The 143,225-nt window shown below is 44.1% G+C and overlaps 8 protein-coding genes across 10 annotated transcripts; 5 read left to right on the forward strand and 3 right to left on the reverse strand.

Moving 5' to 3' along the window:
- The first annotated feature begins 35,786 nt into the window (after window positions 1-35,786).
- Window positions 35,787-39,144, forward strand: wdr45 (WD repeat domain 45). The gene is made up of 11 exons (XM_071363561.1): window positions 35,787-35,920; window positions 36,150-36,292; window positions 36,417-36,491; window positions 36,576-36,680; window positions 36,999-37,104; window positions 37,271-37,365; window positions 37,473-37,552; window positions 37,780-37,988; window positions 38,080-38,181; window positions 38,445-38,590; window positions 38,791-39,144. The coding sequence occupies exons 2-11, from the start codon at window positions 36,244-36,246 to the stop codon at window positions 38,898-38,900; spliced, it is 1,077 nt and encodes a 358-aa protein (XP_071219662.1). The 5' UTR covers window positions 35,787-35,920; window positions 36,150-36,243; the 3' UTR covers window positions 38,901-39,144.
- A 174-nt stretch (window positions 39,145-39,318) lies between these two features.
- Window positions 39,319-48,402, forward strand: LOC139552134 (ras-related protein Rab-7a-like). The gene is made up of 6 exons (XM_071363564.1): window positions 39,319-39,541; window positions 42,236-42,311; window positions 43,935-44,061; window positions 44,805-45,023; window positions 46,416-46,544; window positions 46,820-48,402. Exons 2-6 carry the CDS (start codon window positions 42,259-42,261, stop codon window positions 46,907-46,909), a joined length of 618 nt encoding a protein of 205 aa, XP_071219665.1. The 5' UTR covers window positions 39,319-39,541; window positions 42,236-42,258; the 3' UTR covers window positions 46,910-48,402.
- Window positions 48,403-49,018: 616 nt separating this feature from the next.
- LOC139552135 (L antigen family member 3-like) lies at window positions 49,019-49,976 on the reverse strand. Its single transcript, XM_071363565.1, has 3 exons — window positions 49,867-49,976; window positions 49,596-49,724; window positions 49,019-49,425 (listed from the first exon to the last, which is right to left on the reverse strand). The coding sequence occupies exons 1-3, from the start codon at window positions 49,914-49,916 to the stop codon at window positions 49,275-49,277; spliced, it is 330 nt and encodes a 109-aa protein (XP_071219666.1). The 5' UTR covers window positions 49,917-49,976; the 3' UTR covers window positions 49,019-49,274.
- Window positions 49,977-50,253: 277 nt separating this feature from the next.
- LOC139552132 (cGMP-dependent protein kinase 1-like) lies at window positions 50,254-64,952 on the forward strand. 2 transcript variants are annotated; one of them, XM_071363562.1, is made up of 22 exons: window positions 50,254-50,368; window positions 50,484-50,597; window positions 50,897-51,087; window positions 51,357-51,489; window positions 51,569-51,635; window positions 51,867-51,966; window positions 54,651-54,764; window positions 56,687-56,792; window positions 57,850-57,913; window positions 58,619-58,696; window positions 58,882-58,976; window positions 61,330-61,395; window positions 61,752-61,826; window positions 61,994-62,090; window positions 62,197-62,336; window positions 62,440-62,529; window positions 63,123-63,264; window positions 63,417-63,580; window positions 63,703-63,825; window positions 64,026-64,088; window positions 64,319-64,385; window positions 64,466-64,952. In XM_071363562.1, exons 3-22 carry the CDS (start codon window positions 50,901-50,903, stop codon window positions 64,562-64,564), a joined length of 2,070 nt encoding a protein of 689 aa, XP_071219663.1. In that variant the 5' UTR covers window positions 50,254-50,368; window positions 50,484-50,597; window positions 50,897-50,900; the 3' UTR covers window positions 64,565-64,952. The 2 variants fall into 2 exon arrangements, with proteins under 2 accessions (XP_071219663.1, XP_071219664.1); XM_071363563.1 differs by lacking the exons at window positions 50,254-50,368; window positions 50,484-50,597; window positions 50,897-51,087; ... (6 more) ...; window positions 58,619-58,696; window positions 58,882-58,976 and having other exon boundaries at window positions 61,713-61,826.
- An 826-nt stretch (window positions 64,953-65,778) lies between these two features.
- Window positions 65,779-69,765, forward strand: LOC139552137 (stanniocalcin-like). The gene is made up of 5 exons (XM_071363568.1): window positions 65,779-66,026; window positions 66,293-66,435; window positions 66,557-66,664; window positions 66,832-66,935; window positions 67,003-69,765. Exons 1-5 carry the CDS (start codon window positions 65,912-65,914, stop codon window positions 67,295-67,297), a joined length of 765 nt encoding a protein of 254 aa, XP_071219669.1. The 5' UTR covers window positions 65,779-65,911; the 3' UTR covers window positions 67,298-69,765.
- A 3,709-nt stretch (window positions 69,766-73,474) lies between these two features.
- Window positions 73,475-97,476, reverse strand: LOC139552136 (fibroblast growth factor receptor 1-A-like). 2 transcript variants are annotated; one of them, XM_071363567.1, is made up of 17 exons: window positions 96,900-97,476; window positions 83,139-83,377; window positions 80,042-80,131; window positions 79,709-79,881; window positions 79,286-79,409; window positions 79,006-79,181; window positions 78,655-78,799; window positions 78,328-78,518; window positions 78,037-78,182; window positions 77,409-77,530; window positions 77,139-77,249; window positions 75,907-76,097; window positions 75,628-75,750; window positions 75,469-75,539; window positions 75,166-75,303; window positions 74,924-75,029; window positions 73,475-74,809 (listed from the first exon to the last, which is right to left on the reverse strand). In XM_071363567.1, exons 2-17 carry the CDS (start codon window positions 83,254-83,256, stop codon window positions 74,510-74,512), a joined length of 2,325 nt encoding a protein of 774 aa, XP_071219668.1. In that variant the 5' UTR covers window positions 83,257-83,377; window positions 96,900-97,476; the 3' UTR covers window positions 73,475-74,509. The 2 variants fall into 2 exon arrangements, with proteins under 2 accessions (XP_071219668.1, XP_071219667.1); XM_071363566.1 differs by having other exon boundaries at window positions 78,991-79,181.
- Window positions 97,477-115,465: 17,989 nt separating this feature from the next.
- On the reverse strand, window positions 115,466-119,628 carry marchf5l (membrane-associated ring finger (C3HC4) 5, like). Its single transcript, XM_071363569.1, has 7 exons — window positions 119,445-119,628; window positions 118,908-118,994; window positions 118,600-118,802; window positions 118,328-118,458; window positions 117,964-118,138; window positions 116,477-116,643; window positions 115,466-116,357 (listed from the first exon to the last, which is right to left on the reverse strand). Exons 2-7 carry the CDS (start codon window positions 118,934-118,936, stop codon window positions 116,181-116,183), a joined length of 882 nt encoding a protein of 293 aa, XP_071219670.1. The 5' UTR covers window positions 118,937-118,994; window positions 119,445-119,628; the 3' UTR covers window positions 115,466-116,180.
- Window positions 119,629-125,358: 5,730 nt separating this feature from the next.
- On the forward strand, window positions 125,359-133,811 carry LOC139552139 (beta-centractin-like). Its single transcript, XM_071363570.1, has 11 exons — window positions 125,359-125,570; window positions 127,790-127,854; window positions 127,978-128,053; window positions 128,171-128,296; window positions 128,441-128,565; window positions 128,665-128,881; window positions 129,008-129,100; window positions 129,250-129,424; window positions 129,582-129,643; window positions 129,799-129,839; window positions 131,769-133,811. The coding sequence occupies exons 1-11, from the start codon at window positions 125,523-125,525 to the stop codon at window positions 131,869-131,871; spliced, it is 1,131 nt and encodes a 376-aa protein (XP_071219671.1). The 5' UTR covers window positions 125,359-125,522; the 3' UTR covers window positions 131,872-133,811.
- Window positions 133,812-143,225: the final 9,414 nt, after the last annotated feature.

Raw genomic sequence — 143,225 nt, forward strand, 5'->3', positions numbered from 1 at the left:
CGGATTTGTGGGTTGCGAATTCTAGTGGGTTCAGGATGTCTGGGATGATGGTGCTGATGTGAGCCATGACCAGCCTTTCAAAGCTTTTAATGACTATCGATGTGAGTTCTACGGGGCGAGAGTTATTTAGACAGGTTACCTTGGCGTTCTTGGGCACAGGGACTATGGTGGTCTGCTTGAAACATGTACTCTAAGTATTACAGATTTGGTCAGGGTTGAAAATGTGAGATTTCTTACAAGTGTCCGGATTAGTGTCCCTCTCTTTGAAAGCGGCAGCTCTTGGATTTAGCTTAGTCCGGATGTTGTAATCCATGTCTTCTGGTTGGGATATGTACGTACGGAAACTGTGGGGATGACATCGTTAAATTATCTGGCAACAGCTCTGGTGCACATTCCTGCAGTCACCATGCATAAAATTGAAGTCGGAAGTTTACATACACCTTAGCCAAATACATTTAAACTCAGTTTTTCACAATTCCTGACATTTAATCATAGTAACAATTCCCTGTCTTAGGTCAGTTAGGATCAACACTTTATTTTAAGAATGTGAAATGTCAGAATAATAGTAGAGAGAATGATTTATTTCAGCTTTTATTTCTTTCATCACATTCCCAGTGGGTCAGAAGTTTACATACACTCAATTAGTATTTGGTAGCATTGCCTGTAAATTGTTTAACTTGGGTCAAACGTTTCGGGTAGCCTTCCACAAGCTCCCCACAATAGTTGGGTGAATTTAGGCCCATTCCTTCTGACAGAACTGGTGTAACTAAGTCAGGTTTGTAGGCCTCCTTGCTCGCACATGCTTTTTCAGTTCTGCCCACACATTTTCTATGAGATTGAGGTCAGGGCTTTGTGATGGCCACTCCAATACCTTGACTTTGTTGTCCTTAAGCCATTTTGCCACAACTTTGAAAGTATGCTTGGGGTCATTGTGTTGTGTTGTATGACAAAACTGCACATTTTAGAGTGGCCTTTTATTGTCCCCAGTATAAGTATAAGGTGTAATGATCATACTGTTTAATCAGCTTCTTGATATGCCACACCTGTCATGTGGATGGATTATCTTGGCAAAGGAGAAATGCTCACTAACAGGGATGTGAACAAATATGTGCACACAATTTGAGAGAAATATTAAGCTTTTTGTGCATCTGGAACGTTTCTGGGATCTTTTATTTCAGCTAATTAAACAATACCACATAATGTCAAAGTGGAATGATGTTTTTCGAAATTTGTACAAACTAATTAAAATTGAAAAGCTGAAATGTCTTGTGTTAATAATTATTCAACTCCTTTGTTATGCCAAGCCTAAATAACTTCAGGAGTACGAATGTGCTTATTAAGTCACATAATACATTGCATGGACTCTGTGTGCAATAACAGTATTTAACATGATTTGTTAATGACTACCACACATGCAATTATCTGTAAGGTCTCTCAGTTGAGCATGGTGGTTATTAATTACACTTTGGATTGTGTATCAATACATCCAGTCCCTACAAAGATACAGGCGTTGACGGAGAGGAAGGAAACCGCTCCGGGATTTCACCATGAGGCCAATGGTGACTTTAAAACAGTTACATAGTTTAATGGCTGTAATAGGAGAAAACTGAGGATGGATCAACAACATTGTAGTTATGCCACAATAATAGGGAAATGGGGATACCTAGTCAGTTGTACAACTGAATGCCTTCAACTTAAATGTGTCTTCTGCATTCAACCCAACCACCCAACCCCTCTGAATCAGAGAGGTGCGGGGGGCTGCCTTAATCGACACCCAGGGAACAGTGGGTTAACTGCCTTGCTCAGGGGCAGAACGACAGATTTTTACCTTGTCAGCTCAGGGATCCAATCCAGCAACCTTTTGGTTACTGGCCCAACACTCTAACCACTAGGCTACCTGCCACTAACCTAATTGACAGAGTGAAAAGAAGGAAGCTTGTACAGAATACAAAATATTCCAAAAGCTGCATCCTGTTTGCAACAAGGCTCTAAATTAATACTGCTAACAATGTGGCAAAGAAATGAATGCTATGTCCTGAATAGAAAGTGTTTTGTTTGGAGCAAATCCAATACAACACACTACTGAGTATCACGCTCCATATTTTTAAGTATAGTGGCTAGCTACATTGTGTTATAGGTATGCTTGTAATCGTTAAGGACAGTGGAGTTTTTCAGAATAAAAAGTAATGGAATGGAGCTAAGCACAGGCAAAATCCTAAAGGAAATCCTGGTTCAGTCTGCTTTCCACCAGACACTGTGTCACACCCTGACCGTAGTGATTCTTTCTATGTCTCTATTTTGGTTGGTCAGGGCGTGAGTTTGGGTGGGCATTCTATGTCTGGTGTTCTATGTTGTCTATTTCTTTGTGTTTGGCCGTGTGTGGTTCTCAATCAGAGGCAGCTGTCTATCGTTGTCTCTGATTGAGAACCATATTTAGGTAGCCTGTTTTCCCACTTTGAGTTGTGGGTGATTATTTTCTGTTTAGTGTTTTTCGTCACCTTACAGGACTGTTCGTTTGTCGTGTTGTTGTTTTGTTAGAGTGTTCATATTTATTAAAATAACGTATTATGAATACTTACCACGCTGCACCTTGGTCCTCTTCTCCTTCTCCCGACGACGTTCGTTACACACTGGGAGATTAATTTACCTTTCAGCAGGACAATAACCTAAAACACAAGGCCAAATCTACACTGAAGTTGCTTACCAAGAAGACAGTGAATGTTCCTGAGTGGCCAAGTTACAGTTTTGACTTAAATACCTCTACAGGATCGGTGTGTGTCCCCCCCCGATCCTGAAAAAATGTTTTTTTCTTTGTATTATCTTTTACCAGATCTAATGTGTTATATTCTCCTACATTAATTTCACTTTTCCACAAACTTCAAAGTCTTTCCTTTCAAATGGTATCAAGAATATGCATATCCTTGCTTCAAGTTCTGAGCTACAAGCAGTTAGATTTGGGTGTCATTTTAGGCGAAAATGTATCCTTAAGAGGGGGTTAAGTCTACTAGAACATCTATGGCAAGACCTTTTCTAGCAATGATCAACAACCAATTTGACAGAGCTTAAAGAATTCTGAAAAGAACAATGGGCAAATGTTGGCCACAATCCAGGCGTGGAAAGCTCTTAGCGACTTAACCAGAAAAACTCACAGCTGTAATCGCTGCCAAAGGGGCTTCTATAAAGTATTGACTCAGGGGTGTGACTAGTTATGTAAATTAGATATTTCTGTATTTCATTGTCAATAAATTTGCAAACATTTCTAAAAACATGTTTGCACCTTGTCATTGTGGGGTATTGTGTGTAGATGGGTGAGAGAAAAGAATAGTGCATCCATTTTGAATTCAGGCTGTAACACAAAAAAGTGTGGAATAAGTCAAGGTGTATGAATACTTTCTGAAGGCACTGTATATTATCCATGTCTTTGTTCAGCCTCGACTCAGAGAAACATTGATTATTATAGTTCTCCGGTTTCCGTTGGTAGGATAGTCTCAAACAGAGCTCATCCAGTTTGTTCTCTAGTGATTGTACGTTCGCCAATAGAATGGAGGGTAGAGGCGGTTTATTTACTTGTCGACCTAATCTCGTCATGGTGCCCGCTCGTATGCCTCTCTTGAGCCGTCTCTTCCTCTTTCGAGTCCCGGGGATTAGAGCCTGGTTCAGGATGAGCAGTACAACCACAGCTGCTGACTAGTTGATGTAGAAATCTTCATCCGAATCAAGGTTAGTGATCGCTGTTCTCTGCAGCACCCCCTTTCAAAAGGCACATTAGGGAAGCACCCTCTTATGTCTTTTTATGAAGGGAGTGTGTCGCTTACATCCAGTCTCCATGCCTTTAGCCATGTCCTGGGACCTGTCTATTGTGCTCGAGGCTATTTCACAGCAGCATTTTGAGACGGCTGGAAAGGATGGAGATTAAATATCTCTCCTTTAAAGCATCTTTGCTGATTGCACTTACCTCTGCAAAGCTAGTGAGCGAGCTGCATGCACTGTCAGTCCACCATTTGTGCCTAAAGTTTGCCCCAAAGTTATCCAAGGTAGCTTTGTCACCTAAACCCGCCTTTATGCCTAAGGTCAGCGATAATTATAATTGTCTCGCCTTAGAGCTTGTGGCTTTCCACCCACTCTCTGAGGGATGATAATGTTGGAAGACTACCCTGGCTTTGGAGAGCATATCTGTGATACCGGAGTTGGTCATAAGTGATACATCGAAACGAGTATTTGAAGGAGAGCTCAAGATTACTTTTGTAACCCTAGTTCTCTGGTTCTCTGATCCTGATTCTCTGCATCTTTCTGTAGGCACAAACTCCGATTTGGCTCATTGGCCAAAGCCTATGGAAATGTAAAAAAAAAAATTTTGGGGGGGGGATAAATGCTGAAAATAAGGTTTGTGATAAACACAGGTTTAGGAGATTATCATATGTTTTGAGATCATCTTCATCAGCTCAAATTAATTTTCATGGCATTTCTGTACCTACAGGGAAGAGAGACATGCTTGAGAATAACCAATGGGCGGGCGAGTGGCGCCTTATAAGGAGAGCGGGGCTCACCTCACTCGCCACTTGACCTGCCTGTCTCTGACAGACGTTGTGGGATTTATTCTTCCTGTAATGATGCGCCTATCGCAAATCCCATAAGTGATCTCACTCGTATTATCTGAGAACCGGTGGTTACAAAAGTAACCTTGAGTTCATAAGACGGGTGGAAACGGAGTCTAAATGGTCTCTCTCTCTCTCTCTCTCTCTCTTTGTCATGTCCGTTGTTGGAATGAGACCAAGGTGCAGCGTGGTAAGCGTACATCTTTCTTTATTTGATGAACACCCAAAAAATATATATATATATAAACGAATGTAACGTTCTGCAGGCTACACAGTAACTATACAAAATCAAGATCCCACAATCTAAGGTGGGAAAAAGGGCTGCCTAAGTATGATCCCCAATCAGAGACAACGATACACAGCTGCCTCTGATTGGGAACCATACTAGGCCAACAAAGAAATAGAAACATAGATTTGCCTACCCAAGTCACACCCTGACCTAACCAAATAGAGAATAAAAAAGTCTCTCTAAGGTCAGGGCATGACACTCTTTCTCTCTTTCTCTCTCTGATCATTAGTTTGATCTGACTCTATAGATCTATAGGTCAGTGTTTCACTGTTCTCCTGTCCTCTTCAACCCCAATGATACTCATACCCTACATGCACGCACGCACATGTAATGCACATAAACACACACCTTGCTAGCACAGGGGATCTCTGAGGGAGTTCCTGACTCCATTACATACAGAAGAGGCAGTGATAAAATCCATCCTTTATCTTCATATATGTGTGTGTATGGTTGGAAAAGTAAATATGCAGAAATATGCAGTTACAGAGGATGACGTTTAGTGGGAGGGAGGTATGAAGAGTAAGAAAGAATAGGAAGGATTATGAGAATGAGAAAAGACAAAGCAAGAAAGAGGAAAGGGAGAGAGAGCGAGAGAGAAAGGAAAGGAAACGGGGGATACCTAGTCAGTTGTACAACTGAACGCCTTCAACTGGAATGTGTCTTCCGCATTTAACCCAACCCCTCTGAATCGAGAGAGAGAGAGAGAGAGAGAGAGAGAGAGAGAGAGAGAGAGAGAGAGAGAGAGAGAGAGAGAGAGAGAGAGAGAGAGAGAGAGAGAGAGAGAGAGAGAGAGAGAGAGAGAGAGAGAGAGAGAGAGAGAGAGAGAGAGAAACAAGACTCTTGGGAGTTGGGTTTATTGTCTTTGCTGGAGTGGTGTGGTTGAGCAGTATAGAACACTGAGAGGTTACTGGAGGGCAGCTAGGGCCTTCAAACCTCCATTCAGCCTTCGCCGAGAGAGCAGAACCACACGCAAACACACACATACATGCACACATAAGCACATATGCACGCACACACTAGCAAATAATGCCACTACAATAATGTTTTACATATCTTTGCATTACTCATCTCATATGTATATACTGTATTTTATACCATCTATTGCATCTTGCCTATGCCGCTCGGTTATTGCTCATCCATATATTTGTATGTAAAGTATATATTCTTATTCCATTCTTTTACTTAGATTTGTGTGTATTAGGTAGTTGTTGTGGAATTGTTAGATTACTTGTTAGATATTGCTGCACTGTCGGTACTAGAAGCACAAGCATTTCGCTACACTCGCATCAGCATCTGCTAACCATGTCTATGTGACCAATAAAATGTGATTTGATTTGAAACACACATGCGCACACACCAAAACAAACAAACAACCTGTGACTGTTCTCCCCCTCTCCTCTCTCTGTGTCTTTCTCTTTCTGACTTAATTTGCAACAAATACAAAAAACTCTATTGTTAATTGTCTCGCTCTACTAACTCAGCTGGTTTGTTTACTGCAAGCTGGGTGTCTGTCTGACAGACATTGTTGCTGTTTCACTTGTCTCACAGCAATGGTTCCCTTACAAACCCTGTCCTCATTGGCAGACAGTTTCACACTAAACAGGATATCAATTCCACAACAGCCGGATGTAATCAGGGTTCAGTTCCAGAACCCCAGCTGCTAGAGGTGAAGGATCATGGGTAGAGAGGTCCACTCTGGGATCAAATTGCAGTGTAACGTGTCGGAAAATAATCTTATCAAAAAATTCTTCCTAATGAGTCGTGATGTCATTACCAATTAACCTTCTGATCGGGCTAATCTGATTAAGGAATGACATGATATGGAATTATGAAAATGGGAGATAATTATAAGTGGATAAAGCATCATTTCGCAATGATCAACAACAGTCAATTCTAAACCACAGTTTTGTTCTGTGTACCCTTGTGCCTCTTAAAAGCTGCTTCACATATACACACACACACTGACTGGTCGAGGTTCTTGTGGTGTCACTGCCAAGTCATCTCTACCGGCGCCGAAGTCTGCTGTTAATGAGTGGGCTGGCGGGACACACAGACTCCGAGGTGACATTCGTGTGTGTTCACGTGTGTAAGTGTGTGTGTCATAACGACTCTATTACAACTAAACATCCTGTATCCTTTGATGATCATTAAAGCACACTCTCTTTTCTATTTCTCTCCATCTAGATAAATGGAACTCAAGTATCTTCATTGCGTCAGCCACAGAACCCAATATTAGACCTAGCTTATACAACAATGTGATTTTCCCCCATATCTCAGGCTACCGCTGCTACTCCGTGGTCTTGCTATTGAAGAGCTGGATGTTGCACAATACCCTGACTCACATCTAAAATAAGTAATCCAACAGGAAACAATCTATACGAGCTACTTTGAAGAGTTGCACCAAAATCCACTGGCCAAGGTCTCGTTAGGTAACCATACGCGTAGGTAGAGGTCAGAATAACTTTTTATCCAGTTTCAGGTGTCTGTAGAGTACAGTGGGTCTATATTTGTCGTAATCCATGGATGACATCTAAATGCATTGAAATTAGAACAAGCATTTTGTCTTCCAAGCTTTCAAGTGGCCATGGTGTGAAATGTAGGTGTGGGCAATGTTCCCTCTAAGTTCCCTTCCCCTTTTAGTTAACAATATCAACGTTTCGCTCTACTGTGGGAATTGTGCTCGAATCAGCACTTTCAATGTAACATACCGAAACAAACTATGCAAGACTTAGTATGCAAAACAAACTATGCAAGAAATGTTCTTGTAGGCAGAGCGCGTCGGAGTAGGACTCTATTGCATAGACAGGCACGACTCAGACACATATTCTACACAGAGCGGTGCACCATAACTAATCAGAGCTTGAGTAGGGCAATGCGCAAATATTCATTAACATATATGAATCTGTACCATTCACTTTGAACTGGACTGTTACACGGGTGTCACACCCTGGCCTTAGTTATCTTTGTTTTCTTTATTATTTTAGTTAGGTCAGGGTGTGACATGGGGGATGTATGTGTTTTTGTATTGTCTAGGGTTTTTGTATGTTTATGGGGTAGTGTTCAGTCTAGGTGTTTGTATGTCTATGGTTGCCTAGATTGGTTCTCAATTAGAGACAGCTGTCTATCGTTGTCTCTGATTGGGAGCCATATTTAGACAGCCATAGCCATTAGGTAGGTTGTGGGTGATTGTCTATGTCTTTACGTTAGTTGCGTGTGTCTGCACTTTCGTTTTATAGCTTCACGGTCGTTTGTTGTTTTTGTATAGTTTGTCAGTGTTCGTTTCGTGTTCGTCTTCGTTAATAAAAGAAGATGTATTGTTATCACGCTGCGCCTTGGTCCTGCTCTCTTCCACAATACGACGATCGTGGCAACGGGTGGAGCAGGTGAACCCAAGTGCAGACTCAGACGATGAGACAAGGATAAGGTAGCTAAGGTATTTATTGAAAAGCGGCGGGGAGATGGGGTGCAGGCTCGGGGAAGCTCGGGCAGGTAGCAGGGAACCAGGAGCTGAAGCTGGGGCAAGGGGAGTAGGGGCAGGGTAAGCAGGTCTGGAGCGGAATCCAAGGAAGAAGTAGAGCGGGGGTCCAGGGCAGGGAAGCAGGACTGACGAAATGAGGGACTGGAGACAGGGACCTGGTTGCCGGAGGTGCATCTAGCCATCTGTCTACATTTGTTCATATTCTTTGCTAGTCAGTGAGTTATTAGCCCAGTGAGAGCTAATTTCCAGTTAACAATGGGGGAGTGGTTCCTTCCTACAAGAGCACACAATGTGTGCATGTCTAGGCCTTTGACAAGCAAGTCAGATAAAGAGCTTTTTTTATGTCTTAAAGGGGCAGTGTTTTAGACTGTCTTGAATAAGCTATGTAGCCAATAGGCAGAGGGTAGCATAATTTGTCTGAGCTGTCATCAAGGCAAAAAGCGGCTACTTTGAAGAATCTCAAATAAAATATATGTTTAATACATTTTTGGTTACATGATTCCATATGTGTTATTTCATAGTGTTGATGTCTTCACTATTATTATACAATGTAGAATATAGTAAAAATAAAGAAATAAAGAATTTATAAATTAATACATTATTAAAAATAAAGAAAACACCTGGAATGAGTAGGTGTGTCCAAACTTTTGACTGGTACTGTATGTATCCTATTTAACTATTGCTGTACATATACTATTCTTCAGATATACTACATAGTCCATCCACATACTGTCCATATTGTGTAAACATCCCATCAGTTAGATATATACAGTACCAGTCAAAAGTTTGGACACACCTACTCATGCCAGGGTTTTTCTTCATTCTGACTATTTTCTACATTGTAGAACAATAGTGTAGACATCAGCACTATGAAATAACACATATGGAATCATGTAGTAACCAAAAAAGTGTTAAACAAAACAAAATATATTTGAGATTCTTCAAAATAGCCACCCTTTGCCTTGATAGCAGCTTTGCACACTCTTGGCATTCTCTCAACCAGCTTCATGAAGTAGTCACCTGGAATGCATTCCAATTAACAGGTGTGCCTTCTTAAAAGTTAATTTGTGGAATTTCTTTCCTTATTAATGCATTTGAGCCAATCAGTTGTGTTGTGACAAGGTAGGGGTGGTATACAGAAGATAGCCCTATTTGGTAAAAAGACCAAGTCCATATTATGTCAAGAACAGCTCAAATAAGCAAAGATAAATGACAGTCCATCATTACTTTAAGACATGAAGGTCAGTCAATGCGAAAAATGTCAAGAACTTTGAAAGTTTCTTCAAGTGCAGTCTCAAAAAACATCAAGCGCTATGATGAAACTGGCTCTCATGAGGACCGTCACAAGAAGGGAAGACCCAGTGTCATCTCTGCTGGATAAATTCCTTAGTGTTAACTGCACCTCAGATTGCAGCCCAAACAAATGCTTCACGGAGTTCAAGTAACAGACACATCTCAACATCAACTGTTCAATGGAGACTGTGTAAAATCAGGCCTTCATGGTCGAATTGCTGCAAAGAAATGACTACTGAAGGACACCAATAAGAGGAAGAGACTTGCATGGGCCAAGAAACACGAGCAATGGACATTAGAACAGTGGAAATCTGTCCTTTGGTCTGATTAGTCCAAATCTGAGATTTTTGGTTCCAACCGCCGTACTATATATGTACCCCAAAACATATTTGGGGGATTGAAAATGATAGAGACGATTACATCTGCAATATTAAAGCCCTGCAAGTTTTTTCCAAAAGTCTCATGGAATGTAGGCCTACATTGAACACCACACAGGTTCTACTACTGTAGGCTGAATGATAGAGCAGTAGCCTACTGTTAAAACTTTAACTTAAAGCATGTACTGCCTCCTTGTTCACAGTAAACGCTCTGAAATTTGAGCCGAATTTTCATAACATTCATGTTTGCGCTCTGCAGACCTAAGATTTGCCCAGTGCAAATATTTGAGGGAACTTTGGGTATGAGGATTTGATAATTAGAGGCGCTACGTTTAAAATATGACTGTAATGGGCTTTTATTTTTTATCTTTTATTGTCATTGCGACATTGACTGTGTATTCATCTTGATAAGACGTTTTCAGCAGCATTCAAGCGCACGGATGCACATGTTCGTTTTACTATCCTTTTGGGCACCAAACAATTGATTCACATTCAAAATTCTATTTTCCCTAACCCCTAACCCTTAACCTAACCAGAGCTATAAGCTTAACCCTAACGTTAACCCCAAACCTTAACCGTAATTGTACCCCTAACCCTTAACGTAACTAAGCGTAAAATAGCCTTTTTCCCTATGGGGACCACTTCCCAGAATTTTCCTTGTTTTACAATCCTTGTGAGACCCTTGGATCCCCACAAGGATAGCAAAACCAAAGACACACACACACACACACACACACACACACACACTCTCTCAGAGGACATCATTCACATCTTAATTAGCAGGTAATGGGACTGAGGGTGATATACTAGATGTGTGTGTGTGTGTGTGTGTGTGTGTGTGTGTGTGTGTGTGTGTGTGTGTGTGTGTGTGTGTGTGTGTGTGTGTGTGTGTGTGTGTGTGTGTGTGTGATGTCCTAGGGGGAAGTATTCTACCTAACTGCCTTTCCACCAGCTCCCCATCCCAGATACATTTTCTTCCCCAGGGGAACAGGAATATCGATTTGTGGTTCCCAGGACATCAATCTTGTTTGGAGGAGATGAACAAGATTAGAGAGAGATGAGAAGCAGGGGAGGGAGGTGATAATCTGTGTGTGTGTGTGTGTGTGTGTGTGTGTGTGTGATGTCCTAGGGGGAAGTATTCTACCTAACTGCCTTTCCACCAGCTCCCCATCCCAGATACATTTTCTTCCCCAGGGGAACAGGAATATCGATTTGTGGTTCCCAGGACATCAATCTTGTTTGGAGGAGATGAACAAGATTAGAGAGAGATGAGAAGCAGGGGAGGGAGGTGATAATCTGTGTGTGTGTGTGTGTGCGTGCGTGCGCGTATGTGTGTGTCAAATCAAATCAAAGTTTAAGGGTCACGTATACAGTTTAGCAGATTTATAGCAGGTGCAGTGAAATGCTTGTGTTACCAGCGCCTAACAGTATAGCAAACTGTCAAACAAGAACACAAATTATAATAAAAAACAAGAAATCACAAATGTCAGAATGAATCCAACTAACACGGTTTCAGTAATCTAAATACAATCTATTAGCATACACACCAAAAATATATACTTCGAATGATATGAGCGGTAGATAAATTGGAGTGAGCTATGTCGAGAATCCAGTGTATAAATAGTGTAACAAAATGCAATATAAAGTAGTAGATGCAGTGCATTCGGAAAGTATTCAGACCCCTTCATTTTTTCTACATTTTGTTACATTACAGCCTCATACTAAAATTGACACAATTACTTTTTTCCCCTCATCAATCTACACACAATACCCCATAATGACAAAGCGAAAACAGGTTTTTAGAAATTCTTGCAAATGTAAAGAAATAAAAATAATAATATACGTATATATATAAATACCTTATTTATGTAAGTATTCAGAACCTTTGCTATGAGACTCGAAATTGAGCTCAGGTGCATCCTGTTTCCATTGATCATCCTTGGGCAGTTTCTACAACTAGATTGGAGTCCACCTTTGGTAAATTCAATTGATTGGACATGATTTGGAAAGGCACACACCTGTCTATATAAGGTCCCACAGTTGACAGTGCATGTCAGAGCCAAAACCAAGCCATGAGGTCGAAGGAAATGTCCTTAGAGCTCCGAGACAGGATTGTGTCAAGGCACAGATCTGGGGAAGAGTACCAAAACATTTCTGCAGCATTGAAGGTCCCCAAGAACACAGTGGCCTCCATCATTCTTAAATGGAAGAAGTTAGGAACCACCAAGACTCTTCCTAGAGCTGGCCGCCCGGCCAAAATGAGCAATCGGGGGAGAAGGACTTTAGTCAGGGAGCTGACCAAGAACCTGATGGTCACTCTGAATGAGGTCCAGAGTTCCTCTGTGGAGATGGGAGAACCTTGCAGAAGGACACCCATTTCTGCAGCACTCCACCAATCAGGCCTTTATGGTAGAGTGGCCAGACGGAAGCCACCCCTCTGTAAAAGGCACATGACAGCCACTTGGAGTTTGCCAAAAGGCACCAAAAGGACTCAGACCATGAGAAACAAGATTCTCTGACCTGATGAAACCAAGATTGAACTCTTTGGGCTGAATGCCAACTGTCATGCCTAGAGGAAACCTGGCACCATCTCTATGGTGAAGCATGGTGGTGGCAGCATCATCATGCTGTGGGGATGTTTTTCAGCAGCAGGGACTGGGAAACTATTCAGGATCGAGAAAAAGATTAATGGCGCAAAGTACAGAGAGATCCTTGATGAAAACCTTCTCCAGAGTACTCAGGACCTTAGACTGGGGTGAATGTTCACCTTCCAACAGAACAAAGACGCTAAGCACACAGCCAAGACAACGCAGGGGTGGCTTCGGGACAAGTCTCTGAATGTCTTTGAGTAGCCCAGCCAGAGCCCGGTCTTGAACCCGATCAAACATCTCTGGAGAGGCCTGAAAATAGCTGTGCAGCGACACTCCCCATCCAATCTGACAGAGCTTGAGAGGATCTGCAGAGAATAATAGGAGAAACTCCCCACATCAAATCAAATCAAATGTTATTTGTCACAGGTGTCGACATTACAGTGAAATGCTTACAAGCCTTTAACCAACAATGCCGTTTTAATAAAAATAAGTGTTAAGTAAAAAATAGAGAAGTAAACAATTTAATTAAAATAAAATAACAAATAATTAAAGAGCAGCAGTAGAAAAGCAGTACGAGTGTGCCAAGCTCATAGCGTCATACCCAAGAAGACTCAAAGCTGATATCGCTGCCAAAGGTGCTTCAACAAAGTACTGAGTGAAGGGTCTGAATACTTATGTAAATTTGACATTTCAGTTTCATATTAAATAAATAAATGTGCAAAAATGTCTAAACCGGTTTTTGCTTTGTCATTATGTGGTATTGTGTGCTGATTGATTTAACATTTAATCCATTTTAGAATAAGGCTGTAACGTAACAAAATGTGTAAAAAGTCAAGGGGTCTGAATACTTTCCGAATGCGCTGCATATTAGAATGAGTTATGTGAAGAATAAAGTATGAATACACGGCGTGTAAAGCAGTATAAAAGAAACGTTCCAGTGTTTAATGTCTTTATTTACTGTACATGGGATAGCAGAGTTCGCTGTGTGCGAGTTTGTCTATGTGCGTGTGTTTGTGAGTATGGACATATGCGTGTGTGTGAGTGTATATGTGATTACAGGTGTCTGCATGTGTATGAGGTGTGTGTGTGAGCTTACAGTATGTGTGAGTGTATCTTTGTCTCTTACTACAGTAGATTGCGCGATCGCTGTTCATCAGTCTGATGGTCTGGAAATAGAAACTGTTTTTCAGCCTTTCCTTCCTTTGATGCACCTTTACTGTCTCTGTCTGCTAGATGGTAGCAGAGTGAACAGACCGTGACTCGGATGGCTGAGGTCCTTGATGATCTTTGACACAGAGTGCTGTAAATGTCCTGGAAGGCAGGCAGTGTTTAGCCTCTGGAGAGCCATTCAGTTGAGGGCGGTGCAGTTACCATGCCAGCGCTTGATGCAGCCCGACAGAATGCTCTCAATGGTGCATCTGTAGAAGTTTGTGAGGGTCTTGAGGGCCATGCCGAATTTCTTCAGTGCCTGAGGTTGTAGAGGCGCTGTTGTTGTGTGTGTGCTTGTATTTCTGTGTGCATGTTTTTGTGTGTGTTTGGGCGTGTGTGTGTGTGTGTGTGTGTGTGTGTTAGTACCCATTATTTTATTCACATCATCACCTCAACTTATCCAAGGTGTCAGACAGGACTGTATGATCAATCATACTACGCTCATGACTACGTCTATATTCTGATAGGTGAAGTATATCTCCATAGACATTAAATGCAAACAGAGCATGTTAGTATTCTTTGACATTGTGTTTTGGGTTGTTCTTCAATCCCGGAGAGCTACAGGTTGTGCTTTAATATCAGCCCAGCACAGTCACCTTATTACACATTGTATTTATTATGAATCCCCATTAGCTGCTGCCAAGGCAGCAGCTACTCTTCCTGTAGTCTGGAAGAGTAGCTGATTCGTTATCAATCAATCTTGATTAGCTAAAGCAGGTTTGTTAGTGCTGGGCTTGAATTAAAGCCTGCATATCCTGAAGACTTACGTGCTGGATAGATTTCTTTTTGGCTCCCTCTTGAGCCACCCACGGCCCTCCTACAAAGCAGCACAGGAGCAGAACCGTGTGTGTGTGTGTGTGTGTGTGTGTGTGTGTGTGTGTGTGTGTGTGTGTGTGTGTGTGTGTGTGTGTGTGTGTGTGTGTGTGTGTGTGTGTGTGTGTGTGTGTGTGTGTGTGTGTGTGTGCGTGTGCGTGTGCATTTGTGCAAGCAAATGTGCGTATGGCTGAAAGAAGTAATCCATTAAAAGCCGCAGTTATACACAATACCACAGCCAAGCAATACCACAGCTACTGTGTAACCTCATCAATATCATAATATAAGATGGCGCCGTACTGTATGGCTGCCGTCTTGAGAGCTCCGACCCAACTTTGCTTTTTTGGGGATTATTTTGGCGTTTATCTCTACTCTTTTTGCACTACATGTATTTGCTATCATTTCTTATGAACGACAAAAACTTTAAAACATCAGATTGGCAGTTACTAACCTACATTTCAGCTGCAACTTCGACCCATCCGCACTGTGCTCTTTATGTACCCCTGATCCAATCTTTGGGCTAGCCAAGAGGAATCGCTGGTGAAAAAGATGCAAACGATTGGGTGTTCTGTTGATACTAAGGCGAAGGGAATACCGGCAACCACTTCCCTCCATTCTATTGGCCAATGTACAGTCACTTAATAATAAGATGGATGACCTCCCATCGCAGATTTGCTACCAACAGGACTCTCGTAACAGCAACATGTTATTAACAACATGTCTCTGTTATTCTGAAACATGGCTTTCAGACAAGATAGCTTGTCTATCCAATTCGATGCATTCTCTATTCACTGAGCGGACAGGACACCGGATTCAAGGAAATCCAGAGGGGTATGGGTATGTCTCTTTATCAACAACAGATGGTGTTCAGACTGAAGTGCAGTGGAAGTCTCTACCTATTGTTCACCTGTCTTGGAATACCTGATGGTCAAATGCCGACCCTTCTACCTCCCGAGAGAGTTTTCATCTGTTATCGTGAATGCTGTATATATTCCACCTCAGGACACACTCTATATATTCCACAACAACAACAAGCTTGGCAAATCAGATCATGTCTCTATACTCCTGCTTCCTGTTAATGAACAGAAGCTTAAACATGAAGTACCTGTGACATACTCTATAGAAAATGGTCCTCCGAAACAGAGGCTAAGTTACAGGACTGTTTGCTAGCTCTGACTGGAATATGTTTTGGGGACTCCACCGATAGCGTCGATGAGCTAACCACCTCGGGTTTCATCAGGAAAAGCATCGCTGACTTTGTCCCCACAGCGAAGGTTCACTGCTTCCCCTATCAAAAGCCCTGGATTAACACTGAGGTACGCGCTAAGCTAAAGGACAGACACACATAGGGCCATTGCAGCCAACTCTGAGGCGACAGCTGTGGACACGAACACATACCAGAACTCCTGCTATGACCTCCGCAGATCCATCAAACAGGTAAACGGACAATATAGGAACAAGGTGGAATCCTATTACACCGGCTCCGACGCTTGACACGTGGCAGGGGCTACAGTCCATTGTGGATTACAAAGGTAGACGTGATCTATCCAACAATGGCTCTCTACTAGACGAACTCAATGCATTTTATGAACACTTCGACAAAAACAACACAGAGCCTTGCACGAGGGCCCTCGCGGTCTCAGAGGACTGAGTAATCTCGCTCTCCGGGGCCAACATAAGGTCAACACTCACAAGGTCACAGGACCAGACGATATTCCAGGGTGAATTCTCAGAGCATGCAGACCAGCTGGCAGGCATCTTCACGGTATTTTTCGGGGGGGCACACCCCTTTCCACATCGACGGGGCCACAGTGGAGAGGGTCAAGAGCTTCAAGACTTAACATGGTCCTCTCACACCCCAGAAAAGACCCCAGAAACCGAAACATGAACTATTCTCCATGCTCCCATTCGACAGGCGGTACCGGTATATCAAGGCTCAGACAAACAGACTCCCAAACAGCTTCTATCCCCTGGCCATAAGACTGTTAAATGGCGAACAACCACTCCCTCTCCCACAGACTATCCACAGTGAATCTATGCCCATGCCCAGGTCTCTACCCACTCAGACACAACCTACAATGCTGCTAAAATGATTATTGATTGCCATAACCATTAGTATTTATCTATTTATCCTGCTACTGGTCACTATTACTTCTGTTTACATGTAGATTTTACCATTAGTATATTACCATCAGTATTTATATTTTCCAGCTACTAGTCTCTTTTCAGCCCTGTTTACATGTGTATCCTACTACTAGTCAATTGTTAGTACCTCTGCACATTAAATAAGGTACTGGCACTGACCTGCATTCTCGTGTTCTCATCGTGGTTCTTCTCTGGTTTTATTCTTAATTTAAAAAATATATACACTACCCTTCAAAAGTTTGCGGTCACTTGGAAATGTCTTTATTCTTATTTTAAATAAAAAAATTGTCCATTTAAAATAACATCAAATTGATCAGAAATACTGTGTAGACATTGTTCATGTTGTAATGACTATTGTAGCTGGAAATGACTGATTTTTAAAGGAATATCTATATAGACGTACAGAGGCCCATTATCAGCAACCATCACTCCTGTGTTCCAATGGCACGTTGTGTTTGCTAATCCAAGTTTATAATTTTAAAAGGCTAATTGATCATTAAAAAAACCTTTTTCAATTATGTTAGCACAGCTGAAAACGGTTGTCCTGATTAAAGAAGCAATAAAACTGGTCTTCTTTAGACTAGTTGAGTATCTGGAGCATCAGCATGTGTGGGTTCGATTACAGGCTCAAAATGGCCAGAAACAAAGACTTTCTTCTGAAACTCGTCAGTCTATTCTTGTTCTGAGAAATGAAGGCTATTCCATGCGAGAAATTGCCAGGAAACTAAAGATCTCGTACAATGCGGTGTCCTACTCCCTTCACAGAACAGCGCAAACTGGCTCTAACCAGAATAGAAAGAGGATTGGGAGGCCCCGGTGCACAACTGAGCAAGAGGACAAGTACATTAGAGTGTCTAGTTTGAGAAACAGACGCCTCACAAGTCCTAAACTAGCAGCTTCGTTAAATAGTACCCGCAAAACACCAGTCTCAACGTCAACAGTGAAGAGGCGACTCCGGGATGCTGGCCTTCTAGGTAGAGTTGCAAATAAAGAGCCATATCTCAGACTGGCCAAAAAAAATAAAAGATTAAGATGGGCAAAAGAACACAGACACTGGACAGAGGAAGTCTCTATATTTATGTATTCATAAATATATAAATAAATACATGAAACAGAAAACAAACAGCAAACGTTGTTTCCAACTTGACCGCCGTTTATCTCCTCCACACTTTTCCTTTGTTCCCATTGATTTATCCTCTTGGCCCCTCTCTCTGCTTTGCCGGTAGTGGGTGAATGAGAACCCGTGTGTACATGAGAATGCGTAAGTGTCAGGGCCTTAGCTTCTCTCCCTGCTTGGCCAGTGGTGTATCTTCTCCAGCTTCTTCACACAGATCTGTACAGAATTATCCTCATTAAACTGGATCCATCCACATTAAACGTATTGATCTGCCCTGCACCGTCTCCCAGCTCAAGACTTCCTCCTCCACCTCTCTCTCTCTGTCTCGCTCTGTGAAGTTAAGAGCCCACCTCACCTCCTCTCTGTGAAGTTAAGTGCCCACCTCACCTCCGCTCTGTGAAGTTAAGAGCCCACCTCACCCCCGCTCTGTGAAGTTAAGAGCCCACCTCATCTCCGCTCTGTGAAGTTAAGAGCCCAACTCACCTCCGCTCTGTGAAGTTAAGAGCCCACCTCACCTCCGCTCTGTGAAGTTAAGAGCCCACCTCACCTCCGCTCTGTGAAGATTAGAGCCCACCTCACCTCCGCTCTGTGAAGTTAAGAGCCCACCTCACCCCCACTCTGTGAAGTTAAGAGCCCAACTCACCTCCGCTCTGTGATGTTAAAAGCCCACCTCACCTCCGCTCTGTGAAGTTAAGAGCCCAACTCACCTCCGCTCTGTGAAGTTAAGAGCCCACCTCACCTCCGCTCTGTGATGTTAAAAGCCCACCTCACCCCCGCTCTGTGAAGTTAAGAGCCCACCTCACTCCCACTCTGTGAAGTTAAGAGCCCAACTCACCTCCGCTCTGTGAAGTTAAGAGCCCACCTCACCTCCGCTCTGTGAAGTTAAGAGCCCACCTCACCTCCGCTCTGTGAAATTAAGAGCCCACCTCACCTCCGCTCTGTGAAGTTAAGAGCCCACCTCACCTCCGCTCTGTGAAGTTAAGAGCTCACCTCACCTCCGCTCTGTGATGTTCAGAGCGGAGGTGAGGTGGGCTCTTAACTTCAGAGCGGAGGTGAGGTGGGCTCTTAACCTCCGCTCTGTGAAGTTAAGTGCCCACCTCACCTCCGCTCTGTGATGTTAAAAGCCCACCTCACCTCCGCTCTGTGAAGTTAAGAGCCCACCTCACCTCCGCTCTGTGAAGTTAAGAGCCCACCTCACCTCCGCTCTGTGAAGTTAAGAGCCCACCTCACCTCCGCTCTGTGAAGTTAAGAGCCCACCTCACCTCCGCTCTGTGAAGTTAAGAGCTCATCTCACCTCCGCTCTGTGAAGTTAAGAGCCCACTTCACCTCCGCTTTGTGAAGTTAAGAGCCCACCTCACCTCCGCTCTGTGAAGTTAAGAGCCCACCTCACCTCCGCTCTGTGAAATTAAGAGCCCACCTCACCTCCGCTCTTTGAAGTTATGAGCCCACCTCACCTCCGGCTGTGAAGTTAAGAGCTCACCTCACCTCCGCTCTGTGATGTTATGAGCCCACCTCACCTCCGCTCTGTGAAGTTAAGAGCTCATCTCACCTCCGCTCTGTGAAGTTAAGAGCCCACTTCACCTCCGCTTTGTGAAGTTAAGAGCCCACCTCACCTCCGCTCTGTGAAGTTAAGAGCCCACCTCACCTCCGCTCTGTGAAGTTAAGAGCCCACCTCACCTCCGCTCTGTGAAATTAAGAGCCCACCTCACCTCCGCTCTTTGAAGTTATGAGCCCACCTCACCTCCGGCTGTGAAGTTAAGAGCTCACCTCACCTCCGCTCTGTGATGTTATGAGCCCACCTCACCTCCGCTCTGTGAAGTTAAGAGCCCACCTCACCTCCGCTCTGTGAAGTTAAGAGCCCACCTCACCTCCGCTCTGTGAAGTTAAGAGCCCACCTCACCTCCGCTCTGTGAAGTTAAGAGCCCACCTCACCTCCGCTCTGTGAAGTTAAGAGCCCAACTCACCTCCGCTCTGTGATGTTAAAAGCCCACCTCACCTCCGCTCTGTGAAGTTAAGAGCCCACCTCACCTCCGCTCTGTGAAGTTAAGAGCCCACCTCACCTCCGCTCTGTGAAGTTAAGAGCTCATCTCACCTCCGCTCTGTGAAGTTAAGAGCCCACTTCACCTCCGCTTTGTGAAGTTAAGAGCCCACCTCACCTCCGCTCTGTGAAGTTAAGAGCCCACCTCACCTCCGCTCTGTGAAATTAAGAGCCCACCTCACCTCCGCTCTGTGAAGTTATGAGCCCACCTCACCTCCGCTCTGTGAAGTTAAGAGCTCACCTCACCTCCGCTCTGTGATGTTAAGAGCCCACCTCACCTCCGCTCTGTGAAGTTAAGAGCCCACCTCACCTCCGCTCTGTGAAGTTAAGAGCCCACCTCACCTCCGCTCTGTGAAGTTAAGAGCCCACCTCACCTCCGCTCTGTGAAGTTAAGAGCCCACCTCACCTCCGCTCTGTGAAGTTAAGAGCCCACCTCACCTCCGCTCTGTGAAGTTAAGAGCCCACCTCCCCTCCGCTCTGTGAAGTTAAGAGCCCACCTCACCTCCGCTCTGTGAAGTTAAGAGCCCACCTCACCTCCGCTCTGTGAAGTTAAGAGCTCATCTCACCTCCGCTCTGTGAAGTTAAGAGCCCACTTCACCTCCGCTTTGTAAAGTTAAGAGCCCACCTCACCTCCGCTCTGTGAAGTTAAGAGCCCACCTCACCTCCGCTCTGTGATGTTAAGAGCCCACCTCACCTCCGCTCTGTGATGTTAAGAGCCCACCTCACCTCCGCTCTGTGAAGTTAAGAGCCCACCTCACCCCCGCTCTGTGAAGTTAAGAGCCCACCTCACCCCCGCTCTGTGAAGTTAAGAGCCCACCTCACCCCCGCTCTGTGAAGTTAAGAGCCCACCTCACCCCCGCTCTGTGAAGTTAAGAGCCCACCTCACCCCCGCTCTGTGAAGTTAAGAGCCCACCTCACCCCCGCTCTGTGAAGTTAAGAGCCCAACTCACCTCCGCTCTGTGAAGTTAAGAGCCCACCTCACCTCCGCTCTGTGAAGTTAAGAGCCCACCTCACCTCCGCTCTGTGAAGTTAAGAGCCCAACCTCACCTCCGCTCTGTGAAGTTAAGAGCCACCTCACCCCCTCTGTGAGTTAAAGCCCACTCACTCCGCTCTGTGAAGTTAAGAGCCCACCTCACCTCCGCTTTGTGAAGTTAAGAGCCCACCTCACCTCCGCTCTGTGAAGTTAAGAGCCCACCTCACCTCCGCTCTGTGAAGTTAAGAGCCCACCTCACCTCCGCTCTGTGAAGTTAAGAGCCCACCTCACCTCCGCTCTGTGAAGTTAAGAGCTCACCTCACCTCCGCTCTGTGAAGTTAAGAGCCCACCTCACCTCCGCTTTGTGAAGTTAAGAGCCCACCTCACCTCCGCTCTGTGAAGTTAAGAGCCCACCTCACCTCCGCTCTGTGAAATTAAGAGCCCACCTCACCTCCGCTCTGTGAAGTTAAGAGCCCACCTCACCTCCGCTCTGTGAAGTTAAGAGCTCACCTCACCTCCGCTCTGTGATAGTCTGAAGAGCCCACCTCACCTCCGCTCTGTGAAGTTAAGAGCCCACCTCACCTCCGCTCTGTGAAGTTAAGAGCCCACCTCACCTCCGCTCTGTGAAGTTAAGAGCCCACCTCACCTCCGCTCTGTGAAGTTAAGAGCCCACCTCACCTCCGCTCTGTGAAGTTAAGAGCCCACCTCACCTCCGCTCTGTGAAGTTAAGAGCCCACCTCACCTCCGCTCTGTGAAGTTAAGAGCCCACCTCACCTCCGCTCTGTGAAGTTAAGAGCCCACCTCACCCCCGCTCTGTGAAGTTAAGAGCCCACTTCATCTCCGCTCTGTGAAGTTAAGAGCCCAACTCACCTCCGCTCTGTGAAGTTAAGTGCCCACCTCACCTCCGCTCTGTGATGTTAAAAGCCCACCTCACCTCCGCTCTGTGAAGTTAAGAGCCCACCTCACCTCCGCTCTGTGAAGTTAAGAGCCCACCTCACCTCCGCTCTGTGAAGTTAAGAGCCCACCTCACCTCCGCTCTGTGAAGTTAAGAGCCCACCTCACCTCCGCTCTGTGAAGTTAAGAGCCCACTTCACCTCCGCTTTGTGAAGTTAAGAGCCCACCTCACCTCCGCTCTGTGAAGTTAAGAGCCCACCTCACCTCCGCTCTGTGAAGTTAAGAGCCCACCTCACCTCCGCTCTGTGAAGTTAAGAGCCCACCTCACCTCCGCTCTGTGAAGTTAAGAGCCCACCTCACCTCCGCTCTGTGATGTTAAGAGCCCACCTCACCTCCGCTCTGTGATAGTTAAGAGCCCACCTCACCTCCGCTCTGTGAAGTTAAGAGCCCACCTCACCTCCGCTCTGTGAAGTTAAGAGCCCACCTCACCTCCGCTCTGTGAAGTTAAGAGCCCACCTCACCCCCGCTCTGTGAAGGTTAAGAGCCCACCTCACCTCCGCTCTGTGATGTTAAAAGCCCACCTCACCTCCGCTCTGTGAAGTTAAGAGCCCACCTCACCTCCGCTCTGTGAAGTTAAGAGCCCACCTCACCTCCGCTCTGTGAAGTTAAGAGCCCACCTCCCCTCCGCTCTGTGAAGTTAAGAGCCCACCTCACCTCCGCTCTGTGAAGTTAAGAGCCCACCTCACCTCCGCTCTGTGAAGTTAAGAGCCCACCTCACCTCCGCTCTGTGAAGTTAAGAGCTCATCTCACCTCCGCTCTGTGAAGTTAAGAGCCCACCTCACCTCCGCTTTGTGAAGTTAAGAGCCCACCTCACCTCCGCTCTGTGAAGTTAAGAGCCCACCTCACCTCCGCTCTGTGAAATTAAGAGCCCACCTCACCTCCGCTCTTTGAAGTTATGAGCCCACCTCACCTCCGGCTGTGAAGTTAAGAGCTCACCTCACCTCCGCTCTGTGATGTTATGAGCCCACCTCACCTCCGCTCTGTGAAGTTAAGAGCCCACCTCACCTCCGCTCTGTGAAGTTAAGAGCCCACCTCACCTCCGCTCTGTGAAGTTAAGAGCCCAACTCACCTCCGCTCTGTGATGTTAAAAGCCCACCTCACCCCCGCTCTGTGAAGTTAAGAGCCCACCTCACCCCCGCTCTGTGAAGTTAAGAGCCCACCTCACCTCCGCTCTGTGATGTTAAAAGCCCACCTCACCTCCGCTCTGTGAAGTTAAGAGCCCACCTCACCTCCGCTCTGTGAAGTTAAGAGCCCACCTCCCCTCCCCTCTGTGAAGTTAAGAGCCCACCTCCCCTCCCCTCTGTGAAGTTAAGAGCCCACCTCCCCTCCGCTCTGTGAAGTTAAGAGCCCACCTCACCTCCGCTCTGTGAAGTTAAGAGCCCACCTCACCTCCGCTCTGTGAAGTTAAGAGCTCATCTCACCTCCGCTCTGTGAAGTTAAGAGCCCACTTCACCTCCGCTTTGTGAAGTTAAGAGCCCACCTCACCTCCGCTCTGTGAAGTTAAGAGCCCACCTCACCTCCGCTCTGTGAAATTAAGAGCCCACCTCACCTCCGCTCTGTGAAGTTATGAGCCCACCTCACCTCCGCTCTGTGAAGTTAAGAGCTCACCTCACCTCCGCTCTGTGATGTTAAGAGCCCACCTCACCTCCGCTCTGTGAAGTTAAGAGCCCACCTCACCTCCGCTCTGTGAAGTTAAGAGCCCACCTCACCTCCGCTCTGTGAAGTTAAGAGCCCACCTCCCCTCCGCTCTGTGAAGTTAAGAGCCCACCTCACCTCCGCTCTGTGAAGTTAAGAGCCCACCTCTTCTCCGCTCTGTGAAGTTAAGAGCCCACCTCATCTCCGCTCTGTGAAGTTAAACGCCCACCTCACCTCCGCTCTGTGAAGTTAAGAGCCCACCTCACCTCCGCTCTGTGAAGTTAAGAGCCCACCTCACCTCCGCTCTGTGAAGTTAAGAGCCCACCTCACCTCCGCTCTGTGAAGTTAAGAGCCCACCTCACCTCCGCTCTGTGAAGTTAAAAGCCCACCTCACCTCCGCTCTGTGAAGTTAAACGCCCACCTCACCTCCGCTCTGTGAAGTTAAACGCCCACCTCACCTCCGCTCTGTGAAGTTAAGAGCCCACCTCACCTCCGCTCTGTGAAGTTAAGAGCCCACCTCACCTCCGCTCTGTGAAGTTAAGAGCCCACCTCACCTCCGCTCTGTGAAGTTAAGAGCCCACCTCACCTCCGCTCTGTGAAGTTAAAAGCCCACCTCACCTCCGCTCTGTGAAGTTAAGAGCCCACCTCACCTCCGCTCTGTGAAGTTAAAAGCCCACCTCACCTCCGCTCTGTGTTGTTTGCTCATTTTTAGTCACTGTTCCCAAAATGCAATATCAATGCCCTCTACTCTGAACTGTGTGGTGCTAGCATCCCACAAGCTATAATTACGCACACACACATGCATTCAAACACACACACACACACACACACACACACACACACACACACACACACACACACACACACTAATTACCCTTCTTTCTGGTACAAATGTACTCAGATGCACAGGGGGATGGGAGGCATGTTTTAGATTCCATTCAATTCCAGGAAAACATTTTAATCACAGACCTTTAATTGTGGTGATGAGTGTGATGACTGAACCAGAGGAGGGAAACACAGACCTGATTGTTGAGTGTGACAACCTCAGTCTCTCTTACAGGCAAACAAATGGTGAGGGTATGCCTGCGTCCCAAATGGCATCCTACTCCCTATATAGTGCACTACTTTTGACCAGAGCCCTGGTCCCTGCATTTGGGAAGCATCCTATGAGTGGCCCCTGCGACAGTCCTTCATCTGAATAACTGCTGTTATTCTAATGAAGCATAATTACAGCAGACACTGTTAATTAACAGGATCATCATGTGGGCACATTGTATCTGTTCATTAGCATTATCCACAGACAGACACAAAGTGGAGGAGACCCTCTGGAAAATTAAACTCAATCAGCAACCCTTAGAAGGTGCTTAGTTTTCTCGGAAAACCAAGCAACTTTCTTGGACAACCACAGAAACATTAACACAAACAAATTACTTGAACCTCTTTCGAGGAGCAACACCTTGTGACCCCTACTCTCCCTCGTTATGTAGTTATAGAGAGAAAGAGAGAGAAGAGAGAAAGCAGGGAAAAGAAAGAGAGAAACAGAAAGAGAGAAGGTGGGAGAGGGAGAGCGAGAGAGAGAGAGAGAAAGCAGGGGAAAGAAAGAGAGAAACAGAAATAGAGAAGGTGGGAGAGGGAGAGCGAGAGAGAGAGAGAAAGCAGGGAAAAGAAAGAGAAACAAAAAAGGAGAGGGTGGGAGGGAGAGGGAGAGCGAGAGAGAGAGAGAAAGCAGGGAAAAGAAAGAGAGAAACAGAAAGAGAGAGGGTGGGAGTGCGAGAGAGAGAGAAAGAGTAGTTAGTATCATTATATCATTAGCATCAGTCCCAGGCACCGGCGGTTGGGGAGAAAGGCTCGTGGTAACGGCTGGAGCGGAATGAGTGGAATGGTATCAAATACATCAAACACATAGCTTGACTTTATTCAATTTCTGCCGTTCCAGACATTATTAGGAGCTGTCCACCCCTCAGCAGCCTCCACTGGTCCCAGAGCACCATCAGCCTATAGCCCAACGGCCGGCAGATGGCGATATTGAGTCTTTTAATATTACCGTCCAAAGGGAATGCACGCAGCTGGCTATAAACTTTGTACATTCAGGCTGCTAAGGCGCCAATTTCCTCCTTAACTCGATTTAATGGTGAGAAGGCAGAAACAAACGGAAGGTTAGTCCCGGATGTTGCGTATCACGTTCAGCCAATCAAGTGGCAGCATGTGGGGAGCAACGTGGGGCGCAACATCCCGAAGTCTCATTAGCCACTCCAGCATGGTGATGGGAAATGTTTTGTAAAGAAAGTATGCACATTTTCCCTGTTTATTTCCATACCTTCTCACCATGAACTACTGTTAAGGAGGAAATCGATGCCTTTGCAGCCTGAATGGACAATGTTTTATGTATGAACCGGTCCACGGGGGATACGGGTGTGTACAGCCAGCTGCATACATTCCCTTTTAACGGTAAGATGAAACGACTCAATATGGCCATCTGCCGGCCTTTAGGCTACATCAGCCTGCTAGCGGCAGTGCCAATTAGCCGTTAGCGCTGGCTAATCGCTAGATGGCTAAAGACGACCACAACAGCTGTGTGTGTGTGTGTGTTCGTGCATGTGAATGTGCGTGCATGCATACGTGTGTGTGCAACACGGAGTGTGTTAGTGTATCCCAGCTTATTGTCACGTATGAATGATTGTATATAATGTTTTATCATTAATATATTATGCTCTGAAGTTGTGAAGTAGTTGAGTTGACGAAGCAGTTTAATGTAGTTTAATGCACGCACACACACACACGTCTGGAAACCAGGAGGGGAACAGAGATTGGAAAGAGGGGAGGCGGCATGATGGAAATATATTGTCATTTAAGTGTTGCAGAGACAGTTTGCGTGTGTGTTTTTCTGTGTATAGAGAGGCAGTGTTAGAGAGGGTTAGTGACTCAGTGAGGGCTACCGAGTGGTTGTTATGTGGAATGAGGAGCCGAGGTTTGGCCTTGTTTAGATGCGCTGGCTGAGGCAGGCTGGCGTTTTCTGTCACTGATTATTTCTGTTTCTCTCTCGCTCCTCTTGTGGACTGCCCTCTCACTCCCTCTTTATAAACGGGTAATTTGATAGCATGATATAATCCAAAATAGTATTATGATGTGATGTAATCTCCCAGTCTCCAACCTACAGCAGAGTACCTGTCCCTCCAGTGCAGCTCACCACATGAGTCTACAGTGCCCTCTACAGCATGGCTCTTTTTAGTCCTTTTTCTTTCTCCCCTCGCGTGCTTTATTTTGAATGTATTACAGTTTTAATCTGAATGCTGAAACACTAACGGTGATTCTTGAAGCACTATCTCTGAAACCATTAACACTTGTCCCCAATGCGTTTACCAAGTGTGCCAAACTGAATGCACGATCTCTGCTTTACACTCAGGTTGTCATTTTTAAAACTCACTTTTTGCAAAACTGTAAACACAACTCACTGCTTTACAGTCAGTTTGCAATTTAATAACACACTTCTAGCAAAACTGTAAACATTGGCCTCTACGTTGCTACGCTATTTCGCCACTTGCCTTTCCACATTGACACATGAAAACACTTTTAGATAATGAGTTCACTTACAAATCAGAGCTTGAGCACTATAAATAGGCCACAGGTAAACATTTGGTTTGGACAACAATGGAGGCCAATATTGGACAGAGAGTAAGAGGGTTGAGAACTATAGGAGGAGGAGGAGGAGATGAAGAAGGAAGAGGAGGAGAAGGAAGAGGTGAAGTAGGACGGGGGTAAAGGAGAGGATGGGGAAGGGGAAGAGGAAGGGGAGTCAGGAACACAATAACTGATTAAATCAGAGCGACTCTGGTTGACCATGTTGTCAACCATGGGATGAGCATGAGGGAGGCTGGGCAACGGGTTCAACCAAATCTGAGCCGCTACACTGTTGCAGTTATCATCCGGATATTTAGAATGAGAACCGGTAAGTAACTAAGTGCTGTAGTCTTACTGGTACGGTAATATGTACTGTACTTTCATAATGAGAAGGATCTATCACTAAAACCATTCAAATGTTTTCACAGAACTGCAAGAAAACCAGTATCTGGTGGAAGAGGTTGACTGTTCACCTCAGAGCAGGAGACCCACATTGTAAATATGGTCATTGCAAATAACTGCATCAGACCCAGAGAACTGCAGGACCACATAATGGCAGAAAACAACATATTCCAAAACGTCAACAGTCTCTCGGCACTGTCTCGTCTACTGAAACGCAATAGAATTAGGATGAAGCAGCTGCGCAGAGACCCTTTCGAAAGAAACTCAGACTGTGTAAAACAATTGAGATATGAATATGTGCAGGTAAGCTATACTATCCTATCATTGCTACTGGATCTGGAAGTGTATGGTGCTACATCATATTAATTGATCCCTGTCTTTTCATACTGTGCTACATTGTTTTGTCTTGTCTCTTTCAGAGAGTCATGGAGCTAGAAGCAGACGCAGTGCATCATGAGCTAATGTATGTGGACGAGGCAGGTTTCAACCTTGCAAAAAAAGTATAATATATAATATATAATATAATCGAACACCGTGTCAACGTCCCGGGAGAACATGGTGGCAACATAACAATGTGTGCGGCTATTAGTCAAAACGGCGTCCTTCACCATCATGCAATCCTAGGCCCATACAACACACCCTTTCTGGACACCCTCCACAACAGATTAATCCCTAATGACCAGGGGCCAGAGCAGCCCAGGTACGTTATCATCTGGGACAATGTTAATTTCCACCGGGCTGCTGTGGTCCGCAATTGGTTCATAGGTCACCCACTTTTTATCGCACTCAATCTCCCCCCCATACTCTCTGTTCTTGAATCCCATTGAAGAATTCTTCTCTGCATGGCGTTGGAAGCTGTATGATCGCCAGCTCCACCAACGCATACCCCTTCTACAGGCAATGGAGGAGGCTTTTGCAAGACATGTATAATGTTTTGCTGGTTTGGTGTAAGGTTTTGTGGTTAGCGTGTAGAGTTTTGTAAAAAATAGCCTATATTTCAAAGATGGTGCCTAAGCAATCAGGAAAAATAAAAAAAATTACCCGCACACTGCTCTTGATAGTATCACTGCTCTTTAATAAGCTTTACGTATCAGCCTCACGGCTTATTAAAGAGCGGTGATACTTTCAAGAGCAGTGTGCAGGTTTCTTTTCCCCCCAATTTTTTTCAGCTGTTACCATGCACTTGCAAAAAAGAGATGTGCGAGGGCCTTTTGAATTTTGACTGTATTAAACTTAAATGTTTTCCTATCGTGTGTTTTGGTTTATTTCTTGTCAACTTGAGTGACTTCCTTTACTTTGAATTGGTTAACCGCCTTTTCAGTGTTTGGCTCATTTTGTGAATGAGGGACCTGAGCCCTCCCCCCCACTCACAACACCTGAGGAGCATTGGGGTTAATGAGCTGTCCCTGAACAAAGGCAGCTCTCAGACAATGTTCAGGAGATTCAAGCCACACCCCACTACATCTGGGGAGAGGGGACCTTCTCAGGATAGAGAGCCGAACTCAGAATACCAATGGTTTCCAATATGATGACGTTACTGATGAAGCTTTCTCCACCCTCTCCAGACGTGGCCTGCTACAACGAGACTGCTGAGGCTGCGACTACCGCATTGGAACCCTGTGATGCCGAGGGGGCGAACGTTCCATCCCAAACAATTCTGGACTTTAACGTGTATGTGGTGTGAGTGTGCACGGGCCTGTCCTTATTCTTTGTTGCTTTACCCCTTTTTTTTCTTTCATAAATAATATTAAAAAGAACCATAAATTGACTGTCTGTTCGTGGTCCCGGAATTCTAATGAATTGGTTCACACCCCAGAGGACTAGATGTGCCTACGTTAACTAGATATTGAGTCCAAGACAGCCCCAGAACAACAGTAATGACATCTCATTTTATATCGCTGATATAAAAACCTGTTTTCATTCTCATAATCAGCACTATGAACACTTGCTGTTCTCTTATTCTCTCCCCCTCCTGAGAGGGTAACACAGCCTCAGACCGGTCGGGGAGAATACAAGAGGAGAACCTGCAAAAGGATACATTAAACTAGATGAGATTCAAACTGACCTGATCCCAGATGGCTCTCTTCTAAATGCATTACCTACAGCTGTTGGAATTGCAAGTACATCTTTCTAAAGTTTCTCTCCTATAATGTGTAAGGAGGTACAGCAGGTAGCCAACAGTGTGGCATGTTAGCAAAATGGTACAGTAGCTATTTGGCACATTGCAGTGGAGCTGCAGTACATTAATACTAGGCAGAGAGGAGGCAAGCAGTTCATTTACATACCGCCCACCTTATATCCCTCATACTGTGGGCACAGCTAGGGAACAGAAGGGACTGCATACGACACACACTTGGCTGGGTGTATTGTTCCTGAGGCTTTGCTTTGTCATCAAATTAGCTGTAATTACTAGACTGTACAGTATATTCTCACAGATCTAGGCACACTGCCTGACAATATTAGTTTCACCTTTTTAATATGGCCACTGCTGCCTGTAGTGCTGTTTATGGGGCTTACACACACCACAACAGTCAACTTTTCATTGCCGCATTGGTTGAGAAGGTTTTCAAAAACAAGACAAAACAACAGCAGAGCAATAAAACTAGAATCTCATTTCGATTGGATTCCGTCAATGCCACGACCAGCTCAGTGTGTGTGTGTGTGTGTGTGTGTGTGTGTGTGTATCTTCTAGTGCATTATGAAAACCTCATATTGAAGCTGTTTTGATTTGATGGCAGCCATAAAGACAGAGGCTTTATGAAACATAGAGATATACAGCAGCGATTTGGCCGTAACTCAGTGATTTGTTAACTTATTAATTCACCATGACTGACCGTGTTGCACTGATGTGGATTTGGTGGAATGATAAGCTATGAAGGCAGAGATGAACAATATCAACTTCGGGACTATGGATGATTCCTCACAAAACTAGAACAAAAAAGGACAATTTTTTTGATTTTCACAAAAAGTAATCTATAGACGGGTCCTTCGGAGGAAGGATTGTTGGAACATTGTTGACATTTTAGTCCTACCCAGACCTTTAAGACTCCATCATGTTTAATCTGTATGTGCTCTGTAGTATTTGGATTTCAATAAAAAATGTATTGCATTAATATATTAGTATTGAAAAATATAAACATGATTATTGAAAATACAATTTTATATTTGGCTAATATTTCTATATACTGGCACAAATGTTCCAACTTCAATGAATTATTCCTGAATTATGCTTTAAGACAACAATCCTTCCTCCAAACGACCCTTCTGTTGATACAATTTTGTGAAAATAAAAAAGAACCCTTGTTTCATGAGGAATCACCCATATCTAAGTCTATAGATCCCTGTAGTAGACACTTCTCTAATTCATAAGAGTGTGTAACAAGATCTCAAGCCAGGTCTTCTTCATAATGACGGCCTACACCGGCCAAACCCGGACGACACTGGACCAATTGTGAGACGCCCTATGGGACTCCCAATCACAGCCGGTTGTAAAACAGCCTGGATTCGAACCAGGGTGTCTGTAGTGACACCTCTAGCACCGAGATGCAGTGCCTTAGACTGCTGCACCAATTGCGGCTGGTTAGGTTTCGGTAGTAATTCTGAATAGGGTCAAGGTTTCGGATAGGGTTAAAACAAAAAAAACTAAAACTAGTGCCTATCACTAGGCTTGAACACAAGACCCTTGGAGCCGCCCCTGTCCACAACACACTAGCAAAACCCAAGCCTGCTTGATGGTAATAGCGCTCACTGTTGCCCGTATCGGCCGGTTTTGAAGGCATCTCCCGACGTCCTGGGTACCTGAACAGACAGCAGATTTCGAAGTGGATCTTGAGCTACCTGACTGGTGTGTGTGTTTGTGTCTTTGATCTGTGTGGTCTATTGCTTCCCTTTCTCAGTGGGTCATCATAACAGGAGAGAGTGAGGGAGTGAAGAATAGGAAAGGAACTTCAAGGGACACGTGACTATTCCTTTCCTCCTCCTCCTCTTCTCAGACACCCTGGGAGAATCCCAAATGATTTTGCTCTTTTCCTTTCTGCCGTCCTCTCCTTGCCTCTTTTTGAAAAAGGTCAAAAGGTAATCGAGGAGCGGAGGCGAGGAAACGTAGAAATAAATACTCTTGAAATGAGACTCTCCTTCTCCACTCGCACGTCATCAGACAAATTACGTTTCCAGGGGTTGGAATCCCCAAATAAATGTGTAAAGTGATCAAAACAAATGTAGCTAGTTGTGGCAGACAACAGCATATGTTTTTAAATGTGTGCATGCTTTTCTCCATTGAGAAAACAACAGCTGATTCAAAGGGGGTGTGGCATATTTTAAAACACTTCCACGCTACCTGCCGTGAGAATAGTCTTGTGCATGCTTTGTCGAAGTAGGTAATCGGGGAGGGGATCAGACTCTCCTAGAACACTTGACACTCTCCTTGACCACTTATCAGTTTCCGGGTCAAGGAGGAGAGAGGATGGAGGAGTCGAGGAGAGAACAGACTTTTGCCCAAATCTCCATTTGTCACATGACGGGATCAGGCAGGTACTACCTGCAGGCATATCTCATTTAACTCTTTAACACATATATCTTGGTCATTTTTCACTCGGGGTCCCTCTTCCAGCATTGGGGAACATCCCGCACCCCCACCCGCACCCCCACCTAGACGCGCTGCGTCTATTTCTGTGGGCACAAGGACTGTTCATGACACACACAACATCCCTCTTGTTGTTGGACAAATTTCTGTAGATTTAAAATGTATTTTCTGTAATTCTACACATTTTGTCATGGGTTGCAGAGAAAATGGTGCAGTTTTAAACCAAATGTTCTTGCAATTCTATATATTTTGCCATGTCCAATGTGTATCCATGTGATATTTGAGTGACAAAAAATTACAACAATATCTATGGGCTAAAAAAACGTGAGCTGACATGGGCTAGCTGATCTGGACATGTTATAAATGGCTCTCTACGGTATGCAATGACTAAAATGACAAGAGGAACTGATGATGCACTACCCAATTTCGAAATTGCAGCTTGTGCGATCTATATTACAACTTTCAAGAGTAACGGCATTGGCCGTGCTGCATTTAAAGGAATACCTTCTCTGCAGAAGTCAGGTCATTCAAACCTCTTGCGCTTCCCAGAGCAACACAGAGCTGTTGCGCAGAGCTGTTGTCAAGGAAGTGAGTTTGTGTTTATACCAAATCAAATTTATTTATATAGCCCTTCTTACATCAGCTGATATCTCAAAGTGCTATACAGAAACCCAGCCTAAAACCCCAAACAGCAAGCAATGCAGGTGTAGAAGCACGGTGGCTAGGAAAAACTCACTAGAAAGGCCAAAACCTAGGAAGAAACCTAGAGAGGAACCAGGCTATGAGGGGTGGCCAGTCCTCTTCTGGCTGTGCCGGGTGGAGATTATAACAGAACATGGCCAGGACCTCCAGCAATCCACCTATCGTCAACCAAACATGTAATTTCGGAGCTACAGTGCATTCGGAACGTATTCCTACCCCTTCCCTTTTTCCAAATGTTGTTACGTTACAGCTTTATTCTAAAAGGTATTAAATACAAATCTTTTTTTTCTCCAAATGTATGAAAAATAAAAAACAGAAATAACTTATTTACATAAGTATTCAGACCCTTTGCTATGAGACTCGAACTTGAGCTCAGGTACATCCTCTTTCAATTGATCATCCTTGGGATGTTTCTTCAACTTGATTGGAGTCCACTTGTGGTAAATTTAATTGATTGGACATGATTTGGAAAGACACATACCTGTCTATATAAAGGTCCCACAGTTGACAGTGCATGTCAGAGCAAAAACCAAGCAACGAGGTCGAAGGAAATGTCCGTAGAGCTCCGAGACAGGATTGTGTCAAGGCACAGATCTGGGGAAGAGTACCAAAACATTTTTGCAGAATTGATCGTCCACAAGAACACAGTGGCTTCCATCATTCTTAAATGGAAGAAGTTTGGAACCACCAACACTCTTCCTAGATTTGGCCGCCCGGCCAAACTGAGCAATCAGGGGAGAAGGGCCTTGGTCAGGGAGCTGACCAAGAACACAATGGTTACTGTGACAGAGCTCGAGAGATCCTCTGGGAGAACCTTCCAGAAGGACAACCATCTATGCAGCACTCCACCAATCGGGCCTTTATGGTAGAGTGGCCAGACGGAAGCCACTCCTCAGTAAAAGGCACATTACAGCCTGCTTGTAGCCAAAAAGCACCTAAAGGACTCAGACCATGAGAAATAAGATTCTCTGGTCTGATGAAACCCAAATTGAACTCTTCGGCCTGAATGCCAAGCGTCACGTCTGGAGGAAACCTGGCACCATCTCTATGGTGAAGTATGGTGGTGGTAGCATCATGCTGTGGGGATGTTTTCCCAGGGACTCGGAGACTAGTCAGGAGTGAGGGAAAGATGAACGGAGCAAAGTACAGAGATATCCTTGATGAAAACCTGCTCTAGAGCACTCAGGACCTCAGACTGGGGGCGAAGGTTCACCTTCCAACAGGACAACGCCCCTAAGCACACAGCCAAGACAATGCAGGAGTGGCTTTGGGACTTGTCTCTGAATGTCCTTGAGTGGTTCAGCCAGAGCCTGGACTTGAACCCGATCGAACATCACTGGAATGACATGATAATAACTGTGCAGCGACGCTCCCCATCCAACCTGACAGAGCTTGAGAGGATCTGCAGAGAAGAATGGGAGAAACCCCCCAAATACAGGTGTGCTAAGCTTGTAGCGTCATACCCAAGAAGACCCGAGGCTGTTATCCCTGCCAATGGTGCTTCAACCAATTACTGACTAAAGGGTCTGAATACTTATTTAAAATGTGATATTAAAAATAAAAAAAATTGTTGCAAAAATGTCAACAAATCTGTTTTTGCTTCGTCATTATGGGGTATTATGTGTAAAATCTATTCAATTTAAAAAATAGGCTGTAACGTAACAAAATGTGGAAAAGGTCAAGGAGTGTGAATACTTTCTGAAGGCACTGCAGATTCCATGTCACAATAAGTTGACTAATTAGGTTGAAACAACATTGATCAATCAGTTTGTGCCCAGTGGGTCCCTCCGGTCCCAATATCGTCTCTGGTTTGATCATCAGTGCAAGACTTGGAAGTCTCCGCCACACCTGTCGCCACAAGTACCTCATCCAGGTCAGGCTAAACTTCAGAGCAGTCACTACTGCCGAACGAGTCCATTTCGAAATGCTCAAGGTTCTCAAGAGAGCAATTAGATTCATAAGTAAGTTTACTTGGTTTGTACTCAGGAGACAGTGGTTTGTAGTTAGTGCCATTGTTTCGCCTTTGTGTCGTCACACTTCTGTCAACCGGAGCTTCTTCTTCTTCTTCTATGATATATTGGCGATTGCACATTTTAATGTGCTTCCTGCCACCTACTGTACGAGATGGAAACAGGAATTCCCCCAAGAAACTGAACAAACTACATAAAATAAAATAAATCAAACAACTTTATTGTTAAAAAAATCCCTTGGGATTTGGGAGGGTGGGCTGTTTTCCAGCGCCAGTAGCCCTTGCAAGTCTTCAGATGTAAAATCCTTAAGTTCCAAAAACTTTTCTGCCGCAGCCCCAATTTTCAGTTTCTTAGACTTCTTTGAGACTTGAGCCGTACAGTTTATAACTGTGGCAATGAATGCCACAAAATCCACCTTTTTAACACACAGGGTATCTTTTGACTGGCAGAAAACATTTACTACAGGCTGTGGTGCTTCCACTATCATATCTTCACTAGCGTCACTTGTTTTCTCAATTCTTTTAATCGCCTTCGCCTCTGAGATTAGATTGGTCACTCTAACTTTTGCCACCTCAATCTCCTTCACAGGGCACTCCAGGAACTCAGCATTATGATCCCCACCACAATTGCAACACCGTCGTCCTTCTACACACTGTTCTTTAGTATACTCCGTCCTTCTACACACTGTTCATAAGTATGCCCCGTCCTTCTACACACGGTTCTTTAGTATACTCTGAGCAGACAGGCCTAAGCTGGAGCCTAGTGGCACCTACTATATAAGTCTATGGCTGGCTGGCTGGCTGGCTGACACACACACACACACACACACACACACACACACACACACACACACACACACACACACACACACACACACACACACACACACACACACACACACACACACACTTCGGGTTGCAACCATTTATCTACAGTTCTATTTTACTTCAGCACGCTAGGTGGCGGTATAATTCGTTTGTGGCGTGGAGACACGAAGTCAGAAACCGGAAACACGCGACTATCGTCATCTGCAGGAAAAATAACAACAAAACATTTCGTCACTGTGTAGCTTTGTTGGAGACATTTTAACAGTGTCAAGCGCTTTTAATCTTTAACTCGTGTTCTGCCCTCGCTTCATGGTAAGCTTTTAAACACCATATTCGTTGTTCAATAACATGATACAGCTGTTACGATGAAAAATAACTGCAGCAGATAGAGATAGCCAAATTTGCTTGAGTTCTTCACTGGCTGGGTTTGTTTACCAGGCTAGCGAACTTATTTTCGCTTGGGGAAAAAAACACGTTCACGGTGCCCCTTCTAAACCGTGGTCGGTGATGTTTCCTTTCTCTTTTCTTCTGTTTCAATCAGGGTGCCTAGCCCTGTCCATAAGGCAGAAACAAGCCTGGGTTTTCTTCTAAGCTATATCTACCTGGTAACATCAGCCTAACGTCACTCCTCCAACATGGCCCAACCGAGAGGAGTCAACAGCCTGCAGTTCAACCAAGACCAGAGTAAGACAAAAGTAGCCTACTCTGTGAAGCCAGACAGCGATCTGTAGAGTACATTACTTTTGTCAGTCTTACTCTTGTTTCAGACAGTGTACATTTATCAGTGTACCTCCCCCTCCCTCCCCAGGTTGTTTCTGTTGTGCCATGGAAACCGGTGTCAGGATCTACAATGTGGAGCCTCTTATAGAGAAGGGACACCTTGGTGAGTGGAATTCAGACCTGTGGTATGAGCAAACTGTGTGTTCGCATACTGTGTTTGTGATCATCCTGTGCTTGTGTGTGTCAGACCATGAGCAGGTGGGTAGTGTGGCCCAGTGTTCAATGCTGCATCGCTCCAACCTGCTGGCTGTAGTAGGAGGTGGAGTCAACCCCAAGTTCTCTGAGATCTCAGGTGAGTGGATGAGCGGACCACATATTTTATTGAATTACTGATTAGACTTGATTTTCCAAACTACTAAGGGTGTTGAAGAGCGGAGATAAACTTTACATATGCGCAGATACTCCGTATGACTGTGAGAGCAAATTCCTGCATCGCGCTCATCTCAATGTCAGCAGTGCTGGTCATGGCAATGTCAAATTGCTGGGTCTCAGTTTAAATTGTGGCAGTGACTGGGACTGATTGTATTAAAATTTTAGAACATTTTTGATAATGATTCTCATGTATTGTTTTCATTTAATTCAAAACCGAATGTATTTTTTAAAATCCTAGTGTTGATCTGGGATGATGCTCGGGAGGGGAGGGACCCCAAGGACAAGCTGGTGCTGGAGTTTACCTTTACCAAGCCTGTTCTGGCCGTACGCATGAGACACGACAAGTGAGTTACTATCTGAACGTTTAGTAACATTCTCCTGAACAAGCCACAACTTCCCATAGAGCACCCTGTAGTGTGTTGTTTTACTAACCCTTCTCTCCCTCTGCTTTCTCACACTCCAACCTCTCCCCTCGCTTACTCGCTTTCTCTCTATCTTTCTCTCTCTCAGGATCATCATTGTGTTAAAGAACAGGATCTATGTCTACAGTTTCCCTGACAACCCTGTGAAACTGTTTGAGTTTGACACCAGAGACAACCCTAAAGGTACAAACACACACACACACACACACACACACACACACATATACGCACACGCACCTGGTTATGTTATCTGATAGACGTGTGGATACTCCCCTCTCTCTCTCTGTCAGGACTGTGTGACCTGTGCCCTAGTCTGGAGAAACAGCTGCTGGTCTTCCCTGGACATAAGTGTGGAAGTCTACAGCTTGTGGTAATTCATCCATTTCATTTAAAAGTGTATAGCATGGTACCTTACTAACTATGTTGGTTTATAAGCTGTTCATAAAGCACACCTTCACATGTCATTCCATTGACTGATGGATTCCTAGTGTTGAAGACTATCTGCCCTTTCGAAACTGCTCTGTGTGTGTTGATCATTTTTCACATTACCCATGAGGTCCCAGTTAGTGTTGAACTCTCTCCCTCTCTCCGCTCCAGGACCTTTCCAACACCAAGCCTGGCACATCGTCCGCCCCCTTTACCATCAACGCCCACCAGAGTGAGATCGCCTGCCTGGCGCTCAACCAGCCTGGCAGCGTCGCGGCCTCGGCCTCCCGCAAGGGCACCCTCATCAGACTGTTTGATACTACCACCAGAGACAAACTAGTGGAGCTACGCAGAGGAACAGACCCTGCTACACTCTACTGGTACTGGGGGGAGAGAGAGGAAGGGGGGGAAGGGGGAGATGGAAGTGATGCTGAGTGTCTCATCGCTTCTCTTTCTCGCTCTCTCTTCCAGCATCAACTTCAGTCATGACTCTTCGTTCCTGTGTGCCTCCAGTGACAAGGGCACTGTTCACATCTTCGCTCTCAAAGATACTAAACTCAACAGGCGCTCAGCGTAAGATGCACGCATGTGTGTGTTTGCGTGTGTTTGAGAGAGAGTTTCGCTGTGTGTTTTTAGCATTCCATTTGAGCTAATATTCCAATCCTTGTACTCCGTGTCATATGCCAATGACAGATGACACGGAATACAAGAAGTGGAATTTTAGCTAAAAAGACTGGCAACCAGGCTAGTGTTTGTGCGTACCTCAAATCCAAATTTGACAATTTACCGTTCATGGCTTGTTTATGCCACTATCAGCCCTCTTCCCCTCTCTACAGATTGGCTCGTGTGGGGAAGGTGGGCCCAGTGATTGGTCAGTATGTGGACAGCCAGTGGTCATTGGCCAGTTTCACCGTTCCGGCAGAGTGTGCCTGTATCTGTGCATTTGGGAAGAACACCTCTAAAAACGTCAACTCTGTCATCGGTCAGTCCTCTAAGCAACTAGACAGCAATGTTTCATATCTATCAATCAATATAGTTATCGTCCTACATGTAGCTGGAACATTCATTGTACTGTGGGAATTAACAATATATTTATTTAATTTATACAATGAAGCTGTGTCGTGGAAAATTGTAATAATAGTTTTAAATATGTTTTTTTTTCTGCATTCCTCCCTTTTCTAGCTATCTGTGTTGACGGGACGTTCCATAAATACGTGTTCACCCCTGATGGCAACTGTAACCGAGAAGCCTTTGACGTTTACCTGGACATCTGTGATGATGACGACTTCTAAGAGGATGGAGAGAGGGAAGAAGGAGAGCGGGAGAGAGAGGGAGGGAGGGAGGGCAGGGGAGAAGAGACCTGGTGATAAAGTGATAATGGTAGGTTGGATCTAGAATCAGACAGAGGTGAAGCAGATGTTGTACAGAACAAAATACAGGTGTCTGAAAAGGTCTGTTTAACACGATTGCCTCGTGTTTTTATTGTAACCAAGTGTATTTAAAAATGTATGAAGATTAAAAACATTTTTATGATGACTGCTGGCTTGTCTGTGGTCCCTTTTGTTTTAACTGTGGATAAATCAAACCTGTTCAAATGTAGTGTAGTCACTTCCAGGACACGCACAGATACAGGGTGCAATTCATATTATAGGAAAATAATAAACAATTGATGCGAATATTTAAAGGGCGTTCATTGGTTTCGACCTGGGGACACGTCAACCCCTCGTGACTGCCATATTGAGCAACAGCGTAACAAAAAGCGGATGTTCTTAGCTAGGACAAGATTTCATCAAGCTAGTTAACGTTAGTTGGTCAGGTTTTATCACTTTCACTTCTTGAAAAATAGTAAGTGATCCCGGAAAACTGACATCAAGGGACTAAGTTGTTAAAAATTGTCCCGGTGCCGTAACATCGTCGCTTGACTATTGAACAGGTAACGTTAACTGGTCCACAATTTTTTTTTTATATTCTTACACTAGCTAGCTCGCTAACGTTAGAACATTGTTTTCTGTGACAGTCCATATAACGTTAACTAGCTAGCTAGTATTTCGATGATAAATTAGTAAAGTTAGCTAACGATTTGTCGTATATCTGTTTACTTGGTTGGCACCAATCAATATGAGCCGTTAGCCTAGCTGTTTGACAGTTCTTGATAGTCGGCAGTGCAGCGTGACCAGTCAGCAGATGGCTAGGTAGCATACACTGCCTGCTAGCCAGAATAGATTCCGACCCTATTTTTGCTTACACTTGCACTGGGGTCTGACCGTCTTCCTGTTTAGATTAAGACACAGCGGAGGCGGTGCGAGATAAGGCTCAGAAAATGTACCTCAATCCAGGGATGAGAAATGCATTAAACTCCGAATTGTCTCATTATCCCAACCATTACACTGAAGATTGAACTACTGATAGTTTTCTCGGAAAACTGTCCTTGTCATCATGCTATGTAGCAGAAGCCATTTTGAAATGTCAATGTAAGCCAATCAGCTATTTTGTTGTTAAATGCAACGTGCCATTCCATAATGGCTGCTGTGGCTACTGCTAGTTAGCATGAGGACAAACGGCGTTTATTAAAAACTAGCAGTCTTTCCGGTGTAACAGTTGGAATAATGGGACAATTTGGAGAAAAACGCATTTCTCATCCCTGGATTGAGGTATGTTTTCTGAGCCGTACATTGTGCCCGCTCAGCTGTCTCTAATCAGGAAGTCTGTCTGACCCTAGCCCAATTGTGGACTAAAAGAGGATTACCTTACTCCTTATACTCCAGACCATACAATTTCTGTTTAGAGGTGAATTTGGCTTTGGCAGCCAAATACTCCATCTATAAGTGAATTAATTCTCAATTGCGGTACGGTTCTGGAAACATATAACCCTCTACTTTCATATCACATCAAAATAATTTCCCAAATGCTAAATATATACTTACTGTACACTGTTTTAACTGGATTTAACACAGTTGCCACCAACAGTATTTTTCAGTGACAACACCTTTGTGGCTTCAGTCTTATATTTAAACACAGGTGTTCGGAGACGCAGATGGCTAGTTAGCACAGGTACGCCTCTGTCTTCAGGCTGTTTTCCATAAACAAATGCTGTAACATGGAAATATGGCTGTATAAGAACCATAACCCTATAGACGGGTTAGTTGTTTAGCAACAAAACCGACGTGTGTGCAACTATGGGGCAAAACAGACGGTCTTAGATTGACAACATGTAAACCATATTTTGTCTCCAGCGTTTATTGAAAATATAAATACATTTGCACAATGAGCACTTGTTGTTTCTCAAATACCTCGTTACAGTTGTTGGTTAGCTGGCTAGTGAATTTTTGCCATATTAGCATAGGCGTGACATCTGTTAAAACGCCTCAAAACAAGACCTGGTATCAAGAACAAGATAAAACTATCTCAAATGTGCCACCTACGATTCCCCACATAGCAGCTTCTTGCCATTTTGTTTCTCGCTGATGAGAGACATGTTTCATATGTTTTTAACGTTCAGAACGAGCATTGGGGCTCTTAACAAAAATCCCCCAGCTAGAAGATACTATCATCAATAGGTGCTAAAGGCACAGATTTGTATAACTTACCCAAGATGGACCACCGCCTGTCATTTCCAATGGAAGCAAATTCATTATAGTGGGCAGAACAAGCAAGGAGGTGGGCAGAACAAGCAAGGAGGTGGACAGAGACAAGCATGAGCTAGCGAGATCTGTTCTAGCATGTATTTGCGTATTTCTGTTAGGGAACGCCAACTCTGTGAAGTGTGCGGGTGCAATAACTCAATTCGCCCTTGCACTCCTTCTAAACAACACCATTTTTTAAAACTTTGGCAAAGGGTAAAGTCTACAAAACTTGGTCCAGTCTGTTCGTAACAGATTCTAGTACAGAAAGCTGTATTGAGATCAAATGTTTCATCAATGACAAAATTAGCAGAATGACAGCCAAAATCCACATCTTCTTCCACAGCTGGCAACTGGGCTTCCTCTCATCACTATATTTGGTGATTAGTGGTAATGCTAACCAGATGCTTCAGATTTATTCATCCAGTGAAACATCTGGCTCGTTGTTCTCCGTGCTAAAGGTAGTTGGTGTCTATGAATGAGTTAATCTGACCCCAGTGCAGCTGTAAGCAAGAGTAGGGTCAGAATCTATTCTGGCTACAGTGCCAGCCTGGTAACATTAAGGTCACGTTTTTTAGTTATTAGCTACAGTTAATAAGATCACAATTTTAGTTGGGCCTACTTAATTAGATTTGAACTCGCTATTCTGTTTAACGGTTTCCAGATGGACAGTCTATTGCATTTCAAGTTAGCTAGCTACATATTTAGCTAGATGGTATGCTAATTTACTAACAGTTTTTAAAGGAAAGGGGTGATGGGTTTGGATTTCTGAACTTTAAAATGGTATTAATCATTAGTTATAATAGAGACCTGAGGGGTGCCATACCTAGTCAGTTGTCCAACTGAATGTATTCAACTGAAATGTCTCCCGCATTTAACCCAACTAACAAGTCTGTGTCACGTGTAAATAAGGGTGTTATCACAATTAACCCAAAAGCCGACTGTTTCGTGACGACTGACTTCCCAGATCCAGCTAGTTGACTGTTGTCCCGTCTGTCTCCTCTCAGAAGAGTAACACCCCCAGGGAAGGATGGCCTCCCGTAAGAAGGTGCTGCTGAAGGTGATCATCCTCGGAGACTCTGGGTGAGTGATCAGAAGATCATCATGGTGTTTACACAACCAGACGTCACTCATTTTGGATATTCCCAACAGACGTGTATTAGTTCTGTAGCACCCTTGCATGTGAGTGTACAACGGCCTCTGTCAAGAAGTCAGGATCTTTCTGGCACATGTAGTTGTGCAGGTCGTCAGTGGTTCGAAGTAGAGGTCGACCGATTATGATTTTTCAATGCCGATACCGATACCGATTATTGGAGTACAAAAAAAGCCGATACCGATTAATCGGCCGATTTATTTAGTAATTATTTATATATATAACTTTAATTTCTATATGCAGGAAATCCTATTTTAATAATGGGCATGGTAAGAATTGACAACCAAAGTGCGAGTCATAATTCCCATGACACCTAGCAAAATCTGAAAAGCGGTTCCTTCATTTATTCCATAGGATATTTTTAGATTCACTTAAAATAAGGTCTGTGTTTCGTGTAGGCTTACATCACCGTGCCAATTTTATAACTGTGTAGATATCCATAGGACAAGGTAACTGAACAATATTGGCTAAATATAAGCGAAGATAAAAAAAATTGTAGAGTGGATTTATGAAAATATGTTGACAAACGTTACCTTATCCTAGTGAGATTTTACACGGGTATCAAAACGTCGAGGCGGTTTAAGCCTGCACGAAACACAGACCTTATTTGAAGTAGATCAAGACATTCTCTATGGAAGACATGAACGGTAAAATAACGAAGGAACCCCTTTCAAATTCAGCCGCAAGTTATTACAGGAATTATAACGCGTCGACTATTTCTCTCTAAACCAGTATATGGCTAATTTTGACTAATCAGGAAACTATCACCTCGAAAACAAAACGTTTATTCCGTTCCGTATTTTATCTAACGGGTGGCATCCATGAGTCTAAATATTCCTGTTACATTGCACAACCTTCAATGTTGTCATAATTACGTAAAGTTCTGGCAAATTAGTTCGCAAAGAGCCAGGCGGCCCAAACTGTTGCATATACCCTGACTCTGCGTGCAGTGAACGCAAGAGAAATTACACAATTTCACCTGGTTAATATTGCCTGCTAACCTGGATTTCTTTTAGCTAAATATGCAGGTTTAAAAATATATACTTGTATTGATTTTAAGAAAGGCATTGATGTTTATGGTTAAGTACACATTGGAGCAATGACAGTCATTGATTGATTGTTTTTTATAAGATAAGTTTAATGCTAGCTAGCAACTTACCTTAGCTTACTGCATTCGCTAACAGGCAGGCTCCTCGTGGAGTGCAATGTAATCAATGCCAAGATTGGATCCCCCGAGCTGACAAGGTTAAAAATCTGTCGTTCTGCCCCCTAGGCCGTCATTGAAAATAAGAATGTGTTCATAACTGACTTGCCTAGTTAAATAAAGATTAAATAAAGGTGTAAAAGAGAAAAAGAAAAAAATAATCGGCAAATCGGCGCCCAAAAATACAGATTTCCGATTGTTATGAAAACTTGAAATCGGCCCCAATTAATCGGCCATTCCGAAATCGGCCCCAATTAATCGGCCATTCAGCCCTTCCCTGGCTGTTACCCTCAATCGCTACAGTTCTATATGTGCAGCTAAGTGTGTGTGTGTGTGTGTTCCTTCCCAGGGTAGGGAAGACTTCTCTGATGAACCAGTATGTAAATAAGAAGTTCAGTAACCAGTACAAGGCCACTATAGGAGCTGACTTCCTCACCAAGGAGGTGATGGTGGACGACAGGCTGGTCACCATGCAGGTGCGTCTCGTGTGTTTGTGTGGTGTGTGTGTGTGCTGGTATATTTAAGCAACAAGGCATGAGGGGGTGTGGTATATGTCCAATATACCACAGCTATGAGCTGTTCTTAGGCACGACGCAAAGTGGAGTGGCTGGATACAGCCCTTAGCCGTGGTGTTGGTCATATACCACAAACTCCCAAGGTTCCTTATTGCTATTATAAACTGGTTAGAAAGTGTAATTACAGAAGTAAAAAGACCGGTTTTGTCATACCTGTGGTATACTGTCTGATATACCATGGCTGTCAGCCAATCAGCATCCAGGGCTTGAACCACCCAGTTTATAATATTAGCCTAGTCATGAGTGCTTACCTCTGCTGGCTTGTCATAGTGTGTTTAAGTCAGAGATTGGGCAACTCATTCTGTGACGAGTCATATGGTTTAATTCTCTCTTTCCCTCTCTTTATTACCTCTTACGCATCTCTCACCCTTTCCCTCTCCCGCTTTCCTCCCTCTCTCCCACCCCCATGTCCTGTAAAGAGTTTTTGTTGCAAGGCACATTTCTGTGAAAACAGACAATTAAATGCTATTTTATCTTAATCGCTGTTTCCCCCCTTTCTCACCCTTTCTCTTTTTCCTCCTCACTCCTGTCCTCTCCCTCTCTCTCCTTTTCTCTCCCTCTCTGTGTAATCACCTTTAAAAATGATACAACAAAGTACTAAAATGCCAAAAACATGGTAATCGTCATCCCTTCTCTTCTGTCAGATCTGGGATACGGCGGGGCAGGAGCGGTTCCAGTCTCTGGGCGTGGCGTTCTACCGCGGTGCTGACTGCTGTGTGCTGGTCTACGACGTCACGGCGCCCAACACCTTCAAGACACTGGACAGCTGGAGGGATGAGTTCTTGATCCAGGCCAGCCCCAGAGACCCAGACAACTTCCCCTTTGTGGTGCTAGGCAACAAGATTGACCTCGAGAACAGACAGGTTGGTGTGTCTGTGTCCGTCCATTGGAGAGACAGAACGGGCAGGTGGTGGGGCGTAGGCAGTACAGAGTCAGACTTGGTCAAATGTTTGTTGTGATTGCTACATCCCTTAACCTTTTCATGCATGAGTTCCAAATATCTCTAACGGTCACCCTAGCGTGAGGTTTTTTTTAATTTATTTTTTTACATTTATTACATTTTTTATGTGCGTGATGTCAGAATGCACTCACTGTTCCAAAATGTGATTGTTACACAACAGGACCGGTCAAACCAAGGCACTCTGCCTGCTAATTATCTATAGGCTATGTTTTGTCAATTTTAAAGTTATTTTCTATCAAGTTTTATTTTCTAATAACATTTTGAATTGAGGCGGGTTCTGCCTGCTCATTAATTCACACAGAAGTTCACTGTATATCGCGTTGTCGTTTCTACTGTAGCACACGTATGTATGTATGTATGTATGTATGTATGTATGTATGTATGTATGTATGTATGTATGTATGTATGTATGGAGCATAATGTATTTAACTGTTATTCACATTTTCAAGCACTGGTGACAAATAATGCATTCCTATTCTTGCATAGATTATAATGGACACATAATGTGTGTGTAATACTTTTTGAAGGTTGTACTGATTATGGTGAGCTAATGCTAAGCTAATTGCCAGCTATATGTGGCGCCATGTTTGTTGACATGCAATGCATTCTGGTTGTCACGTAAACGTCTGTCAGACCAAAGATGTTATAATAATAAAATGAGGTAAAGAGATGGTTCACTCATCTTTCGAGTAAACTTCCAGAAGTGATGGTAAACGGACGCAACTCATCTTGTAACCTTTTTTGAAAGTGTTTTACGCAATTATTTCTATCACTGGTGAGGTCCCCCGTGATGTGATGAATAGTAAGTAGTAATTACTATTAGCTAATTCATATATTACGGTTTCTGTCAGAGGAGAGTTGGCTAAATATGACCGCTTGTGTTGGGTCAATCTTTCCTCAGTTAGCGCTACGACTAATGTAGCCAAACTGTTCCCGTTTTGGATGGGAATTGTGTTGTGCTGTCGCTACTTCTGTGAATGTCTGAACATTGCGTCCAAAAATAAACTGCTCACATTGAGGATATAACGCTGTAAAGAAGAAATGCAAAATGTTTCTGTGAAAGAGAAAAAAACTGTGTGGCCAGCTCGAACGCTGACTGTTGCGTCAATCGTAACTGGGCGTTCTAAATAAGTGTTCTAGTTTGAGCGTACGCTGCAGGAACCACTGTAGAATGATTACACCCGTGTGTTCGTATGTGTTAAAAGGATGAGTATATGCCACAGGTAGTTCCATGTAAAATGAGGAAGTATGTATGACACAATGGCGTTAATAATAATAATCTTATGTTGTGTAGGTGACGACAAAACGTGCCCAGGCCTGGTGTGCCAGTAAGAACAGCATCCCGTACTTTGAGACCAGCGCCAAGGAGGCCATCAACGTAGACCAAGCATTCCAGACCATTGCCCGCAATGCCCTGAAACAGGTACACACACAAAATATAGACTCAAGCAGCCACAGGTAAACCTGTAGGCAGAGTGCCTCCAGCTGTTCAGAAACCCCCTTTCTCTCCCTGGCTGGGAAACACCTGTTAGACTGGTTCACTGAGGTTGCTGTGGAACTCATGATGTCATAGTAAAAACACTGTGTCATCAATGAGGAATATTTTTTTTGGGGGGGGTAGGGTAGAATTCTTGTACTTCTGATTTGTGCACACTGTGTTTGTGGCTGTGTGTAATCCCATGCTTTGTGTGTCTGTAGGAGTCTGAGGTGGAGACGTATGACTTCCCAGACCAGATCAAACTGAGAGACGACCGGCCCGCCGCCCCCAGCGACGGCTGCTCCTGCTGAGACCAACCAACCACGGATGGATAGAGGGGACCAGGAAGACATGGGGTGCATCTCAACACTTCTCCTCGTCTCCTTTACCTCCTCTGCACTGGTGTGAAAGACTGGGACAGGTGAGGCTAATTCGGAGGCCGTCTCCCACACAGCCTTCCCGTGCTCTCACATCAGTGCAGATGAAGGTGAGTCGAGGGGAGATTGAGATGCACCCCATGGAGAGAGCCAGGGGACACACCCCCAGTCAATGCCCCCAGTCCTCTCCCCTCAGTCAGCTACAGAAGACTCCAGATGAGAAAAAAAAAAAAGGAAACACTTATTTTTCTTAACTCCCTGTCTCCAGTGGCGACCTGACCGACAGGAAGGAGAGAAAGCCCCTCTTGCACAGCATCACTTTTTAATAAGGTAGAAGAATCCTTGCTACTATGGAAAATACAATCATGATGCTCCTATTATAATTATTTCTAATGATGTTTTCATGTCTTTTGTTCTGGTTTTAATTGTTCCTTTCTATAATACTGAGGTACAGACTGCTCATCTGTCTGTTTGTGATCCAGGTAGACATTCTCCTTAACTACAGATCTAGGATCAGATTCCCATTTTCCACAGAACCTAACCTTAACCATTGGAGGAATTAGAAACGGATCCTGTATCAGTGTTAAGGAGAAATTTGTACCTACTCGACTCGCTCTGTGCCTTTCATCTCATGACAAGTATTACTGTGGCAGATCTCATATGTGTATGTATACGTGTTATTTTTCTGCAGTTCTTATGTTGCCAAACTTTGTCAATCCTAGACCTTTTCTTTGACATGTTTCTCGTTGAACCAGTTCTCTTCAATTATTTAGTGTTTTAAACCGTTGTGTAGAGAGTGATAAGCTAACCAGATGCATTGAAAGTAAATCTGCAATTATAATACAAAGGTGTGCACCGAAATTCGGTCAACCCAACAGCAACCCTCTGCAGTATCAGTTCTGCGTTTAGGTTCTGTTCTCCTTTTTGTATTGTATTAAGTTCTGTACATTTCTTGTTTTTTGTTGCCTTATCCATACTACACATTACTATGTCCCTGTACATTGGCTGTAAATTGAGTCCAAAGTCAAACCTAACCTCAAGGCCCCTAATAAATCTAAACATATCTGATTTGTGTAATCAGCATAGTACTACAATAGTTTGTCATTATTTTACACCACTTGTCAGGTCTAGGAGCCTATCTCGAAGTGTCTAGGAAAAGGAATAGGGTCTAAGTGTTGATTTGGGATGTCCTCTGCCCCAACAGTAGTCCCAGGCCAGACCTTCATTCCACTGTAGCTTACATCTGCCTGTCTACACCATCAACTAGTGTCGCTCTATATTCATGTAACAGAAATGAACATGTTCTTAAACCAATTAACGAGAATCCTTAGTCCTACGTGATGATTTTTAGCACAACTTCAACTGTCATCTTTTGTTGAATATGCTCTTTCTCCACCGTAAACAAATAAATGTTTACTTTATGGAAACGTGTCAGTTGTCTTTCTTCAGTCATATTACTGGACCTGCAGGGCCCACTGCTCTAAATTGAATTCTAATCTGTGACAATGTTTGCGATGAACTACACAATGTACAAAACATTAGGAACAGCTTCCTACTATTGAGTTGCACATTTTGCCCTCAGAACAGCCTCAATTAGTTGGGGTGTGGACTCTACAGTGTCAAGCATTCCACAGGGTTGCTGGCCCATGTTGACTCATGCTTCCCACAGTTGTCAAGTTGGTCGGATGTCCTTCGGGTGGTGGACCATTCTTGATACAGAAGTGTGGAAAAACCCAACAGCGTTGCAGTTCTTGACAAACTCAAACCAGTACACCTGGCACCTACTCCCATACCCCATTCAAAGGCACTTATATTTTGTCTTGCCAATTCACCCTCTGAATGGCACACATTCAAAATCCATATCTGTTGTCTCAAGGCTTAGAAATGCTTCTTTAACCAGTCTCCTCCCCTTCATCTACACTGATTGAAGTGGCTTTAACAAGTGACATCAATAAAGGATCATAGCTTTCATCTGGTTAGTCTCATGGAAAGAGCAAGTGTTCCTAATGTTTTGTGCAATCATACTATCTGATGTAAAACTAATTAATTTTGAAAAATAGAAAGTTTATTCCACAATACAACCAAATTAATACATAGACAAATCTAAAAGAAATAGTCTATCCATATGTCACTGAAATAAGGCAATTCCCATGTGTCTAAATAAATAGCACTTGTACTTCTATTGTTTTTTTGTTCCAGTTTCCTTATTTGAATAGGACGATTGAAATTGGGACACGTGTCCATCTGTACTGGGGATCATTGCAGCTCATCCTGGGCTTCTCTATTTTCCCTCTGGTCATCATGTCATTGTAGAGCAGAAGCTGTGTGTTTGTGTGGTCACAGAGACAGGGGGTCCAAAAGCCTCCATGGTCTCCATCACAAGGGAGAGGTGGTCCATAAACGACCCCACAGAGACACGCAGAATACGGGCCTCATCGGCTCTCCACCTCCTGATGGAAAGAGGGATGGAAGAGACAGGAGATAAAGGAGGAAGACGAGTGGAGGGAGATAGATTCACATGGACGGTCAACTCAACAACCTCGTATACAGTAGTACCACCATACACACTTACACCATTGATACACTTGGTGGTAGTACACGGGAACACACAGACACTCACACAGACAGCGTCCTGCCGGACACCGTGAGCTCCTTGCTGATGCCTCCTTTCCGGGGCTCGCGGTCTGGGGAGAGGGACTGGAGCGCGATGGACGCCTCGCGACTTGATGGGAACGGGACGTCTAGTGCACTGCGGGACTGTCAAGGAAGTTTTCACCCTGTTTCATGCTAAATTATCAAAATATGCATACAATATTAAAGAGGCAATTTACGACCAAGCGTTAATGTCAATAACCGTTATATTGACGTCTTATGTGGAGTACATAGGATACAATTCCAATTTGCCTTGCTTGTGATTGTTTTCCGTGCAGGGCGCCGCCATGATGGTTTTTCTTCTAAGTAAATCTAGATGTTGGCGACCGCAGATTCGCCTGAATGCAACAAATATAGATTTACAATCTGATGTGGAGATTCGCCACGGTTGATGAATAAAGTTGTTTTTACATATACAAAAAGATGTAACGTGGGTTTGTCTACATAAAAAAGTTTTTAAAAGTTGTTAATCTTATTAGCAATAGACCTATTCAACATATTGAGCTTGACACATCTCAGGCAAAACATGTGAACCCAATATGGATGTTGATAAGGATATTATTTAATTGATGTAAACTAATCACCCATACATTTATGTAAAAATATATCTACATTTGTATGCCAATGGACGCGCGCACACCGCTCCGCGTATGGCTATATTGGATACTCTAGAAATTGTCATTTGAGCGATCGGTTCTTCACTCGAGCGCAACCGACAAAGGGCGAGAATGTGTCTGGTTGGTATGTCTATCTTCATGATCTGAAGTGTCTTTATACACCTTTAAAACTTTCGTTTTAATTAACATTCGTCGCAGTCTCATTTCGATTAGCCTATCCTGTTTGCTTTTCACATCAGCTATAAATCAATTTACACATGATGAGATTGGAGATCGGCACATAACTGTGAATGCAACATTAGCAGTCGGTACGAGCTTCATCTTCACTTACACCCAGACAAGCGCTTGGACAGGTAAGACAAAATGTTTTACTTCTTCAAATGTATTTTTACTGCATAAACTCGACATTCCCTTAGTATCAGTAAGTGGTTTATGTGTGTTAGATATTTCCGTTTTATTGTAACCTGTATGTGCATATGGTTATTGTATTTCACTGTGTTTGTGGGATTAAGCAGGCAATAATTAATTTAGCATGTGGTGGAGTCCCCAAAACTCACCAGTGAAACTCTTTATTCCCCATGCCTGTGTGTGTGCCTCTGTCTGCCTGCCTTTCCTCCTGCATGTAATGTGCATGTTTATATGTGCATATCAGGGCTATGGGTACTCTGAGGGACTTGCAGTTTGCACTGCAGCTGAAGATCGAGGAGCTCCGTCAGAGAGACAGTCTGATAGATGAGCTGGAGTTGGAGCTGGACACCAAGGATGATCTCATCCGACAGCTGCAGACAGAACTGGACCGCCATCGCAACGCTCCACAACACACAGGGAGCACAGAGAACACAGGTAATTACTACTCGTTACACCTTAAATAACATTAACATGCACCTCTAATACAACACAGACCTAGGGGAAACGGAAAACAACACAGGGTACCAAACCAGTCCTAACGCTCCTGGAGGTGTTCAGTGAATTCAAGGGTAGTTAGGCATGAACCTATGAGCCATCACTCTCAAGGCTAATGTGACAGATTGGGGTTGAACGTGGTCTCCTACTTGCCACGAGACTGTGTTAGCTCGCTGAGGTAAAGCCTAACCAAAATGGGTGTCTGTCAGGACCCGGGCTGTCCCCACCAGTGCCTGATGAGCCGCAGAGGACTAAGAGACAGGCAATATCAGCAGAACCCACAGCCCTGGACCCTGCCCAACTCACACACGTCACACTCACCAACTACAGCAAGAGTGAAGAGTGAGTACACGCGCACGCGCACACACACACACACACACACGCACACACACACTGATCCTGTCTCTGTACATGTGTACAGGTCTAGAGAGCTGATCCATAGAGCTCTGTTGGAGAATGAATTCATGAAACACCTGGAGCAGGGACAGGTACTAGTATTACTACGACTGTATAGTATTACTGTGGTACTACTGCCACTCTCACTGTCTATTCTTAGATATCCATTTAGTTATCTCCTCCCCCCTTTCTCTCTCACATACTCTCTCTTTCTCTCTCAATTTAATTAAACAAATGCTATATTTTTATGAACGGGTCTCTTGCGTTGTCTCTCTCTCTTTGTCTCTTTCTCTATGTCTCTCTCTCCCACTCTCACTCTGTAGATTCAGACCATAGTTGACTGTATGCATCCCACTCGTCTGGCCCGGGGCTGCTGTGTCATACAGGAGGGAGACGACGGATCTCTGGTCTATGTACTGGAGGGTGAGAGGCATGGAGGGAGGTGGAGGGATGGGGTGGAGGGAGGGATGAAGCGAAAGAGAGGAAGGGGGAAAATAGGGCAATGAAGAGGGATAGAGAGAAGGGGGAGGGAGGATGAGAGATGGAGGGAGGGAGGGTGAGAGATGGAGGGAGGGAGGGAGGGTGAAAGAGAGGAGGGCGAGACTGAGAGAGGAAGGGGGGAGGGAAGTAGATAGGTGAGAAGTTATGACAGTCTAGGCGAAAGGGGAGGCAAGGGAGGGACAGATAATACCACAATGAGACAGATATTTCACAGAATGTATAAATGTGAAGCATTTACATGTTTCACTACCAAGTATGGTAGTGAGAGGAAGCCCAGTGGCCGGCAGTGGGAGATGATGGAACGAGATGGATTTTGGCAGACATTCTGCTAATTTACTCATCAGACATTTGATCTCAATACAGTTTTCTGTTCCCAAAACTACAATTTGTTACGAACAGAGTGGACTACGTTCTTTAGACTTTACCCGTTGCCATGATTTTAAAAAAAATAGAAGGAGTGGAAAGGTGTATTGAGTTACTGCACACGCGCACTTCAGAGTAGGCGTTCCCCAAATGCTAGAACACGCCAATAGGATCTCACTAGCTCGTGCTTGGCTCTGCCCACCTCCTTGCCTGTTCTGCCATCTATGGCTCATTTGTTCCCATTTGAAACAACAGGCTGTGGTCTATCTTGGTTTAGTTATAAAAATCTTTGATTATACTGTATATATCAGGTGATATCATACAGTGAGCTCACTGTAGCAGAGGCAGACAGGTCACACACACACACACACACTTCTTGCTCTCTCAGGCGCTCTGAAACATCTGTTCCTGACACCTCGACTCCTCTCCTCTTAAAAATATCTAATCTGTCCTCTCTATTTTTACCACAGTCGCTTTGTCTCTCTCTGTTTCTCATTCACACACACACAGACACACATAATTAGACCATGTTGATTATACAGTCCATTCACTTTGAAACATCCATCTAGAGAGTGTGGGTGTATTACCATGAAGAGATGATTAATATTAATGCAGTCCTTTACAGTTAAAGTCGGAAGTTTACATACACCGTAGCCAAATACATTTAAACTCAGTTATTCACAATTCCTGACATTTAATCCTAGTAAAAATTCCCTTTCTTAAGTCAGTTAGGATCACCACTTCATTTTAAGAATGTGAAGTGTCAGAATAATATTAAAGAGAATGATTTATTTCAGCTTTTATTTCTTTCATCGCATTCCTAGTGGGTCAGACATTTACATACACTCAATTAGTATTTGGTAGCATTGCCTTTAAATTGTTTAACTTGGGCCAAACGTTTCGGGTAGTCTTCCACAAGCTTCCCACAGTAAGTTGGGGGAATTTTGGCCCATTCCTCCTTACAGGGCTGGGGTAACCTGAGTCAGGTTTGTAGACCTCCTTGCTCGCACACGCTTTTTCAGTTCTACCCACAAATTTTCTGTAGGATTGAGGACAGGGCTTTGGATGGCCACTCCAATAACTTGACTTTGTTGTCCTTAAGCCATTTTGCCAAAACTTTGGAAGTATGCTTGGGGTCATTGTCCATTTGGAAGACCCATTTGCGACCAAGCTTTAACTTCCTGACTGATGTCTTGAGATGCTGCTTCAATATATCCACATAATTTTCCTACCTCATGATGTCATCGATTTTGTGAAGCGCACCAGTCCCTCCTGCAGAAAAGCACCCACACAACATGATGCTGCCACCCCCGTGCTTCACGGTTGCAATGGTGTTCTTCGGCTTGCAAGCATCCCCCTTTTTCCTTCAAACATAACAATGGTCATTAAGGCCAAACAGTTCTATTTTTGTTTCATCAGACCAGAGGACATTTCTCCAAAAAGTACGATCTTTGTCCCCATGTGCAGTTGCGAACTGATACTTTTGTACCTGTTTCCTCCACCTTCTTCACAAGGTCCTTTGCTATTGTTCTGGGATTGATTTGCACTTTTCGCACCAAAGAACGTTCATCTCTAGGAGACAGAACGCGTCTCCTTCCTGAGCGGTATGACGGCTGCGTGGTCCCATGGTGTTTATACTTGCATACTATTGTTTGTAAAGATGAATGTGGTACCTTCAGGCATTTGGAAATTGCTCCTAAGGATGAACCAGACTTGTGGAGGTCTACAATTTTTTTTCTGAGGTCTAGGCTGATTTCTTTTGATTTTCCCATGATGTCAAGCAAAGAGGGACTGAGTTTGAAGGTAGGCCTTGAAATACATCCACAGGTGTATAAGAAGCTTCTAAAGCCATGACATAATTTTCTGGAATTTTCCAAGCTGTTTAAAGGCACAGTCAACTTACTGTATGTAAACTTATGACCCACTGGAATTGTGATACAGTGAATTATAGTGAAATAATCTGTCTGTAAACAATTCTTGTAAAAATTACTTGCATCATGCACGAAGTAGATGTCCTAACCGACTTGCTAAAACTATAGTTCGTTAACAAGAAATTTGTGGAGTGGTTAAAAAACGAGTTTTAATGACTCCAACCTAAGTGTATGTAAACTTCCGACTTCAATTGTAAGTGTGAATGAGTGGGGAGTTCTGTTTAGTTCAGGCAGGTTTGATGATGTAATGTTGTTCATGTGCGTTCCTGAGTGTGTGCGTGTGTGCGGTTGTGTGCGGTTGTGTGTGTGTAGAGGGAAAGGTGGAGGTGACTAAAGGGGAACAGAAGCTGTGCACCATCGATCCCGGGAAGGTCTTTGGAGAACTGGCCATCCTCTACAACTGTACCAGGACTGCTACTGTTACAGGTAACTCACACACACACACACACACACACACACACACACACACACACACACACACACACACACACACACACACACACACACACACACACACACACACACACACACACACACACACACATCACTGCTATTTTAGGTAGGACACACACACACTTATTTGATTGAGTTCAGGATTAGGAATTGTTTTTGTAGTTTTTGTAATTTCTTCATCCTCCTCTCTGCCACTGACGTTTAGTCTGATGGATTGAGGTGAGATTTGGTGTGTGTGTGTGTGTGTGTGTGTGTTGAGACTAAGTGATTGGGGTGAGGCGTGGTGTCAGATCTACGCTGTGCTAAAAGTATTTATTTAATTTCAGCAGAGAGATACAGTAATAATTGAAAATCCTCCCACGGGTCATTTTCACACACACACACTGTAGGCGGTGACTGTCTGATTTGGGCTGTAATATGCCAGTCCTGTCAGTAGGCTGCCTGCCTGTGTGTGTGTGTGTGCGTGAGTATGTGACAACCTCCGCAGTTCACAAATCGTCCTCTGACATCTTCTACTCTTTCTTCTTTTTTGTCTCTCGCTCTCGCTTTCTCTCTCTCTCTCTCTCTCTCTCTCTCTCTCTCTCTCTCTCTCTCTCTCTCTCTCTCTCTCTCTCTCTCTCTCTCTCTCTCTCTCTCTCTCTCTCTCTCTCTCTCTCTCCTCTCTTCTCTCTTCTCTCTTCTCTCTTCTCTCTCTGAGTGGTGAAGTGTTTACTGTACAATGCTATTCAGGGTCAGGCAGATATTGGTCTGCTGAGCGAGAGGGGGAGAGAGAGGTGAATAGGAAAATAAACAGCTCCTCTGACAGCTTTCTCAGTCCCTCTCCTTTAGCATCTCTCCCCCGTCCTTTCCCCTCCTCTGTCCTCTCCTCTTTCCACACCTGCAAGTCTTTTGATTTGACCATGTGTCGACAGAGTTCAGTTTTGCCCCTTCATTCTATCTCATCCTTGCCTCTGTCTCTCTCCATCACCGGAGTTGATTGACAGGTAGTGAACATGTGTGGTGTGGGCGGCGGGGGGGGGGACAGGGTCTGTGAGGGGTGGCAGGAGGAGGTGAGATATATATATATATATAATCTATATAATTACCCTCTTATTAGAATAGAGAGAAACAACGCGTGTGTGTGTGTGTGTGTGTGTGTGTGTGTGTGTGTGTGTGTGTGTGTGTGTGTGTGTGTGTGTGTGTGTGTGTGTGTGTGTGTGTGTGTGTGTGTGTGTGTGTGTGTGTGTGTGTGTGTGTGTGTGTGTGTGTGTGTGTGTGTTATAGCAGATAGTTAGAGTGGGATGTGAAGGCTCTCATCTCTAGAAGGAGGACTGTTGAGATAAGGGCATTTCCTATCAACTGCTATGTGTACTGTGCTGCCACGTGTTGTTGCACATGTGACTGCATGTGTACTTTTGTCCGTGTGTTATCGTGTGTGTATGTTTTTCATAAAGTGTGCGTTAATACAGTACGGGTGGTTGTAAATGTGTGTGAGAGAGAAAGAGAGAGACCTTGAAACTGTGCCCTGTTCATTCCTTTAGCAACCACGCACACACACGCATGCAGGGCCTGCATCTCTCTGATTGTTTGTGTATGTAAGGCTTTCATTGAGATTCCCTCTACTGGCTACATGCTAAAGGATTGAATCATATTATCATATTTTTTTGTGTGTTGAATGGGATGGAGATTGTTCCTGTGAGCAGTAGGTGTGAATATGGAGGCTTTGAAATTCATTGAAATTGTCCTGCTCTTCTTTCACCCCTCTCCACTTCCTCATATCTCTCTCTGAACCCTTCGCTCTGCCTTTCTATCCCCCTCTCTTCTCTCTTTCGTTCTCTCTCTCTCCCCTCTCTTTCTCCTCTCCCTATTTCTTCCTCTGTCTTTCTCGCTCTCCATTTCTCCGTCTCTCCCTTCAGCTCTGACTGACATTAAGCTGTGGGCGATAGACAGACAGGGTTTCCAGACCATCATGATGAGGACTGGACTCATTAAACACTCCCAGTATATGGAGTTCCTCCGCAGGTAACATACACACACACACAGGCACGCACGCACCCACACCCACACAAGCACGGTTCGCTTCTGCTTGGAACACACTCTTTATTATGCAGCTATGCAGACTTCTGTGAGCCTAGTTGGATAGACAGATGATTAAGATTCAGTAGCCACAGAACACAGAATGTTTGCTCGCTAGCTTCTGTCACGTCTAGGGTTGCGAAGCTACAAGTCATTTACCAAAGTTACCGGAATCTTCTGTCATTTTGGTCATTAACAGGTCATCTAGGGCAATCTATGGTACTTTTGGTCATGTACACTCAAATAACTAAAAAAAAAAAAAAAAAGTATTTATATATATTATTCATTTTGTATATCTGTGTCCATATCGCGTGTGAGTAACGTACGAGCGGATGGACGGACGGAGACAGATACACATTCATCTCCACGATTTCATCTGAGGGACAATAAAGTGCTGAAACCCTCACATTAAATGGTATTCACTAAGTTGATGGTTTATATTTAGAATAATGTATTACAGCTTCGTCATTCAATTTTTTATTTTAAAATCATCTTATTTGATTATTTGATATATTTTACGTGTGATAAGTCCACACAGAGGGCCAGAGATAATTACAAACACCTGTGATAATCTGAAGTACCCCAAATGGCCACTAGATGTTTTGTAATAAATTACATGAAATTCTTGAAAGTTAACAAAATTCTAGTAGTTTACTGGTAAACTTAGAAAGATTCAAGTAATATACCCTCCCTTTGCAACCCTAGTCACGTATTTTCAAATTATTATTCACACAATTGATTTTGGCAAGAATGTTGTTGTTGTTCTCTTTCTCTTTCTCTTTCTCTCTCTCTCTCTCTCTCTCTCTCTCTCTCTCTCTCTCTCTCTCTCTCTCTCTCTCTCTCTCTCTCTCTCTTTCTCTCTCTCTCTCTCTCTCTCTCTCTCGCTCTCTCTCTCTCTCTCTCTCTCTTTCTCTTTCTCTCTCTCTCTCTCTCTCTCTCTCTCTCTCTCTCTCTCTCTCTCTCTCTCTCTCTCTCTCTCTCCTTCTCTTTCTCTCTCTGTCAGTGTTCCCTCCTTTCAGTTGTTGCCTGAGGACGTTCTTAGTAAGGTAGCTGATGTTCTGGAGGAGGTGAGGAGTGCACACACACACACACACACACACACACACACACACACACACACACACACACACACACACACACACACACACACACACACACACACACACACACACACACACACACACACACACACACACACACACACACACACACAGGCATGGTCAGATGGAGAGCAGCTGGTGGTGACAGTCAGTGTGGATTTGTTTTAAGAGTTTGTGTGTTTGTGTGAGGGCACTTGCGTGTGTGTGTGTTAACTGCATACTGCCATAGACACCAGTCACATGCCTTCCAGCTTTTAGAGACACGCAGACTGTTTCTCCTTTCTGTGGTAAAGTGCTTCTGTCTGAGAGCCATGCCCATCTCTCTCTTCTCCCTTGCTGTCCTCTCTCTCCATCTCTGCCTCCCTCCATCTTTCACCCTCTCCCTTTGTATCTCTGCCCACCTCTCTCTCCTCCTCTGTCTCTACTCCCACCACTGTCTCTACTCCCCTGTTCTCCTCCTCTCCCTTTGTCTCTCTGCCCACCTCTCTCTCTCCTATTCTGCTGTTCTCTGTCTCTTTCCCTCTCCCTTGTCCTCTCCTGCTCCCCACCTCTCTATCTCCTCCTCTGCTGTCCTCTATCTCTCTCCCTCTCCCTTATCCTCTCCCACTCCCTTTCCTCATCTCTCTTTCTTTCTCTCTTTCTCTCTCTCTCTATCTCTCTCTCTCTCGGCAGACTCACTACAGTGAAGGTGATTACATCATCAGGCAGGGCGCCACAGGAGACACCTTCTTCATCATCAGCGAAGGACAGGTGAGGAAGAGGAGGTGGAGGAGAGAAGTGTAAAAATCACAATCATACTGCCACCATGTGGACACAATGAGTAATGCAATTAAAACATACCAGTAATAATCATAATTTAAATTCACAGACTTCATCCCAATAACTTCCTCTCTCTTCCCCTCTCCCCAATTTTTTTCTCTCCTGTCTGCGCTCAGGTAAAGGTCACGCAACAGAAATCATCCAATGAGGAGCCAGAGTTTCTGACCACACTCTCTAGGGGGGACTGGTTTGGAGAGCAGGCGCTAAAAGGGTGAGACAACAACACCTCTAACAACCAAACAACACCTCTAACAACCAAACAACACCTCTAACAACCAAACAACACCTCTAACAACCAAACACACCTCTAACAACCAAACAACACCTCTAACCACCAAACAACACCTCTAACAACCAAACAACACCTCTAACAACCAAACACACCTCTAACAACCAAACAACACCTCTAACAACCAAACAACACCTCTAACCACCAAACAACACCTCTAACAACCAAACAACCAAACAACACCTCTAACCACCAAACAATACCTCTAACAACCAAACAACACCTCTAACAACCAAACAACACCTCTAACAACCAAACAACACCTCTAACAACCAAACACACCTCTAACAACCAAACAACACCTCTAACAACCAAACAACACCTCTAACAACCAAACAACACCTCTAACAACCAAACAACACCTCTAACAACCAAACAACACCTCTAACAACCAAACACACCTCTAACAACCAAACAACACCTCTAACAACCAAACAACACCTCTAACAACCAAACAACACCTCTAACCACCAAACAACACCTCTAACAACCAAACACACCTCTAACAACCAAACAAACCTCTAACAACCAAACACACCTCTAACAACCAAACACACCTCTAACAACCAAACAACACCTCTAACAACCAAACAACAACTCTAACAACCAAACACACCTCTAACAACCAAACAACAACTCTAACAACCAAACAACACCTCTAACAACCAAACAACACCTCTAACAACCAAACAACACCTCTAACAACCAAACAACACCTCTAACAACCAAACAACACCTCTAACAACCAAACAACACCTCTAACAACCAAACACAACTCTAACAACCAAACACACCTCTAACAACCAAACAACACCTCTAACAACCAAACACACCTCTAACAACCAAACAACACCTCTAACAACCAAACAACACCTCTAACAACCAAACAACACCTCTAACAACCAAACAACACCTCTAACAACCAAACAACACCTCTAACAACCAAACAACACCTCTAACAACCAAACAACACCTCTAACAACCAAACACACCTCTAACAACCAAACAACACCTCTAACAACCAAACAACACCTCTAACAACCAAACAACACCTCTAACAACCAAACAACACCTCTAACAACCAAACAACACCTCTAACAACCAAACAACACCTCTAACAACCAAACAACAACTCTAACAACCAAACAACAACTCTAACAACCAAACACACCTCTAACAACCAAACAACACCTCTAACAACCAAACAACACCTCTAACAACCAAACAACACCTCTAACAACCAAACACACCTCTAACAACCAAACAACACCTCTAACAACCAAACAATACCTCTAACAACCAAACAACACCTCTAACAACCAAACAACACCTCTAACAACCAAACAACACCTCTAACAACCAAACAACACCTCTAACAACCAAACAACAACTCTAACAACCAAACAACACCTCTAACAACCAAACACACCTCTAACAACCAAACAACACCTCTAACAACCAAACAACAACTCTAACAACCAAACACACCTCTAACAACCAAACACACCTCTAACAACCAAACAACACCTCTAACAACCAAACACACCTCTAACAACCAAACAACACCTCTAACAACCAAACAACAACTCTAACAACCAAACAACACCTCTAACAACCAAACACACCTCTAACAACCAAACAACACCTCTAACAACCAAACAACAACTCTAACAACCAAACACACCTCTAACAACCAAACACACCTCTAACAACCAAACACACCTCTAACAACCAAACAACACCTCTAACAACCAAACAACACCTCTAACAACCAAACACACCTCTAACCACCAAACACACCTCTAACAACCAAACAACACCTCTAACAACCAAACAACAACTCTAACAACCAAACAACACCTCTAACAACCAAACACACCTCTAACAACCAAACACACCTCTAACAACCAAACAACACCTCTAACAACCAAACAACACCTCTAACAACCAAACACACCTCTAACAACCAAACAACACCTCTAACAACCAAACAACACCTCTAACAACCAAACACACCTCTAACAACCAAACAAACCTCTAACAACCAAACAACAACCAGCAGCTTTAGAGAACAACCAAACAACACCTCTAACAACCAAACAACAACCAGCAGCTTTAGAGAACAACCAAACACACCAACCAATTGCCTAAGTAAACATATACTCTCATTGGATTAGAGTAGAGTTGTGTTTTGCAAAGGAAGATAATAAAGATGACTGCTTATTTATGTTTATAATGAATGAATGAATAAATAAATATTTCTCTCTCTCCCCAGGGAGGATGTCCGTACGGCCAATGTCACAGCAGTAGGAGGAGTGACCTGTCTGGTCGTGGACAGAGAGTGAGAGACCCCTGGGGGGAGAAAGCAAGAGTGTGTGTGTGTGTGTGTGTGTGTGTGTGTGTGTGTGTGTGTGTGTGTGTGTGTGTGTGTGTGTGTGTGTGTGTGTCACAAGAGGCTGATGAGGGGTGGATGGCTATTAATAATGGCTGGAGTGAATGGAATGGTATCAACCACGTGGAAACCGTGTGTTTGATGACTGATAGCATTATATTTCATCCATTCCAGCCATTACTATGAACCCGTCCTCCCCAATTAAGGTGCCACCAACATCCTGTGTGTGTATGTGTGTGTGTACCTGAACCCTTCTTCATTGGTAGATGCGGGGTTGTGTAAGCCTAAGCCCTCCCCTGTTCCAGGTCGTTCATGCAGCTGATAGGAGGGCTTGATGACGACAGCAGCAGACACAACGAGAGTGACGAGCTCAAGGCCAAGTAAGTGTCGCTACACCTCTGAATACTCTTCTTTCACTCCTCCTTTCTCTTGTTTCACCAAACCAAGTTTAGTACATATAGTTTGTGATATATCCAACCACACACTCGCTAGTTTCATTGAAAATATATTGGGCAATTGATTGACCCCCCCCCCCCCCCGTCTCCAGGTTGGAGGCAGAGGCAGTGTTTTTCTCCACCGTGTCTCTCAACGATTTCCACGTCATCTGCACCCTCGGAGTTGGAGGCTTCAGTCGCGTCGAACTGGTGAGTGTGTGTATAACGTGTGCGCGCTAACAGGACTGTGCGTGTGCAACTACTGTGTGTTTGTGTGTGTGTGTGTGTGTTTAATATGTATAATGTGTGTGTTCAGGTGCAGTTGAAGAGTGACACCAGCAGGTCGTTTGCTATGAAGGTTCTGAAGAAGCGTCACATTCTGGACACCAGTCAACAGGGCCACATCCTCTCAGAGAGACGCATCATGATGGACGCACACGGCCCCTTCACTGTCCGGTACACACACACAAACACACACACACACACCACACAGCCACTTCACTGACAATTACGCACACACACACACACACACACACTGACGCTGTGTGTCCTTGTCCAGGTTGTATCGGACGTTTAGGGACTCTAAGTATCTGTACATGCTGCAGGAGGCCTGTCTGGGAGGAGAACTGTGGACTCTACTGAGTGCCAGGTATGTGTGTGTAGGTCTAGAACGACTGCAAATTAAACCTGACTGTACACAAACTGCTCAGACAGCTATCCACTAACCCTAGCTTCATGCCCACATCTCGGTTCAACTCTAACCCTCAACCACAACCTAACCCTAGCTTCATGTCGACATCTTGGTTCAACCCTGAATCTAGCCTCAACCACAACCCACAACCCCTAACCCTAGCTTCACGTCCACCTCCCAGTTCAACCCTACCCAGAACCCTAGCTTCACGTCCACCTCCCAGTTCAACCCTAACCAGAACCCTAGCTTCACGTCCACCTCCCAGTTCAACCCTACCCAGAACCCTAGCTTCACGTCCACCTCCCAGTTCAACCCTACCCAGAACCCTAGCTTCACGTCCACCTCCCAGTTCAACCCTACCCAGAACCCTAGCTTCACGTCCACCTCCCAGTTCAACCCTACCCAGAACCCTAGCTTCACGTCCACCTCCCAGTTCAACCCTACCCAGAACCCTCAACCTGGCAAATTGTTACATATCAGTAGAGTGGCAGTTGATAGTCTGAGCACCCCTAGATCATCTATGGGCCTAAACATGTTCATCTCTCTTCTAGGGGTTCGTTTGAGGACGGCACCACACGGTTCTATACAGGCTGTGTTGTAGAGGCTCTGGCCTTCCTCCATGTTAGAGGCATCATCTACAGAGACCTCAAACCTGAGAACATCATACTGGACCACCGAGGATACGCCAAACTGGTACTAGTACACACACAAACACCTCCGACACAGCATAGAGTTTCGGAATAAGCAGGCAGTGTGGTTTTCCTTCGTCTTCAGTTGATTGAACCTCGGGGCACAGACACACAGAACAAAAAGCACCATATTTAGTGTGCGTGTTTATCTATCAGGTGGACTTTGGCTTTGCTAAGAAGGTGGGTCTGGGTCAGAAGACGTGGACGTTCTGTGGGACTCCAGAATACGTGGCCCCAGAGATCATCCTGAACAAGGGACACGACATCTCTGCTGACTGCTGGTCCCTGGGGATACTCATCTATGAACTGCTCAGCGGCAGGTACACCGCGTGTGTGTGTGTGTGTGCGTGTGCGCGTGCGTGCACAGAGATGGGATCTTCTTATTGGTCTCAATGCCGAGATTGTCTTTCTCTCTCTCTCTCCCTCCCCACCTCTTCTCCAGTCCTCCGTTCTCTGGTTCTGACCCTATGAACACCTATAACATCATCCTGAGAGGAATCGACATGGTGGAGTTCCCCAAGAAGATCTCCAAGAGTGCTGCCAACCTCATCAAACGCCTCTGCAGGTTACACACCCACACAAACACACACACACACCACACACAAACACAGAGCATAGAAACCTCATCAAATGGTGCTTGCGCAGAGTGTGTATATGTGACTGTGTGTGTGTGTGTGTGTGTGTGTGTGTGTGTGTGTGTGTGTGTGTGTGTGTGTGTGTGTGTGTGTGTGTGTGTGTGTGTGTGTGTGTGTGTGTGTTGCCCAGGGACAACCCATCTGAGAGGGTGGGGAACCAGAAGAATGGGGTGAAGGACATCCAGAAACACAAGTAAGAGTTACCATGGTGATGAGGACTACTGGACCTACCAGCCAATAGGACTGCATGGAACAGAAATAGCTACATTCTCTGAAAGGACGTTTTGTTCTTCAGCTCCCATACAGCTCTCTATTCCCTATTAGGGAATAGGGTGCCATTTTGGACACAGCCAAGGTCATCTTGATACAAGGAGAGCTGAGTTTAGTTGTCCAAGCTGTGACTCTTTTTTTATTTGTCTTCAGGTGGTTTGAAGGTTTCAATTGGGAGGGACTCCGACAGACAACTCTGGCCGCTCCTTTCACTCCTACTGTGAGCATACACGTTAATACACACACACACATACACACACACAGACACACACACACTCAGCCGTGTCTCCTCTTTCCCAGGTGGAGGGTCCACTGGACACCAGAAACTTTGACTGCTTCCCCGATGACAGCGAGGCCCCGCCCCCAGACGAGGAGTCCGGCTGGGACCTGGAGTTCTGATTGGACAACATACATTATGTAGAACAGACATGCCTTTCTGACATATAGATTAAGGCATCAGGTGCTGGTATTTCTGATGATGGTAGTTCTGTCTGCGCCCTCCCGAATGCGAGCCTGGTCGTGCTAGGTTTAACTGGTGGGTTTACCAGGTAAGCTAGGTATATCAGGTTGTGGCTCTGCCAAAGTGAGCTGGGGGAATCCTAGTAGCAGCGGCCAATCAGCTGCTGTTGTCACCTGCTCCTCCTCATGACAGTTTTCTACAATACAATAAGACTTTTTAGGAGATTTGTTTGTGTTCATCTGTTTTGACTGGGGTGATTGTTAGTTCCGCAGTATTTGGTCATGAAATATATAACCAAAATAAAAACATCTATCAAAAAACGTTCAACTCTGTATCAAATGTCTGAATAAGCCAACAGAGCGGTGTCATGCAGAAGCACCAAGAGGGAGAGAGATGTGACTGTGCATGCAAAAGGAAGAATAAGGGGAAGAGTGTGAGAATGAATGAGGGGAAAGTTAATGAAAGTTAGAACAGAACAATTTCCTTTCTCAGATGTCACAGCTCTGAGACCCTTAACAACTATTTGAAGCTCTTATGAGCTGTGACAGGTTATCAGATCCAAATAGGTCGTCCTGGGTCACCAGGGACTGTTACTCCATGGCAACACAGGTCATCATGGAAACCCTGCCACCTCCACTAACAACCTTTTCCCCCCAGATAACACACACACACACCAACACGCATGCCTTTCACAATGATTGATCTGCCTTTCTACATGACTGAACCACTGCACATGAAACATGACTGGAATTTTTAAAACAACTCATTTCAGTTTCCTAGGCCTAATTTAACTAGGGAAGTAGCCTATTCTAAATCAAACTTGAGCTAATCGTAGTCATATTACAATACTGAAAGGTTTCTGGTTTTGCAGACAAGTCATTTTCCCTACAACCACACCTGAACAGCTGCTTCTCACATTAGCAGACCCATTGAAACCTCGCCCTATGCATTTTGAAATAAAATAATCACTTTAGTTTCAATTTCCACAATGACCGTTCTTTCAATGAATAAATATGAGCACACGCACGGAAAGTTCCAAAGCGCTCAGTGGAAACATTTTATAAATTAGCCTAACGCACGCACCGCGACCCCCCCACTGGAGATGCCGGTCGCTGATTGGACAAACCTGCTGGGGGTCCAGTAATTTGTATAACAAACGGCTATAAGAAACAGCTCGTCAACGTAACACTAACCAGGGAACTAACAGAGAGCTACATCCCAACTGTTCTCCACCAAAAATCAAGCCGACCTCTTGCACCCGATGAACGTCACCATATTTCAACAAGATGCTAGCTAAATTCGGCCTGTTCGCGATCTTCCTAGTCCTGGGGACCTCTGCCTTCGATGCCGAACCGGAGGAATCCTCTCCTCGCCGTGCACGCTTCTCCTCCAATAGCCCCTGTGAGTACCGTTGGTTAGGCTAAAGTGCAAAACACAATGCAAACTGCAGTTCTTATCCAAATAAGACTGTAGATACAGTCTTGGGTTCATGCACAATAGTTGGGTATGAAAGTTGCCTCGTGTAGTCAAACCTCCCTAAAATAGTTGCGTTCCCATGAATAGAGACATAGGCACTTTCTTAAACGTATGTGAGTGTAGCCCACTATAGCTTCTGTCAATTGCTGAAGTTTGATATATTCCCCCCCCCTCAACCACCCTCTCTCCAGCGGATGTGGCTGGGTGTTTGAATGGTGCTCTAGCTGTGGGATGTGGAACATTTGCCTGCCTGGAGAATTCTACCTGTGACACAGATGGCATGCACGATATCTGCCAACTGTTCCTCCACACCGCAGCTACCTTCAACACACAGGTAATCTATACACACACACACACACACACACTTTTTTGACGACCCACCGCAGTGTCTCTAACCGTGTGTGTGTGTGTGTGTGTGTGTGTGTGTGTGTGTGTGTGTGTGTGTGTGAGCGCAGGGTAAGACATTTGTAAAGGAGAGTCTGAGGTGTATTGCCAACGGCGTCACATCTAAAGTGTTCCAGACCATCAGGCGCTGTGGAATCTTCCAGAGGATGATCTCTGAGGTCAGTCACTGGCTTTATTAGAGATTCACTCCATGTCAGCCGTCATCTCTTCCTATCGGCGCCAAAATGATCCCAAATAACCTCTACTGTGTGGTAGGATGAAGTGCTAGTCTCTGAGAGTTAAAAGGATTGTGCGTGTGTGTGTGTGTGTGTGTGTGTGTGTGTAGGTCCAGGAGGAGTGTTACAGTAGACTGGACATCTGTGGTGTGGCTCGCTCCAACCCTGAGGCCATTGGAGAGGTGGTACAGGTACCTGCACACTTCCCCAACAGGTGAGCCAAACTGTGTGCGCGCGTGACTAACCCGGTGTATTTGTCTAATGCAACGTGTGTATTCCAGGTACTACAGCACTCTGCTTCAGTCCCTGCTGGCATGTGATCAGGAAACAGTGGCGGTTGTCAGGGCGGAGTTTGTTTCTAGGCTGGGGCCAGACATGGAGATCCTCTTCCAGCTGCTGCAGAACAAGCCTTGCCCCCAGGATTTTAACCAAGGTGCTATCTCCGCCCCCGGCTGGCACTGGCCAATGGGGTCTCCCCCCTCCTTCAAGGTCCAGCCCAGCATGAGAGGAAGAGACCCCACCCACCTGTTCGCTAGGAAACGCTCTCTGGAGGAGTCGGATAGCGAGATGGAGTAAAGAGGAGACTTACACTACCGGTCAAATGTTTTGGAACACCTACTCATTCAAGGGCTTTTCTTTATTTGTACTATTTTCTACATTGTAGAATAATATTGAAGACATCAAAACTAGGAAATAACACATGGAATAATGGAGTAAACAAGAAAGTGTTATATTTATATTTGAGATTCTTCGAAGTAGCCACCCTTTGCCTTCATGACAGCTTTGCACACTCTTGGCATTCTCTCAACCAGATTCATGAGGTAGTCACCTGGAATGCATTTCAATTAACAGGTGTGCCTTAAATGTTAATTTGTGGAATTTCTTTCCTTAATGTGTTTGAGCCAATCAGTTGTGTTGTGACATGGTGGTGGGGTATACAGAAGATAGCCCTATTTGGTAAAAGACCCATTCCATATTATGGCAAGAACAGCTCAAATAAGCAAAGAGAAACGACAGTCCATTATTACTTTAAGACATGAAGGTCAGTCAATACGGAAAATGTGAAGGACTTTGAAAGTTTCTTCAAGTGCAGTTGCAAGAACCATCAAGCGCTATGATGAAACTGGCTCTCATGAAGACTGCCACAGGAATGGAAGACCCAGAGTTACCTCTGCTGCAGAGGATAAGTTCATTAGAGTTACCAGCCTCAGAAATTGTAGACCAAATAAATGCTTCACAGAGTTCAAGTAACAGACACATCTCAACTTCACCTGTTCAGAAGAGACTGTGAATCAGGCCTTCATGGTTAAATTGCTGTAAAGAAACCACTACTAAAGGACACCAATAATAAGAAGAGACTTGCTTGGGCCAAGAAACACGAGTAATGGACATTAGACCTGTGGAAATTAAGATTTTTGGTTCCAACAGCCTTGTCTTTGTGAGACGCGGTGTGGGTGAACGGATGACCTCTGCATGTGTATTTCCCACCGTAAAGCGTGGAGGAGGAGGTGTTAGTGTGTGTGGGTGCTTTCCTGGTGACACTGTCTGTGATTTATTTAGAATTCAAGGCACACAACCAGCATGGCTACCACAGCGTTCTGCAGCGATACGCCATCCCATCTGGTTTGTGCTTAGTGGGACTATCATTTGTTTTTCAAAAGGACAATGACCTAACACACCTCCACACTGTGTAAGGGCTATTTTACCAAGAAAGAGAGTGATGGAGTGCTGCATCAGATGACCTGGCCTCCACAATCCCCCAACCTCAACCAAATTGAGATGGTTTGGGATGAGTCGGACCGCAGAGTGAAGGAAAAGCAGCCAACAAGTGCTCAGCATATGTGGGAACTCCTTCAAGACGGTTGGAAAAGCATTCCAGGTGAAGCTGGTTGAGAGAATGCCAAGAGTGTGCAAAGCTGTTATCAAGGAAAAGGGTGGCTATTTGAAGAATTTTGATTTGTTTAACACTTTTTTGCTTTCTACATGATTCCATGTGTAATTTCATAGTTTTGATGTATTCCCTATTATTCTACAATGTAGAAAATAGTCAAAATAAAGAAAACCCCTTGAATGAGTAGGCGTGTCCAAACTTTTGACCGGTAGTGTACATGCACACCGCTCATACCTTGAACACACACTCACATATACACACAAACACACCACAGCTACCTTAAACACACAAACACACATTCATGAATGCTTCAACCCTCTATGCATGCTGACACACACACAGCTGTCTCCTCAAATGATTAAGGCTAAATGATTAAGGGAGGTTTGGAACTGCTGTAATGTGGTAGGTGATTTGGGGAAGCGTCTATCTCTAGCTGCTGTTGAAAGTATTTCTGTGTTGGCTGATGCTTGATGAGAGGGGGATGAAACGTGTTAGCTGGACGTTGAGTGTGGAGGATAATATCTGCTCAGAATAGACTCAATTTAACCTAGAGAGCTGTTGAAAAGTCTGATCATTTAATGTTAATCAATTGAAACATTTCAAAGGCTATCTAAGAAAACGAAATGTCATTGTAGTTCCATCTGATTTCAACATGGCATAGCAGCCATAACGTCCCAGTTTTGAACAGTAATTACCAAGAGAAGCCTATTTAAAAAGACCTTTGGCTATATTACTATAATATTATTATTGGGTATTTATTTTCTTACTAAATGTTTATTTATGATGTTGTATTACGTCTTTAGTTGTAACTTGTGTGATTGGGTTGAGTTGTCGGCAGCGGGCGGAGTTTGACATCTTGATGTGACGTCAAATTCTGATGCCGTGCTGTATGTCGCTCTATGACGATGTCACCACCCCCTCACAGGGACATGATGTCAACGCGCTGGTCGTGGGGCTCACCGCGTCCTTCTCTGTCACTGTCTGTGTTAATGTAAGATCCTATACTGTGTAAGAACACGACAATAGTATGCTGTGGAAGATGTGGTTAAATCGTGTGTGTGTGTGTGTTATAGTGTAGTCAAGTCTGGTACTTTACACTACGGGGGCTTGGGGTAATTCTCTCTGTTACAAATAAATGTTGTGATCTGCATCATATTGACTACAGTGATTTCAAATCAAATGTTATTTGTCACATGCGCTGATTGCAACAGGTGTACAGTAGACCTTACAGTGAAATGCTTACTTACAAGCCCTTAACCAACAATGCCGTTTTAAGAAAAATACGTGTTAAGAAAGTATTTACTAAAATAAGCAAGTTAAAAAATAAATAAATAGAAAAGAAGAAAATAGAAAATAAATAATTAAAGAGCAACAACAAAATAACAGCGAGGCTATATACAGGGGGGGGGGGGGGGCACAGGTAACTTGAGGTAATTGAAGTAATATGTCCATTTAGGTAGAGGTAAAGTAACTGCATAGATAATAAACAGAGAGTAGAAGCATCGTAAAAATGTGGGGTGGGGACAATGAAAATAGTCAGCGTAGGTCAAAAAAGTTTAACTAGGCAATTCAGTTAAGAACAAATTCTTATTTACAATGACAGCCTACCCCGGCCAAACCCTAATCCGGACAACGCTGGGCCAATTGTGCGCAACCCTACGGGACTCTCAATCACGGCCGGTTGTGATACAGCTTGGAATCAAACCAGGGTCTCTAGTGAAGCCCCTAGCACCGCGATGCAGTGCCTTAGATCGCTGCGCCACTCGGGATCATTTTATTAGCTGTTTAGGAGTCTTATGGCTTGGGTGTAGGTACCGCTTGCTGTGCGGTAGCAGAGATAACAGTCTATGACTAGGGTGGCTGGAGTCTTTGGCAATTTTTAGGGGCTTCCTCTGACACCACCTGGTATAGAGATCCTGGATGGCAGGAAGCTTGTTCCCAGTGATGTACTGGACCGTACGCACTACCCTTTGTAGTGCCTTGTGGTCGGAGGCCGAGCAGTTGACATACCAGACTAGTGATTGAGCGATCCTAGTTTCAAACACTGGTGATCTTTAATCGTTTGCATTGGTGTTAGATTTGGGCTCCTGAGTAGCTCAGCGGTCTAAGGCACTGCATCTCAGTGCAAGAGGGGTCACTACAGTCCCTGGTTTGAATCCAGGCTGTATCACATCCGGCCGTGATTGGGAGTCCCATAGGGCAGCGCACAATTGGCCCAGTGTCGTTCGGGGTAGGCCGTCATTGTAAATAAGAATTTGTTCTTAACTGACTTGCCTAGTTAAATAAAAGTTAAATAAATAAAAATATAGAGTGTGAGGTTAAAGTATTTTCAAAGTTTATTCTGTAATTTCCATCCACTGGGTGGCAGTATACTCCTGTCGTTGATGGGGCTGTGCGTCCTTAGTACAGGATACTCCTGGCCAGGGGCGGTGCGTCCTTAGGACAGTCTATCCTACAACGAGATTATCTCTGGTACAAATCTCCAGTCCCAGCCAAACTCCCCAGGCCTATGACTTTACCAGACCTCTGCACATACAGCCAGAACCAGCATTCTAAATCACAGGACTGTAAGCCCTCCTACGTTCTTCTTTCCACTTTCTCACAGTCAGTTTCTATGCTTTACAAACTCGTCTGTTAGATGACTTAGGGCTGGTTTACCAAACAGGTCTGTATCTGGCAGACCAGCCGTAAGTGTACAGCAGTGGTTCAAAACATCCCGAATTTTCAAATTGAGGCAACGATAATTGAGGCAACGATAATAAGTCTCCCTAATCAATCCGTGTGATCAGTTAGGAGGTTGTTGGCCCAGACAGTTTGAAAGGGAGGGGAGGTGAACCAGAGGAAAAGATCCATACTGCTAATGGCCCCCTAAGTGTTCAGTAATGACATAGAAGACATTATTTCTCTGTCTCTCTCTGTCTCGCTCTCAGGAGTACATGCGGTAACACTTACCTGTTTCAACTGCTTCAGAAAGAAACTATGCTATACTAAAAAGTTCCGTTTCTAAAATGGTGGTTTGGGTCACAGCTGATCCCATTCCTTCTAGGTCGTTATTGGGGCCAGAAACAGAAACAGTGGTGATTGTGGTTATTGGGTGGGTCGCAGCAGGGAATTTTGGAAGGCTTTAGATGGGTCACAGTACAAAACAGCCTGGGAACCAGTGGTAATGAAGTACTCAGCGTTGACTTGAGGTAAACTTGAACTCTCTGTCTGTCTCTCATGCAAGTGCGCGCACACACACACACACAATAGGAAGTCTGGAGAGGACAGGGGGAGCAGGTAGCTGACTAGTGGTGGCTATTCAGTAGCCTGATGGTCTGTGGGTAGAAGCTACTGACCAGTCTTTCAGGTTTTGCCACGATGCCCCTATACTTAGTGAAGGAAGTGGGGAGAACAGGGCGTGGCTCGGGTGACTGGGGTCCCCGATGATCTCCTTGTCCTTCCTGCGACACAGGCCGTGTGCACCCAACGGTGCGTTCGGCTAAGCGTACCACCCTCTGTAGCACCTTGCGGTCAGCGGCGGTGGAGTTGCCGTACCAGGCTGTGATGCAGCCCGACAGTATACTCTCGATGGTGCTCCTGTAGAACACTGTGAGGGCCCTCGGGGGACAGGCTGAACTTCTTCAGCATCCTGAGGTTGAAGAGTCGCTGTCGTGCCTTATTCACCATGGTGTCCGCGTGGTTTGACCATTTCAGCTCCTCTGACGTGTGTACGCTGAGGAACTTCGCACAGTTGATAGCCACCCTGTCAATAAATCTCCAGCGTTTTTTTACAAAAGCCTGATAACCCTGACAGCCCCTGTGGTTCCCAAGGCTGATCCTCCGCTAGCTCCTACAGGTGTTGATAACAGCACCACACTGGATATGCCAGTGACTCTGACGCCCCTCTGAACCATCTGTCCCTGGTGGAAACTGCAGCCCCATTATGGCTCCTCACACCCAGTAACGGCAACTCACGGCCCATAAACCCCAATAGAGCCCACATACAGCCAGGAGAGCACTTAATAATGGAGAAGGGTGGCAGGGGTGGGGTGTTTGCATAAACACCGTGGTGGGGGACATTGATTGCCGTCATTGTGTGTGTTTGTGTGGTGGTCAACATATAGGGCAGATGGCTGTGCCAACAGCCCTCATTTCCAGGAATACGAGCAACCCTGAGAAAACACACTCAACACGTTTAGACAAGCCCAGATTTACACAGTGACACAGGAAGAGCTCAGGGAATATAACCCTATTCAGGGTAATCAGGTTAGAATGGGCTACTTCAAATTTATGAGTGAAAGGGTGGGTGCTTTATCCTTACGCCTTCGGGGAAGTTTCTGGAAAATTCCTATCTTCATCTGAAACAATAAGGATAGGATCCACATGAAATGTTTTTATTCAACACATAGTTAGCTATGAGCTGTGAATAGAACACAGGGCATAGAACACAGAAACAGCTGAAATCTCACCGGAGAGAGAGAACGCAGCCAGAAATTTAACAGAATGTTTCCTCTCCAAGGGACAGACACGCTATCCAGACCCTGGACCTCAGCCAAACAAGCTGCCAGCTTTGTGTGTGTCTGGCAGGAAGCTGCTGTCTGTGCTGTAAGGTCCAGATCTCAGGGTGATTGATAGAGCGAAGTTACTGGCCAATCCTCTCTTCCCACCATTAATCACACACACACACACACACAAACACACTTCCCATTTTCTGGAGAGAATGCTTCCTCTGCAGTCAGCAGCAGAACCACACTTGTTCACCAGTCCTTTATTCAGCCCCTGAAGTCCCGGAGCACTACTACGCAACATTTGGGCTGACTGATCACTTCAGCATGCGCTCTCTCTCCCTCCATTTTCTCTCTCATTCAAAACGACTTCAGTGAAGTTTTGTAATACTGTTGTCTTTATTAACAGTCCTTTAAATAAAGGCATCCTCTGTAAAGGAAGGTAGACTTCCATTGGCGATAAGTGCATTTGCCACTGTTTTAAAACCATTTACATTATCATTAACATGATCAACAACATCATCATGACCTTCGACGTAACACTGGTGTCCATAGAGCCTAGACTAGAGAGTGATACTGTAACTGTAGGCAAGCCCTGACTAACACTGCTGCTGGTATGATATTAGCTTATTAAAACACATAGCATCTTACCTACTTCTTTCCTCTGATTCGAACACATAGCATCATATCCACTCCACTCTTAGGTGTACTTTCATTGACAGGGATAAAAACAAGCAACCGTCTAAATAAAGTAACACTGGAGATATATTTTCAGATGACACAATTCATAATATACTGTATTTATATAAAAAGCCCCCGTCCCCGCAGGAGGCCTTTTGGTAGGCCGTCATTGTAAATAAGAATGTGTTCTTAACTGACTTGCCTAGTTAAATAAAGGTTAAATAAAAAATAACTGAATTATTTGTTTTCCCTTGGGAAGATTTCCTTTTTATAGCCTGTATGGTTTACTCATGAAGCAGCAGTTTGTTGCATAATATGGCGATGAAAATAATGTTTAGCAGCCTCCTCCTCCGCCTCTTGCTCCTGTGTGAGTATCCCTATATTAATAGTTCAGTATACTCCTAGGGAGGAGAACAGAAGAGCCCAGTCTTTGTGAAAAGTCATGGTTATAACAGAGTCATAAGACCTCTGTCTGTCTATCTTTGCCATTGTCTTAATCTTTGTTAATGAGCCTCTCCCCAGAAATGCTAAGCAGGTCAAATGAAACCGCTCCGGGGCAGACTGGAGAACGAGGGGTTAAAGCACTCAGGTAGTGTCCTCCCCTCTGGTAGGCCTCCCAGTCACCAAGGAGGGGCTGGGGGTAGAAGCCAGGGGGTTGGGGGAAGGAGGGGCTGGGGGTAGGAGGGGGGCAGAGAACATGGTAGAGACTGACTAAAAGTGAGGTGTAGATCAACGTTGGCTGTGTCCCCGGGTGGTGGTGTGCCGGGTAGGTATGGTGTAGGTCAGGGTGGATGTCCGGGGGGGGGTCCAGGAGGGAATATGGTGGTCGTAGGCCAGGGTAGAGGTCCGAGAAGGGGTCCTAGGGGGGGTGTGCTGGTTGTAGAGCAGGGTGGAGGTCCGGGACGGGCTCCGGGAAGAGTACTCTGCTCTGTGGGTCGGCTCCCTGGAGAAGACAGAGTCAGAGGAGCTGCTGGTGTCTGGGCCCACTGAAGAATACTGGACCGCAGGGATGGACAGATCCAAATACTCCTAGAGCGAGAGCAGAGACAGAGGGAGGGAGAGAGAGAGAGAGGACATGTTCAGGGGAACAATTCAAATGATACGAAAATGACACTGTGTGTGTGTGTGTGTGTGTTTTTTTACCTGGTTGGCCATGAGTGAGAGCATGCGATCCAGATCCTCTACCAGTTGTTTGAAGGTTGGTCTGTGAGACTGAACAGCATGCCAGCAGTCTCTCATCATCATGTACCTGAGAAAAAACGCCACAGGGTCAGAACAGACAGTGCATTTGCATCACTATACATGCAAGGACATTAATTATACTTGTATCACTATACTTGCGAGGACATTGTACTGTATGTGTGTGTGTTTCGGCGTGTACTCACAGCTCCTCTGTGCAGGCGGCTGGTCTGTCCATACGATGTCCCTCCTTCAACAGTTTGAACAGCTCCTCCACGGGGACACCAGGGTAGGGAGAGCCTCCTAGAGTGAAGATCTCCCACAGCAACACACCAAACGACCACCTGCAGCACACACACAGAATTCAATACAGTGAACTATCACTTTATCAGGGACAGTTATTGCTGGGCTTGAAAAGAAACCTACAGGCACATTACATGATGGATCAACGCAAAGCCACGGCACAACAGAACGCAACGTCTATGAAAAGTTAGGAGGGCGAGACTTACACGTCACTCTGGTGTGTGTAGATGCGGTCGAACAGAGCCTCCGGTGCCATCCATTTCACTGGCAGACGACCCTGGGAGGAAAACAAGGGGTTAAACCACCTATATGTCCATCTGTCTGTGTTTAAGTCAAACCTGCTCCATTTTGACCAAGTTACTCACGTTGGTGGTCTTCTTGTAGTAGTCTATGTGGTGGATGTCTCTGGCCAGCCCAAAGTCTGCAATTTTCATCACATTGTCCTCTGTCACCAACACATTCCTGGCTGCCAAGTCTCTGTGGATACACTACAAAACAAACAATTGATTGATTAATTGATTGACAGGCACAAATGTCCACACATTTGAGAAAGGGAGGAGTACCAGAAGAGAATAGATGCAGACGAAGAGAGAGAGAGAGAGACAGACAGAAAGAGAGACAATAACACTGGTCTCTTCTCTGACCTTCTGTGAGGCGAGGTAAGCCATGCCCCTGGCCACCTGGTAGGCAGCAGACACCAGCTCCCTGACCTCCAGCGTGTCCAAGGGGGCCTGGGTAGGCCCAGACCAGTACTCCAGACCCACAGGCCTCCGACACCGCAGGTACTCTCTCAGGTTGCCCTGAGATGCATACTCTACCACCACGTGGAGAGGGCCTGGAGAGAGAAGAGGGTTATAATTAGGCTTGGGCGGTATGCCGTATACAGAGGTATTCTGAAAAAGCCACGATTATATTTGAATATTTGGAGATACTTTTAAATACCTGCAGTCAACTCGTGCAATAATTTAGGAGATAAAGCAGATTGCGTTCTTCATTTCACGTGTCACATTAGTTTACATTATGAAGCTTACCGTAGTTCCCCAGAACAGTTGAGCCAGTCACGTGTTTGTTTGTAAATAGCACAACGGGGGAAAGCGGGAGCTGGCGAGTCCAGCTGTGTATTTGGTTTAACTTGCTAGTTAGCTAAGTAAGTGGCTGAGTTAATAAAGAGACACTTTCTGCCGTGTTTGAGAAGTCAAAGTGCTTTGGATGAGTTATCTGTAAAGCTGGCACTGATGCCATCTTGATTTCTTTGCGTAAAATTTTTCTCCTCTCCGTTCTCGGCCGAGCAGAGCAGGCAGGCCCGTTACCGTAGCAACTCCAAACTCCCCACAGACACAGCGTGTACACATACTGCTCCAGAGCCAGTACTGTTCTTCCTTCAGACAAGCATGCGTCAAAACTTTGTTCATTTTCACAATGTCTCTAGTTCACATTCGCTTGTAAATGTCCAAACGCAACAGAAATGACATTCAGTAGCTACTACCTATACTTGTATAACTGTATAAGCTGGATTGCATGTCTTTGCAATTAGTTTATTTTGTTTGCGCTCGTTAGCATATTTAGCTAACAGCCTCTACTGAAATTCGCTATTAGTTTGTGCTATTTTTGTTAGCATTCTGGTAATGGATGCCCAGTGGCATTTCTTTTGCTTTTTTAGCACCCCATTGTGTACAGACGGTAATACCATAAATCCAGAGATGAGAGAAGGACGGTATGACGATATGAAAATCTGGATACCGTCAAACCCTAGTTTGAACCCAAGGTTCAGTGCTTGGACCCCTGCTGTTATCTTTATCCCTTCGTACTGTGCCTCTTTGTACTTATGGTTTGCCATTCTGCTCATACGCATGCACACACACAGCGCCAGTCTTACCATCCTGTGTGCAGGCTCCTAGCAGGTTGATGATATTCTTGTGTTTCCCGATCATCTTCATCATCTCCATCTCAGAGATCAGATCACTCAGGTCCTTCTCTGTGGCGTCCGCTACACAGGAAATAGGACGTGACATCACATCAATATCAACCAATACGCACACCGTTTTCAAGGTTAGAAATGATGATACCAAAATCTACGTTTATTCTAATTTACTCCTCAAATTTCAGGAATATATTTCAAGAAGTAGTCAGCAGTAGTCTCACAAACCTTTAAGCATCTTCACTGCGACCATGGTGAGACGGGAGGGTTTTTCTCTGTCCAGACCTGCAGCCTCTGCTAGCACCACCTGACCAAAACAACCTTCACCCAGTGGCTTCCCCAGAGACAGCCTAGAACACAGACACGCACGGCATATTGTTATATTTATTTTTTGCTCCTTTGCACCCCAGTATCTCTACTTGCACATTCATCTTCTGCACATCTATCACTCCAGTGTTTAATTGCTATAATGTAATTACTTCGCCACTGCGGCCTATTTATTGCCTTACCTCCCTAATCTTACCTCATTTGCACACACTGTATATAGACTTTTCTATTGTGTTATTGACTGTACGTTTGTTTATCCCATGTGTAACTCTGTGTTGTTGTTTGTGTCGCACTGCTTTGCTTTATCTTGACCAGGTCACAGTTGTAAATGAGAACTTGTTCTCAACCTGGTTAAATAAAGGTGAAATAAAAAATAAAATAAAATGAATGTCCTGTTCATGGAGGTTATGAATCCCCTTGGTTAAGTTATAAGCGCCTTATGCAGATTATGTATGCCATATGCAGGGTTATGTATTCCCTAAATTCTAGGTTGTGTATTCTCTATGCAGGGATATAAGCCTTCTAGTACCTGTCCCGTGACAGCTCCCAGAGCGGGTCCGCAGGCAGCTCATATTCTGACACGCCGGCCAGGTTGGGCGTGGCTCCACTGGAGAGGCGGTAGGGTCTGACCAGACACACCCCAGACTGCAGAGAGGAGGAGGAGTCTACTGACACCTAGAGAAAGAGAGGGGGAGGCAGTGAGAGAGGATATGGTAAGCAGTCAGCCTGCTGAACTAAACCCAGGGATTAGTTCTCAGGCAAAGGTTACGCATCATACGATCGTGGTTCACGGGTATGTGTGTATATGTGTGTGTGCTACCTGTCTGCGTAGGGGAATGCTCTTCGCCAGTTTATGAACAGCCAGCTGGCTACTGAAGTCGCTCTTCTTCGGGGAGCAGCGTAATCGGCAGGCGGTCGCTATGGCGATTAGGAGCATGATGATGAAGAAGCCGACACAGTAGATGAAAATCTGCAGGTAGGCCTGAGACGGGACGGGGGAGGGAGGCACGTCTGCAGAGGAGGGAGTAAATGTTTTAATTTTATTGTCATTTTTGTTTGTTTGTTCTCTTCCATTTTGAGTGCACATTTGTAAAGCACACTGGGCTGCAAAGGTTAAGAATAATCGAGTGTATTTATGTATGCGTACCTTTGATCACGCTGAGCCAGGCAGAGTGGTGAGACATTCCTATAGAGTTTCCTGCCAGACAGGTGTACTCTCCCTCATCCTCCACAGACACGTTCCTCAGAGTAAACACCTCCATCTCCCTGTCTGTGGTGTTAAACCCTGCAGTCTGAGGGCGATAGAGACATGTTTATGTGGGGTAGCCCTTGTGTGTACAGTGTGTGTTAACCTTCAGAATTCGTACGTAGATGTGTGTGTGTGTGTGTGTGTGTGTGTGTGTGTGTGTGTGTGTGTGTGTGTGTGTGTGTGTGTGTGTGTGTGTGTGTGTGTGTGTGTGTGTGTGTGTGTGTGTGTGTGTACCTTCAGTACACGTACGTAGGGTAATCCGTCTGTCCCCACTCTGCTGCCGTTAATGGTGATGCGTTTGAGCCACTGGATGTGGGGCTGAGGGTCGCTGAACACTCTACAGACAAACTCCACGTCACTACCCACCACTGCCGTACGATTAGCTGGCAGGCCTGCCTGGAGGATGGGCCTGTGAGGGGAACGTTCTAGAACACACAAGCACACATGCAACGTGAGTGACGCAAACACACACATATACATACACATCTCTCTATGTATATCACAAGTAAACACACACACACATACTGACCCACTACATCCAGCTGGTAGGTGTGTGCGAGGCTGCCGTGCTTGTTCTCCACCAGACATGTGTAGTTGCCTTTATCAGACGGAACCACAGACTCCATTATTATAGTCCACATGTGGTCTCTGAGCTGAAAGAGGGAGGGGGTGAGAGAGAAAGTCAGGGAGTGAAAACATAAGAATAACCAAGAAAAATACACATTTGGTGTGGTGTTTGTGATTGAAATTTGGTAAAGTAGAAATAAGTGAAATTTGGTATTCCCCAAGGTTCAGTGCTTGGACCTCTGCTGTTATTTTTATACATTCTGCCCCTTGGCACTGTAATCTAATCTTTACTTTTAAGGTATGCTATTTTACCTGCTGACTTTACTGATGATGCACTATACAGACAACACACTATGCAGCAGAGGGCTGTACAAACATTACATACCTTGAAGCCTCCAATCCGCTGGTCTCTCCTGAACTCTTTTCCATTCCTGTACCACCGCAAAGTTGGAGTGGGATTACCAGTCGCCTGGCAACGGAATTTAACAGTCTTACTGGCAGGAACGGCATGGAGCCTCTTTTCCATCTTGTCTGGAGTCACCCAATGAGGAGCCATCGCTGGAGAGAGAGAGGTATTTATATTTCTAACTTTGTATTCAATATCAATCTTTTTGTAAATTGGTTTGGCTCCTACTTTTTCATACTAATAAAGTTAGAGGGAGCGAAGGGGAGTGACAGGTAAGGTGTGGGGGGAAAGAGGTGAGAGGAAGGGGCTTACGTTGGAGCTTCTGGTTGTTGTACAGTTTATTTTCCTCTGAGGAAGACTCTTCGTCATCATCTTCATCCTCCGACGATGTAAGCATGTCAGCTATGGAGAGAGGGGAACACTTTCAGTATTGCTGTAGTTCTCAAACGAGTATGTAAACTAGAGTTAGAAACCAGTGTGTGTGTGTGTGTGTGTGTGTGTGTGTGTGTGTGTGTGTGTGTGTGTGTGTGTGTGTGTGTGTGTGTGTGTGTGTGTGTGTGTGTGTGTGTGTGTGTGTGTGGACGTGTTTAACTATTCTTGTGGGGACTTCTGGTCGAGAATAATTTTTTTTTGACCAACTGGAGACATTTTGTTGGTCACGACAAGGTCAAATGCTATTTCTAGGAAGTTTAGGGTTAAGCTTAGAATTAGTGTTAGTATTACATTAAGGGTTAGGAGCTAGGGTTAGTTTTAGGGTTAGGAGCTAGGGTTAGTTTTAGGGTTAGGAGCTAGGGTTAGTTTTAGGGTTAGGAGCTAGGGTAAGGTTTCAAATCAAAATCAAATTTTATTGGTCACATACACGTGTTTAGCAGATGTTATTGCAGGTGTAGTGAAATGCCTGTGTTTCTAGCTCCGGCAGTGCAGTAATATCTAACAAGTAATATCTCACAATTCCACAACATATACCCAATATACACAAATCTAAGTAAAGGAATGGAATTAAGAATATATAAATATGGATGAGCGATGTCAGAGAGACATGGACTAAGATACAGTAGAATAGAACAGAATACAGTATATACACGGCAGTTAACCCACTGTTCCCTGGTAGGCCGTCATTGAAAATAAGAATTTGTTCTTAACTGACTTGCCTAGTTAAATAAAGGTAAAATAAAAAAATAAAAAAATGTTATAAAAAAAAATATACATATGAGATGAGTAATGCGAAATATGTAAACATTATTAAAGTGACTAGTGTTCCATTCATTAAAGTGGCCAGTGATTTCAAGTCTATGTATATAGGCAGCGGGCTCGAATGTGCTAGTGATGGCCAAATAATAATACATAAATAATACATTTAGGGTTCAGGTTAGGTTTCTGGGTAAGTACTGGGTACTTTTTGGGTAACTACAGGTTAGGGTAAGAGTACGGGTTAGGTTTAGTGAAAATAGGATTCTGAATGGGACTGAATTGTGTGTCCCCACAAGGTTAGCTGTACAAGACTGTGTGTGTGTGTGTGTGTGTGTGTGTGTGTGTGTGTGTGTGTGTGTGTGTGTGTGTGTGTGTGTGTGTGTGTGTGTGTGTGTGTGTGTGTGTGTGTGTGTGTGTGTGTGTGTGTGTGTGTGCAAACAGGAAGGGCTGAGACAAGGTTACTCCGTGGGGGTCTGCTGAGTGGTAATGGAAACGCCATAAAGATTAACCTTTCACCCCTTTTTAAGGTGCCTCGACTATCGCCACAGCGCACACACCACCGCTCCTTCAGAGTTCCCACGTAGCTCCCTAACCCTAAGCTCAGAGATAAACACACACACTAATCATCAGCACCTTCATCCTGACAAATGGCTGCAAACAAAAGGGTAAGGATGGGTGTGAGGGTGAGTTGAGGAAGGAGGGCCCCAGAGCTTTAATAATGGGTCCTGTTTGAATACGTTGAATGAGAAAAAAGCCTTTTTCCTTCTACCATTAGACACAGTCTGATAGGGTTCCAGTCCACAGCATTCACAGATCCAGCCACGTCAGATCAGTGATTACTATAAACAGGGACATTTTCTACCACACATCGCTTTCCATCTCTCAGCAGAATGTATATATTGATTACTATACAATATAGAACTACTATATTACTAACTAAGGGCATTTTCTGCCGCAGATCCCTTCCCTCCCCACATCTCAGCAGGACTGCGACCAGAGAAAGCACGCCTCACCATCATATCTACTGTAATCTAGGGAGATTAGGTCCATAATCATCACCACCACAGAGTGACATAGACCATCCCGGAATCCCAGCTCCCAACCTCACTACAGCTGGTCTGTAATCTACAGGGAGAGGTTTACAGAAACTGCATTATGGGAAGTCCTGAATACTGTCTGCTCATGGCAGGGGGAATATTCCTAATGAAAGGTTGTCAAAGATAGACACAGAGAGAGAGAGAGTTGGAGAGAGAGAAGAGATACAAACAAACAAGGATAAAATAACTGAAAAGAAGAACGGAATCCACTAAACAAGAGCAGAGCAGGGGGAGGTGGTTGAAATCCAAAGACCAACAACTTTATTTGAAAGATGCAGCGAGACAGAGATGGAAAATTGGAAGCAGCCTTTGTACATGGAAAAATTGTTTGCAGCAGAAGTTACATTTTGGTGTTTTTGACTGTGAGAAAAACAAGAGTTGATGTGTTCCAAAACAACAGTATCAAACACACATTCTCTCTGTATCCAAAACACACTCACTCACACATGCACACAAACAAACACACACACATTCGCACGCACGCACACACATGGTGTTAGGGCTGGTTAGGATGGCCGTGGTTGCAGGACTCGCCGATAGAAGGAAAAAAAACACCTCCTTTCAGACAGCATTCATCCTTTCCTACCAAACACAGCCTTTCTGTTCTACATCCAACCAGCTGTGTGTGTATGTGTGTGCGTGGACAGGATATAACCATAGCCAGCGGTGGAGACGCTAAACCGTGGTTGCGCCATGAAAAATCCCTGTAAACATCCTCAGTTTTTGAACTAAATGGACAAACCTTGAAGATTGAGGTCCTTTCTAGACCAATAAAGAGCCTCCACACCCCCAAATTGAAGAGTGTGTTCTGTCCTCTGTCTCAGAATAAAGACCCACTGCTAACTGAGCAGTTCCAGACAGCGGAACAGAGTCAGTGGGATTGAACCATCATGGAAGCAGCCTGAAACCCAGAACCCTCAGCCTGGCATGAAAGAGATCAAATAAGAAAGAGGAAGAGAAAGCTCACGTTAAAAATGCACACGAGCGAGCAAAACGGAAGCGCACGCACGCACACACACACAGAAGGCTAATGAGACGCAGCCCTGCCGAGAGAGAGAGCAAGCAAGCGAGAAAGAAAGAGGAGAGAATTTAAGATCTTTTATGTGGTCCATGTCTCTTACCTGTGTCACTGTCGGTGTCACTGAGGGAAGCAGCTGGTCTGGACTGGGTTAGGGGGGACTGGACCAGTAGAACCAGTAGAGACCAGAGTAGCAGCAGAGACCAGCGAGACAACAACATAATGGCACTGGTATAGCTTAACTGGTACAGTACTGGAATGGCAAGGGCAACTGGTACAGGGCTGGCTGTAGACGGCGCTCCAACAGATCAACCCACAACCATCAACTCTTCAGGTGGGGAACTGTAAGAGAAGAAAAAGGAGAGGTTCGAGAGGGACAATAGTGGTTATGTTAAAAGAAGGTGAGAAAAGGTCGCGTCACCACTACCCTGTCAGCCCATGCTGTCGGGAGGACATTGGTGGAGACACATGCTCTAGTGTCTCTTTTCACAGGTCTGAGATGGGAACTCCGCTTCCCACACTCCTCAGCCCTCACATTTTAGCACCTGTCCCCGAGGGGAGGTGAGAGAGGCGCACCTACCCCACACACACACTTTTGACGCGTGTCTCCTGTCAGATCACCGGTCACACCTTAAATGCCCATTGAACATCACAGAACAAAAACTGTGTCATATCACAGTTACGCCATACATCCTCTTCACAGAGTCTTGCCCCGCTACTGAATGGACAAGTTTAGTGTCTCTCGTCAGAGAGCCCATTTATTTTGGGAGATTGCAAAATATGACCTTTTTATTCAAGAGAGAATAAATATATTTTTCAGGTGATAATAAAGCATGTTTCGCTAAGTTACTTTCTTCTCAGCTTGTTTCTCTAACTTTATAGCAAGTCAAGCTTGGCATGAAATGTTTTGAAAAAATTATTCAAAAACAAATTCTTTCTGGTCTCTCATCCCAATTAGATCCAAACCAATTGGCCTACCGTGCCTCCAGGGGTGTTGATGATGAGTTACTGGTCATGCTGAACAATATTTACGAACATTTAGAAAAGGCAAATAGCCTAGTGAAAATTGTATTCATTGACTTCAGTAGCGCGTTTAACACCACCCAACCCCACTTACTGGTGGATAAACTGGTGAATTTGGGTTTCAACTCTCTACTGATCAAGTGGATTAATAGTTTCCTTGTGAACCGTACCCTAAAAGTGAAGTTCAACTCTGCCATCTCTACATCTAGAACGGTGAATACGGGAGCCCCTCAAGGTTGCGGACTTTCACAGATACTTTAAAAACTGTACACAAACGAATGTCAAGCCTCTGACTCAGCCCACACATTTCTTTCAATATGCAGATGACACCGCTGTTGTGGGTTTCCTCCACCCAGACCAAGCCTCTCTTCAACGTTTAGACAGAGAAACAGACAAATTTGTCCAGTGGTGCGCATATACCTTTCTTGAAATAAACGTTAAGAAAACCAAAGAGACGGAAATTGATTTGAGAAGGAACAAAACTCTACCTCCTACGAAGATCAATGGGGAATCAGTCGATAGAGTGACCACATATAAATACCTGGGATTCGAAATAGACAATAAACTGAAATTCAATGACTGTGCCTTTGCAAAGATAAAGAAAATGCAACAGGGAATGTTTTTTTAACGCAAACTGAACCAGTTTAATGTTGACCGCCATATCTTACAAATGTTCTATAAATCTGTCCTGCAGAGTGTGCTGTCCTTTGGTCTGAAATGCATGTTTGGAAACATGTGAGTGCAAGACCAAGTCAAACTTCAGCGCTTGATTAAGACGGTGGGAAGGATAATTGGTATAGATCAAGAATCAGCCTCCAGACAGTACTCATCCCCTTCACTCAAAACTCAGTCACAGCAGCAGCCGGACAACGGGAAAGAGACTTCTTCAAAAGAAAATGAAAACAGATAGATATGGGGACTCTTTTATTCCAACAGCCATTAGACTGTTTAATAGATAGTCTGTTGGGTATACGGCATATTGCACTTTCACTTTAAATGTGTAGTTATAGCACTTTGAATGAATTCTATTGTGTAGATTCTGTGTTTTCATGTGCGTCGCCCCACGGACCTCCCGGTCGCGGCCGGCTGCGACAGAGCCTGGGCGCGAACCCAGAGACTCTGGTGGCGCAGCTAGCACTGCGATGCAGTGCTCTAGACCACTGCGCCACCCGGGAGGCCTATGTACCATCTTTTTAAGCACATGAAAAAATGAATTTCCCTCTGGTTGTAACGTCTGCTTCCAACTCACACTCTGAAACACATAGATCCCCCGAACACAGCTCACTTTCCAGCCTACTTTCCAGCTCACACTCTCAAACACCTAGATCCCCCTGAACGCAGTTCACTCTCCAGATCCCAATCACCTGAATTCTGATCACCTGTTCACACACCTGTATGTCATTATCACACACTATTTAGTTCAGTTCTTTGCACCCCATCACTGTGAGGTATTGTTTGTTTTGTGACACACTTCTTTCTTACTGGTTTTATGATAGTGAGGCAGGCAAAAACTAAGGACGCCTTTTGCCTATTCCCTGCCTGTACTTTAGCCTATCGGATTTCCTGTTATCAACCTATTGCCTGATCTTCCGGACTACATTACTAACCTTTTCCCTGCCTGTACTGTTGGCCTTTTGGACCCCCTGTGTATGACCTTCTGCCTGCCCCTGGACCCAGCTACCTGCCTTCTCCTGTGGTCCTTTGAAATAAACACCTGCTGCGCCCTGCGCTTGAAACCAGCTCTCTGTCTCCCCCCGTGTTCATTACACTGGTGGGATAATAAAGTTCATCTGAATCACCAAAAACAAATGTCATTACCAGCACAATAAACTTAAATGGGAGGGAACAGTCATATAATATAATTGGCTCAACAGCCAATATGTATTATTTAACATTACTATTAAAATAGTACTCACTTATAGGAATGGGTAATTGTTTACAAGTTGCTAGTTAATAACCCATAAAGCCATCAATATTTTCATCTTCTGTGGTTTGGTAACTTCCTGTTCTTGACGGACTCTGGCTGGACTGAGGACGACGCAAATTTGAAACATTTCAAAGTATGTGGCGTCCGTCTCGTAACGGAGACTTTAACCGCAAGGGGGCATTGCGTTTCCACTCTGTTGTGGACATCCACATTGAAATGCATGACATCCGGAGCAACATAACGGAGTGCTTATGGGTAATGTGAATGAGGATTGAGTTACACCTCCCTCTAAAGGCTGCTACACTGTTTACGTGCATGTTCATAGGTGGAGTCGGTTTTTGGGGGCAGCAGACACTTTTCCTTGCATTCCACCCGGTGTATATCCACTAGGTGGTGCCAGAGTAGCTTACCAAGAGGGGCCGAGGCACTCTTTATGACTCTAGCTAGCGACGGCATTTGAAATTCAGGATCCAGTGTTATAGGCCTGTTACAAATACTAGCTAGCTAGCTACATGTCTGGTGTTCTATGCTTTCAACTCTACTTCACAGAGTTAATTAGCTACAGAAGCAAAAATGTCTGCCTCCAAATTGGAAGAGCTTGAAGTGCTCTTACAACTCGTGAGAAATAAAAACAAACGGTGGCAAATTCGTCCACAGAACACTACTAGGTGGGGAAGGAGAATACGTCTCTTGTCCGACCTATGCGAAGCATTGACGAGGAAAGACCATTTCAATACTTTCGGATGTGGGTTGGCAGATTTCACAAGCATGGTAGACGTGGGCGCATTTGGTCGGGAGGGAGATGCGGGAATTTCCTCACGACACAAGTTTGGCTCCCAACTCATTGCAGGCCAGCTGCTGCTACCAAGGCCAGAGTGCTTGCCTGGGGACCCAAACACAAGGCCATATGTCTTCGGGGGAGACGAGGCGCTTCCTCTGAAAGTCAACATGTGACCATGTCCAGGTAAGATACTGTAAATGGATGTGACTTGTAATATTATGATGTGAAAATTACACCAATGTAAATAGAATAGTTGTAATGATATGCCTCACATAAAAGTGCTTTGGCATCCCAGTAGGAGGATAGGGACCTATGTCCAAAGTATAGACTACACAGTTGTTACAGTACATATTTGATAGCATTCATGTTGGGGCTCCCGAGTGGCGCTGCGGTCTAAGGCACTGCATCTCAGTGCTAGATGCATCACTACAGACCCTGTTTCGATTCCAGGCAATCGGCGCAGTCCCACTCCTGGTCTCTTTCTCCTTTATCAGACTGCGAACATACCGGTCCCGAATCTGTCTCCATGTCGATGCTCCCGAGTGGCGCAGCATTTTAAGGCACTGCATCTCAGTGCAAGAGGTGTCACTACAGTCCCTGGTTCGAATCCAGGCTGTATCAATGTCAGTTTCCTAGTTCCGACTAGCACGTGAACCCAGCATAACCCCTATCCAAAACACCTTCTGGCCAGGGAACAGAACACCATTTGCTTCCAGCCTGCCTGTCAGTGTCACAGTGTTAAAGTCTCATTGAGAAGATGGATCTTGTGTTTAGGTGTGATGAGACCGTTCCAACCCACAAACACACACTGTGAGAGACTAACAAAAGGGAGAGCTGTAAAAACACTCTGTAATACATCATCTCCGTGCTTATGGCAGAACAACCTGACGAAACACTAGACCTGGACATTACTGTAGCTGGCAGTGAGGAAAAGTGTGTGTGGACATTACTGAGGGTCCGATTCCATAATGAGATCTGTCCTTCGGAGCTGGCAGCCAGTGTGCTCGTGTGTGACAGGATGGTAACCCAGATAGGGAGGTATGTAACCGTGAAGAGTAGAGCGGGAGGTTTATGAAGACATCATTAATGCCCTTCATTAATGCCGCCCGTAACTCAACCCCACACGAACATTAAAGACTCTCTTAAACGAATGAGTCTGTTTGCAGATTTATGAGTTTTACGGTGTAGAGTCTCCATCATACTGCTGGCTAGCAGACAGCAGAGCACAGAGACATCCAAGAAGAGACAGAGTGAGGGAGTAAGAGAGAGATATAGAACATTCTAAGTATGCAGGCTTTTGCTCCAGCACTACTCCAGAGCACGGTAGGAGTAAAAACGTGCAAATCCCCGCCATAGCTCTTCAGCAGGAGGGTTGATCAGCCCTGCCATAGAAGCTAAAAGCTAGTTAACAGCTAACACACCCAGCTCTGTAAACCTCACTGTGGTAGTTATCACACCACCACCACCACAGACACAATTAGAACAGAAATAAGAGTGATTTCTCCCTGGTCTAGCCATGCTGTGTGGCTTCTTTAAATTCTAAAGGAACATTTCAGCAATTTAACAGACACTCTTATACGAAGGGACTTGCTTTCAACTAAAGTAGGGAAGACAACTACCATAAATTATGATCTTCACAAGTACAAATAACTTTAAGAGCAGTGATAATTATTCTGCAGATGCTGTTGAACTAAACGCCATTGGCTCAGCATGTTGGTACTGTGTATAGCTTAGCGATGGACTGTTACAATGACTCCGGAGGTTTGATATGATTCTAAATTGTTGGTCTGAGAGTAGCCACACACACACCCAGGGTGGTGTATAGTCGCTAGGCCAGGAATAGAGCATCACACCAGATCTCTATCGAGGAGAGGGCCTCTACCTATTGGAAACATCTCCCCACTCCCATGCACACTCTCGCTCTAATCTCTTCCTTCCCGCTTCCTCCCCCATACACCCCCTCTTTCCCTCATCTGTTCTTCATCTCCTCCTCACCCCTAACCCACCCCCCCACTCTCTTTCCCCTCTCATCCCTTTAGTTAGATACATTCTAGTTCTCATAAGAATATATTTTTATTCTCCCTCTCTTTCTAGCAGATGTGACCTCTCCGGATTTTCCATTCCGGAAGCCCTCACCTACACACCAGATTTTGCCTCAGATCCGGCCTGCTCCACCCGTCAAAGTAACGCTGTCATAGTAACTATGTCATAGTAACACACCATTTCTCGGTAGAGGCCCACGCCACCAGCAGACTGGAAAACAGATGACGGTGTGTATGTGTAAAGGGGAGCCATGACTAAGGATATGCTACCATTATCAAATCTGTTTTCTTTTTCCCAAATTCCGTTTTGTTTTTCCAGATTTTGTTTCCATGTTTTTTTCTTCAGGTTTTCGCTCTCAAAATCACACTTTTTTATTATTATTGAAAAACAACTTAATTTGATGTTTTAAGTCCACAACAATGCTTAAACCACATCAAGAGACCACTTTATGTAGATGTTTTGTGTGTAGTTACTCTTTAATTCCAGTGCACCTAGCAAGAGGCAGTTGTTCAGTGGTGTTTCTGTAGCGGACATGTGGTGGTAGCATAGCAGTGGGAAGTAGGGGTGCTGCAACACCCCCTGATAAATATAAATATTTTCGCAAAAATCCAGCACAAAAAAATATTTTGCCCAAAATGATATTGCTCCTTGCTGAACAGACATAAATACAATTATTCAAAATACTACACCAGAGAGCATAATTTACCTACAGAAAATCTGCTGTCTCAGCCACTGCCTGTCACCAAGGGAGTACCACAAGGCTCAATCCTATGCCCCACGCTCTTCTCAATTTACATCAACAACATAGTTAAGGCAGTATGAAGCTCTCTCATCCGTTTATATGCAGATGATATTAGTCTTATACTCAGCAAGCTTTCTCTACCATTAACCTTGTTCTAAACACCTCCAAAAACAAAGGTCATGTGGTTTGGTAAGAAGAATGCCCCTCTTCCCACAGTTGTTATTACTACCTCTGAGGGTTTAGAGCTTGAGGTAGTCACCTCATACAAGTACTTGGGAGTATTGCTAGATGGTGCACTGTCCTTCTCTCAGCACATATCAAAGCTGCAGGCTAAAGTTAAATCTAGACTTGGTTTCCTCTATCATAATCGCCCCTCTTTCACCCCAGCTGCAAAACTAACCCTGATTCAGATGACCATCCTACCCATGCTAGATTACGGAGAAAAAATGTATAGATCTGGGGGTAACGGTGCTCTCGAGCGGCTAGATGTTCTTTACCATTCGGCCATCAGATTTCCCACCAATGCTCCTTATAGGACACATCACTGCACTCTATACTCCTCTGTAAACCGGTCATCTCTGTATACCCGTCGCAAGACCCACTGGTTGATGCTTATTTATAAAACCCTCTTAGGCCTCACTCCCCCCTATCTGAGATATCTACTGCAGGCCTCATTCTCTACATACAACACCCATTCTGCCAGTCACATTCTGTTAAAGATCCCCAAAGCACACACATCCCTGGGTCACTCCTCTTTTCAGTTCGCTGCAGCTAGCAACTGGAACGAACACCAACAAACACTCAAACTGGACAGTTTTATCTCAATCTCTTAATTCAAAGACTCAAAGACTCCTGGCCCGGGTATCCTGGAAGGATATTGACCTCATCCCGTCAGTAGAGGATGACTGGTTGTTCATTAAAAGTGCTTTCCTAACCATCTTAACTTCTCTAGGGTAGGGGGCAGCATTTGGAATTTTGGATGAAAAGCGGGCCCAAAGTAAACTGCCTGCTACTCAGGCCCAGAAGCTAGGATATGCATATCATTGGTAGGTTTGAATAGAAAACACTCTAAAGTTTCCAAAACTGTTAAAATAATGTATGTGAGTATAACAGAACTGATATGGCAGGCGAAAACCCGAGGAAAATCCATCCAGGGAGTACTATTATTTTGAAAGGCTGTTTTTCCATTGAAAGCCTATCCACCATACAAAGACTTAGGACCCAGTTCACAATCTCTATGGCTTCTTCTACATGTGGCCAGTCTTTAGGCATTGTTTCAGGCTTTTACTCTGAAAAATGAGGGAGATACAGCACTTTCAATGAGTGGACAGTGGAAATGTCAAGACATGAGTCCAGCGCGCGATCGGGAGTGCGCCTTTCTTTTACTCCTTTTCTATTGACGAAGCTTTTGTCCGGTTGAAATATTATTGATTATTTATGACAAAAACAACCTGAGGATTGATTTTTAAACATCGTTTGACATGTTTCTACGAACTTTTATTGTACTTTTTTGATTTTTCGTTTGTATGTCGTGACCGCGCTTTGTTCCAATGGATTGCTGAACAAAACGTACCAACAAAACAGAGGTTTTTGGACATAAAGAGGGAAATTATCGAACAAAACAAACATTTATTGTGTAACATGGAGTCTTCGGAGTGCAACCATATGAAGATCATCAAAGGTAAGTGATACATTTTATAGCTATTTCTGACTTTTGTTACTCCTCTTCTTGGCTGCTAACTGTTTGTAATGATTTGTCTGCTGGGCGCTGTTCTCAGATAATCGCATGGTTTGCTTTCGCCGTAAAGACCTTTTGAAATCTGACACCGTGGTTGGATTAACAAGAAGTTTATCTTTAAACCCATGTATAACACTTGTATGTTTCATGAATTCTGGGACGCTAGCGTCCCACACCCCCTACAGAGGTTAAATAAGCATGCACCATTCAAAAAATGTAAAACTAAGAACAGATATAGCCCCTGGTTCACTCCTGACTTGACTGCCCTTGACCAGCACAAAAACATCCTGTGGCATACTGCATTAGCATCGAATAGCCCCCGCAATATGCAACTTTTCAGGGAAGTCAGGAACCAATATACACAGTCAGTTAGGAAAGCAAAGGCTAGCTTTTTCAAACAGAAACTTGCATCCTATAGCACTAATTCCAAAAAGTTTTGGGACACTGTAAAGTCCATGGAGAATAAGAGCACCTCCTTCCAGCTGCCCACTGCACTGAGGCTAGGAAACACTGTCACCAACCGATAAATCCACGATAATCGCGAATTTCAATAAGCATTTTTCTACGGCCGTCCATACTTTCCACCTGGCTACCCCTACCCACAGCTCTGCACCCCACGCAGCAACTTGCCCAAGCCTCCCCCCGCTTCTCCTTCACCCAAATCCAGATAGCTGATGTTCTGAAAGAGCTGCAAAATCTGGACCCGTACAAATCAGCTGGGCTAGACAATCTGGACCCTCTCTTTCTAAAATGATCCGCCGCAATTGTTGCAACCCCTATTACTAGCCTGTTCAACCTCTCTTTCATATCGTCTGAGATCCCTAAAGGCTGGAAAGCTGCCGCAGTCATCCCCCTCTTCAAAAGGGAAAGAAACTCTAGACCCAAACTGTTACAGACCTATATCCATCCTGCCCTGCCTTTCTAAAGTCTTCAAATGCCAAGTTAACAAACAGATCACCGACCATTTCGAAACCCACCGTACCTTCTCCGCTATGCAATCTGGTTTCCGAGCTGGTCATGGGTGCACCTCAGCCACGCTCAAGGTCCTAAACGATATCATAACCGCCATTGATAAAACACAGTTCTGTGCAGCCGTCTTCATCGACCTGGCCAAGGCCTTCGACTCTGTCAATCACCGCATTCTTATCGGCAGACTCAATAGCCTTGGTTTCTCAAATGACTGCCTCCCCTGGTTCACCAACTACTTCTCAGATAGAGTTCAGTGTGTCAAATCGGAGGGCCTGTTGTCCAGACCTCTGGCAGTCTCTATTGGGGGTGCCACGGGGTTAAATTCTCAGGCCAACACTTTTCTCTGTATACATCAATGATGTTGATCTTGCTGCTGGTGATTCTCTGATCCACCTCTATGCAGACGACACAATTCTGGATACATCTGGCCCTTCTTTGGACACTGTTAACAAACCTCCAAACGAGCTTCAAAGCCATACAACACTCCTTCCGTGGTCTCCAACTGCACTTAAATGCTAGTAAAACTAAATGCATGCTCTTCAACCGATCGCTGCCCGCACCCACCCGCCCGACTAGCACCACTACTCTGGACGGTTCTGACTTAGAATATGTGGACAACTACAAATACCTAGGTGTCTGGTTAGACTGTAAACTCTCCTTCCAGACTCACATCAAGCATCTCCAATCCAAAATTAAATCTAGAATCGGCATCCTATTTCGCAACAAAACCTCCTTCACTCAGGCTGCCAAGCATGCCCCCATCTCTTGTTGTGATGTGTGTTTTGTCCTATATTTATATTGTATTTGTTTTTTATTTTTAATCCCAGGCCCCCGTCCCCGCAGGAGGCCGTTGCTAGTTAAATAAAGGTTAAATATTATTTTTTTAAACAGCTTATACAAAATAGCTGTAGGTTTAGTTTTATCACAGGCACTTACAGCTGGGAAGGCCGCAATTTGGGCAGCACGTGAGCCAAATATATATTCTATAGAAGGATTTTGGAACCTCTAACCCTGGCACTCTAACTGTTAAACTCATTAGTACACTAACAATGGCTACCAGTCCTGACTTGAATGGGAACTGCCCATCTATGGATCATATATCTATGGTTGTTCGCAGCTGTCAGTTTGCCTTTCACAAATGTATAAAAACAATTGTGAGAAAAACGTAGGCCTACCAATTGGAAAGCAAATGCCTAATGCTGAAAAGAGTGGACTAATCTGTCTGTGGAAGCAAACTATTTTTTTCTCAACAACTTTCAGCGATTCTGAGCAAACAGCATCTTGAGATATTGGCACGAGCGCATCGGGCATTACTGGTGAGTGGCCTATGAATCATTTTCATCATTGGGTGAGTCAGTGTCACTGGAAAGTTTATTTCGTAGCTTAATGTAGCCTACAGTGCATTTGGAAATTATTCAGAAACCTTGACTTCTTCCACATTTTGTTACGTTTCAGCATTATTCTAAAATAAATGTTTTCCCCCACCAATCTACACACAATACCCCTAATGAGTATTCAGTCCTTTTACTCAGTACTTTGCTGAAGAACCTTCGGCAGCGATTACAGCCTCGAGTCTACTTGGGTATGACGCTACAAGCTTGGCACACCTATATTTGGGGAGTTTCTCCCATTCTTCTCTGCAGATCCTCTCAAGCTCTGTCAGGTTGGATGGGGAGCGTCGCTGTACAGCTATTTTCAGTACTCTCCAGAGATGTTCAATCAGGTTCAAGGCTGGGCTCTGGCTTGGCAACTCAAGGACATTCAGAGACTTGTCCCGAAGCCACTCCTGCCTTGTTTTGGCTGTGTGCTTAGGGTCGTTGTGTTGGAAGGTGTACGTTCGCCCCCAGTCTGAGGTTCTGAGCGGTCTGGAGCAGGTTTTCATCAAGGATCTCTGTACAGTTCTCTCTTCATCTTTCCCTCGGTCTCCCACTCCCTACCGCTGAAAAACATCACCACAGCATGATGCTGCCACCATGCTTCACCATAGGGATGGTGCCAGGTTTCCTCCAGACATGATGCTTGGCATTCTGGCCAAAGAGTTCAATCTTGGTTTTATCAGAGCAGTGAATCTTGTTTCTCATGGTCTGAGAGTCTTTAGGTACCCTTTAGCAAACTTCAAGCGGGATGTCATGTGCCTTTTACTGAGGAGTGGCTTCCGCCTGGCCACTCTACCATAAAGGCCTGATTGGTGGAGTGCTGCAGTGATAGTTGTCCTTCTGGAAGATTCTCCCATCTCCACAGAGGAACTCTCGAGCTCTGTCAGAGTGACCATTGGGTTCTTGGTCACCTCGCTGACCAAGGTACTTCTCCCCTGATTGCTCAGTTTGGCCGGGCGGCAGCTCTAGGAAGAGTCTTGGTGGTTACAAACATCTTCCATTTAAGAATAATGGAGGACACTGTTTTTGGGGACCTTCAATGCTGCAGAAATGTTTTTTTACCCTTCCCCAGATCTGTGCCTCGACACAATCCTGTCTCGGAGCTACGGACATTTCCTTCGACCTCATGGCTTGGTTTTTGCTTTGACATGCACTGTCAACTGTGGGACCTTATATAGACAGGTGTGTGCCTTTCTAAATCATGTCAAATCAATTGAATTTACCACAGGTGGACTCCAATCAAGTTGCAGAAACATCTCAAGGATGATCAATGGAAACAGGATGCACCCGAGCTCAATTACGAGTCTCATAGCAAAGGGTCTGAATGCTTATGTAAATAAGGTATTTCTGTTTTTTGCTTAAAAAAAATGGGTTTTGTCATTATAGGGTATTGATAAGGAAAAAATGAATTTAAACAATTGTAGAATAAGGCTGTAACATAATTAGAAAAAGTCAAGGGGTATTTTCTGAAGGGACTGTATATAGACGGGGATTCTCGTTGCCTCTTCAGAAAGTTGCAATAAATACGAATCACTCATGCATTCTGTTGATGTCTTATGATAAACTTGGTCAAATTAATAAACGCTCAAACATTTAGTTGATTGCTTGCTAAGTTAGTCCCGTGTAGCTCAGTTGGTAGAGCATGGCACTTGCAACGCTAGGTTTGTCGGTCCAATTCCCAAGGGGGACAAGTATGAAAATGTATGGACTCAATACTGAAATCACTCTGGATAAGAGCGTCTGCTAAAATGTAAAATGTTCAACATATTGTTGAATTCCATTATAATGTCTGGATTCAGTGTTTTGAGGCCATGGTCTCCACATCACATATTTTATAGGGCCCTATACCATGAAATGTCCATGGTCCCAAAGTGGGCTACATGAATCATTTGATTGTACAACTATACAACCCAGCTGAAGTACAGTTACATACAGAGGCTGAATGTCTGGAGACAGAGAAGAGGACATGTTGAGAGTAGCACTGGATAACAGCTCAATCTTACCATACACTTCTATCTACCTCTCCACTCTCTCTCTCTATATATATATTTTATTATATATATCTCTCTCTCTACTCTTCACCCATCTGTCTCTCTTTCTCTTGCTCCTCCCTGAATGAGGCATCTGATATAGAACAGCAATTACAAATTCGCTCCGTTCACAAATTAGTCAGGAGTTCTTACACACACATTCAGCGTCTCTCACTGTTACCCCGGTGAGTAAGATTTCCAACGTATGCATTATGCAAATACACTTGAAACTGAACTCTCACACCATGACATGATTATCATTATTGTGTGTGTGTGGCTATATTACCCTATATGTGCAGATATGAAAATCCAAAATTGTCTTCTGAACATAATGTTCCGGTTTCCCAGACAGAGATTAAGCCTAGTCCTGGCCTAACAATGCTCAATGGAGAATCTCGATTTAAAGTGCTTTTTAGTCGAGGACTAGCTTTAATCTCTGTCCAGGAAACCGGTCCAATAACCTTTTCAGTGCCACGGATCGTGTGGCAATATAACTAATTCAATTCCATTCTATTCATCAGCCGGTGCCAGTTGGTTCCGCGCGTGAGTCACCGGTCAAGCGCGGTGAGTCAACAAAAATCGCATGCATCAGCCAGGTCTCATCAGACGTGACACAAGCGTCATTTACCGTACACCGACACATTTACAGCCACGTCTGTCGGACACAATGTCCCCACATTAGCAGTGACCTGTGACTGACTGCTTGTGCTGTGTTCCTCAGAGAGAGACATGGGTCAAGTATTACCAGCTGGACTCTCCCCTCTGGTTTGTAAATGTGGTCACGTTTGTGTATATCTTATACATTATTAATGGCGCCTTCATAAGCCCTTTATAAGATATATGGATTAATGGTTATAAATCATTTGAAGCATTGTAGTTCATGAAGGGTTCGTTCGTCTAGCTGATAAATCAAGAGGAAACCCTCGGGTATCCAACTAATTCCAAACAAACCCTTTGTTATTGCAGTTACATAGTTATTCAATAAGCTACCACATGCAGGGGCTCTAAAATTCCATAGGCAATTTTTCTTATATAGACTATGCATTTAAAATCTATATGAACATGGTTGACTAGATACCCTACACCTACTTAATTTAAACGTGGCATTGTTTTTATCAAAAGAGCAATGATTCTGAAAAATAATGAACCAATGTTTACAGACCACAGAATGCAAGCTGCATGCAACATTGTGTGACTACAGTCTTGATATTTATTGCATTGCATTGGTGTCTCACCTGCGTTTCTGATCCTTGTGCAACTACCCTCGAGGAGGTAGGATAGGAATTAAATGTCCGATTCCTTTGATGCCTTCAAGTCACAATTCCCGAAAAAACATCGATATTTTTCCGAGTTCAAATAGAGTGGCGCGGCAAAGCCACGCGTAATGGACGTTGACTGCGGAGTATGGTGCGGTCTCTCTTTCTACCTTCCAACAATGTTTTAAAACTAAGACTTTCAGTTCGAATACAACATAATTTAGTTGTTTATCCGTTTCAGTAAACCTCAAGGCATTTTAGTTTACTCCAAATGTGCCTATTCCTGCCTGGAGAAAACGTCGGAACTCCGACCGTTTTCTGTATTGTCTTGGAACGGTCGAATAAAGTCGCGAAAAAAACGTTTGCACAATCCTGCAACCTAATATTTTGCTAAAATTATATATATATATATTTTAAGTCAACAACGCAGAGATGTACTGTATTTTGTGAATAGCATGTGAGGTGAAGTGGCTGGCAACTTCAACTAATATATTTCAGAGCAGCGAATTCCAACTCCCTGCAGGCAGCGTCTGTGACCTCCCCAAAAAACTTCGCACCGCGCAGTGTGTGCGTTGTATGCGCGTGTTTGGGAGGAGGGGGTTACAGAGCTGGGAGATTCTGAAGGAGACCTCCCCCTTCCCTGCTTGTCGCCCCACCCTCCGTCTCAATTGCAGGAACTCCAAATTATTTTAGCCTACACTGTAAACCTGTTGGTCTGTCCCAAATAAAACAGAGTTCTCTACTGACTTGACTGACCAAAACACGGCATAATTTGGAAATAGACAGTAGCCTATGTTTGTTTGTGTTTTGGCAACATTCTCATAGGCATTGATTACTCATCGTTGTTGTCCACTGCATTTTTAACTATGACCTAACAGGGAAATTGCCTTCATATCTTGTTGGAGGGAGAGCCCTGCTGTGTGAGTTTGTGAGTTGTGGGGGAAGGGGGGCTGACTGGCTAAGCAGTGATGTAACTGGGCCTGGTCTAAGTAGGTTATACAGTTGATTAAAATAAGAGGAAAACTATGCCGAGAGAGAAACACACACACACTTTTATGTTCTGTCTGCGTCCATTTACAGGAAACCTTTGGGATGGGATACTGTATGTTGGCTGGCTACAGTAGGAATGGCTGTTTTATAATTAGCAGTAAATGCTATTGGGCTGTGATGAATGAACTGTAAGGAGTGATAGAGATGTGATACAGACAGTAAACGCGGTCCTTACATTCAGTACATTCTGTTGGTGTGTGTGTGTGTGTGTGTGTGTGTGTGTGTGTGTGTGTGTGTGTGTGTGTGTGTACGTGTGATGGATGAACTGTGAAGGGTGTTACAAGCTGTACTTCCTGGTGTTGTCAATAATGTCAAAATTTTAACTACTTTCCTAGCATGCATTAGAGATCCCAAAGTGGAAAATAACCCAATAACATCTATTTATGGGGTACCTCATTCAATCTATTCTATCTATCTGACTGTCTATCAGTCTGTCCGATAGTGTGCAAACTCCACTGAAGACAGGTTAGTGTGGTGCTATATAAGGAATACGTGCTGTATAAAAATGCTTAATAAAATGCAAGCAAACAAATAAAAGGCCCCTAAATTCAATAAATAAGCCTACAGTTATATTTGTATACATAGGCTATCTCAGTTGGATGGATTGACACCATACAGTCACAGATCGCTAACCTAGATCACATCGTTAAATGCCACACATGTTGCACTACAAAGCAGCACTCGTCACATTGTTCTGGTTAATCTGCTGTTAATGCAGACACAGAGTCTGCGCCCTGAGTGTGTGACACACACACACACACACACACACACACACACACACACACACACACACACACACACACACACACACACACACACACACACACACACACACACACACACACACACACACACACACACACACAGGGCCTGGTCCGCTCTATGGCTTTTCTAAAAACACCTCATAAACCGAGAGCTTCTTTTCTCCTCTGGTGGCTGTGTGTGTGCAGAAGCAGGTGTGTATGCATGTGTGTGCCTGTGTGAGTTTGTGTGTGTGTGTCTGTGTAGGGTGGGGCATAGGCAGGGTAGGCGGGCAGCATGGCGCCCAGACCACATCACATGTGTGAGCGGGGGGCACATATGGAGCTGGTTGCTGCTGACGCCACATTAGGGGGGACGGGGACGGGGACGGGGCGGGCGGGCGGGGGGGAGGGGGGGGGGGGGGGGACGACAACGAGAGATGAGAATGAATGAGGAGGGGAACAGGAGGTCCTAAACCAGTGGTTTATTTTTTTAAGCACAATTGTTTCTAGTTCCACCCCAGCCAGCCCTGTCTCCAGCCCCAGAGACAATCAGCTTCACATACCATTAAGGAAACACTAACCCTAACACTAACACTGTGTGTTTATCCTCTAGATTAGAGAATAAACAGCTCTGATTGCCTCGTAATTGCGGAGCCCCAAACACCCCTCTACTATCTTTAAAAGGTGGCCAGAGATCTGTCCAATACACACACACACACACACACACACACACACACACACACACACACACACACACACACACACACACACACACACACACACACACACACACACACACACACACACACACACACACACACACACACACACACACACACACACACAGTAGCGTAGCCAGAAATGTGTTGGTGGGTGGGTCTGCGGAAATTTGGGTGGGGAGGACAGCTAACTTCTTGCAATTGTAGACATTTTGCAATGGGGTAAAGAGAAAAAATTGCAGTTTTATAGCTAATCTCATGCTATTCTACACATTTTGCCACGAGGCTGAGAGAACATTTACCGTTTTTTAAGCTAATTCAAGCACAAATATAGGTGTTGACTTTGATAAAGGTGCTGGATTATGACCTGTCTTGTTTGCTAAATGAACAAATGAAGAAGGCAGTGGCATGATGCATATACAGCCAGGTCATCCGTGATACAAATCAGTATTGTCCATGTCTGAGGACGTCGGGAGACGATGTGGAACCGGCCACTAGGGACAACAGTGAATGCTGTTACCTTCAAGTAGGTTTTTGTTTTGCTAGGTCATTGGGGGTGGAGATGGCATACGGTTGTAAGCATATGCCTCTGGTCCAAGGTTGCATGTTTAAATCCAGCAATAGAAAGTTGTTTTTGAGATGTTATTTTTAAGCCTATCCCAAACCTTATCTCTTACCTTAACCATCCAGAGTTAATGCCTAACATTAAGATTTTGGAGTTAATACCTAAACGTAACCTTAAACACTTTGAAATGTGATGTTTGGAAAAAAATTGACATTTGAGAAATTTGGATGAGTGTCTAATTCTGACGTGAGACTGTGAGAGCTAGTTCTGCATATAGCCTTAGAAGCACAATGACATATGCCTCAATGCGGTCATATTCGTGCAGTGGAGGCTCCTCAGAGGAGGAAGGGGAGGACCATCCTCCTCAGTGAATTTTATAAAAATAGCGAAACACTTAAAAAGTTATAATTTTTTTGATAAAACTACAGTAAATATATTCACATGTCACCAAGTAATTAAAATACACTAGTTTGCAATGAAGGTCAACAGTAGCCTCAACAGCACTCTGTATGGTAGCACCATGGTGTAGCCGGAGGATAGCTAGCTTCTATCCTCCTCTGTGTACATTGACTTCAAGACAAAACTTGGAGGCTCATGGTTCTCACCCCCTTCCATAGACTTACACAGCAATTATGACAACTTCCGGAGTATGTCCTCCAACCTATCACAGCTCTTGCAGCATGCTGAAATGTTGTCCACCCAATCAAAGGATCAGAAAATGAATCTAGTACTGAAAGCATAAGCTACAGCTAGCTAGCACTGCAGTGCATAAAATGTGGTAGAGATAGAAAGACAACAGTTGAACAGTTTTGAAAAATGAATTTCTTCAAAAATTAGGGAGAAGCAAGAGAGAGATATTTCGTCATCTTTTTCACTTTTACTTACTTAGCTAGAAAATTCAGCTAGCTGGTTTAGCCTACTCAAACACCTGGCTATGACTATCCAACATAACACTGGAACTCTTCCAAGTCAAGGTAAACTTTTGATTTGACTAATTTATTGCCAATGGGGCCCGCCGGTGTAACTGCTAAACTGCTTACTGACTGTACACTGTACTGCATGATTGTAGTGGTTTTGTGCAAGGCGCTTTTGAATGTGTCACTGTCCATGTGTCACTGTATGTCACCTCAAATTTTTCTCTCAACCTGTTTGCATCTATGTTGTAAACTTTCATTCATAGGCTAGGTTGTAGCAACCTCATGATGTGGGTATAGGGAAAATTCGACTATCATGTAGTAGCATACACCTATCAATGCTGCGTGAATGGAATATGAATGATAGTCATCCAATATGCTGTAATAGTAATAAGGCCATGCTCATGAAAACAAATAATAGTCCTCCCTCATTTTAAATAGCACCGACCGCCACTGTATTTGTGTCTTATTGGGGATGTGGCTTTCAGTTAGTTATTTTTGGCCACCCATCCCATGAGAGTCAATGTCATTCCAGTTCATCTGAATGTCATTCCAGTGCACTGCTTGGTATGAATTCAATCGGATGGTTTTTGCATGCTTAGGTAAAAATAATAATGTACCGTTTGAAACACTGACAAGTAGAGAGCATAAAAATGTATTAAAATAAAACACTGTTTTAGTTATTGCTCAATCTGATTGGGTGGACCTTGCTCCCCAGCGGGTGGGCCCGGGCCCACCCAGGCCAACCTGTGCCTACACAGCTGACACACACACATACACACCAGGGCACATAAGGACTTTACCAACTGTAGCAGGCTCAGTCCAGTCCAGCTCCAATCCTCTCCCCAGACCCTAACCCGGCCTTGTCAAGTCACAACAGTCCTCTCCCTCTAGCACAGTAAATACTGTGAGACCCTTGTTCTCAGCCCTGACCATGCCACTGATCTCAGCCCTGTCTAAGTCACTGTAACTCCAACACACAGATACTGTACATACGCTCAAGCACAAGCAGGAGCACACAAGGACATCAAGTCATGACCACTACTGCTTAATATGCACGTTTTTCAGGCCTGCCAAGCTCTGTGTGTGTGTGTGTGTCTTCTGTCTTCTGGCCTAGCCCTGTGTGGTCAGGCTGACCTCAGAAGAGCAGTGAAATATGTTTTTGTATATGTATGTGTGTGTATGTGTTTGTATGTGGCTTTATATGAGGCTGTTTTATTGGGCGTTACCCGGGACGACCTCGGACCACAAAGGGTGACATGCCATGAGGAACCAAAATGGTTGCAGAGAGCGAAAGAGAAGGGCAGAGGTAGAAAGGGGGATGGGGAAAAGGAGAGGGAAGCAAAGAGAGGAGGGTGGCGAAGGAGATAGAAGGAGGATGGGGGAGACTCCCAAACCCTCGAAACCACAGGTCTTATAAGAGGCACATAACATCCTAGAACAGGATTTAAAATATGAAACATTCCCAGAAACCAACAGGAACATCCTGGAAGGAGCCTTCTTAAAGACATTCATGGTCTGTAGAAAGACGTCATTACGTCTGTGTGTCGAAGGAGAGGACACTTGGTGCATATAGCCACCTCCTCCAGTAGTCCTAGGTTCGCTCCACAGGCAGGGTGAGCCAAGATGGGCATGAGTGATGACCATGCCTGCCTCTCTGTGTCTGGTCAGGTCCCCACCTTTTCACTCTCACTTAAATAGGCACAGAATCAGCTAACATTAACTAAACCATACACACAGCTCAAGAAGTGAAATAAACACACAGCCCTCAAGCAGTCAAACCCTAACCTCTCATTACACACACCCACTCGATCACCTCATCTTATCTTTATCAGCTATCCTCTCCACATCTCTGCCTTCTCTCTCTCTCCTTCCCTCTCTTCTGTCTGTCTCCAGTGACAGTATGCCAGCTCATCTAAGGACCTGGTCCTTAGATGAGCTCATCTAAGGACCAGCTGCTGGAGGGAAAATGGTTGCTGTTGCTGAGTCACCAACTGCCCACAGGGCACACACTGGTTGAATCAATGTTGTTTCAACGTAATTTGTCAACGTATTGTGATGTGGGATCAACGTGGGAAATACATTGGATTTAAAAAAAGTAATCAACCAGTACTGTTTTCATCTCGTCTTATTAACAAGCGTTGTAAACACTGCAATTAGGGTAAAACTTCAACTTAAATACGTTGACTTAACCTGACTAGCAAGTTGTTACATCATTCTAGTTTCAACATAATCATCAGATCTATGTATACGTTGAAATTGCGTTGAAAATTCCACATATAAACTTTAAAAATATATTTTTCATATTGGTTGGTTCAAATTATGTTGCATTTTAGATGTGATTAAACATATTTTAGTCGACCTTGTTTCAATGTTGATAGTAAAATGGCATGTTTGAATAAACATTATTGTTTCACCATCATGCTATGATCCCTAAATAATCAGGTATATTTAAATAAAATGTGAAGCCAAAAGTCCAGCAATTCCTGCCTGAACAGTGCCTCCTGCTGGTATATGAGGGGTGATGCACTTCAGATGCTTCTAGATGCTTTCCTCTATGTACCCTGTTTTGCTTTGGAAACAAGATGTGCTCGTTTCAGCTGAGCTACCATGTCAACACATTCACATTGATCCGCATCCATACTCATTTGCGTAGACTACCTAAATCAAATTGAATAGTTGAAAGTGACTCCTCCAACTGTTCTTACACAAGCCATATGTGAAAGTAAATTCGGAGTGAGGTTGGGTTTATGTAGGCTACATTGACCTCTGATTTGTCCAACAAAGGACACCATCATGTAGCTAGGTATATTATCATTCGTCCATGGTTGATTGGTTCTTTGGAAGTTTAGAAGTACACTACCTGACCTAAACTATGTGGATACGTGCTCGTCAAACATCTCATTCCAAAATCATGGGTATTAACATGGAGTTGGTCCCCTTTGCTGCTATAACAGCCTCCACTCTTCTGGGAAGGCTTTCCACTAGATGTTGGAACATTGCTGCGCGGACTTGCTTTCATTCAGCCACAAGAGCATTAGTGAGGTCGGGCCATGGAAACCCATTTTATGAAGCTCCCGACGAACAGTTCTTGTGCTGACGTTGCTTCCTAGGACAGTGGTCCCGCTCAAGGCCTACCACTTCACAGCTGAGCCGTTGTTACTGCTAGGCGTTTCCACTTCACAATAACAGCACTTACAGTTGACCTGGGCAGCTCTAGCAGGGCAGAAATTTGATGAATTGACTTGTTGGAGAGGTTGCATCCTATGACGGTGCCACGTTGAAAGTCTCTGAGCTCTTCAGTAAGGCCATTCTATCGTCAATGTTTGTCTATGGAGATTGCATGGCTGTGTGCTCAATTTTATCCACCTGTCAGCAACAGGTGTGGTTGAAATAGCCGAATCCACTAATTTGAAGGGTGGTCCACATACTTTTATATATATATAGGGTAGTTACCATTAGCCCTATAAATAGGATGCCAAATTAATGATATTACCAATACACTTTTACCTTTGTATACTTTTCGACCTCAATATATTAAGTTTAAGTTTTACCCTAATTTTAATGTTTACAATGCTGGTTGAAATGAGACGAAAACAATACCGGTTGATTACTTTATTCAAATCCAGTTTATGTTCCACGTTGACAAATTATGTTAAAACAATTCAACCAGTGTGTGCACACTGGGTGTGTTCAGACTGGCACGCTGACCTGTGAGTGTGTGTGTGTGTATATATGTGTACATGTGAGTGTGTGCACGCGCGTGTGTGCATGTGTTTGCGTGAGCATGCACGGGTGTGTGTGTGTGTTTATGTCAGTCCATGTGTGTGTCTACATGCGCGTGTGTGAATGAGTGTGAACTTGTTCGTCTTCTCTGAGCTTTACAGCTATGTCTGAGCTTAGCGGAGAGAGGAGAGTGTCTTTATAAAGGAAGTGAGTTCTGGGCTGACTGAAGGGACATTCTCTGTTCTCCAAATAAAACTGCCTGGCCGTGTAAACTCCACGTTCCAGAGCTGGTGGTCTCTCAGTCTCTCTGAAAGGGAAGGACTGGGGCAAGACTATATTCATGCTCTTCAACCACACACACACACACACACACACACACACACACACACACACACACACACACACACACACACACACACACACACACACACACACACACACACACACACACACACACACACACACACACACACCACGCCATTACCCACAATGCATACCAGGGGTTACCCAGCAATCCCTCCATGAATGGCCTTGCTGACCCTCAGTTCTACTTTGTTGGGAGAGAAGGGGCACATACGAACACGCGTGCAAATTAAGGCCACACACAGAGCTGGATCATCTGTGAGGTCATATGAATTAAAGCTTCTCCACCATACGCAAGGCTGCACTATAAATACAATGCATTACCATGCATATTATACGCACACTTGCATACGCATGTGCAGTGAGCACACACACACACACAAGTGCACACACACGCCGTCCAAGCCCGCACACACACAATCTAGCCCAGTATCAAGACCCTGTCATTATTTTAGAGTTCACTGGGTCTGAGAATTTGAAACTCACCAAAATAACAGTTTTACAGCCCACATTCATGATCCACCGAGAGAGAGAGAGAGAGAGAGAGAGAGAGAGAGAGAGAGAGAGAGAGAGAGCGAGAGAAACTTTGTGTCTCTGCCCCGAAAATAGATATTAAGTTGTTTTGGTATGTCTGGCTTTGTGTAAACGAGTGGGAGCCATTTTCACTTGTACTGAAAGATAGGGAGAAAACAAATAGTAAGAATTGATGCTCAGTAATAACATGAGAGTTCTTGCTGAAGTAAACACTCATGAACAGTCATTCTACCTATGATGTGTACCTCATCACCCTCTCTGATTGGACCACTGGCCACAGCCCCGCAACCTCTCCCCCCTCTCCCGTGGTCCCGCCCCCACAGCCTCAAACATCCAAACAAGGCCCCCTACACACAACCCCATTTAACCATCTTCTTTCGACACACACGCACGCATGCACACACGCTACCCCATCAGTCACAGCTTGTTAGTGAAAGCCACATCCATCCAATCAGCCCTGTGGTTTGTCTAAAGAAACAAGGAAAAAGAGATTGACAGTTGACTGTTTATCACCATCATTTTGGCTGCAAGGACTTTTTTAAGCCACGCTCATTGAGATTTTTAAAGAGAGGTGAAGGTCTTCTCTGTCCTGGGACCCCAATGGTGGAACAAGCTTCCTCCTAAAGTCAGGACAGCGGAGTCCCTGCCTATCTTCTGAAAACGTCTGAAACCCTACCTCTTCAAAGAGTATCTTAAATAAATCCTGTCATATGCAGGAGTCTCACCTGGCCATTTTAAGATGAAGGGACCAACTGTAAGTCGCGCTGGAAAAGAGTGTCTGCTAAGTGACTAAAATGTTGGATGTAAATGTGATGGATCGTCTTTCATTCTTTCCAATGGATTTATACCTGGAAAACAGGGTCTGCAGACCAAGCTAATCAATGACGTTGATTGATCGATTATACAAAAAAGTCCGGAAAAATCCAAAAGGAAACCCCACAGTAAATGCCCAAGGAAAATCTCTGCACTCTTTTCAACAACTACTGAAGGAATCCTGTATGATTTAAAAAAATATATATAAGGGCAGGCATCTGACATTTGCTTAGGCTAAGCACTTGATACCAAACCTGGCCACTGATACTGAGACACCACCACTGAGACATCACTGCCCTCATCTGGATATAGAGGGAATTACAGCCAGCACCAGTAGTATGAAACTGTTTTTACATTTACATTACATTTTAGTCATTTAGCAGACGCTCTTATCCAGAGCGACTTACAGTAGAGTGCATACATTTTATTACATTTTTACATACTGAGACAAGGATATCCCTACCGGCCAAGAGCAGACGCTCTTACAGTAGAGTGCATACATTTTATTACATTTTTATTTTTTTATCATTTTTTTTTACATACTGAGACAAGGATATCCCTACCGGCCAAACCCTCCCTAACCCGGACGACGCTATGCCAATTGTGCGTCGCCCCACGGATCTCCCGGTTGCGGCAGAGCCTGGGCGCGAACCCAGAGACTCTGGTGGCGCAGCTAGCACTGCGATGCAGTGCTCTAGACCACTGCGCCACCCGGGAGACATCACCATGTTAATTCCTTAGTGATGTACCAGGTTTCAAACCAAAACCCTCACAGTGTGGTACATTCCTGTTCCTGCACATTTCTTCTTTGCCAAGATAATCCATCCACCTGACAGGTGTTGCATATCAAGAAGCTGATTAAACAGCATGACCATTACACAGGTGCACCTTGTGCTGGGGACAATAAAAGGCAGTTTAAAATGTGCAGTATTTTCACACAACACAATGCCACAAATGTCTCAAGTTTTGAGGGAGTGTGCGATTGGCATGCTGACTGCAGGAATGTCCACCAGAGCTGTTGTCAGAGAATTCAATGTTAATTTCTCTACCATAATGCCATTTTAGAGAATTTGGCAGTACATCTAACCATCCTTCCTCACAACCGCAGACCACGTGTATGGTGTCGTATGGACAAGCGGTTTGATGATGTCAACGTTGTGAACAGAGTGCCCCATGGTGGCAGTGGGATTATAATATGGGCAGGCATAAGCTCCGGACAACAAAGAAAATTGCATTTTATTGATGGCAATTTGAATGCAGAGATAACACGAGTAGGGCCAAATGAATTGATTTCAAACTGTAACTCAGTAAAACCGTTCAAATTGTTGCATGTTGTATTTAGATTTGTGTTCAGTATAGATACTAAAAATAGGCTAGAGACTTACTGTAAAGAACTACATGATAAAACAGTTATTATCCAGTGATGATGAGATAATCAGATACAGTGTAGCAGCACCATGTGATGAGAATCCAACACCAGCCATGACATGGAGAACATGGCCACTGTAGACCAGTGTACATTGCCACGAGCAGCAGAATGAACTGCAGATAATGCAGATAAGAACAAGGCAAGACGGTGCTCTCACAGAGTATCTGCGCATGTGAACGGGTGCATTTCACGTTGCGGCGACGTGAGAGCTGCGGGACCAAAACAGCGGAGAAGTTTAGCCTCTTGCCTCATATTCTTAGTTGTAGCGGAAGTCGGCCCTACTCGGTTGCTTACTTTGTGCACCGCTGAATTTACTTTTCAAAATAAATCTAGTATTTTAAATAGATGTGGGACCTTTTTTCAATATTACAAACAAACGTTTGATACATTCCTGTGTGTCTGAGACCAACCTGGTAGTCATTTATATCAAGGCATAAGGCGAGACCCAGATGCAGACACAGGAGGAAGATGGTTGGAGTCTTACAATGTTTATTTATCCAAAAAGGGGTAGGCAAGAGAATGGTCATGTACAGGCAAAAGGTCAAAACCAGTTCAGAGTCCAATAGATACCGATGGGCAGGCAGATTCAAGGTCAGGACAGGCAGGGTGATCAGGCAGGCGGGAAAGTAGTCCAGAGTCAGACAGTGGTCAAACCCGGGAAGACTAGCAAAAGAGAATAGAAAATGAGTACAGGGGGGAAAACCACGCTGGTTGACTTGACTAAACATACAAGACGAACTGGCACAGAGAGACAGGAAACACAGGGATAAATACACTGGGGAAAATAAACGACATCTGGAGGGGGTGGAGACAATCACAGGGACAGGTGAAACAGACCACGGCGTAACAATTTCACATTCTCTGCTCATCAACCGCTGCTCTCAGACAAGGCCAGGGCAACCAACATACTGTCTAGGAGGGGTAACTAAGTACAGCAACAACAACAAAAATGTTCTTAACTGACTTGCCTAGTTAAATAAAGTTTAAATAAATAAATAAACACCAACATAAATTGTCTTAATAGGGAACAGCACAGAACAGCTTCAATGCACCTTGCATAGATTCTACAAGTGTCTGGAACTCTATTGGAGGGATGTGACACCATTCTTCCACAATAAATATTTTAAATACATGTGGGACCTTTTTTCAACATTACAAACAAACGTGTGTTGAGCCTAGATCGGATACATTGCTGTGTGTCTGAGACCAACCTGGTACTCATTTCACATTCTCATCATCCGCTGCTCTCAGACCAGGCCAGGGCAACCAACATACTGTCTAGGAGGGGTAACTAAGGACAGCGCAGCTCTGACTTGGTGGGTGTGGCCAACAGGAAACGCACACACTCCTTCCTGGTTAGAGGGGAATGGTCATCGGCAGGCTGGGAACTCTGGATAGGAGACAAGATGGTTCAGTGAGGACACATACAGGGATTGTGCGCACCTATAGCATTCAAGACACACACAGGCACACACACACCTTGATCAGGGTCTCCAGTTGCTCAGCCGGCTGATCGATGCCGAAGAACCGAGCCTCCTCCAGGACTGATACAGATGTGTGTGTGGGGTACCCAGTGGGCTGATGATGAGTTGTCCGTATCTCAGGTAATTGAGGATGGGCTCAAAGTAGTCTGGACTACTGTCTATTAGATAGGCACCCCCCTCTCCAATTCCTCATTTGTCAGTGTGCATCAAACGCATGGTGTGAAGAGAGATAGCGGTTGTCATGGTTACCGTGTGGTGGTGAAGCAGCAACACCCGACATTGAACATCAGCCAATCAGTGTGAGCCTGGAATCTCTCTGGACCACCAGGGCTATCCTGAGGATCTGTACACAGATATCATACAAATAGCTAGTACAGTGCCTTCAGAAAGTATTCACACCCCTTGACCTTTCCAACATGTTGTTGTTGTTGTTACAGCCTGAATTTAAAATGGATTAAATTGAGTTTTTCTTTACACTAGACTACACACAATACCCCATAAAGTGAACGTTTTTAGAAATGTACTAATTAATTAAAAAATGAAAAGCTGAAATGTCAATAAGTATTCAACTCCTTTGTTTTGGCAAGCCTAAATAAGTTCAGGAGTAAAAAAGTCACATAATAAGTTGCATGGACTCACTCTGTGTGCAATAATAGTGTTTAATTAACATGATTTTTTATGACTTCCTCACCTCTGTACCCCAGACATACAATTATCTCACCCTCAGTCGAGCAGTGAATTTGATTTGATTTGAATTTCAAACAGATTCAACCACAAAGACAAGGGAGGTTTTCCAATGCCTCGCAAAGAAGGGCACCTATTGGTAGATTGGTAAAAAAATAAATAAGAAGCAGACATATAATATCCCTTTGAGCATAGGGATATTAATTACACTTTGGATGTTATCAATACACCCAGTTAATACAAAGATACAGGCATCCTTCCTAACTCAGTTTCTGCAGAAGATGGAAACCGCTCAGGGATTTCACTATGAGGCCAATGGTGATTTTAAAACCGTTACAAAGTTTAATGGTTGTGATGTGAGAACTGAGGATGGTCAACAACATTGTAGTCACTCCAAAATGCTTACCTAAATTAGTGTAACGAAAGAAACCTGTACAGAATATAAATATTTCAAAACATTTATCCTGCTTACAACAAGGCACTTGCACATACTGCAAAAACACAACACAGCACCGAGAACCACTCTTCATATTTTCAAGCATGGCGATGGCTGCATCGTATTTTAGGTATATTTTAGGTATGCTTGTCATCTTTCTTTACCAAGACGACATTGAATGTTCCTGAGTGGCCTAGTTACAGTTAACTTAAATTGGCTTAAAAATCTATTGCAAGACTTAAAGGGCTTTCTAGCAATGATCAACAACCAACATGACAGAGCTTGAATTTATTAAAGAAAAATGGGCAAATATTGTACAATTCAGCTGTGCTCTTAGAGACTTACCCAAAAAGACTCACAGCTGTAACCACTGCTAAAGGTTTTTCTAAAATATTGTCTAAGAGGGGTGATTACTTATCTAATCAAGATATATTAGTGTTTTATTTTTTTAATAACTTTTTAATAAATGTTAGAATTGTAACGTTAATCCCACTTTGTAAAACAACAAAATGTGGAAAAAGTCTAGGGGTGTGAATACTTTCAGAAGGCTCTGTATCTTCTTCGTCTTTGGTTAACACCCTGACGCTAGGTCTTGACGCGAACACGCATCGCTTGAGGTACTGTTTTGGAAACACAAGGAACGTACCTTTCATATCATCGAGAAATAACACAAAAACGAATTAGGTTAAATTACTACACACCTTTATAGGGTTAGTGTTCCCTCATGGCCATATCTCTATGTTACAGCGCATGTTTAAGGAAGACAGGCGTAAGACTTAGGAGACCAACTGTGCTAATTAGCCTTCTAGCATGCTCCGAACATCTGTGTGGGACGGAAGAAGGCCTCCAGAAACTGTCGCCTGCAACTATCATAAAGCTGGGTAAAACAGTAAGTGTGTACTTTGCATTTGTGAAATTATTTTGGATGTGATATGAAAGTAAAGGGCTTGATGTTTCTAGACCAATATCGCAATTGAGAGTCGATTCATGTTTAAATGCAATATTTGGCTGTTTTGACTGCCAGAGCCAGTCTACCTCTGAAAATAACATACACTACATGACCAAAAGTATGTGGACACGTGCTAGTAGAACATCTCATTCCAAAATCATGGGCATTAATATGGAGTAGGTCCTCCCTTTGCTGCTACAACAGCATCCACTCTTCTGGGAAGGCTTTCCACTAGATGTTGGAACATTGCTGCGGAGACTTGCTTCCATTCAGCCACAAAAGCATTAGTGAGGTCGGGCACTGATGTTGGGCAATTAGGCCTGGCACGCAATCGCCGTTCTAAATCATCCGAAAGGTGTTCGATGGGGTTGAGGTCATGGCTCTGTGCAGGACAGTCAAGTTCTTCCACACCGATCTCAACAAACCATTTCTGTATGAACCTTTCTTTGTGCACGGGGGGATTGTCATGCTAAAATCAGGAAAGGGCCTTCCCCAAATTGTTGCCACAAAGTTGGAAGCACAGAATCGTCTAGAATGTCATTGTATGCTGTAGCTTCCCTCCAATGGAACTAAGGGGCCTAGCGCAAAGCATGAAAAACAGCTCCAGACCATTATTCCTCCTCCTCCTTATGCTTTGATAGAAATTAGTACCAGGTTGGTCTCAGACACACAGGAATGTATAAAAACTGTACAGTTGGCACTATGCAGTCGGACAGGTAGCGATTTTTGATTTGTCAGTCGAACTGCCAGATGGTGAAGTGTGATTCATCACTCCAGATAACGCATTTCCACTGCTCCAGAGTCCAATGGCGGCAAGCTTTACACCACTTCAGCCAACGCTTGGAATTGAGCATGGTGATCTTAGTCTTGTGTGCAGCTGCCATGGAAACCCCTTTCTATAATTTCGATTAAGACATTAAATGAGCGAGCAACAATGGACTTAGTCAATGAAACTATGTGTTCAGCACTTTTGAAATGTACAGCGACAGAATGCAGAACATGGGCTGCTCTTAGAGTATTTTCCCTGTACACCAAATCAGAACCGTAGGATGAATAAAGGGGGCATATAAGCAGACAATGAGACCTCTTACAATATTAGATGATGACATTTCTCTAAAACAGGTTATAGGCTACATGTGCAGCGCCACCGAGTCAGAACAGTCACGTTAGGCAAAATTAAGAGGTGAAAATAGACAAATATATTAGGGTGAGGCACATTGGCTACTAACAGCTTACTACACAACTTACCCTTAGTATTACTTTCTTAGCTACAGTATGCATATCTCCCTTGCATATTACATAATTTATGCAGCAGCATACAAGACATTTTTGGACTCACCTTGGCTTGTGATGTGCTCACTTAAACATGAAGGCGGCGGGGCGGTTTTATTATCAAACTTTGTCATCAAAGTCTGACATTCTCTGGATTTATGGTGGGAACTCTGGGGGAAAAAACACACAGCCACTCCATTGAATAGCAGGCTACTGGTTGCTTTGCACTGCTGGAAGTTGGCAGTTAGCCACCGATTCATTCCAAACTACTCATTGTTGAATTTGTGATTTCCAACTTGTTGTGTAATCTTTATGTCCAGTGGCCGATACGTTTTATCTATAATTTCTCTTCATTATCTCTCTTCATATGACAAGGATTAAAAAGGATTTGCCTGTAGATTGTAGACTTGATTCACGATGACGACTGCTAGCTAAGACTTTGAAAGTAATTTGTTGACATGATCAGTCCCATCAAAGCTACTGTACATATAACGTGATTTGACGTCATTTTATCTGTGGCCAATGACCTTGAGCCTTCTTGGAAGGGCACTTGTAATAAACTCATCAAAAACGTCCTCTCACTGTCAACTGTTTATTTTCAGCAAACTTAACATGTGTAAATATTTGTATGAACATAACAAGACTCAACAACTGACACATAAACTGAACAAGTTCCACAGACATGTGACTAACAGAAATGGAATAATGTGTTCCTGAACAAAGGGGGGGGGGGGTCAAAATCCAAAGTAACAGTCAGTATCTGGTGTGGCCACCAGCTGCATTAAGTACTGGAGTGCATCTCCTCCTCATGGACTGCACCAGATTTGCCAGTTCTAACTTTGCCAGTTCTAACTCTTCCACCAAGGCACCTGCAAGTTCCCGGACATTTCTGGGGTGAATGGCCCTAGCCCTCACCCTCTGGTCCAACAGGTCCCAGACGTGCTCAATGGGATTAAGATCCGGGCTATTCGCTGGCCATGGCAGAACACTGACTTTCCTATCTTGCAGGAAATCACGCACAGAACGAGCAGTATGGCTGGTGGCATTTTCATGCTGGAGGGTCATGTCAGGATGAGCCTGCAGGAAGGGTACCACATGAGGGAAGAGGATGTCTTCCCTGTAGCGCACACCATTGAGATTGCCTGCAATGACAACAAGCTCAGTCCGATGATGCTGTGACACTGCCCCAGACCATGACGGACCCTCCACCTCCACATCGATCCCGCTCCAGAGTACAGGCCTCGGTGTAACGCTCATTCCTTCAACGAAAACGCGAATCCGACCATCACCCCTGGTGAGACAAACCCGCGACTCGTCAGTGAAGAGCACTTTTTGATAGTCCTGTCTGGTCCAGTGACGGTGGGTTTGTGCCCATAAGCGACTTTGTAGCTGATGATGTCTGGTGAGGACCTGCCTTACAACAGGCCTACAAGCCCTCAGTCCAGCCTCTCCCAGCCTATTGAGGACAGTCTGAGGGATTGTGCGTTCCTGGTGTAAGTCGGGCAGTTGTTGCCATCCTGTACCTGTCCCGCAGGTGTGATGTTCGAATGTACCGATCCTGTGCATGTATTGTTACACGTGGTCTGCCACTGCGAGGACGATCAGCTGTCTGTCCTGTCTCCCTGTAGCGCTGTGTTAGACGTCTCACAGTACGGACATTGCAATTTATTGCCCTGGCCACATCTGCAGTCCTCATGCCTCCTTGCAGCATGCCTAAGGCACGTTCACACAGATGAGTATCTTTCTTTTGGTGTTTTTCAGAGTCAGTAGAAAGGCCACTTTAGTGTCCTAAGTTTTCATAACTGTGACCTTTAATTGCCTACCGTCTGTAAGCTGTTAGTGTCTTAACGACCGTTCCACAGGTGCATGTTCATGAATTGTTTATGGTTTATTGAACAAGCATGGGAAACAGTGTTTAAACCCTTTACAATGAAGGATTTTTATGAATTATCTTTGAAAGACAGGGTCCTGAAAAAGGGACGTTTCTTTTTTTGCTGAGTTTATAACTCTGGCAGGATACAAAGGGCTGAAATTTTGTATGTCTACATTTACTAAGGACATAAACTTCGCGATGACAGTGTCCCCATGAGTGACAGAACAGAGCCAATCATGGCGTAATACTCCTATTTTTTGGTGGCTCGCCCCACCGCCACAGAAAGCACTGAGCTAGGCTGAAACACCTGCATTTTGGAGCTGCCTTACTCAAGAAAACAAAAATGAGACCATGTGTGTATGATATATATTTTTTTTTTTACATTGTTTGCAAACCTATATGTGACACATATTAATGCCAAAATAACATGCAAAACAGGCAAGTCCCCCCCCAAAAAAATATTTATATTATTTTTTGCTAAAAATGTGGGGCTCAAAACATGTAGGGTTCTGATTTAGCTTATTCATAATTAATTCATCATTAACGTTTGGTTCATGCATGTGACCGACCAATACCTCACAAGGCTTCTTCTCTGTAAGCTGAGACCTTGAAACTGAGATATCCCTTTGTTCTGGGCGTACTGCCAAATTGCTTAGGCTGATGGTGAGGATTCCTCCCAGGCCCCATCAATCAGTCACTTGTATGAACCCAGTCAAATTGGTTATTAGAATAGCACAAACATAAAAATGTTCCTTCACAAATTATTGCAATAATGTCAGCCAATCAGCAATCAATGAGTAAATGTTGTCCAATTGCAATGGAGGCAGTAACTCACATGGACTTACCGAGATGGCATTGGTCATCATTTGTTCCCCTTGTTTCCTCACTTAAAGTTCTACACCACCCCTACTATCAAATTGACCTACCTCTGGCTGATGAGGCACTAACGGAAAGTAGAAGTCATCCCACTTCAATAATAACAGAGAGAATGTAGTATTTAACAATCAAATCAATTTATTAGCTAATTCATTCTTACAGGCAAATAAAATAGCAAGGGTTCTACAAAGTAGACCAGGGGTGTCGAACTCCTTTTATCCAGGGGGGCACGTTCAGTCTTCAACGAGGTCCAAAAGGGCAGCACTAAAAATTGGTTATATTTCCTTGTATTAAAAACTTGCGAAAAATTGTTCATATATATATATTTTCTTTTTAATATATACTCAAAGCACCCACGGGCCGGATTCGACCCCCTCGCCGGCCAGATCCGGTCCGCGAGGGGGCCGAATTCGACCCCCTCGCCGGCCAGATCCGGTCCGCGGGCAGTATGTTAGACACTCCTGGTGTAGACATGCGCACACACAGAAACACACACACACATGATTGGGTGGATATCTTACAATGTAATACCAGAGCATGGTTGAGTTCAGGAGACACCAATGGGAGAAAACACTTTCAAAGAAAAAACTAACAATTGCATTTCTATTTGACAAGTTATCTGTTTGGAAATGTAACACACCTCTTAAACACACCCCTTGTCTGAGTAAAATAAAACTACATTGTGCTTGATTGCAGGTTTCTCTTTGTGTGAGGTCAGGGAACAGAGAGGATTCTGGGAGGCTGTCAATCGTTTCTGCTCCAACTTATTATATCTCCGCTCTACCTCTCCGTCCCTCCTTCGCCCTCTAGGGTTAGGGGGAGTGTTGTGTTCACTCGTTTCCACTATCCTCTGTGTCGTCCTCTCCTCCCTCACTCCGTCCCTCTCCATCTATGTCCCTCTCTCTCTCTGGGTAGTTGAGGATGTGGCGGTTGGCCTGGGTGAGGTACTGCTGCTGTTTGAAATACACCTTAAACACTCCCTTCATCACCACAAATGCTATACCACCCTACAACACAGAGGGAGAGAAAGGGAGAAAAAGAGAAATATAAAACACCTGCCACCCCAGACATACTGTACACACACACACACACACACACACACACACACACACACACACACCCTCACCAGAACGGTGCGTTGCAGAGATGAAGGTACCCTGCTGAAGATCAGCCGTCCCACCAGGCTGGCCACGGAGGGGAAGATGAGAGCTCCACACAAAGTACGAGACACTGACAGGTGGTCCCCTCCATTACTCCCATCAGCTGGCACACGGGGCAATGGACGCCCTATACCTGTGTGGGATGGGGGTGAGGGGAGGAGAGAGACAAAAAGGAGAGTTAAAAAAAATAATTATCAAGTGAATTTCATTTGCAGAATGTACCACAGCGCCTTTGTAAAATATTCAGACACCTGGAATTGTTCCACATTTTGTTAGGTTACAGCCTTATTCTAAAATGTATTAAATGTTTTTCTTCCCCCTCAACAATCTACACACAATACCCCATAATGACTAAAGCAAAAACAGGTTTCTGTAGCATTGAAGGTCCCCAAGAACACAGTGGCCTCCATCATTCTTAAATGGAAGAAGTGTGGAACCACCAAGACTCTTCCTAGAGCTGGCCGCCCGGCCAAACTAAGCAATTTGGGGAGAAGGGTCTTGGGCAGGGAGGCGACCAAGAACACGATGGTCACTCGAACAGGGCTCCAAAGTTCCTCTGCGGAGATGGGAGAACCTTCCAGAAGGACAACCATCTCTGCAGCACTCCACAAATCACGCCTTTATGGTATAGTGGCCAGACGGAAGCCACTCCTCAGTAAAAGGCACACCTGACAGCACTCTTGGAGTTTGCCAAAAGGCACCTAAAGAGTCACTGGTGTGATGAAACCAAGATTTAACTCTTTGGCCTGAATGCCAAGTGTCACGTCTGGAGGAAACCTGGCACCATCCCTACGGTATAGCATGGTGGCGGTAGCAGCATCATCATCACACTGTAGTGATGTTTTTCAGCGTCAGGGACTGGGAAACTAGTCAGGATCGAGGGAAAGATGAAAAGAGCAAAGTAAAGCGAGATCCTTGATGAAAACCTGCTCCAGAGAGCTCAGGACCTCACTGGGACAAAGGTTCACCTTCCAACAGGACAAGGACCCTAAGCACACAGCCAAGACAATGCAGGTGTGGCTCCGGGACAAGTTCTTTAGTGGCCCATCCAGAGCCCAGACTTGAACCCGATCGAACATCTGTGGAGAGACCTGAAAATAGCTGTGCAGCGACGCTCCCCATCCAACCTGACAGAGCTTGAGAGGATCTGCAGAGAAGAATGGGAGAAACTACCCAAATACAGGTGTGCCAAGCTTGTAGCGTCATACCCAAGAAGACGCTGTAATCGCTGCCAAAGGTGCTTCAACAAAGTTATGAGTAAAGGGTCTGAATATTTTTATATATTTGCAACCATTTCTAAAAACCTGTTTTTGCTTTTGTCATTGTGAGGTATTGTGTGTAGATTGATGAGGTGAAAAACATTTGATCCATTTTAGAAGAAGGCTGTAACGTAACAAAATGTGGAACAAGTCAAGGCGTCTGAATACGTTCCGACTGCACTGTGTGTGTGTACCTGGAACTAGCAGCTGTAGTTTAGAGGAGTGTCTCTGCCACAGCCTCAGTATGTAGTCCTCCCAGCGTATCATCTTGCCCAGGACCAGCATCACAGGGATGGTAGGTAGACCCATCAGGAGGAACAGAGGGTCGGCTCTCTCCATCACATCCAAGCCCTTCTTATGGCCTACCACCTGTAGAAATAGGGGGAGGAGGGAAAGGGAGGGAGGTAAGGAGGTAGGGAATTGTGGATCTCGTGTTCTGTGTTGCATTGGCGTTCGCAATGGATTCACTGAACTAGTTAGTAAGTTAGTGTTAGTTATGGTCAATGGCAAGGGTATAATGGTTTGAGGTTCAGGGGTCAGGAGTAGAGGGTCATGTACCTGCATGACAGTCACAGCTCCATAGGTGACAGCTGACCAATAGACTGTCCCCACCACCACCCCAGCAGCAGCGAACGGACTGGCCCGCGACAGAGCCCTGTCCACCTGCTGGAGGAAGTACACCAATGGCCCTGGAGGGGGGGACAGACAGACATATACAGTCAGTAAAATACGCACACCTGGACAGAAGGCACTACAGAGTAGAACTATCTTGTGTGTGCGCTGCAAGTTGCCCATATCGGGAAAGACTATACTCTGTGTGTGTCAGTTACCCATCTTGGGGAAGACGATGCTGTACTCTGTGCCACACTGAGGGCAGCAGACAGCTCCTCCACCGTTTCCTTTCTGCTTCTCATCGAGCCAGCGCTGCAGGCAGGCCTGGTGGATCCACTTGGTACAGCCTTTACACCTGCAGGGGCTCACCCACTCTGCCACGCGGTCCTCTTTCTCTGTCGCAAAACACACCCAGCAGTGCCTGGACATGCACACACACAGTGGGAGATACAGGTGAATACACACAGACAAAGGCAGGCAAAGGTGACACACACACACAACACACACACACACACAACACACACACTTCTCAGGGGGCTCCTCTACACAGGCCATGTTGAGTCCGTTCAGTTCCTCTAGGTCCCTGTCTCAGCATGGGCCAGCCAGGAAGGACCTGCATACAAAGAGTCATTTTCACTTTCTCTACATCCTGCATCTGGTTATTTTACAGACAACATTTACCAACTGTCTGTATTAGCTTGCTTCTCCTACATTCAACTAACTCACTTTTGGTTTGGCCAAACTTGTAACTAATTTAACGTTAGCTGTCTCGGCCATGCCAAACTGACATGCCCCAGTCAGTGAACAACTGCAAACTAACCTGAGATAACGTTAGCTAGCTAATGCTGTGATGCTGGTTTTCTGTGTTTTAGTTAGATCATAAAATGACATGTCGTCCATACAACTTGCCAATAAAACGTTTTAATCGCTTTGTGATTTTTGCTAAGGCCGAGATTGCGTCAAGTGTATAACGTTACCGCAAATAGACTAGCAAAATAGTTTAGTAGCTATGGAGGAATTCATAACTTCTAGTTGTTGTTGAACAATGACAGTGGTTTCTTACCTCAATAATGCCTCTATATAAATACCCCGAAGTACCTCACAGTCAGTTTTAAACTAGCTGAATGACAAGAGAAGAGTTTTGATCGCTAAATAATCTTCGTCAACTGTCACCACCATAAAGCAGACAGGAATAATAAAGTACTTCCGGGTCACGTATTTTTGGAATCCTTCAGAATAAGAGTAACGTCCTGTATACGTTGTAGCTGAATTAATAAGTAGAGCGAAATTGTGCAGAATTATATATATATTATACTAACTATCATACAAAGAATACTTTCAAGTATTTCTATGACATATTATGGGATAATTATTTGTATAAATATTAAGCCTAAATGGTGAACAATATTTTTTGTGCATGTACAGTGCACGGTGCACTCCAATCATTTAGAGAACCATGCACAATTTCCTGTAGGTTGTGTTGCAGTAAATGGAGGTTCCATTCTACTTAGCAGCACTTCTAGTTTCCAAATCCACAGAGTTACACCCAGAGGAGCGTCACTGCTTGTTTTTCGGCCCTTCAAGAGAGTCCAATCAGCTGAAATCCAGTTGTTTTTTCATATCGGACATAAATATTGCACTGTACATAATCGATTGTGTGTCCATAAAACCAGAGGCCTACTTACTAGAGTCCCTAATATACAAAACAGATGAGTTTCAACCAAAAGTTTGCGTAGGGCCCCTGAACACTATATGCTACAAACATAGCACTGTAAAGGAAAAACTATTGTTTGTGTTCATCAAACCAGGGTCCAGTCTACACTTTTGTACTATCACTTTAACTCTACGCTGAACGACTAATTCAGAACTATATCTTATTTACAAAGGAACAAATAAACTACTTTAGCTTACTCTTTGTTTGCTTTCAGTGTGAAATAAAACGCCATTCCATATCAGACGTGCGCTCTTGACTTGCGCTACAATGGTGGTGCCAAATTCCAACAATTAGCAGGTGGTTAGGTGAGAAACGAACTGCTAAAGCGAAAAAATGGAAACAATGTGATCAGTAGATGGAGTGTTAACTGACTGGCATTCCTGTAAATTACCTACTTTTTCTAATGATAATTAGCAGGCTGCAGACCTTATATCAGACTTTAAATCGGTGCAAGGCCAGCCTTTTGTGACAAAATATGCCTCAGGTCAAGCATTTTGGCTGGACAAATAAAAAATATCATCCTAGTAAGATCATGTAAATGGGTTAGTATCACACCAATCATCAGATTGCTTATGTTTCTTAAAATGGCGGGGAAACAATGTTGATTTGTGCCCAGTAGGCTGATTCTACCGATGAGTGTTACTGTTGATGATCAATTTCTGTTGATGATCAAGTAACTTCATTGTGATATTTGTTATGAATAAAGCATGCTTTAAAGAAATATATATATATACTTGCATCTCTCTTGACTTTTTTAATGTAGTCATTTATTACTATTCTTTGTATATTTTCCGAAGTGTTCACCAGAAGGCTTTGACTTTTACATTGTAAGCTATTTTGGTATGCAATGCGTCCTGTGACTCAGTTTTTTATTCAAACTCACCTGTTTTGTACTTTAGGGACTCTAGTGAGTATACTGGACCCTAGTTTTTTGGGCATACAATCAATCAATTTTCCTGTATAGTGCTATATTTGTACCATATAATGTCCAGGGCCGCATTATAAGCTGTTTGACCACAGTAAAAGTCCAGCAACACTTCCTGACCTAAGTTTTTGTTCAAACTGACCACTTTTGTATTCTAGTGACTCTAGAATACACTTTAAGCTGTTTGACCACAGGAAGGGTTCTATTCAATCTGTATCGCAGAAGTTCAGCGTTACAGCGCTATTGACATTTAAAGGCAATATTCCTGTGTCAGTGAAGACTGCATTGACAGTAAACGCTGCACATATCGGCTCAATCGGAAATGATCTTTACATTTCTATTGTGCAATCTGTAACGTTTCAGCAATACAGAATGACTAGATCACTGAAGGTCCAGAAACACTTCCTATGACCTAGGTTTTTGTTCAAACTCATCTGTTTTGTACAGGTACTTGTCTATGGTGCAATATCTATGTCCAATATGAAAAACATACTGCATTTAAGCTGATTGGCCACTCTTTAATGGCTGCAAAATGAGCAGCAAAGCTGTCATCAAGGCAAAGAGTGGCTACTTTGAAGAATCACAATATAAAATATATTTTAATTGGTTTAACACTTTTTTGGTTATTACATGATTCCATATGTGTTATTTCATAGTTTTGATGTCTTCACTGTTATTCTACAATGTAGAAAATAGTAAAAATTAAGAAAAACCCTGGAATGAGTAGGTGTCCAAATTTTCACTGACACTGTATATATATATATATATATATATACTACATGACCAAAAGTATGTGGATACCTGCTCGTCGAACATCTCATTCTAAAATCATGGGCATTAATATGGAGTTGGTCCCCCCTATACCAGCCTCCACACCTCTGGGAAGGCTTTCCAGTAGATGTTGGAACACTGCGGGGACTTGGTTCCATTCAGCCATAAGAGCATTAGTGAGGTCATGCAGTGATGTTGGCAGATTAGGCTTGGCTCGCAGTCAGCGTTCCAATTCATCCCAAAGGTGTTCGATGGGGTTGAGGTCAGGACTCTGTGCAGGCCAGTCAAGTTCTTCCACACCAATCTCGACAAACCATTTCTGTATGGACCCCGCTTTGAGCACAGGGGCATTGTCAAACTGAAACAGGAAAAGGCCTTCCCCAAACTTTTGCCACATAGTTGGAAGCACAGATTCGTTTGGAATGTCATTGTATGCTGTGGCATTAAGATTTCCCTTCACTGGAACTAAGGGGCCCGAACCATGTAAAACGGCCCCAGACTATTATTCTTCCTCCACCAAACTTTACAGTTGACACTATGCATTGGGTCAGGTAGCGTTTTCCTGGCATCCGCCAAACCCAGATTCGTCCATCGGACTGACAGATGGTGAATCGGGATTCATCACCTCAGAGAACACTTTTACACTGCTCCAGAGTCAAATGGTGCAAGCTTTACACCACTCCAGCCGACACTTGGCATTGAGCACGGTGATCTTAGACTTGTGTGCGGCTGCTCGGCCATGGAAACACATTTCATGACGCTCCCGACAAACAGTTATTGTGCTGACTTTGCTTCTAGAGGAAGTATGGAACTCGGTAGTGGGTGTTGCAACCGAGGACAGATGATTTTTACGTTTCTCCTAGACGTTTCCACTTCACAATAACAACACTTACAGTTGACTGGGGCAGCTCTAGCTCAGGGCAGAAATTTTATGAACTGACTTGTTGGACTCCTATGACAGGGTCACGGGGAAAGTCACTGAGCACTTCAGTAATGCCACTTTACAAAAAAAGTATCAATTGAGATTGCATGGCTGTGTACTTAACTTTATACACCTATCAGCAACGGGTGTGGCTGAAATAGCCAAATCCACTAATTTGAAGAGGTGTCCAAAAAATACTGTATATATAGTGTACATACAGTTGAAGTCGTACGTTTACATACACTTAGGTTGGAGTCATTAAGTCGTTTTTCAACCACTACACAAAATTCTTGTTAACAAACTATAGTTTTGGCAATTTGGTTAAGACATCTACTTTGTGCATGACACAAGTAATTGTTCCAACAATTGTTTACAGACAGATAAATTAACTTATAATTCAATGTATCACAATTCCAGTGGGTCAGATGTTTACATTCACTAAGTTGACTGTGCCTTTAAACAGCTTGGAAAATTCCAGAAAATGATGTCATGGCTTTAGAAGCTTCTGATAGGCTAATTGACATCATTTGAGTCAATTGGAGGTGTACCTATGGATGTATTTCAAGGCCTACCTTTAAACTCACTGCCACTTTGCTTGACATCATGGGAAAATCAAAAGAAATCAGCCAAGACCTAAGACAAAAAAATTGTAGACAAGTCTGGTTCATCCTTAGGAGCAATTTCGAAATGCCTGAAGGTACCATGTTCATCTGTACAAACAATAGTACGCAAGTATAAACACCATGGGACCAAGCAGCCGTCATACCACTCAGGAAGGAGACACGTTCTGTCTCCTAGAGATAAACGTACTTTGGTGGGAAAAGTGACAATCAATCCCAGAACAACAGCAAAGGACCTTGTGAAGATGCTGGAGGAAACTGGTACAAAAGCATCTATATCCACAGTAAAACAAGTCCTATATCTACATTACCTGAAAGGCTGATCAGCAAGGAAGAAGCCACTGCTCCAAAACTGCCATAAAAAAAGCCAGACAACGATTTGCAACTGCACATGGGAACAAATATCGTACTTTTTGGAGAAATGTCCTCTGGTCTGATGAAACAAAAATAGAACTGTTTGGCCATAATGACCATTGTTACGTTTGGAGGAAAAAGGGGGAGGCTTGCAAGCCGAAGAACACCATCCCAACCGTGAAGCACGGGGTGGCAGCATCATGTTGTGGGGGTGCTTTGCTGCAGGAGGGACTGGTGCACTTCACAAAATAGATGGCATCATGAGGAAGTAAAATTATGTGGATATATTGAAGCAACATCTCACAACATTAGTCAGGAAGTTAAAGCTTGGTCGCAAATGGGTCTTCCAAATGGACAATGACCCCAAGCATACTTCCAAAGTTGTGGCAAAATGGCTTAAGGACAACAAAGTCAATGTATTGGAGTGGCCATCACAAAGCCCTGACCTCAATCCCATAGAATATGTGTGGGCAGAACTGAAAAAGCATGTGCAAGCAAGGCCTACAAACCTGACTCAGTTACACCAGCTTTGTAAGGAGTAATGGGTCAAAATTCACCCAACTTATTGTGGAAGCTTGTGGAAGGCTACCTGAAATGTTTGACCCAAGTTAAACAATTTAAAGGCAATTCTACCAAATACTAATTGAGTGTATGTAAACGTCTGACCCACTGGGAATGTGATGAAAGAAATAAAAGCTGAAATAAATAATTCTCTCTACTATTATACTGACATTTCACATTCTTAAAATAAAGTGGTGATCCTAACTGACCTAAAACAGGGACTTTTTACTGGAATTAAATGTCAGGAATTGTGAAAAAAACTGAGTTTAAATGTATTTGATTAAGGTGTATGTAAACTTCTGACTTCAACTGTAATTTCAAGCCTTATTCATACCGTTTTGTTGAATAGAAATACATCATATTTCATATTTTTATTATATTTGTATTGTGTATTTCAGCTATTTTTACTTTCTTTGAGTATACAGCATTACTAGTTGTTTTTTGCCCTATCATGATAATTACTTTTGGGTATTATGTAGATTACATTTTCGATGACATTTAGTTTAATTTAACTGGTTAAACAAAATTGTAAGTGCTAACATTTCCTCACAAAATGTAACGAATTTTTTACATTTGTATAATTTTTTACCATCTTCATTATAATACTTTTATTTTGAAGGGAAATCGCCAAAGTCACCGCGTTATTCTTTCTAGGTCTTGCTTTTTCTTGCTTGCTTCTCAGAGGTCTGACTGTCCTACTGACCGCCAAAAATCCATACATCAGTGCCAAAAATACACAACAGTCCTTCTGATTACAGAGACTTTATTCTTAAAGGGAAAGAAACACTGTCATTTAAAAAAAAATCTAAACATTTTGGGGTGTTCTGAAATTTACGACAGATACACTACACATATTCAGTAAGAGCTAATTACCAATGCTAATTAACCACGATTTCAAAAACATTCACATAAATATAACTTCTCTAATGCTCATCTAGTCATCTTGTAAAGGGAGCAAAGTTGATTTAGCTGAAGATAAATGTATTCATGAAGATGATGGAAAAGCCAGCCAGCCAAAACGGTGCACACGCTGACAACCCTGAATAGAGGGTTTAACAGTGAGGACGTAAACTCCAGCTGGCAGCATTGCGATTGGCTGTTGCCAGTGTCCGTCTAGACAACCAGACACACCGTTAGGTTGTGATCAAAGCAAGCATCGGCAGCGAGTCGGATGAGCCCAGAGTGACAGGGCGTTATTTACATGTTTAAAATATCCAATAGGCCACATTTTATTGAAGGAATAATTGAAACATATCTTAAACAATCAGTTCGTCATGGAGTCCTATGACATTATAGCTAACCAGCCGGTTGTGATCGATAATGTAAGTATGATGTCACTCACCCACACCCTGACTTGCCCGCTAAATGACTAGCCAGGAAGGTTAGCTAGCTTATTGTGTTGGAAGCTTTGTTAGCTGACATTATTGAATACTGTGTACTAGCCTGCTATTCATCAATATATTCCAGTTGCACCTAGCTAGTTAGCTCTTCCCATGTGCATGTCGTGTAGAATGTCTCTTTGTCGATTTCGTTTTGTTGCATTGCATAGCTTGCTAGCTAACTTGTGTGCTGCAGAACCAGCTTGCTAATGCTAGCTATCCAGCTTACGTTACGTGGTTTTTCATTTAAACGCTGTATAACGCTACCTACATCTCACATCTCCATCATATTTTCTGTGCTGGAAGAATAACAAGATGCACATGATGGAATTATAGTCGCATCAGCTACTAGGTAACTAGCTGCAACACCGGCTAGACACATTATTTCGCCGGGAGACGAACCCCACCTTGGCTTGCTAACGGCTAGCCATCTATGCTGAGTCGTTCCATGTCATTTCAGCAAGCCATGACACCCACCATCTCCGATTGTTCTGATATTTTTTTCAGTAGTTAAGAAACCGATAGGATTGACATTCCTGAAACATTATTTTCATAAAATGTAATTTTGTCTTGGAGAAATTAAGCTATTTGATTGCACCCAAATTGGCAATTTTTGTTAGACCATTCCTGGTGAACAAGCTAACTATTCGACTAGAGCAGTTCTAATGGTTTCAATGTTATGGTCTCTGATGGTCTTCAATGGTGAAAGTCCCAAACACACACTGTATAGTGTTTTGCAATTGGTGTTTTTTGTTGTTGTTGGTAAATGTCACTAATCACATACATATAGAGCTGTTTCCTGATCATTGTTTTGGAAAACATAAGACTGCCATGCAATTCATTATTTTATGAGGGTTGTCACAACATTTTAGCCCATTTGTATTGTTTTATTTTAGCCCATTTATCCATCAACATTTTGGTCGAAAAATTATTCATATGGGAATTGAATAGGGATAGCCCTCAGAGGGCTTGTTGGTCTATTCAAGTAGAGTTGGGTTGAAGTATAAGGTTGCTAAGAGATGGGAAAACTGAATTGCTTTCATGGAGGACTGTTTTGAATTGAGCTAAATCGATTGGTTTACCATCTAAAGTTGCAAAGGAAATGTTGTGATATATTTAATACACACAAGAGACCAGCCAAATGGATAGTGTGGCGGTATAGCAGAAACAACGACATCTAGTGGTCAACTTGGTATAATGGTAAATATTGCAAGCGACTTCAATTACACATTCTCCGAACAGGAGGAAAAACATCACCAGATTTACAGGGAATACATTACATAGTATGGAGAAGCAATACTCCAAGTCACAGCTTCATACTACTTGTCTAACATACATAACTTATACTGTTTACTGGTTGTTGGAGTGGGATTGGCGTGGGGTGTATGTGGATTGATTTTGACAATTTTGGGGGGATTTTTAGGGAATGCTAATCGTATCTGTTAGTAGCTACATCAGCATTTTAAGAGCAATCTGAGATGGTGGGTGTCAAACCATTTTCTTATGCTTTTTGAAGTGGAACGACCCTGATGCTAGCCCTGCATTGCCAGAGAAATTAGCTAGCTAGCAGCATTAGCAATCGCTAACTATCGCCATCAGTCACTGATCATGCGCCTTAGGGCATACCAGTCTAAAAATGAACAACTTCAATCCCCCAAAAAACCTACTTGAAATTGCATTTTCAATTTTCTTTGCTAGATTATTTATCCTGAATGAGTGTACCCGACCTTGCAGGTTGTTGTCAACGTAGTACTACCTGTGTCATCTGTTGCCCTGATTAGCCCCGAGGCTTGTCATGGGCTCTGTTTTTAAAGCTATACAAGTAGCATACTGTTTTACTAGAATGGTACTCAAACCCTTATGAAAAGTTGAATTATAAAGAAGGGACTGTGATGCTGCCATGACCCAGCAGACAAAGGCTGCAAAGTGTAATATCTCATCCAGAGAGGGATGATGCCTTCTACAGCTTCAGGCGGTGTCTTGTGAGAGACACACACACACACACACACACACACACACACACACATATGAGGAGTGTTAATTGCATTGGGTGAGGACAGACAACACAAGCAGTTTTTAGCTCAATGTGGACCCATTTCTCTCCTCTCCTCTCTGTTTTAATTTCGACTCCTATTTACCTATATCGTTCTTTCTCTCCCCAGGGTTCAGGCGTTGTCAAAGCTGGCTTTGCTGGAGACCAGATCCCCAAATACTGCTTCCCCAACTAGTAAGACCTCCATTTTTACTTATTTTACAACAACAACACACCGCTGATATTCAGTCAGATGGCATCCAAGGTATTTGTGTTGTGTTCATGACTCTGTTGTGTTCCACTGTGTGCGTGATCCAGTGTGGGCCGTCCCAAGCATGTGCGCGTGATGGCAGGAGCCCTGGAGGGGGACCTCTTCATCGGACCCAAAGCAGAGGTAGGCTTCACACCATAGGCTTCCTCACACACACACACACACACACACACACACACTATGAATGGGCCTGTCTCAACAAGCCTCTATCTAACCCTTCTCTTACCCCTCCCCTCTCAGGAGCACAGAGGGTTGCTGTCAGTGAGGTATCCCATGGAGCACGGCATAGTGAAGGACTGGAACGACATGGAGAGGATCTGGCAGTACGTCTACTCCAAGGAACAGCTGCAGACCTTCTCAGAGGAGGTGAGCTCTCCTCTCTCTTTCATAACCTCATTCCTTGTTTTGGTGGTCATTGCAGAACAGTCGACCACATGCTTCCTTCAGTAGCCACGGCCACTGGCTTTAGTCACAGATGATAAAACTGTCCTTCTCTCTCCTTCCCTCCAGCACCCTGTCCTGTTGACTGAAGCTCCCCTGAACCCCAGTAAGAACAGGGAGAAGGCGGCTGAGGTTTTCTTCGAGACCTTCAACGTCCCCGCCCTCTTTATCTCCATGCAGGCAGTCCTCAGTCTGTGAGTATGTTTCACTGTGTGTTTGTGTGTGTGGTAGTGTGGTAGTGTCTCACTCACACTTTTGTGTGTATGTTATACTCGCATCCCTCTCTTGCGCAGCTATGCGACAGGGCGCACCACAGGGGTGGTGTTAGATTCGGGTGACGGGGTGACCCACGCAGTGCCCATCTACGAGGGCTTTGCCATCCCCCACTCCATCATGAGGGTGGACATCGCTGGCAGGGACGTGTCCCGCTACCTCCGACTGCTGCTACGCAAGGAGGGCTACGACTTTCACACCTCCGCCGAATTTGAGGTGGTCCGCACCATCAAAGAGGTACGGGACGGATTGTGTGCGCGTGTGACCCACACACACACACGTGTGTCACCAAACGAAAAGAAACGCAGGGCTCTATAGCTGTCAATAGGAATGTGTCGATAATGTGTGTGTTTCTGTCCTCAGAGAGCCTGCTACCTGTCCCTGAACCCCCAGAAGGATGAGACTCTGGAGACCGATAAGGCCCAGTACACCCTCCCCGACGGCAGCACGCTGGATGTTAGTATTTAACACACACACCTTTTTTGTTTTCTTTTGAAGGATTACAAACATCAACAACATCATAATCACCATGATGACCCTGAGCCTAATCTCTGACACCCAGTTGACCCTAACTTTGACTTTTGACCTCTGCCCCACCTGTCCAGATTGGTCCAGCCCGGTTCCGAGCACCAGAACTGCTGTTCAGGCCAGACTTGATCGGAGATGAGAGCGAGGGCATCCATGAAGTGCTGGCCTTCGCCATCCAGAAGTCTGACATGGATCTCCGACGCACACTCTTCTCCAACATCGTACTGTCTGGAGGATCCACACTGCTCAAAGGTTACACACGCACACACACTGACTGTTCAACATCAACTAATACCAGTGTGTTGTGAATGGGAAGTGGGTGTTTTCTCATGTGGTTTAAGGCTCCTTAGCTCAGCATTGCACAGAAACACATACACCCTGTTAGCTAACATAGTCTTTTCTGCTGTAGGCTTCGGTGACAGGCTACTAAGCGAAGTGAAGAAGCTCGCTCCCAAAGACGTGAAAATCAAGGTATAGTAGCTAACAAGTTCCTGCCCAGGGGCCTCTTCTTGGCCAGAGCTCAGCATGTTAGTATGTAAGCCTGATGTTTTTAGCATATGTTGGCAGGATGTTGTCACGTCAGCAAGCCCCTGCTGACTTTCTCCCTCGCTCTGTTTCATGTCCAGATCTCCGCCCCTCAGGAGAGGTTGTACTCCACGTGGATTGGGTAAGAGATCACCACACACACACACACACCAGGGATGCAAACTCGTCGCTTATTGGCGGTGTTCGCCGTTTTTGATCTCAGAATAGGCTGATCCAAAGAAAAGTATGGAAATCATTGACTGAGCACAGAATGCATCCCTACGCATTCTAATTAGGGAATAGCGTGACGTCAGATCAGAATCAGCGCTCCATTCAAAATCACGTGTGTCCGCTGTGATCAGCCAGCCGCATCCTCTACCAACCATTACTCACCTGCGTCTCCCCGTCCACTCTTTCTGTGCATCTTTAAATGTAATTTAGCCGCGACGGCGAGCCGGGGTATGCAGGAACTGACAAGTCTTCTGTTACATTTGTGTAGTTATTGGAGCAGCTCAAGCAAAGTGGATCCATGGTGTCTTTTCATTTCGCCTGTTTAGAACCAAGAGCACAGACCAGTCTGACTAGGCTCCGCTGTCACGCAGCCTCTGAGTGCCAGCCCCTGAGGAAAAACAGCACAGTGGCGGTCATGCTTGCGCCTTTTACATAGCTGAAAACCATATGTCTCTAGCCTAAACCATTCAAAAGTTATGCCCCATTTACTGGAGCTACCTTTCTACCACGAATTCCTGCGCGTTTTATCTGATTTCATAAACCATGACGCGGGCTGTCTTTAAAGTGGAACTGACAGTGTTTTAGCAACATGAAGTCGTATTCAAATCTGTTAATATTTTTACAATTTCTGACAAGTGACAACTTGAAAATTTACCATATCTAAGTGTTCATACTTTCATAGAATGCTTGGGAATGACAGAGTGAGGCATTTGTGAAAATTCTATAGCAATATAGAGTGGGAAAGCGGCCGTGCGTTTGGAAAATTAATAGATACTGCAGTAAATAAAACCGAATAAAACATCTGTCTTGTCCAGGACCGGACTCTACACAGACCGGCGCGCCATTGCCAATCAGAGCTACTGTAGGCCTACTGCAGCCATCATTCACTTTGAACTGGACTGTGTGTTTACGGGCAGTTCCAACAGTGCGACTTTAGATCATTAGAAAGCATTCGCCAAAAGCCACAAAATACACCTGAATTGATTTCTGCAAATATGTAAACACCACGGGAGTCCTCTTACATTTGGGAACTTTATAGTCTTATTGCTCAAACAACCATGAAAAGTTAGGCTCTCTCTCCCTCAGTTTCCTATCCACATCAACAAGATGAACAACTAATGTTAGCCAGAGCAAGATGAGCTAAAATCTAACGAGTGAACAGTAGATAAACCCTCTCAAAATTTTCCGCTTGAGGTTGGCCGTCAAAATAGCACTGATAAACGATGGGGAATGGTAGCCTGCTCGCCATTCTGCAGCTTGCCTGCCGATGCATGCTTGTCACCCAATGCATGCTGGTCCCAACCCACATTTGAATAACTGAATGGGAACTTGCCTGCCTCCCTGCCCATTTTGATCGATGCCAAATACATTGGATGGACAACTAAGACATATGCTAACTGTGGATAACAGTCGTTCGAGTTCAGCATAGCTAGCTAGCAAAGTGATTCACATTTCTTGCTAGCTAACCAAATGACACCTGCATCTCTAGCTATAGCGGCAGAAAAACGACATGGGGGTGAAAAAGTCGGCCACTCACCCATTCGTCCAATGACATGACATCGTCCCAGAAGATAGCTAGCTAACATTAGGCTCCGTGTTTGTAGCTCGCTAAATAAATGGCCACACAAATAGATAAACTAGCCTATTAGTCACGTTATGACTAATTTGTGATCATTGCCCTTGCTAATTTAAATGTGTTGACATTTGTCTGTTTTTGTCCAAAATATTGAGTCATTGAAACTGAATCCCTAATGGCTGGAGGCAGCAAACAATGTACCAGGTCAGCTGTGATTTACGACCTGCACTCACTCACCTCTCATCCCTCTTGTGTTCTGTGTAGTGGCTCCATCCTGGCGTCGTTGGACACCTTTAAGAAGATGTGGGTCAGTAAGAAGGAGTATGAGGAGGACAGAGCACGGGCCATCCACAGGAAGACCTTCTAACACCGCTGCCCTTTAGCTGCTCTCAACATTAGCTATCTGCCCCCAACCTTCCCTCACACTACCATCCAATGCTCCTGTGTCAGCCCTCAGTTGCCCTACATTACCAATTTGCCCCAGATAATTCCAACTACCCCCATATTGCCCTCCATTACCACGCCATACAGCCCAATGTCTGTCGTCGTCCCCCCCCCCCCTGCTGGCTCCCCTCCCCTTTGCTACCCCCATCCTCTGGCCAGGGGAGTTTATATACACCTTCCCTCAGTTCAGCATGCCTTTTGTTGCCACCCACCGCACCCATGGGTGTAGGGAGAGAGCAGGGTGCCCCTTCAGGTAAACCTGTGACCCCATCACCTCCTCCCTCCACACACACACACACACACACACCCCTCGACCCCAAAGATAACCCTCACACTGTGTGGGCATCTGTCAATACTGTGGACTGTCTGTTTTTCTGTTCTTAAGGGGGCAATGCTATACTTTACTCAACCCTGAAGTATTTATATTACTTTCCTATCTACCCCGCCCTGTACGATACCTAGCATCATATCATCCAGTGACAATGAAGGTGAATGTTTTTTTTTTCTTCGATACTGTAAGAATTTCATTCCAAACCGAAGAGATTGACTTTTGCTTTTTAAAATGATTTTGTAATATTTCGGTCATCACGGTTACAAATCACCACGTTGAAGTCACCGTTGTGTTAGTTTCCATTTGTTGAATTAGTTCGTATTGAGGGGTATTGGAATGGGTCACGCTGCTCTGTGTGGTCTGGGGTAAAGAATACCACTGCGTTTGACATTGGCTCATAAAACATTAAAGGAACTTCTCTCTCCGCCAACCCTCCTACAGGTGTTTAACAACAATGACTACTGGTCATGTTTAGACGGCAGCGATATTTAACGCTTCCTTATATTGATGTGTCAAAATATAAAGTGTCTCCATTTGGTTAGCTGTGTTTTTATCCCCTCTTTGTCTAAAAAGGATGTTTGTGAAATGGTGAGATGTACCCTCCTCACTCAGTACAAAACCCAATATGGGGATTTAGACATTATGTGACCATTACTATTTCTAAATGACCGTTTAAAGATATGAAAGCTAAACTTGAATGCCTTATAAAAATTGTATCTGACAAAGTGCTGTCTGTGGAAAAAGTTGGCATTTAGGCCTACATCAGATGTGTTCCTGTTATTAGTGGTCTGTGTTCAACAGAGAGGCTGGTCTGAGAGCTGTGTACCTGGACAGGTTACATTTTGAGGAGGTCTTAAGTCTCCCCTAACCACTGATGCAGGGTCAGATTTCTTCATGGCCCAACTGGTTAACCTTCAGATTGTTTGATTGTTTATCTGATCCTAAACCTGGAGTGAACTCTGATCTCAGTGTTAGCGGTCAAGGGAAGGTCACTGAGATCCTCCTCCGACAAACATTTGAGTTTTTCATCTCCAAAGGCTCCATTTTAAACCATGGTGGGGATTAACTGTTAAATATGCAACTGTTATTTTAAGTGTATGTATGGGATAGAAACATTGAGAGATGTTTAGTTGCTATAGACTGTAGTAAGACCATTCTCATAATAAGCATGTAGAAGCACAAGATGGCAGAGTATTATCAGTTAGTTTCTACCATCTATTCCCCCTCAGTAGAAGTCTGGGTGTTGTTATGGCTAAGCTGGGTTCCCTGCATCTCAGTGGCAGTAAAGAGGTTGTGTCCAAACCTTCCTTCCGTTCCCCGACACCGGAAAGTCCACTTTATCTTCTGGGTGTTTTTAAAAAGGTTCTTAACTTGATCAGCCTTGTGTACAGTGGAACACTTTTCAAAAAGTCAACACCATCTAAAGAAGATCGTTAAATACAGGAATAAAAATGTACAATACTGTTTATTCAAGTCTTGCTTTTACTTTTCATTTTGTAAATTCAGTATAATAAATAAGTTAATGACTGCTGTTGGAGGTGTCTGTGTTTTATATATAATTAATTATAGTCGTAATTATAACCACAACCAACAAGATGCTATGAAGTCTTTTAGACATTGTGACCCAGTTCGGTTACACTTGTAACTTTGGTCACATTTTATTAAACAGACATAAAAAGGCTTTATAAGGCATTCATTTTTAAGCTCTACACAAATGCTTAACAAATTCATACCACATTTATAAGCGTCCTATTAAATAAACAGAGTGCTCTCTGGATCTTTTCTCACTTAATAAGAGGTCATCCATGGAGGTCATCCATGGAGAACAGAAGGAGGCTGCAGTGGGTTTATTGGTCAGAGGTAAGTGCTTTCTAAGTGCTGTACACTACAGTACATGTTTATGAACATCTAAAAGATAACCAGTCTGTTTCCTTGTACAGCACACTTCTACTTTCTCATGTACAGTATGTAGGATTAATAGACAATATTAATTCTGAATATGAACTAGTTATCATGCATATCACAATCACTCTTGGCTTGATGTCCTAAAGCATTTGATTCTCATTAGTAATACATGTGATGAACGCTCATACCCCTCTGATGCATATTACATCTCACTGGCATTTAATTGGATAACGTGCCAGATAGTTGAGTTATCACTACCTTCAAATCACTATTTTGTTTTACATGATCATTATTCATGACTCTCCATCGTAGATATAAAAAAAAAAAACCTCCAGGCGAGCTTCAATGCCATACAACTCTCCTTCCGTGGCCTCCAACTGCTCTTAAATACAAGTAAAACTAAATGCATGCTCTTCAACCGATCGCTGCCTGCTCCTGCCCGCCTGTCCAACATCACTACTTTGGACGGCTCTGACTTAGAATATGTGGACAACTACAAATACCTAGGTGTCTGGTTAGACTGTAAACTCTCCTTCCAGACTCACATCAAACATCTCCAATCCAAAGTCAAATCTAGAATTGGCTTCCTATTCCGCAACAAAGCATCCTTTACTCATGCTGCCAAACATACCCTTGTAAAACTGACCATCCTACCAATCCTCGACTTCGGTGATGTCATTTACAAAATAGCCTCCAAAACCCTACTCAATAAATTGGATGCAGTCTATCACAGTGCCATCCGTTTTGTCACCAAAGCCCCATATACTACCCACCACTGCGACCTGTACACTCTCGTTGGCTGGCCCTCGCTTCATACTCGTCGCCAAACCCACTGGTTCCAGGTCATCTACAAGACCCTGCTAGGTAAAGTCCCCCCTTATCTCAGCTCGCTGGTCACCATAGCAGCACCTACCTGTAGCACGCGCTCCAGCAGGTATATCTCTCTAGTCACCCCCAAAACCAATTCTTCCTTTGGACGCCTCTCCTTCCAGTTCTCTGCTGCCAATGACTGGAACGAACTACAAAAATCTCTGAAACTGGAAACACTTATCTCCCTCACTAGCTTTAAGCACCAGCTGTCAGAGCAGCTCATAGATTACTGCACCTGTACATAACCCATCTACAATTTAGCCCAAACAACTACCTCTTTACCTACTGTATTTATTTATTAATTTATTTTGCTCCTTTGCACCCCATCATCTCTGTCTCTACTTTGCACTTTCTTCCACTGCAAACCAACCATTCCAGTGTTTTTTAGTTTTTATTTTACTTGCTGTGTTGTATTCACTTCGCCTCCATGGCCTTTTTATATTTTTATTTATTTATACATATATTTGTTTGCCTTCACCTCCCTTATCTCACCTCACTTGCTCTCATTGTATATAGACTTATTTTTTTCACTGTATTATTGACTATATGTTTGTCTTACTCCATGTGTAACTATGTGTTGTTGTATGTGTCGAACTGCTTTGCTTTATCTTGGCCAGGTCGCAATTGTAAATGAGAACGTGTTCTCAATTTGCCTACCTGGTTAAATAAAGGTTAAATAAATAAATAAATAAAAAGATAATGGATGATCAGGAGGGATATTGGGTGGGTAAATACTTATTTGGCTGTTTTGTACCATTGACACTAATACTATAAAGAAGTAGTTGGCCTTGTGAACAGCAGTGTGTCGTCAAGGCTCAAAGTATATCTGTTTGCTTACATTTAACAATACTCTCCCCAAATGCTCTCGAAGTAGGTTGCATTATCATGTGTTTGTCTTTCAACTTCCGGCCCATTGACATACAAGCAAAACCATCAGTAAATGTGAATTACATTTGTCAAAACTATGTACTAAAGTGCACAGACTTTGAAAGTTATCATAGTGAATTCGGGAGGTATCCCCGACCGGGACTTAAGCCCAGATCTAGTGACTTGCTAGCTCATTTTGACTGTATCTAATGGTCGTTATCCACACAGATTATTTCCCTTGTTGCCAGGCTAGATAAGGTGAATAGACATTCATCAAAATCTACTGAATGTGTTCACCTTATATATCCCGACAAGGACATATTTATTGCGATTGTTTTTCAACTTCCGGCATTGACATACAGGGAGGAGATGTCCTAAAGAGAAATTACATTTATCAAAAATATTAAATAAAATGCACATAATCTGAAAGATGTTTATTCTCTGTTGAGGAAAATTCTTAGATGATGTCTAATGTTGACGCCAAATAAGATCCAACATTATTTAACAACCATCTTAAATGGGTCTCTGATGAGTCAGTATGTTGACCAGTGTCCTGTGGTATGTTGCAGTGGTGGAAGTGACCCCAAACTTCCACTGAAGAGAAGAAAGAGCATGGAGGAACCTCCACGTAGTGAGTTAGGTTGGGCTGGATCAGGGGAAACTCATCAAGTTGGCTTCTTCACAATCTGATAGGATTCACCATCACAGTCCATGTGTAGAACCAGATCAGATCTACTGTCCACTGTACCGTGGTGTGTGTCATGGTGAACATGGGGAATACCGGTCAGAGTCTGGTCCTGTCTACTGGGTCTAGAGAAGGAGGGGGAGGGACGTCTGTAAAGGTCTTGATGAAAATTTGAACAAAATTCCAAACCAAGGTAGACAAGTGACCTTGCCCTGCACACTTTTAGAATGGATAGGCTTGTTAGGGGTGTTCTGGCAGGTAGGCTGGAGGACCTGGGAGAGTCAGAGACTGACAACTCTAAAGATGAGTGAGACTTTTACTCAGTGTTGGAGAAGGTTTACTATTGGCAGAGAGAGAACTGCACTGTATTTACCCCACAATATGTATATGTTTTAATCAATCCAAGTGCACAGACATACTGTATGTTTCATGTTGAAACTTTAAACATATCTCTACAGTGAAGGATTGATGAGTGATGCATGTGTTTATTGTTCAATGCTTGTTACTTGAACAGTGCTTATCAAGTTACTAAAACTTACTGTATATCAATAAATTCATGTGTAAAAAAAGATACAAAAAAAGGCTGTTACTTTTCCTGTGCGCACCCATCTCTTATCTACAGGGAGTGGCACTAGGGGGGGTGGTAACGTCAAGATTAGAGTGGTGGGCCAGTAACCAGAGGTTTGCTGGTCTGAATGGCAGGGCTGACGGGGTTAATCTAGCTGGAGTGAGCTGGAGTGGTTGCTGGCATCAGAATCACCAACATGCAGTAAAGTTTATTGCCAGCAGGTAACAGTAAAGTATATAATGTGATCTATGATCTAGGTTGATCCTCAGTTGAGTTGGTGATTTTGTCATTGTCACTGATCTTTGGAACTAGAATGTTCAGAGCCAAGCCTCAAGAACCAATCAAGACTTTATTATCTGATGGCAATAAACTGGACTGAATGTTGCTGATTATCTCACGCTTTTCCTACACATATCTTTGACAACAATAGGTAAACAATTGTGTGGATGGCGCTTACACTGTGTTTTAAAGTGGTCCAACCCTAAAACCACAACCTTATGGAACAATCCTTGTATAGAATTTCAGTATTCACTGTTAATTCAGTCCACGTGGAAAACTAAAGGCATAGAAACCGTAAATTACTTGGTAACAGAAAATACATTTATTTCCATGACAGAGTTAAAAAGTGATTTTGGACTGACCAATGTAGATAGTTTCAAATACATGCAACTTAAAAGTTTCATATCACAAAATGTGTATTTCAAATCTTTTGGACATCAGAGCAACCTTGAGGGAACCCTATTTGAGTCAGAACATTTTGTTCATATGACAGGAAAGATATAGAAAACCTTGCAGAGAGAATATCCAACTGACAATCTCTTAGAAAAAAATATTAACTATTGGAACCAAGACTTAAAAATAACTGATGTTGGCACAAGATGGAGGGAAAGTTGGAGCGTAACTAAATAAATGACAGTTAATGAAAATGTACAGTTAATCCAGTATAAAGTCATGTATATAATTTATTATACAAGAGACAAAATTCACAAATTTTACAGCACAACAGCAGTGTAAAACGAATAATGACTCAATAATCAATGCTTTCTGGGAAAGCTATAAAGTCCGGAATTTGTGGGCAGAACTAGAAAGTTGGTTGTCAGAAGTATTACAAACTTTTACTTTTAATCCGCCTGTCTGCATTTTTCAAGACATTGCATATGAGGGTGTAGTGAGATACACAACGGGCTGGACAATACACTTCTCATCACTCATCTTGAAAAAACATATAGTAAAAACTTGCAAGTCAATCAATCCGCCATCATTGACACAATTGGAAAATCGAATGATTTCATACGAAATATTGAAAGTGCGTGCGCTACGGAGAGAAACAAAATGGTGCAGTTTCAGGACATGTGGCGGAAAGTGATCCGGGTCCTGGAGATAGGGGTGTGTGCTAGTGGGTGAATTAGTTGATGTTTATATGATGTTGTCATTTGTATGTGTATGTGTTGTATTGTTTATAAAATATCAAATACAATCTTGCAACAACAAAAAATAAAGTGGTCCAACCTCCAGAGAGTCAATGTGTTGAGCAGTGCTGTGTGTTATGTTGCCGTAGGAGGAGAGAGCAGCAGTCCAGACTCCCCAGTGTCTCCCAGTGTGTCTGAGCTGAGACTGGTGCTGCTGTGGACTGGGGGTGGGAGGAGTGCAGCAGGAAACACCATCCTGGGCAGAGAGGAGTTTTGGGCCCAGGCCAGCCCCTCTGCAGTGACCCAAAGGAGTGTGAGGAGAGGCGGACGTGTGTGGGACACGGTTGGTGCTGGTGGACAACAACGTTATTGCAGTTAGAATTCCCATAGAGATAAAGTGGATGATTAGCTAGCTAGCGCATTTTGACTGGATCTAATGATCGTTATCCACACAGGCTATTTCCCTTGTTGCCGGTGCTACATAAGGAGATTAGACATTCTTCAAATTCTACTAAATGTATTCACCTTATGTATCTTGACAACAAGGACCCGGACATATTTTTTGCAATCATTTTTCAACTTCAGCAACATTGACAAACAGGGAGGAGATGCCCTAAATATAAATTAAATGTATCAAAAGTATTAAATAAAATGCACATAATCTGAAAGATATGTTTCATCTCTGTTGAGGAATTTCAACGTTTGTTTTAATTCTGTATAAGCAAAATTACGCAGACGTTAGCGCAGTTAGCATTCCTATAAAGATAACATTGATGGTTAGCTAGCTAGCGAAATGTGGCACAACAGTTATCCACATAAACAATATTTCCATTGTTTTGGTCCTTTGTTAATCGTATTCTGTCTCTAACAATATGGTCCTTTCAAATATTACTCTTTGATTGAAAAGGGAAATAGATACACTAGATACAGTCTTAATGCGCTAGCTAACTAACCATCCATGTTTTCTCTATGGGAATGCTAACTGTGCCGAAGACGTGGATGTCGATTATGGCAGCCCCCCGCACCTCTCTGATTCAGAGGGGTTGGGTTAAATGTGGAAGACACATTTCAGTTGAAGGCATTCAGTTGTACAACTGACTAGGTATCCTCTATTACATTGACTTACATTGACTAAGATGGCGCCGGAGAGGATGGCTGCCGTTTCATGGGCTCTTAACCAACCATGCTATTTTGCATGTTCTTTCGCATTTTTTTTGCAACTTATTTTGTACATAATGTTGCTGCTACCGTCTCTTATGACTGAAAAGAGCTTCTGGAAATCAGAACAGCGATTTCTCACCTTGAACTGGACGAAGAATTTCTCTTTAATGAGTCGGACGAGAGGGATTTACTCCAGACATTCGAACAGGCTCTCATCCCCGTCATTCGCAGGAGAAATAGACTGAAAAGAGATCTCGAAAAGAGATCAGGTGCCTTGTGAGGATTCGCCGACGAGTGGCTAATCTGTTCTTGCCATCCGTACTACTGGCCAACGTACAATCGCTGGAAAATAAATTGGACTAGCTAAAAGTGTCACACCCTGATCTGTTTCACCGGTCCTTGTTATTGTCTCCACCCCCTCCAGGTGTTGCTTGTTTTCTCCAGTGTATTTATCCCTGTGTTTCCTGTCTCTCTGTGCCAGTTCGTCTTGTATGTGCCAAGTCAACCAGCATTTTTTCTCATTCACTTGCCTTTGCTATTCTCCTTTTTCTAGTCCTCCCGGTTTTGACCCTTGCCTGTTTCTGGACTCTGTACCCACCTGCCTGACCATTCTGCCTGCCTTGACCTCGAGCCTGTCTGCCACTGTGTACATCCTGGACTCTGAACTGGTTTTGACCGTTTGCCTGACCACGACCATTCTTTTGCCTACTCCTTTTTGGATTATTTAGTTTAGACTCCAACCATCTGCCTCCTGTTTCTGCATCTGGGTCTCGCCTTGTGTCATGATAGTACGAACTGGCCATGACAGACCCAGCAGACTTGGAACAGCTTCGCCACGCTGTCTCCCTGCAGGGAGCCACCATTGGGAGACATGAGGAGCTGTTACAGGACCTTCTGGAAGGGCTTCGTTCTCTGACAGAACGCCACGACCAAGGGTTTAAGGCTACTATGGAGCTAATTAGGGAGTTAACTCATAGGCTGTCTGCCATCCCTGAGAGACCCCAACCTCCCAGTACATTTTTTCCTTTTAGTGGTGAGTTGGTACAGCCTACCCCGGTTCCCCGAGAACCCTGCTTACCTCCTCCGGAGCGATATTCTGGAGATCCTGGTACCTGTCGGGGCTTTCTTTCTCAGTGCTCGCTTATTTTGAGCTACATCCATCTTCATTCCCTTCGGACCGATCGAAGATAGCGTATATTATTACGCTAATGTTGGGAAGGGCGCTCTCCTGGGCCACGGGTGTTTGGGAGCAACAATCCACCCTTTGTTGTCATCTGGAGAAATTCATGGCGGAGGTGAGGAAGGTATTCGTGTCTCTGGTATCCGGGAGAGAGGCGGCCAGTAAACTTCTTGATTTATGTCAAAATTCCCGTAGTGTGGCAGACAACGCAGTTGATTTTTGCACGTTGGCCACCGAGAGACTCCGGATTCCAGGCACTCTCTTTGATACCTTTCTTCACGGAAGATCTGAGGTGGTAAAAGATGAGCTAGCTGCTCGGGAATTGGCGGTGGATCTCGACTCCCTCATTGCCCTAACCATTAAAATTGATGGATGCTTAAGGGAACGCAGGAGTGAGAGGAGGTCTGGCCTCGGGCACACTCATTCATCCGCTATGGCTCGCTCACCTTCGAAGGAATCCTCGTGAATTATCAACGATGGGTTAGTTGGATTCTCCTGAGCCTATGCAATTGGGAAGAGCTAGGTTTCAGTTGGGGAACGCTCACGTAGGCTGAATTCCAACTGTTGTCTGTACTGTGGAGGGGCAGGACATTGCATAGCTACCTGCCCTGTTAGGAAACCCCATGTCTCTGGTGGGTACAAGTACTTTGGTGAGTCAGATTGGGAGTTCCCTAATTCCCATCACCTGCACACCCTTTTTGTGCTTGTGCTGTGGGGAGACCAATCTAAGTCTCTCCGAGTGCTTATTGACTCTGTGGCAGATGAAAGCTTTATGGATGCTACTATTGCTTCTGAGCTAGGTATTCCCATTCAACTTCTCTCGGTTCCTAGGGATGCTAGGGCACTGGACGGCCACTCAATAGGTGGAGTTACCCATTGTACTGTGCCCATTCAAATACGGATTTCCGGTAACCACAGTGAGACCATACAGTTCCTCCTCATTGCATCTCCCCATGTTCTTGTTGTCTTGGGGTTTTCCTGGCTCCAAACACTTAACCCTGTTATTCACTGGACCACAAGCTCCATCATGGGTTGGAGCCCATTTTGCCATTCCCACTGTCTTCAAGCAGCATAGCCTTCCCCCTTGGACGTGTTCCTCAGGACGTCAGCAAGGCTTTCGATGTTTCTGTCATTTCCACTGAATACCATGATCTACTTGAAGTTTTCAGTAAGGCACGTGCTACTTCCCTACCCCCTCACTGTCCTTATCATTGTGCCATTGATCTTCTCCCAGGCACCACACCACCTCGGGATTGGCTATATTCTCTATCCGGGCCAGAGACCAAGGCTATGGAGGAGTACATAGAGGAGTCTCTGGCAACTGGGGCTGTCCATCTGTCTGCATCTAGTTTACAATTGGCTCATTCATCCCCCTCCTCATTCATCCCCCTCCTCTCCCCTGTAACTATTCCCCAGGTCGTTGCTGCAAATGAGAACGTGTTCTCAGTCAACTTACCTGGTAAAATAACGGTAAAATAAAATAAAAATCTCTTGCCGGCGCAGGGTTTTTCTTTGTGGAGAAGAAGGACAAGACTCTGCGTACGTGCATTGACTAACGGGGACTGAATGACATTACTGTCAAAAATCATTACCCCCTACCACTCCTCTCCTCAGCTTTTGAACCTCTCCAGGGGGCCACCATTTTTCCAAGTTGGACCTTCGGAATGCCTACCACCTGGTTTGGATACGTGAAGGGGGTGAGTGGAAGACAGCCTTCAACACAGTCAGTGGACATTATGAGTATCAGGTCATGCCGTTTGGAATTTGTGGTTGAGGTGGATGTATCTGATGTTGGAGTGGGGGCCATCCTGTCCCAGCGATCTGCCCAGGACCAAAAGCTTCATCCCTGTGCCTTCCTGTCCCAGCGATCTGCCCAGGACCAAAAGCTTCATCCCTGCGCCTTCCTGTCCCATCGACTGAATTCTGCAGAGAGGAACTATGACGTAGGCAACCGAGAACTCCTGGCGGTCAAGAGTGGGCGTTGGAAGAGTGGAGGCACTGGCTGGAAGGAGCAGAACAGCCATTCTTGGTCTGGACCGACCATAAATCCTTCCTGCAATCCAGGACCTACAGTGGGGAGAACAAGTATTTGATACACTGACAATTTTGCAGGTTTTCCTACTTACAAAGCATGTAGAGGTCTGTAATTTTTATCATAGGTACACTTCAACTGTGAGAGAAGGAATCTAAAACAAAAATCCAGAAAATCACATTGTATGATTTTTAAGTAATTAATTTGCATTTTATTGCGTGACATAAGTATTTGATACATCAGAAAAGCAGAACTGAATATTTGGTACA

This window comes from Salvelinus alpinus, chromosome 24, assembly GCF_045679555.1.
Source record: "Salvelinus alpinus chromosome 24, SLU_Salpinus.1, whole genome shotgun sequence".
Classification (NCBI taxonomy): Eukaryota; Metazoa; Chordata; class Actinopteri; order Salmoniformes; family Salmonidae; genus Salvelinus; species Salvelinus alpinus.

Coding starts and splice junctions, on each gene's coding strand:
- wdr45 (XM_071363561.1), top strand. CDS start 36,244: ATGGCCCAACCGAGAGGAGTCAACAGCCTGCAGTTCAACCAAGACCAG. Junction 36,681..36,998: donor CAAGTTCTCTGAGATCTCAG/GTGAGTGGATGA, acceptor TTAAAATCCTAG/TGTTGATCTGGGATGATGCT. Junction 37,105..37,270: donor GTACGCATGAGACACGACAA/GTGAGTTACTAT, acceptor TCTCTCTCTCAG/GATCATCATTGTGTTAAAGA.
- LOC139552134 (XM_071363564.1), top strand. CDS start 42,259: ATGGCCTCCCGTAAGAAGGTGCTGCTGAAGGTGATCATCCTCGGAGAC. Junction 44,062..44,804: donor ACAGGCTGGTCACCATGCAG/GTGCGTCTCGTG, acceptor CTCTTCTGTCAG/ATCTGGGATACGGCGGGGCA. Junction 46,545..46,819: donor CCCGCAATGCCCTGAAACAG/GTACACACACAA, acceptor GTGTGTCTGTAG/GAGTCTGAGGTGGAGACGTA.
- LOC139552135 (XM_071363565.1), bottom strand. CDS start 49,916: ATGGCGGCGCCCTGCACGGAAAACAATCACAAGCAAGGCAAATTGGAA. Junction 49,725..49,866: donor AAGCAAGGCAAATTGGAATT/GTATCCTATGTA, acceptor ACAGTCCCGCAG/TGCACTAGACGTCCCGTTCC. Junction 49,426..49,595: donor TCCGGCAGGACGCTGTCTGT/GTGAGTGTCTGT, acceptor TCTTTCCATCAG/GAGGTGGAGAGCCGATGAGG.
- LOC139552132 (XM_071363562.1), top strand. CDS start 50,901: ATGGGTACTCTGAGGGACTTGCAGTTTGCACTGCAGCTGAAGATCGAG. Junction 51,088..51,356: donor AGGGAGCACAGAGAACACAG/GTAATTACTACT, acceptor GGTGTCTGTCAG/GACCCGGGCTGTCCCCACCA. Junction 64,386..64,465: donor CCGCTCCTTTCACTCCTACT/GTGAGCATACAC, acceptor CCTCTTTCCCAG/GTGGAGGGTCCACTGGACAC.
- LOC139552137 (XM_071363568.1), top strand. CDS start 65,912: ATGCTAGCTAAATTCGGCCTGTTCGCGATCTTCCTAGTCCTGGGGACC. Junction 66,665..66,831: donor TCCAGAGGATGATCTCTGAG/GTCAGTCACTGG, acceptor GTGTGTGTGTAG/GTCCAGGAGGAGTGTTACAG. Junction 66,936..67,002: donor CCTGCACACTTCCCCAACAG/GTGAGCCAAACT, acceptor TGTGTATTCCAG/GTACTACAGCACTCTGCTTC.
- LOC139552136 (XM_071363566.1), bottom strand. CDS start 83,256: ATGTTGTTGTCTCGCTGGTCTCTGCTGCTACTCTGGTCTCTACTGGTT. Junction 78,519..78,654: donor CTGGCTCAGCGTGATCAAAG/GTACGCATACAT, acceptor CCTCCTCTGCAG/ACGTGCCTCCCTCCCCCGTC. Junction 77,531..78,036: donor TGGGAGCTGTCACGGGACAG/GTACTAGAAGGC, acceptor TCTGTGTTCTAG/GCTGTCTCTGGGGAAGCCAC.
- marchf5l (XM_071363569.1), bottom strand. CDS start 118,936: ATGGCCTGTGTAGAGGAGCCCCCTGAGAA. Junction 118,459..118,599: donor CATCGTCTTCCCCAAGATGG/GTAACTGACACA, acceptor CCCCCCCTCCAG/GGCCATTGGTGTACTTCCTC. Junction 116,644..117,963: donor ACTACAGCTGCTAGTTCCAG/GTACACACACAC, acceptor CATCCCACACAG/GTATAGGGCGTCCATTGCCC.
- LOC139552139 (XM_071363570.1), top strand. CDS start 125,523: ATGGAGTCCTATGACATTATAGCTAACCAGCCGGTTGTGATCGATAAT. Junction 128,566..128,664: donor ATGCAGGCAGTCCTCAGTCT/GTGAGTATGTTT, acceptor TCTCTTGCGCAG/CTATGCGACAGGGCGCACCA. Junction 129,425..129,581: donor AGGATCCACACTGCTCAAAG/GTTACACACGCA, acceptor TTTCTGCTGTAG/GCTTCGGTGACAGGCTACTA.